Source organism: Sceloporus occidentalis, unplaced genomic scaffold, assembly GCF_023333645.1.
Source record: "Sceloporus occidentalis isolate IW3139 unplaced genomic scaffold, rSceOcc1.0.p SCAF_8, whole genome shotgun sequence".
Lineage (NCBI taxonomy): Eukaryota > Metazoa > Chordata > Lepidosauria > Squamata > Phrynosomatidae > Sceloporus > Sceloporus occidentalis.
This window is the reverse complement of record NW_028316988.1, coordinates 49,452,188-49,585,266: the sequence shown is the minus strand read 5'-3', so window position 1 is coordinate 49,585,266 and position 133,079 is coordinate 49,452,188. Positions and strand designations below refer to the sequence as shown.

The 133,079-nt window shown below is 44.7% G+C and overlaps 6 protein-coding genes across 16 annotated transcripts; 5 read left to right on the top strand and 1 right to left on the bottom strand.

Moving 5' to 3' along the window:
• The first annotated feature begins 27,901 nt into the window (after window positions 1-27,901).
• Window positions 27,902-61,610, top strand: BCORL1 (BCL6 corepressor like 1). 5 transcript variants are annotated; one of them, XM_089536679.1, is made up of 14 exons: window positions 27,902-27,920; window positions 38,864-38,996; window positions 41,202-41,292; window positions 41,758-44,166; window positions 45,815-45,956; window positions 47,122-47,202; window positions 47,852-48,286; window positions 51,645-51,865; window positions 52,959-53,168; window positions 53,263-53,429; window positions 54,950-55,095; window positions 57,097-57,174; window positions 59,120-59,273; window positions 60,118-61,610. In XM_089536679.1, exons 2-14 carry the CDS (start codon window positions 38,911-38,913, stop codon window positions 60,398-60,400), a joined length of 4,503 nt encoding a protein of 1,500 aa, XP_089392805.1. In that variant the 5' UTR covers window positions 27,902-27,920; window positions 38,864-38,910; the 3' UTR covers window positions 60,401-61,610. The 5 variants fall into 5 exon arrangements, with proteins under 5 accessions (XP_089392805.1, XP_089392801.1, XP_089392803.1 ...); XM_089536675.1 differs by lacking the exon at window positions 27,902-27,920 and adding an exon at window positions 28,890-29,030; XM_089536677.1 differs by lacking the exon at window positions 27,902-27,920 and adding an exon at window positions 29,423-29,487.
• Window positions 61,611-64,866: 3,256 nt separating this feature from the next.
• Window positions 64,867-86,218, bottom strand: AIFM1 (apoptosis inducing factor mitochondria associated 1). 3 transcript variants are annotated; one of them, XM_089536669.1, is made up of 17 exons: window positions 85,954-86,218; window positions 81,841-81,983; window positions 78,886-78,979; window positions 78,223-78,252; window positions 77,491-77,615; window positions 77,275-77,405; window positions 74,768-74,858; window positions 73,459-73,543; window positions 73,094-73,170; window positions 72,093-72,201; window positions 71,762-71,869; window positions 69,728-69,816; window positions 68,560-68,700; window positions 67,862-68,004; window positions 66,226-66,350; window positions 65,699-65,895; window positions 64,867-65,134 (listed from the first exon to the last, which is right to left on the bottom strand). In XM_089536669.1, exons 1-17 carry the CDS (start codon window positions 86,075-86,077, stop codon window positions 65,063-65,065), a joined length of 1,884 nt encoding a protein of 627 aa, XP_089392795.1. In that variant the 5' UTR covers window positions 86,078-86,218; the 3' UTR covers window positions 64,867-65,062. The 3 variants fall into 3 exon arrangements, with proteins under 3 accessions (XP_089392795.1, XP_089392796.1, XP_089392797.1); XM_089536670.1 differs by lacking the exon at window positions 81,841-81,983 and adding an exon at window positions 80,650-80,777 and having other exon boundaries at window positions 85,954-86,217; XM_089536671.1 differs by lacking the exons at window positions 78,223-78,252; window positions 78,886-78,979; window positions 81,841-81,983; window positions 85,954-86,218 and adding an exon at window positions 78,071-78,175.
• A 57-nt stretch (window positions 86,219-86,275) lies between these two features.
• On the top strand, window positions 86,276-94,396 carry MARS2 (methionyl-tRNA synthetase 2, mitochondrial). Of its 2 annotated transcripts, none has more exons than XM_089536674.1 (3): window positions 86,276-86,582; window positions 90,529-90,863; window positions 91,525-94,396. In XM_089536674.1, exons 1-3 carry the CDS (start codon window positions 86,345-86,347, stop codon window positions 92,695-92,697), a joined length of 1,746 nt encoding a protein of 581 aa, XP_089392800.1. In that variant the 5' UTR covers window positions 86,276-86,344; the 3' UTR covers window positions 92,698-94,396. The 2 variants fall into 2 exon arrangements, with proteins under 2 accessions (XP_089392800.1, XP_089392798.1); XM_089536672.1 differs by lacking the exon at window positions 86,276-86,582 and adding an exon at window positions 87,010-88,324.
• A 1,827-nt stretch (window positions 94,397-96,223) lies between these two features.
• Window positions 96,224-105,942, top strand: RAB33A (RAB33A, member RAS oncogene family). Its single transcript, XM_089536668.1, has 2 exons — window positions 96,224-96,464; window positions 101,921-105,942. The coding sequence occupies exons 1-2, from the start codon at window positions 96,270-96,272 to the stop codon at window positions 102,374-102,376; spliced, it is 651 nt and encodes a 216-aa protein (XP_089392794.1). The 5' UTR covers window positions 96,224-96,269; the 3' UTR covers window positions 102,377-105,942.
• Window positions 105,943-108,736: 2,794 nt separating this feature from the next.
• Window positions 108,737-113,805, top strand: RBMX2 (RNA binding motif protein X-linked 2). The gene is made up of 6 exons (XM_089536663.1): window positions 108,737-108,760; window positions 109,581-109,696; window positions 109,806-109,857; window positions 111,411-111,540; window positions 111,911-112,091; window positions 113,130-113,805. Exons 1-6 carry the CDS (start codon window positions 108,756-108,758, stop codon window positions 113,543-113,545), a joined length of 900 nt encoding a protein of 299 aa, XP_089392789.1. The 5' UTR covers window positions 108,737-108,755; the 3' UTR covers window positions 113,546-113,805.
• A 2,286-nt stretch (window positions 113,806-116,091) lies between these two features.
• On the top strand, window positions 116,092-131,612 carry SLC25A14 (solute carrier family 25 member 14). Of its 4 annotated transcripts, none has more exons than XM_089536667.1 (10): window positions 116,191-116,273; window positions 119,941-120,079; window positions 121,257-121,453; window positions 121,604-121,698; window positions 123,452-123,537; window positions 124,739-124,834; window positions 127,317-127,441; window positions 128,767-128,902; window positions 129,599-129,679; window positions 131,166-131,612. In XM_089536667.1, exons 3-10 carry the CDS (start codon window positions 121,314-121,316, stop codon window positions 131,205-131,207), a joined length of 801 nt encoding a protein of 266 aa, XP_089392793.1. In that variant the 5' UTR covers window positions 116,191-116,273; window positions 119,941-120,079; window positions 121,257-121,313; the 3' UTR covers window positions 131,208-131,612. The 4 variants fall into 4 exon arrangements, with proteins under 4 accessions (XP_089392791.1, XP_089392790.1, XP_089392793.1 ...); XM_089536666.1 differs by having other exon boundaries at window positions 119,941-120,083; XM_089536665.1 differs by lacking the exon at window positions 119,941-120,079 and having other exon boundaries at window positions 116,092-116,273.
• The last annotated feature ends 1,467 nt before the right edge of the window (window positions 131,613-133,079 follow it).

Sequence of the window (133,079 nt, the reverse complement as noted above, 5' to 3'; positions counted from 1 at the left end):
CTATTATGATTGTTCAAAGTCACTCATGTACCTGATGCGATACAGTGGCCTCCCCCAATCTGATGCCCTACAGATGTGTTGCACTATAACATCCATCATCCAGCCAGGAAACTGTAGTCCAACAAATCAGGAGAGCACCAAATTTGAAGTGGAAACAGTGATCAAATAAATTAAGCTTTTAAAAAGATATTTTCCCCATGTTTACATTTTTAAAAAAATAAAATAAAAACTAAATACCATCAGATATATAATATCCTATATTTTTTTATTTCAGAATTCAATCCAGGTTTCCGCAAATTAAAAAAATTAATTTCTTTTGCCTTCTTTCTTTTTACATGGCACACGTTCAATTATGAATATGCCACAAGAGTTTATGCCATTTTATTTCTGTCTGTACGCTTTACTCCCAAGGAGTTCGAAGCAATGTGCAGGCTTCTGTTTGTATTTTATCCTCACAATAACCCTGTAAGGTAGGATCCAATCCACACTGCAGAAGGCTGGTGCTGTGCTGCTGTTTCTGCTTTCTTTCATTGGACAGGCCAAGAGAAGAAGTAGAAAATGTTTGAACGCCTATGGAAGGATAGCAAGAAGGGGACCATTGTGCCACTCCTGGGAAGGGAGTTCCAAAGCCTAGGGGCAGCCACCAAGAAGGCCCTCTCTTGCATCCCCACCAGCCTTGAAGCTACGTGGGGAAGGCATGCCTCTGGAGAAGGAAGGGGAGGAGGATCTGGGGCCAATTCTTAAAAAGAGTCATTTGCCATGGAGCTGCTCCAGTAGTTAAAATCTCTCCTTCTACCCATCCATGCCAGTCTCCAGTCCAGAGCACAAATTCCCTACACACACACACCGGCTGTCTCCCTGTCCACCATTGGCACCTGGGCACCTTGGAAGCAGCAACTGAGCAGCTGATAACTCATGGTGTCATCCCTGCCATCAGCATTCCCCTACCAGACCATACAGAATCCATAGTAAAAAAAAATGTGTACCAATGTTACACCGTCATAATTCCATATATCACTGAATGTAATGGCAATAGATGTAAAATAAACAACTCCTAAACTTCTTCATCCTCTTAACTCCTGAACCAGATGTCTGTTGTTAGGATGGTGGATAGCAGCCTCCAGCTTTCGGAGTGGGCTGCAGGAGGAATCCAGGGATTCTTCCTCCTCTTGACTCCCAAAGCAGGAGGCTGTTGTGTCAGTGGGAGACAGCAGCCTCCAGTTCCTGAAGCAGGATGAAGCACAACTGACACAACAGCCTTCTGCTCCTGATGCTGAAGTCTGTGTCAATGGCAGACAGCAGCTTTCCTTGCACTTACTCATTCCCTCATTCTCTTGCCTGCTTCCCCTCTCTCACCGATGGGGCCAGGCCATACTAGGAAGACGGAGGAACCCAGAAAGTCCTGCCATGTCTCCTCCTCTTCCCCCAGACGGTGTTTGATGCTCAGTAGTCAGAGAAAGGAGAGGCCTCGTTTGCCCCACTTTTTGGCCAAACCTTATCTTCCGCTGAGTTCTGTGTGTGTTACAAGGTACATTAATGTGATACCTTGTTTCTTCTCAAAAGCAGGCATTTAGGCAACAACACTAGTGTCATTAGGGTGGTAGTTGTAGTGTTAACCCCACTTATGTTTCACCTGGTACATCCGTCAACCCCCATACGCCTAATTACACCTCTGCCGCAAGTCCAGTATGGCTGAGAAGCTTCGCCAGCCACTCTGTTGCTACTCTCAGAGTGAATAGGTGGCAAAGGGAGCAGCAACCAAGACTGGTTGTTTTGAATGTCCAGTAGACCTAATATCAAGAAATACATGTGGGGCATGCCTTTCTAAGTGCTTTTAGACTGGTTCATGATCTTGATTTTTCCTGGTACAGTCAGCCCTCCATATCCACGGATTATCCATAAATTCTAGCATCCAGAGTTTGAATATATATATATTCCACAAAGTAAACCTTGATCTTGCCATTTTGTATAAGGGACACCTTGGCAGCCAGGATGAGGCCAATTTGAGATCCAGACTGGCAACTGGTGTTCCCTGGGGAGTAACCGTCCCTCCAGATGTAGCTGGACTGCAATTCAATCAGCCAGAGCCAGCATAGTTAATATTATGGGAGTTATTCTTGTTGTGTGTCTGCCAAACCTAAACCAACCTTATGAAATTTTCTTGCCATGATTTGTTCAGATGGGACTTGGCATTCTTTTCCTCTGAGGCTGAGAGGGTGTGACTCAACCAAGGTCACCTAAATGGGTTTCCATGGCTGAGTGGGGATTGCCAGAATCCTAGTCCAATACTCGAACTGCACCATGCTGGTTCTTTATGGTTCTTTATAGGAGTTATATTCCAACAATGTCTGGAGAGCCACATGTTCCCCATCCTTCCTTTACGAGCAGAGTTTGGAAACATTACATTTTGGATTGCAAATCCCAGAATCCCACCACAAGCATAGTAACTGGCTGAGGAATTCTGAGTGTTATACTCCAAAAGAGTCACTTTCCCTGGTTTTGCCTATGAGTTGTGTTTTTCTGCAGAGCACTTCAGTTTCTCCTTCAACAGAGATGTGTGGAATTTGAATTCTGGCATCAACATAGGATGGAGGGAGGCGTTTCCCCCATCCCTGATCCAAATCCCTCTGTGCGAGTGCTATTAGGAAATGATCTTGTTGCAAATCTTTCACATGACCTGTAGTTTGGGCTTTAGGTTTTTGTCACAGAGTGGTTTTTCTGTATGCCACTGAGTGATTGCATACACTTAGAATGGAAAGCAAAGGACAGTGGGCTTTCTTTCTTCACTGGGAAAAGAGCTATAGCTCACCTGTGTACAACTGGGGCCAGGATCAGTCCTTAGCATGTCCAGGTAGGACTCACCTACACCCATCTGAAACTTTGGGAAAGGTGTAATCAGTGTACAGCAAGTACTGAGCAAAAGTGCTTGTAACGTTCATTTTTATGGTGCGCTTCTTCTATCACAGACATGGAATTTTGTGAGTGGGTAAGGAGATGTTATATTTTTCCATCACAAGCTACTTTTCCCATCTTTCTTCTTACCATATCCTCAGCTTGCTTCAGTTGTTGCACACTCAGTTAAAAGTGCAAAAATAATTTGCACTTAGTTAATTCAGAAGGGGGGCAGGGGGCAGGATCTTGCCCTTCCCAGTAGGTTCAGGCAAAATCAAACTGCTGCAGCATCTCCTAGCTGTTTGCTCTTCCTCATTAATTTTATCGTCTTGACCACATTCTGATGTTGTTTGGCCACATGTGTCCAGGTTTTCCTCTGTGAAATGGAAGATACACTGCACTATGATGGTTCACTTTTAACTGTCTTGATGAGCTCTCTGGCTGACTTCTAAGGACTCCTCCCTGAACAGCGAATCCTAGGATGTTGCCATGGCATTTAAAGTAGAATCACATTGCTATAATTATGCAGTGTGAAAGGGCCCTAGGAGTAGTAATGATGAAGTACTGGAGGGCAGAGCTCCACATGCACCACACTGCCAACCCTATATTCCCACACTACTTTGCTGCTTTCTTTTAGTTGTGGTACAGGCAGCCAGTTTTTAAGTACTGTACATTACATAATTTAATTAATTTGTAATTTGTTTTTATATACCGCTATTCCAAAGATCATAGCGGTGAACAGCAAGTAAGCTAATTAGCAAGTAAGCTAATTTGCCCCCCAACAGTCTGGGTACTCATTTTAGCTCTCTCCTCGGAAGGATGTAAGCCTGAGTCGAGCTTGGGCCCTTTTGCTGGTCTTGAACTCGCAACCTTGTGGTTTTGAGTGAATGGCTGCAGTACAGGCATTTAACCACTGCGCCACCAGGGCTCCTCTGATCTGCTCAGGTTTAGCATATGGAATGAGGTGTGCATGTTTTGTTCTATGCCTCCAGCAGCAAACATCTCAACCTGGTTTGGTTTATTCCCATTCTGCAGATGAAGAGCAAAAGTTGAGAAAAATTACTTCCTTAAGGCTAAGGAATAAATCTGTAGCACACAAAAAAGTGTTTCCTTCCTTGAAAGAGGCTTTTGTGCTTTTTAAACAGCTGAAATTCAACAGGCTCTGCTTTTGTCGTGGACTGGTAGCAGTTCCAAGCACAGCTTGGAGAAGTTACTTTTTAGCCCAAAACTATCCTGGGGGCCATGCAGCTTAGAGGATGCTAGGAGTAGTAGGCCAAACTAACTTGTCCACACCCTTCCATGACAAGCAAGGCACCATTAGTAAAATGTCTACTTGTGTGACTGTTAAATGTATAGCAGTTTGTCAGAAAGGGAGATGAAAATATACTATAAGGTAAGCTGAGAAAAGGGTTCTCTTTATTGTTCCCAGTCTCCAAAACTCTGCTCAACAATATGGTAATACACCTTTGCCCTAAGAATGTAGAATGTACCTTAGTACTGTACTGAAATATGCTTCAATGGGACAGCCAACTATTATTTCCCACCGATGATGCTTTCATACCTCTGACAGCTGCATGGCAGTAGGAAATTCAACATGAGACCATTTCTCCACCGCTGCACTTTTTTTTGAGAGGGACAGGCAGAATGTCACCTGGAATATAGCCACCTGTGAATCAGATGATAAAGGCACAGGAATCTAAAGAAATGTTAGCAATTCCCTGTCTTGCGTGCACATGCACATAAACAGTCATGAAAGGCAGATTTACTGTGTATAGTCAGAACATCCCATGTTTTTGTTCAAGTCCAACCCTCCCCCAACAGAACTTATTTTGTTAGACAGCTTGGTTCTCCAGTGCCTGCTGTTTGGGACCCACAGGCCAGGAAATGTCACCGAATCAGAAAAAGAAAAGGCTAGACACAAACCATCCAGTTCCCCGCTGGTCTTCCACCGTGGTGTGAAAACTTTCTGGGGGGTGGGGAAGCTTTTGGCTTACTGACCTTTGTGTGGCAGGTTTTAACGTTTTACTGTTCGTCTGGATTTCTCTTTGTCTGCCCTGTTTCTGCCCTGTTTCTTTTGATATCTGCCTTGCACTTTTTGCAAAGTCAAGATAAAAAACATTTTAAACACCAAGCCAGCATCCCCTTAACGCTGCACCTGAAGGATCCTGCAAAAACCCCATCAAATAAGAACTCATCTAAATGTTCTATAATGTGGAACCATGAGGGGGAGGTTTGGAGTTTTGGCTGGGGCAGCGTTTACTATTCAGTACCATAAATGAACCAGACCCTGTCTGATGTTGGAAGGGGAGCAGGGTCAGGCCTAGTTAGTACTTGGATGGTCCTGCAGGCTATATTGCAGAGGAAGGATCTGGAAATACCACCTCTGAGTATTCCTTGCCTAAGAAAACCCTATGGAATTCATGGGGTCATCATCAACCAGCGAATGGGAGACACACATACACGCACATGGATTATTATTTCTATTTCTATTTGCTTGTTGTTGTTTCTTATAGTGAAATTATGCCTATGTTGTTGTTGTGTTGTTGTTGTCAACTGGCCTTGAGTGGACCTCAGCTTCTGTGGATGAGGCATCTCCAAAAAAGCCCTGTCCTCCATTGCTCTGCTCAGGTCTTGCAAATTCAGCCCCGTGACTTTCTTAATAGAATCTATGACCTAAATATACTAGAAAGCTGGTCCAAAGCTAACAAAATGAATTTCAACACGGAGAAATGTAAGTTACTGCACTTAGGGTGGAAAAATGAAATGCACAGATATAGGATGGGGGACATCTGGCTGAATAAAACTACATGTGAAAGGGATCTAGGAGTCCAAGTAGACCACAAGTTGAACAAGAGTCAACAGTGTAACGCAGCAGCTAAAAAGGCCAATGCAATTTTAGGCTGCATCAATAAAAGTATAGTGTCTAGATCAAGAGAAGTAATAGTGCCACTGTATTCTGCTCTGTTCTGACCCCACCTGGAATATTGTGTCCAGTTCTGGGCACCACAGTTCAAAAAGACATTGAGAAACTGGAGCATGTCCAAAGGAGGGTGACTAAAATGGTGAAGGGTCTGGAAACCATGCCTTATGAGGAACGACTCAGGGAGCTGGGGATGTTTAACCTGGAGAAGAGAAGGCTAAGAGGTGATATGGTAGCCCTGTTTAAATATTTGAAGGGATGTCATATTGAGGAGGGAGCAAGCTTGTTTTCTGCTGCTCCAGAGACTAGGATACAGAGCAATGCATGCAACCTACTGCACGGGAAAAGAGATTCCACCTCAACATCAGGAGGAACCTCCTGACAGTAAGGGCTGTTTGACAGTGGAACAAACTCCCTCGGAGGGTGATAGAGTCTCCTTCCTTGGAGGTCTTTAAGCAGAGGCTGGATAGCCATCTGTCAGGTATGCTTTGATTTAGATCTCCTGCATGGCAGGGGATTGGTCTGGATGGCGCTTCTGGTCTCTTCCAAGTCTATGGTTCTATGATTCTATGAGTCCATCCATCTGGCGTGTGGCCTTCCTCTCTGTCTGCTTCCCTTTACCTTTCCTAGCGTTATTGCCTTTTCTAATGATTCACGCCTTCTCATGATGTGGCCAAGGTTTGGGCTTGATCTGTTATTTGTTTCTTTGTCTTTTGACATGGTATTCTCAGTATTCTTCTCCAACTGTTGTTGTCGTGTGTCTTCAAGTTGTTCCCAATTTATGGCAACCCTATCGTTGGGCTTTCTTTGCAAACTTCTCCAGAGTGGATATGTAGAGAGAGAGATCTTGTAGCAGCTTTGAGACTAACTAAAGTCTCATTCTGCAAGGAAAAGGTGGAATATAAATACATTATTATTATTATTATTGTTATTATTATTATTAAAGAGAGAGATTGTAGGCATGAGCTTTTGTAAACGTACATCTGCTTCCCAAAAGCATTTGGCATCTGAAGAAGTAGAGTTATGTCTGCGAAAGCTCCTGCTGCCAACTTCTTTCCATTGCGTCCCTCTGTGTTGAGAGAGCCGCAGTTGGATCATCTTGGCTTCCTCAGTATGACATCCCTTCAAGTATTTAAGCAGGGCTTTCATATCACCTCTTAACCTTCTCTTCTCCAGGCAAAACGTCTTCAGTGTAGTGGAGTTTCCTTCCCTGGATGGCCATCTGCCATTGGGGATGCTTTGTTTGAGAGTTCCTGCATGGCAGAAGAAGGGGGTTGGGCTGGATGGCCCTTGGGGTCCCTTCCAACTTTAGGATTCAGTGGTCCCCAAACGGTGCCCTTTCAGCTCCCAGAAGCCTCAGCCACGTGGGTCAGTAGCCTGGGATTCTGGGAGCTGGAGTCCCCCATTCCCTTCAAGAGCCGAGTTTGGCGAGCCCTGGCTCTGGGAGCGCAGGGTTGGAACCCTTTGGCCGGGTGGCCTCTCTCCTCCATCAGCCTTGATCCGGGGGAGAGCAGGGCTCCAGGCAGTGGGATCCTGGGTCTGTTGCGGCAGGGCAGGCTCCCCGAATCAAAGAGCCTGGAGCCCTGTCCCTGGCAAGCGCTCTCCACCCGGATTAAGGCTGCAGTGCGGACGCAGGCTTGGTCTTGTGGCGCGTTGCCTGGGACCTCCCGATCTCCCAGAATCCTCGCCCGGGAGGCCAATGGCGAGGCTCCCCGGCGCCCAGGAACTCCTCCTCCCGAGACCCCTCCGTCCAGGATGCCCAGGACTCCGGGACGCGTTCCGATGTCACCCGAAGAAGGCGACACGTGTCTGGCCTCCATGGCGCCAGGTAAGAAGGAGCAGCAGAGCGCCTCCCTCCTTTCCTCCCTCCCTTCCTCCCTTCAGGGGCTGTCCTTGCGATGGTCCTTCTTCCCGATGGCGGCTGGGGATGATGGGCTCGGCTCGGGCCACTTGGCGGTGGATGGTGGGCTTTGCAGTCGCCCTTCGCCCCAGGGCGACCCTCTCCCTTGCCTTCCTCCTCCTCCTCCTCCTCCTCCTCCTCCTCCTTCTTCTTCTTGGGTGCCTTCAAGTCTTTTCCTGACTTATCCCCCTCCCCCAAGGCAAGTTGCTTCAGACGTTTTGTGGGGGTTTTCTTTTGGACATCCTATGAGGCTGAGAGAGTGTGACCCGCCCAAGGTCGCCCGGTGGGTTTCCATGGCCCAGCAGGGATTCGAACCCGCCTCTCATTACTGTGGCACCGTTCGAGAGGGAACCCGGTTGACCCCGCTTTAACTGGCCTGGCTCAATGTTGGGATTGGGAGGCTGCATCCATACTGGAGAAATAACCCGTTTTGGCACCGCTTTAACTGCCCTGGCTCCAGGCTATGGAATTCTGGGAGTTGGAGTTTGTTGTGGGCCCAGAGCGGAGCAGAGCTGCGCTCTGGGCTCACAACAAACTCCAACTCCCAGAATTCCATACCCCGGAGCCAGAAAAACAGTTAAAGTGGTGCCAAACTGGGTTATTTCTCCAGTATGGATGCAGCCTTGGGGTCAAGGAGGCTTCTTTGGTGAGCCTCTGGATTGAATCCTTTGCACCTTTGTGTGTTTGTGTTTGTGTGTGAACTGCCTTCTAGACAACTCTGACCCATGGCACCCCTGTGGATGAAGAGGCATCTCTCTCCCCTCTCCTCTCCTCTCCTCTCCTCTCCTCTCCTCTCCTCCATTCCTCCGCTCAGGTCTTGCAAACTCAGGCCTGGACCTCCCTAATGGAGTCTATAGCAATAGCAAGTACATTTATATCTCAGTGCACTGAAGCACTCCCTAAGTGGTTTACCAAGTGTAAGCCAATTGCCCCCAACAAGCTGGGGACTCATTTTAGTGACCTTTGGAAGGATGCAAGGCTGAGTCAAGTCTGAGCCCTTGGCTGGGATTGAACTCGCAACCTTGTGGTTTGTAAGTGAGTGGCTGCATTACAGGCATTGAACCACTGCGCCACCAGGGCTCTTCCCACTGTCTATCCATCTGATGTGTGGCCTTCCTCTCTTTCTCCTCTCTCCACCTTTCCTAGCATGATTGTCTTTCCTAGTGAGTCCTGCCTTCTTCTGATGTGGCCAAAGCACAACAGTTTGATCCTCTTTGCTTCCAGGGAGAGAGCTCAGGCTTGACCTGTTCAGGGAACCATGTGGTTGTCTTTTGGGACGTCCACGGGATCCTCAGCCACTAGCATCACTAGAGCCATAGGAGTTTAGCACACTGGGGCTAATGTCAGCATTGAAAAGAGATTAAAGCACATTTCAAGCTTCCCACAAATCAAAGTGAATACGGCAAGTGGTTGCCCAAATGGTTATCACACGCAATGGCACAAATAAAGCAATAGCAGAAAGGCATTGGCGCTGAAATCCTGAAAGTAAAAAGATGCGTGTTAATGCTTCTTTGTGACCACTTTAATGCGACATCGTGTTAAATCATTACGTGTAATTATGCAATTTTTCTGGGATGTTCATGGGATAAGATGCCAATCTCCTTCATGTGATAAACCCCATAGAGTTGGAAGGGACCCCAAGGCTCATCAATTCCAATCCCTCGCCATGCAGGAATTCACAATCAAAGCACCCCCAACAGATGGCCATCCAGCCTCTGTTTAAAGACTTCCAAAGAAGGAGACTCCATCACTCTCCAAGACTCCAGACTAAACACTCCCAGCTCCAAAAGTCTCTCCTCATAAGGCATGGTTTCCAGACCCTTCACCATTTTGGGTTCCCTCCTCTGGACACACTCCGGAGTTCAGGTGTGACCTATTCAGGGACCCATTTGGTTGTGCTTTTGGCCATCCACAGTATCCTTAACCAGTGGCATTATTACCTTTGGTGACACCTAGTTTGCAGGATTACCAGGGGAGCACTGAGGGCGGGTTGACCAGATGTCCTCACCACCAAGGCACCGCAAAATATAGGACATTCATGGTAAATGTAGGACATGGCCAAACAAAAGCTCGAAACACTCCTAGAAATGTACCTCTATGCTTCTTTGTCATGCTCAAAATGGAGGACAGTTTGAAATTCCTCCCGGACAGAAGGTTGAAATGTAGGACCTATCCAGGAACTCTCAAATGAGTTTATTTCCTTTCTGTCCATTTTCTTTACTGTCCAGCTCTCACATCCGTACGTGGAGATGGGGAATACAATAACTTGGATGATTCCAACTTTAGTGTTGAGTTGTCTGTCTTTACAGTTTAAGATCTTGTCTACTTCCTTCATATCTGCCCTTCACATTTGTAGTCTTCTGATTTCTTGACTGCAATATTTGATCCAAGGTATGGGAACTCTTGAACTATTTTGTGCTCGCTTACCTGGACATAAGTCCCCATAAAACCAATGGTAGAATTCAAAGATACAGCTGTCTTAGTCTGTGGAATCAATATGTAGAGCAACCTTGTAGCACCTTTGAGACTCACTGAAAGAAAGGGATTGGCAGCATGGGCTTTTGTAGACTTCAGTCTACCTCTTCAGAGGAGTGCATGCACCAATGGTTTTTACTTCTGAGTAGGCATGCCTAGAAGGTTGCACTGTTTTATTTTTAGCATTTCTATTGCATGTAGCTTCCTCTGAGTTGCTCAAACAGAGAGGATTACAGGATAATGTGTATGACTGTGTTTATTCATTACATTAGAGACTGAAAAAAGTTACTTTTTGATCTACTACTCTCAGAATACCCAGCCAGCATGACTGCTAATCACAAGGATGAATGCAGTTGTTACCATAAAATAAACTTCCCCTAATAGCATCTCAGGAATTCAAAGATGTAGGACCCGAACAGATAGGCCAAAATAAAGCTGCTTCAGGTCACTTTGGAGGTATGCTGTTTAAATGACACACGCATCTACACCAAAGCTGCGTTCCAGTCCTTAGGACTGAAGCATGGCTTTGGCACGGCTTCCGGACTATTAGGATGCATGCATCATTTAAACAGCATACCTCCAAAGTGACCCGAACCAGCTTGATTTTGGCCTGTCTGTTCAGGCCCATAGTCCTCTTAGTCTGTAGAATCAGTATGTAGAGAGATCTTGTAGCACCTTTGAGACTAACTCAAAGAAAGAAGTTGGCAGCATGAGCTTTTGTAGACTTCACTCTACCTCCTCAGATGCATTTAGCATTTAGGTTTAAATGCATCTGAGGAAGTAGACTGCAGTCTACGAAAGCTCATGCTGCCAACTTCTTTCTCTGAGTTATCTCAAAGATGCTACAAGATCTCTCTACATACAGCATCTCAGGAAGTAACAATTAAATTGCATCACTATAAGCCAGTGATTCCCAAAGTGGGGAATTCCGGGGGGGGGGGGGGGGTATGTGAAGCGATCTAGAGAGGCAGTGAGGGGGAAAGGGGCCAGCAGGGGATACTTTGGTCAAAGTATTGGTGCAACCAGCACCCTTTAGGACCATCGTGGGGATGAATCATAGAATCGTAGAGTTGAAAGAGACCACAAAGGCCATCCAGTCCAACCTCTCCAGCTATGCAGGAACTCATAATCCAAGCATCTCCGACAGATTGCCATCTAGCCTCTGCTTAAAGACCTTCATGGAAGGAGACTCCACTACACTCCAAGGCAGTGTATTCCACTGTCCAAAAGCCCTTACGGTCAGGAAGTTCTTCCTAATGTCGAGGTGGAATCTCTTTTCCCATAGCTTGCATCCATTGTTCTGGGTCCTGTTCTCTGGAGCAGCAGAAAACAAGCTTGCTCCCTCCTCAATATGACATCCCTTTAAATATTTAAACAGGGCTATCATATCACCTGAGTTGCATGAAACTTCTTCTCATGGTTCCTTAAAACCAGAGTGCACCCTTGCTGATCATTTCGTGTGGTGGCATCTCCCACTCTTGCTCACATGAACCCACTCCCTTAACTCATCTTTCACTGGTGGTGTCAGTGGCAGTTGTGATACTTGGGTGCAAGATATTGCTTTTCTTGCTTGGAACAGACACACACTGGTTGCATCCCTCTCCACCCCAATGAAAAAGAATTGAAAGTACTTCCTTGCTGCGGAGAGGCTTCTCCTTTGCCCCGATCACCTTGAGAGCAGCAACCGAGCAGCAAGAGACTGGAGACTTGTCCAAGGGCACTCAGTAGATTTACATGGCTGAGCCAGGATTCGAACCTTGGTCTCCAGAGTCCTAGCCCAGTGCTCAAACCACTTTACCACGCTGGCCTCACTACTATAGCCTTATGATTTCACTTTAATTGCCATGGTTCCATCCTATGGAATCTTGGGCTTTGTAGTTTGAGGAGGCACTGGAGTGCTCAGGCTGAGGATTTCTAAATACTATCTCCCTAAACTGCCAATCCCAGGATTCCGTATGGCAGTGAAAGTCAAGTCATTGTGTCATAAATATGGGGTGTGAAAGGGCCCTCAATCTTAGGAGTTTATCACACTGGGGCTGATTTCGACATTAAAGACAGATTAAAGCACATTTAAAGATCCCACAAATGAAGTGGAAATGGTGAGTAATTGTGCAAATGATTATCACACACAATTGCTCAAATAAAGTGATATCAGAAATGTATTGTTGCTGAAATCCCAAAAGTAAAAAGATGTGCATTAATGCTACTTTATGACCACTTTAATGGTGGATTTTGTGTAACATTATGTGAAATTGCTATGCGTCATAGAGGCGGGTTATAAACCGCCGCTTTGAGGCGGTCTGCCGCCGCCGCCGTTTGCTCCGTGCGGGAGCCGCAGCAGCCACACCACGCGGCTCCCGCACGGACCAAAAAAGAAGCTCCAAAATGGAGCTTCTTTAAGCGGCGCCTCTATGACGTCGCGAGGCGCCAGGGGCAGACTTGCGACGTCATAGACGCCGCGACACGTGCGGACACACAGCGTCCGATACGTAAACATGGTGGCCCCCATGTGGAAGGGACGCTGCCATGTTGTACGTATGGAATACGTACTAGGGTTAGGGGGGTGCGGAAGCACTGCCCCTTCCTAACCCTAATACGTATTCCATACGTATTTTTTGGCGGTTTGTAACCCACCTATGTGATTTTTGTGGGATATTCACAAAATAAACTCTTCATCTCCTTCGTGTGATAAACTCCTTACTGTGGTCCATACATTTGTCCCATGAATGGGCATATTCCTGATCATTTTATTGTTAAACTGAATTTACATTTAAGGCAAAGTTTAGGGAAAGGGAACCAAAGTGACTGTTGTAGTTCCAGCTTCAGGGGGCCTGTGTCATTGCACAAGGGACAAAGGCAAGATGCAAAGGAGAAGATGGAGCCGTCTTCCATTCCATGCAAAAGAGCAGACATGAGCGTCAACTGAACCTCTTAAACGCTGGTGATGGGAGAAGTCATAAAACAAAATGCAACAGCGAGGGGGCCAGAAGCCTCTCTGGGGAGAGATAGCTAGAGCGTGGGAGTGGTTACAAAGAAAGCCTATATCTGTATTCCCATCAGACATTCCTCTGTAGGTGGTGGTCTCAGGGAATAGCCCTTTCTGAATGTCAGATTTCAGGTATGGGAGTATAAGATCCTCCAGAGAGGCTGGACCGACATCATATAGCCATAGCCAGCACTTTAAATTGTATTCAAGCACAAGACAGATGACAAGGTTATTGTTGTTATTGCGTGCCTTCGAGTCCATTCCGACTTTTGGCAACCCTAAGGCAAACTTATCATGGGGTTTTCTTGGCAGGTTTCTTCAGGACGGAGGGGTTGCCATTGCCATCCTCTGTGGCTGAGAGAGTGTGACTTGCCCAGAGTCAAGATTATACCCCTTCCTCAACCCATACACAGTTACTGACCAGGCTGGTAGTTGAATCCCTAGTGATGGCATAGCATCACCCATTCTACCTGAGCCAGCAGGCTAGTTTAATGGGAGCAGGTCAGATTGTGTATCATACATAGCTCTGCCTTTGAACAGAGAGGAACACTCAGAAACGTGAGGAATAGAGAGGAACCTTGCTACCCACAGCATCAACCATCTGAAGTGATGGACTCCCTCTGCCTAACAGAAGGACAGGGTCTGCTTTTGGCGTTTTATCAAGGCTCTACCACAAAGGGGCATAGGTAACTGGAATGATTTTAACAAACAAAAAGCAGAAGTAGCTGTGGTAGTTCATAGGGACCAGAAATGCACAGTTAAGCATGCAAGCTTTTGTGTTTTCCAGAACTGCTCTGCCAGCTAGGTGATATTTTTAAAAAGTAGGGCTGGAGGAAGACATTTTTACTTTGTATAGCAGAGCCTGATGGAAAGTTCTGCAGAACTCAAAAGCTAGCACACATGTATACCATTTTGGTTGTTGTCTAGTGCCCTCAAGTCATTTCAGACTTATGGCAACCCTAAAAGGGGAGGAGTGACTTGGCAGAAGTTGTTTAGCGATTCCACCTCAACATTAGGAGGAACTTCCTGACAGTAGGGGCTGTTCAACAGTGGAACACACTCCCTTGGAGGGTGGTGGGCTCTCCTTCCTTGGAGGTCTTTAAACAGAGGCTGAATGGCCATCTGTTGGGGATGCTTTGATTGAGAGTTCCTGCATGGTAAGAGGTTGGACTGGATGGCCTTGTGGTCTCTTCCAACTTTATGATTCTATAAGCAGTGGTTTGCCCTTGCCTTGCTCTGAGGCTGAGAGAGTGTGCCTTGCCCAAGGTCAGCCAGTAGGTGTCCATGGCTGAGTGGAGATTTGAATCCTATTCTCCCAGTGTCCTAGTCCATCATGCAAACCACTACACCATGCTGGTTCATTGTTTTGGTTAGTCCCAATACAGGCATTTCGTTTGTCGTTGTGTACCATCGAATTGTTTCTGAGGTACAGCATTTCCCAAGTGTAATTCACAGGCCTTGCTTACTTCGACTTCTCCACATCCCCCAACTGTGCTGGTCATTGTTTTCCACTGGGACAGATTCTGGATTTCAAAACCATCAGTGGCTCTGGAAAATAAATCCAGATGAAATGTTACCCAGAAGCTCCTAACTTAATGTCACCTTTAAACAACAGTTAAAATAGACAGTCATTTGATCAGGGTGTTCAGTCAAGCAATTTGAAATGGTTCTGGTTTTTGTATTTATGGGCACTGGGTTGTTGTTCTTTTTTTAAGAAGACATACTTAGAGTGCATTGGTTTTACCCGGCTTTATTTGACAGTTTGTGTCTTTGATGCTGGTTGTTAGTCGCCTGGAGAGCCCCATTAGGGGGAGAAAAGGCAGGCTATGAATGTTTCATTAACAAATCAGCCCCTATTAATGAAACAGTGTTTGAGATCTAAAATTTTATCTTGTTTTAACCCTTTTTGATGCTTTTATTGTGCTAGTACTAGTACAAAATGTTATAGTATGGCATACTACTGTTTATTATTTCAATCGGTGAGACATGCCCTGTTTCATTATACTGCTTTTCTTTCTTCTCCCTAACAGAATTCTGCAAAACTTCAGCTTTAGATTCCCTATTTTTTTTAGATTTCATTAATTTTATTCATTTCTTAATTTTATTTTTGCACTTCTGTACACTTTGAGGTTCCCCACACGTTTCTGAGACCTCCCTCTTTTGTGCATAGATGGTGTCGCTTTTGCCATATAAGCAAGACCACTCATTATTGACAACAGAAATTAGAAGGAAATGTGGTAGAATAATAGGTATTTATTTTCTGTTTACCTCATCCTTCCCTATGAAAAACTCAAAGCAGTACAGGATTATCCAGCCTTTCTTTGCATATCCATCAGAGGTAGGTTAGTCTGATAGACAGCAGCTGCTCCTGGGTGCATCCAATGAATTTCATGCCTGCTTCGGGATCTGAACCCAAGCTTTCCTGAATGTGAGTTTGACATTCTTGTCACTATACTACACTAGCTCTTGGTCTGCTCTCTCACATCATCTGTACCTGGGCTGCATCTACACTGGAGCAATAACCCAGTTTGGCACCGCATTAATTCTTTCTGGAGCACTCTGGGTCCACAACAAACTCCAACTCCCTTGAGCCAGAAAGAGTTAAAGTGGTCCCAAAGTGGGTTATTGCTCCAGTGTGGATTCAGCCCAGGTTTCCCTAACCTGGCACCTTATGGTAGCGTACCACTGCAACTCCCATCATCTCCAGCTGATAATCCTGCTGGCTGAGAACTTCAGGAGCTGTACTCAACACATCTGGAGGGTCCCAGGTTGGGGAAGGCGAATCTTAAAAACCGCTCTGCCAGATCCATTTCCTTTGAAACCTACTTGCCCTCAGGGGCTGTACCCCCCTCCTTTCACTTCGGAACCCCTAATGAATGTCTGTTGACTGACAAAGTTCCCTTTCATTTCTCAAGCAACACAACACAAAACAAAGCACTCCTGTCTTCTAAGTGATTAAAAAGTTATCGCCAATGGCTTGAAATGATCTTGGCCACGAGGTCTTCAAGTTTTTGACCCGCTTAAAATTCAAATGGGTGTTAAAAGAAAGGTTGGGCTTTGGCAAAGAGTGAACGTACAGAGTCTTGTTCCACCGTACCATTTTCATCTTACTTTTCGTGTCAACTGGGGGGAGACAGTGAAGACCTTTGGAGGCCCTCAGTGGGTCTGAAATTATGGGTGGCGGAAGGCAGCGCTGGGAGGGGAATCTGGGCACAAAAACAGGAAAAGTTCACTAGAAACGTCTGAGGTATGCATCAGTTTGCGAAGGGAGTTCTTCGCACACAAGAGGCCTCTCACCCTCCACACACATATATTCTCCTGGCAACCCCCCCCCCCCCATCTCTTCCCCAAAGTTTTTTTAAGCATTGCAGAAACCCTTGGGGGACCACACTCTTATTTTCATGCTGGGAAAATTTGAGACAGCATGTGAGAAATGAATGGTACATTCCCTGCAAATAGCCACAGTATCTCTGTCCATTGCGAGGGACTCTGATGGTTCCTCTTTTGCATGAGGCAAATGCCATACATTGCTGGATTTGGAGTTTGGAAACTCAAATCTTTGCCAGTGGTGCAGTTTGGAATTGCGAGACTCTGGACTTCAGTCTTCCCAGAAGAGTGGCCCTGGCGCCCTGCCTTTCCCATTAGGCAGAGGGGGTGGCTGGCTCTGGGGGCGGATATTGGGAAGCTTTAGTGGAGTGGAGGGGGACAAAGCTATGGATGCTCTGTAGCCTTTGTCTGCCCCTTAAGCCAATGCTTCTTGAGCTATATCTGATGTGATGGATTGGCAGCACACACACACACACCCGCCCAAAGATACTTAGAATCATAGGTTCATAGAGTTGAAAGACAAGGGCAAACCACCGCTTATAGAATCATAGAATCATAAAATTGGAAGAGACCACAAGGGCCATCCAGTCCAACCCCATTCTGCCATGCAGGAACTCACAATCAAAGCATCCTCAATAGATGGCCATGAAGCCTCTGTTTAAAGACATCCAAAGAAGGAGACTCCACCACCCTCCAAGAGAGTGTGTTCCACTGTCAAACAACTCTTATTGTCAGGAAGTTTTTTCCTAATGTTTAGATGGAATCTTTTTTTCCTGTAGCTTGAATCCATTGCTCATTATCCTAGTCTCTGGAGCAGCAGAAAACAAGCTTGTTCCATTTTCAATATGACACCACTTCAAATATTTAAATAGGGTTATCATATCAACTCTTAACCTTCTCTCCTCCAGGCTAAACATACCCAACTCCCTAAGTCTGTCCTCATAGGGCATGGTTTCCAGACCTTTCACCATTTTGGTGGCCCTCCTTTGGACACGCTCCAGTTTATCAATATCCTTTTTTAATTGTTTTGCCTAGAACTGGACACAGTATTCCCAGTGAGGCCTGACCAAAGCAGAATAGAGTGGCACTATTACGTACCTTGATCTGGACACTATGCTTTTATTGCTGCAGCCTAGAATTGCCTGCATCTTTTTAGTTGCTCCATCACACTGTTGACTCATGTTCAACTTGTGGTCTACTAGGACTCCTAGATCCCTTTCACATGTAGTCTTGTTAAGCCAGGTGTTCCCCATCCTATATCTATGCATTTCATTTTTCATACTGCTAAATGCAATATCATACATTTCTCCTTGTTGAAGTTTGTTAGTTTTGGCCTAGCTTTCTAATCTATTCAGGTTGATCCTCTCCTCTGGGGTATTAGCTGCTCCTCCTAATTAGGTGTCATCTGCAAATTTGATGAGCATGCCCTCTTAACCTATGCTCTCAAGGCTAAACATACCCAGCTCCCTATGTTTCTCCTCATAGGACTTTATGGTTGCCAGACCCTTCACTATTTTGGTCACCCTCCTTTAGATACTCTGTAGCTTGTCAACAGCCTTCTTGAATTGAAATGCCCAGAACTGGACACAGTATTCCAGGTGAGGCCTGACCAAAGCAGAATAGAGTGGCAGTATTACATCCCTTGATCACCACTGAATGGACCACCACTGAATGGCACTGTGTTAAGCGATCTTACTGTCCTGAGATATGGTAGAGAATACTGTTGCCTTGCCAATGCTAAACTAAAACCCACCTCTTAATGTCAGTATGCAGAATGAGTTCTGTGTGGCCTTTCATCTTGTGTCTCGGGAAGCCTTGGGACTGTCCTGCTTAGCTAGACCTCATCCTTTTCAGATAATGCTATTATTTATTTCCAGATGTGGTCAGCCAGCCCTTCTCTGGGAGCCCTGGTGGCACCTGATGTCCCAAAACCTACCTTGATGGCACAGCTGATCTTTGCTCTTAATAAGAATTGGCTCATTAGTTTCTGGCATCCAGATTTTAATCCAATGTTTGGTTTCCAGGAGTAGCTGGACAAATACCTTTTGGGGAGGTAAAACTGGGCCGTGAAGGCCATTGCCACTGCCTTCCTCTCTCAGGTTCTAGTACTCAAAGAGTTGCCAGGTGCTTATTATGGCATATTCAACATGGCCTGTACTGAGCCAGAAATGAGGAAACTGCCACAGAGATATGCTTATGAAACAAATTAAAATGTGCTAGTTTCAAAGACAATTTGAAAGAAATCTGCAACAATATTCTATAGCGTAGGGTACTTCTTTTTGGAATGTCAGTCATATCTTTTCACAGGATGCCTGTGTGCATGTGCCTTCAAGTTGCCTGTCGACTTATGGTGACCCCATCAATTTCATAAGGTTTTCTTAGGCAAGGAATACCCAGAGGTGGTTTTGCCAGTTCTTTCCTCTGAAATGTAGCTTACAGCACCTGGTATTTGTCCAAGTCCTAGCCAGAGCTTCCCCTGCGTAGTAGCCAAGATCAGATGGGATCTGGTGTCTTTAGGGTATTTAGGCAATACTCCATTCGAAACCCTTTTTGGTTCTCTGCCTCCCACCCCATCCCACAACAATCAGTTTCTGTTACCACTGAACATGCTCAGTTCTTGTTACCCTATCTGGGGGTATTTTCTTCCCACCTGGGGATTCCCCCCCCCCAAATACTTTTTGTGCTTTTGCAAACCTTCATGTACCCTTAAGTCTGTTAACACCCTCCCTTCTTATTTCTGGATGGTAACATTTTTGTTACATATGCATCCAAACTTGGATAGCTGAATTTGCTGCTGTTGTTCTGCTAGGATGATGATGATGATGATGATGATGATGATGATTGATGATGATGATGATGATTGATGATGATGATGACGACAACGACAACAAGGATGATGACAATGTCTGTTCCACTATTCTACCAAAAGTTGAGTTGAGGACAGTTTACAATAAACTTAAATTAAATAAATACAGTTAAAACATAAGTAAAGAAGAACATAAAAGATGATATGAAGACAAGGAAGATAATGATAGTAATAGTACATCTGTAACTGAGTGATTTCTGCCCACAGATGAGGTACTAAGTAGGCTGGCAGCATCTGTACCATCAAGGAGCTGCAGAGAGTAAACTCACTTCATTTTTAAATCAAGCATTTTCAGTTGGGTTGGAGTCTTCAATGCAGAAAAAAGGCAGTCATCCTAAACTTAAGTCTTTTTAAAATTAATTTCTTACATTACATGCCATCTTTCTTCCAAGTTGCTCAAGGCAGCATGCAAGGTTCTCCCCCCATATTCACTCCCCTTATTCATGCAACAACCCTATAAAGTAGACTGGAAGATTGTGGACCGGAACAGGCAGGCAGGGAAAGAGGCTCGTTCCTGCTTTTTACCAAAGCGGGTTGAAACCCCACTGCCTGAACAGCTTGCTCCCAAGGCAGGCTGAATACGCATGGGCTGGCTGCATGGCACGGTGTCAAGCCATGCCACTGGGTAATACTTTTTTGTTTCCTTCCCACCATATATGTGCACCGTCACACAAGCACACTGCCTGCGACCTCCAATAACCTTCCACGTCTGCCCAGATGCCACCCCATTGCATGGCTGCCCCTTTGATTGGCCAGTTGCACAGGCGACACTCTGCCATCGGTGCATTGGTGTGCAAGTGATACATTGGCAACACACAATCATGGAGGCCCCCCTACATGCCCCCTTCACCCCTCTTTACCCCATGCCCCCCTGTTGGACTGTCTAGTTTGTGTATGTTGAAATTACATTCATTGAAGTTGTTGCACTCTCATTTCTTTGCTTTGCCACAGCCCTGCACTCGTGTCGGGGAGTTTATATTAAGCAGCAAAGATGTCCATTTCCAGGCTAAGTCGGAATAACCCAGTTTCTTTTTGCTCTGGGTTTTAACCGCAGAGCATGCTTTTGGACTGGTTTCCAGCCACTTTCAAGGCAAGCGTTGTCTAAAACGCCCTGCCTTGAAAGCAGTTGGAATCTGCTTTATTTAGCCCATCTGTTTCACCCCTATGAATGCCTACCCACTGGCCATCTTGAATGTGACTAGTTAGCATGGAGGGGGGGGAGACTTTGCACATGATCCAAAATACTCTTAAATTTTAAATATTCTAGGTGAGCCCTGGTTCAAATTCAGCTAAACTGTTTCAGAATTGCTGTCTGGGTATGAAGCAACACCATGTTATCGTTCCCTCTAATGATAAAGATCACCGAATGTTAATCCCATCTGCTCCCTCCTTTCCAAAGGGAAAACCGAAACAAAGGCCAACATTTGTCACATCCTCACTTCCAGCATGCAAAGAGTCCCAGCAGCTCTCAAGAATGGTTCCGCCTTTCTCCCTCCACCCCTTTTTGCCTTTGCGTTTACCAGAAGGCTGCATCTGCGTTGCAGAAATAATTCAGTCCGACACTACTTTAACTGCCATGGCTCAGTGCTTTGGAGTTCTGGAATTTGTAGTTTGTTGTAGCACCGGAGATCTCTGACAGAGAAGCCTAAATGTCTCACAAAGCTACCATTCCCAGAATGCCATGGCACTGAGCCATGGCAGTTTAAGCAGTATCAAACTGGGTTATTTATCCAATGATGATGCAGCCTACGAAGGACCCCACTAAAGGCCTATATAGTCCTGTTCGTATTCCCTAGCAGTTGATTTTCAGAGGCACACAGGGCTACAGCTATCATGACTTGCAGCCACCACTATCTTTATCTTGTGTATTTCTCTGATCCCCTTTAAATGCTCTCCACCCTGGTAGCTGTGTCTTTTGCAAAAGGACAAGTCCATAGTTTAAACCAGAATCCCAAAATAGTGTACTTTTTCCTAAATGGGCAGTTGCTCTGGGGCGGTCCTTGGAAACTTTGTCTGCCCTCTTCCAGTTTGGCACTCTCCTTGGTCAGATGCAGTGACCAGAACTGTGGGCAGCATTGCACAGTTCTGGGTTGGATTGTTATTATGATACCAGCACTTTGCCTGTTTCAGACATACAAGACAGTTCTATTTGCTTTTTGTTGTCCAAAGAAGAAAAAAATCTCCTGAGTAAATGTGGTTTTGAAGAGTTGTTGGACCTTCTGTGCATCACTTGGTTACTGCAGCTTTGTTTGATACAGCTGCTGCCTTCCTTCAAAAGATATTGCATTACAGATGTGATATAAGATGATACCAATATCAGCCAAGTAACTTTTTCTCAGTCTAGCATGGTCTGTTCACACATACAAGATATCCCTTAACATAACAGCTACTAAGCAAGTAATATTCAAAGATATAGCCATGTGAGTCTGTAAAATCAGTATGTAGAGATATGTTGTAGCACCTTTGAGACTAACAAAAACAAAGAAGTTGGCAGCATGAACTTTTGTAGACTTGAGTGTACTTCCTCAGATGCATTTCCATCCAAATGCATCTGAGGAAGTAGACTTTAGTTTACAAAAGCTCATGCTGCCAACTGCTTTCTTTCAGTTAGTCTCAAAGGTGCTACAAGATCGCTCTACAAGCAATTCATATGTATGTGTGCATCAGGACCACTTGTATATTAAGAATCAGTACATTGAGATGTGTGTGATATCATCTTCAAAAGAGCCAGTGTGATATAGTGGTTTGAGTGTGAACTACAACTCTTAAGATCAGGGTTCGATTCGCATCTAGGCCATGAAACCCACTGCCTAACTGTGGGCAAGTCACACGCTCTCAGCCTCAGGGGAAGACAATGGCAAACCTCCTCTGAATGAATCTTGCCAAGAAACCCCCATGATAAGTTCACCTTAGGGTTGCCATAAATTGGAAATTACTTGAAGTCACCCAAAAACAAAGAATCATCTTCAAAAAAGATCAGATCCTGCATTTCTGACTTTCTGTTAATGCTCACATACAAGAATATTTGCTCGTAGTCATTTCATCTTGCTCTGCTGCTAACTTTTTCCATTATATGGAGATGCAATTGGGCCCCTGTGCTGGCTAAGGTACCATTATAGTTTTCACATTTTCCTCCCATTGGAAGCCAGTTTTGTTATTAGGTCAAAAGTGGGCAGTGTGTGGCTGTCCAGATCTTATTGGACTACAGTTCCCATCAGCTCTAGTCAGCATAGTCAGCAGTAATAATGGTAGACACAGTGTAATAGTATCTGTAAGCCTACAAATTGTTCACTCTGGACTAGGGAACAGGAACGATTTTCTAAACTACAAGGACCTTTCGAGAGGTCTAGGGATGAGAGCATAATTCATGTTTTTCAGATTGACAATAAGTATTGTGGAAGCGTTTTTCAGTCTTTACTGGAGGGTTTTAAAGTAGCATTTTATATTACAAATACACATTTTTGTAGCAGTTCAAAGCATTTCCCACCTACATACCCAGTAATACAACAGCCTTGTAAAGGAGGCCGGCATTATAATCATATCATTGCAGACTGAGAGGAGCAGGGCTAGAGAAAAATAGCTTGCCTATGTCTACATGATTCTGCGGTTAGATTTTAATTAGGTACTTATCAGCTCACCTTTTAAGGGTGGGTTTAGATACTAAACTAAATTCAGTATAAGGAAACTTAACAATGGGTGATTGACAAACTATTGATTATTAACTTCACTCCATCCAGACAAAAAACTATGATTTAAGGTAGGTTTCTAAATCTGAATTTGCAGGGCTGTATTCCTTGAGGCCTCCCCAAAAGGCACCAGATCCTCTTCAGATCTTGGAAGCTAAGCAGGATCAGACCGAGATAGTAACTGGATGGGACACGTTGCTAGAGCAGCATGTTCCCTAGGAAAGAGTGTTTCCCCTTTTCTCCAGTTTGTACATTTGGGCCCATTTTTTCTAGGATCTCTATCCCATGTGGTAGAGCACAAATATTTGGACATGTCTATTCTACAGTCCAAAAACCTTTAGCTGCATTTCACCAGTACCTTGAGAAGCAAGTTGCAGAACTGAAGTATGTTGCGTCTGAGGATTCCTTCCTATCCTTTCTTTAAAGTGAGCTGCTTCTGAATTCATAGTGATCTCCTTCATGCTACAGTGTGGCTGTTTGAGGTGCTGCACATCCATGATTTTGTCCAGTAGTAAAACCACTTCTTGTCCCATAATTTTTTGGGGGGTGATCAAGCTTTAGCCATATAAGGATGGGCTGGGGAGGTGGTCAGCTGGTGTGGACCCAGGAAACCAACTTCATAACCTTCTTTATTAAAACTCTCACATCCCCATTTAGTTTCTGCTATTGATGGAGACAGAAAATAATGGTCTGCTGGCATCTAAGCATATGTTGACACATTTGGGATGGAAGAATCAGCCAGCAGTAGCAAGGTGTGGTACCGATGGAAGAACAGGGAGAAATGTAAGGTACTGCAGTTAGGCAGAAAAAATAAAATGGATAGATATAGGATGGGGGACACCTGGCTTAACAAGACGACATGGGAAAGAGATCTAGGAGTCCTAGTAGACCACAGGTTGAACATGAGTCAACAGTGTGATGCGGCAACTAAAAAGGCCAATACAATTCTAAGCAGCATCAATGGAAGTATAGTGTCTAGATCAATGGAAGTAATAGTGCCATCTATTCTGCTTTGGTCAGGCCTCACCTGGAATACTAGTTCTGAGCACCATAATTCAAAAGGGATGTTGACAAGCTGGAGCGTGTCTAGAGGAGAGTGACCAAAATAGTGAAAGATCTGGATGCTGTGCCCTGTGAGAAGCAGCTTAGGGAGCTGGGTATGTTTAGCCTGGAGAAGAGAAAGTTAAGAGGTGATACGATAGCTATGTATACATATATGAAGGGATGTCATATTGAGGATGGAGCAAGCTTGTTTTCTGCTGTTCTAGAGAACAGGACCTGAAGCAATGGATCTGAACTAAAGGAAAAGAGATTCCACCTCAACATTAGTAGGAACTTCCTGACAGTAAGAGCTGTTTGAATGTGGAACACATTCCCTTGGAGTGTGGGGAGTCTCCTTCTTTGGAGGCCTTTAAACAGAGACTGGTCATCTGTTGGGGATGCTTGGATTGTGAGTTCCTGCATGGCAGGGGGGTTGGTCCTCTTCCTATAATTCTATTGGAGATACTATGATTATCTTGGAGTGGACAATGTGTCATCTGCCAGGTGTTATAGATTGCAACTCCCATCAGCCTCAGGTATCACAGACAGTAATGAAGGGTGATTGCAGCTGAGCCCATCCTTCTGGTAGCCAGTCCAGGGAAGATACAGGAAAAGAGATTCCACCTCAACATTAGGAAGAACTTCCTGACAGTAAGAGTTGTTTGGGGTTTTTAATCAGAGGCTGGATGGCCAATCTGTTGGGGATGCTTTGATTGTGAGTTCCTGCATCGCAAGGGGTTGGACTGGATGGCCCTTGACACCTGGACCTGACAGACAAGAGCTGTAATGCTCAGTAGTGGGGCACCTGCTTTGCACCCTCAAGGCCCCAGGTTTGAGTTGTGGCTTCTTGAGGTTGCACTGGGAAACAACTCCTACCCGAAATCCTAGAGAGCCTCTGCCCGTCCTCCTTGGCATCCTTGCGGGGGTGACGTGAGTGAGTGTGACTTCCTCCAAGGCTATTTCCTGTGATGAAAGCAAGAGCCGTAGGTGCCAGGTAGAGCGTGCAAAAAGTCCCAGGCTCATCAAAGGGGGCATCTGCAGAACAGAGATAATGCTGTGTGGCTCCACTTGAGCTGCCATGGCTCCCTCCTACAGAGCCCAGGGATCTGTCGTTTTGTCAGGTACCAGCACTTTTGAGCAGAGAAGGCAAAAGGCCTTGTAGAGCTGCAAATCCCAGGAGTCCATAGGATCGAGTGGCAGCACGTAAAGTGGTCTCAAAGTGCATTATTTCTACAGTATAGAGTAAAAAGCCCCTGAAACGATGGTGAGCCACAATCCAAAACACACTGCTGAAATAATCCAGTTTGAGACTACCTTAACTGCCCTGGCTCAGTGCTAGGGAATCCTGGGAACTGCAGTTTTGTGAGACATTCAGCTTTCTCTGACTGGAAGCCCTGCTGCCACACTAAACTACAATTCCCAGGATTCCCTAGCACTGAGCCGGGGCAGTTAAAGCAGTCTCAAACTGGATTATTTCTGCAGTGTGTTTTGGACCTACGTCTGTAGACCCTACACAGAGAGAGGCAGTATGGTGTAGTGGTTTGAATCATGACTCTGGAGACCAGGGTTCGAATCCCTGCTTGGCCATGGAAACCCACTGGGTGACCTTGGGCAAGTCACACTCTCTCAGCCTCAGAGGATGGCCATGTCAAACCTCTTCTGAAGAAACCTTGCCAAGAAAACCCCTGGATAGGTTCACCGCCTTAAGGTTGTCATAAGTCGGAAACAACTTGAAGGCACACAACAAAAACAGGCCCTACACAGTTTCCCAGGATGTGTAGGTGTATTGTGTTGCGTACCACGTTGTTGTGTGCCTTCGAGTCATTTTTTACTTATGGCAACCCTAAGGTGCTCACAATGTGGCTGTTTGAGGTGCTGCACATTCATGGTTTTGTCCAGTAGTAAAACCACTTCTTGTCCCATGTTTTTTTTAGGATGGTGATCAAGCTTTAGCTTTATAAGGATGGGCTGGCCAGGTGGTCAGCTGGTGTGGACCCAGGAAACCAACTTCACAACCTTCTGACCATGAGTCAGAAATGACTTGAAGGCACACAACAACCCTGGGGTTTTCTTGGCAAGGCTTATTCAGAGGAGGTTGGCCATTACTTTCCCCTGAGGCTGAGAACATGCGACTGGCCTCAAGGTGGGCTTCATGGCTGAGGCGGGATCTGAAGCCGGTTCTTCGGAGCTGTAGTCCAACACTGAAACCCCCTCACTGGAGACCTACCTCTTTCCATTAAGGCTGCATCCATACTAGGGAAATAACCTGGTTTGGCACTTGCCCTGGCTCAAGGGTATGGAATTCTGGGAGCGCTGCTCCGCTCTGGGCCCACAACAAACTCCAACTCCCAGAATTCCATACCCTTGAGCCAGGGCAAGTGCCAAACCAGGTTATTTCTCCAGTGTGGACACAGCCCTAGTCTCCAGTTGGCAAAACTCACTGTCTTGGGCCATGCAACCTGATGGTTTCAACTGCAGCTGAAGTCCTGTTTCCTATTGAAGACAGCAAAGACTTTGATGCTCTCAATGCTTCAAGGGGCCTTCCTTCCAATAAGACCTGAGAAAAAAAGAAAGGAAGAAGGTAAAAGAAGCCGAAAGAAAAGCAGCATCAGAGAGAAATGGGGACGTTGCTCCTCCATTGCCTTGCCTTGCAGACATGGAAGTCGCCTTGAGCTCTTCTTCTCCATCGAAAGTGACTTGCAAGAGGCAAAGCCCTGTTTGAAACCAGAGACAGCGTGGCCTAGTGGTTTGAGCTACATGGCTCTGGAGACCAGGGTTCGAGTCCTGCCTGGTCTATGTGTCAACCAGCCATGGGTGCTCCCTACAGAGAGAGATGCAGTCTGGTGCAGTGGTTTGAATGCTGGGCTGTTTCCGACTGTTTCAGTAGGAGTAAATAAGCCCCTGAAACGCTGGTTAGCTACGGCCCAAAACGCACTGCTGTAATCCCTGCCTCAGTGCTAGGGAATCCTGGGAACTGTTGTCGCCTGCCATTCTCTGTCAGAGAGAGCACCGGTGTCACACTGGACTACAGTTCCCAGGATTCCCTAGCACTGAGGCAGGGCAGTTCTAGTGGTCTCAAACTGTGTTTTGGATCGCTTCTGTAGACCCTACAAAAAGAGAGAGAGAGGCTGCATCCACACTGGAAAGATAACCCGGTTTGGCACCGCTTTAAGTCTTTGTCTGGCTCAAGGCTATGGAATTCTGGGAGTTGGAGTTTGTTGTGGGGTCCAGAGCAGAATGGAGCTCCGCTCTGGGCCCCACGACAAACTCCAACTCCCAGAATTCCATAGCCTTGAGCCAGGGAAACTAAAACGCTGCCAAAGCGGGTTATCTTTCCAGTGTGGATGCAGCCAGAGAGAGTGTGGAGTAGTGGTTCGAATGGAGGCCAGGGTCCGAATCCGCCAAGGACAAGGCCGGGCGGCCCTGAGTCGGACTGGGCTGGAAGGGACGCCGGCCACCGCCAGGTATTGGCCACCTCTTCCGCGGGGCTCCTTTCCCATCAGGGCCCTGGGTTCGAATCGCGCGGCGGCGGCGGCGGCCTCTCGAGTGACTGGAGGAGGAGGAGGAAGAGGAAGAGGAGGCTCCTCCATCCAGGGCAAGAGGGGGGACCGCGGGGGGCTCCTGAGTCGCCGCCGTTGCGCCCGGAAGGTGAAAGGAGGCGAGGAGGAGGCAGGAAGGCCGGCCGAGGAGGAGGAGGAGGAGGAGGAGAAGCCAGGCGAGGCGGCGGCGGCGGCTGCTTCTGGACTCTGCGCTTGAGGCACGCGGCCGGTCGGTCGGTCGGGAGGAAGGAGGAGGAGGAGGAGGAGAGGCGCCTCGACGGAGGGACGGTAGAGTACGGCGCAGGGTGGAAGTGCTGAGGGCGAGGAGAGTGGGCCCAAGGGCTCTATCGCCGCCTGGCAGCGAAGGGAAGGGAAGGGAAGGGCAGAGCGGGACGGCGGTGGCGGCGGCGGAGGAGGAGGAGGAGGAGGGCCTGGCCGGGGATGGCGGCCTTCGACGCCCCTCCGACTGCCAGCGCAGAGGCAGGGCGAGGGAGGGAGGGAGGAGGCCGGGGCTGATGGCCCACGGAGGGAGCCCCGGCCGAGGCAGGTGTGGGGAGAGACCCTCAAGGCTCGGCGCCCCGCTTTGGAGCCGCAGTGGCCCTTCCGCCGCCGCCGCCGCCGTCGGAGGGAGAGGGACGGGGGAAGGCGCCCTCTTGGCCGCCGCCTGAGAGGGACCCCCGGGGCCAAGTCCCCGCAGAGCTCCCTCCCTCCCTCCCTCAGAGGAAGAGGTCCTGAGGGGAGGGGAAGGCGACGTCGTTTGTGACCCCTGACCCTCGGAGCCCCGTGATCGCCTCAGGGTCTGCGAGGGTGTTCTGTGTCTGAACGTGTGAATGGGCGACACGGGTCGGTCCCCCTCCTGCCCCCTCCTCCCTCCTCTCTCTCTCTCTCTCCTTATCTCCCTCTGGCCCCTCCCCCTCCCCAGGCAGGGCAAGAAGCCCCGCCCACTCCCAGAGCATTCTGACCCCCTCCCTCCCCCTCCCTCCCTCTCTCTCCGGACTCTTTGGCTCAAAGCGATACCCCTCCCTTATTCGCTCCACTCGCTCCTTCCCTCCTCCCCTCTCGGGCAGGGCCCGCCGCGGTGCAGCCTGGGAGCGGTAGTCCTCAGGCCGAGGCCCCGCGCTGGGTGGGCGTGAGGGGCCGCCGGGCGGGAGGACTACACTTCCCGGCAGGCCCCGCGGACACCACAGGCAGCGGCGGCAGCAGTCGGCGGCGACTCGCTCGCTCGCTCGCTCTCCTCACACTCGGGCTCCGCCAGAGCCTCCGCCGTCGTCGTCGTCGCCGCTGCTGTTGGGCAAAAGCTCTTCGGCGGCCGGGGACCTTCCTTCGCGGAGGCCCTTTCTGCCTTCCTCGCTCGGGCTCTTAAGGCTCGTTCGCCGCCGCCGCCGCCCCGGGAAGCAGGTGCGTGCGGAGGCTGCCCGAGGCTCCCTCTGGTTCTCTGTGTCTCCTTCCTTCCTTCGTTCCTTCCTTCCTCCTCTTTCTCCCTCGGGACTCAGAGGGAGGGAGGGAGCGGGGTTTCCATGGAAACCCGGAGCGGGCCTGGGACCGAAGAGGACCTTCCTCTCGCCGAACACCAGCTCCTTCCTCCCCGCTCCCCGTCTGGGACCCTGACAGCCCGGCAGGCCGAGCGGAGAGGCCCGGGCCCTTCCCAGCCCCTCCGCAGGGTCCGCGGACGACGCCTCGGGGCTGCCTTCCTTCGACGGGGCGGACGGACCCAGGCCCCCTTCCTCCTCCCTCTTGCCTTCGCTGCTGCATCTACACGCGAGAAACAGCCCGCTTCCTGGCTCAAGACCATGGCATTCTGGGAATCGAGGTTGGTGGCGGCCCAGAAAACAAGGGCTGCATCCACATTGGAGAGGTAATCATAGCCCGGTTCTGGCACCGCTTTCGCTGCGTCGGCTCAAGGCTATGGCATTCTGGGAAATGGAGTTTGTTGTGGGCCCCAAAACACACTCCGACTCCCAGGATTCCGTAGCCTTGAGCCAGAAAGAGTTAAAACGATGCCAGAGCGGGCTGTTTCTCCGCTCTGGGCCCACAACAAACTCCAGTTCCCAGGATTCCATAGCCTTGGGCCAAGGCAGTTGCCAAACCGGGTTATTCCTGCAGTGTGGACGCAGCCACAAGCCTCGGTTCCCAGAATTCCATAGTGCTGAGCCAGGGCAGTTGCCAAAGCAGCTGCGGATGCAGCCCTTGTGTCTCTCTGGCTCCGAGGGCGGCCCTTGCGGCTCGGCCCTTGCTTCCTTCTCGAGGCGGCCTTCGGAGGCGGAGGGCAGAGGGGCTCTGTTTGGGGGCTTCCCCTCCGTGCGTCGGAGAGGACAGGGCCCCCAGGAAGAGGCGGATGGGGAAGGGAGGCTGGGGCTGCTCTGCTTCCCCGAGAGAGAGAGGCGGCGATGATGCCCCTGGCGCCCCAAGGGAAGCCCAGCCTCGGGGGGGGCATGGGGGGAGGGAGGGAGGAAGAGCCCGGTGTTGGAGTGGGAGGGCAGCTGGGGGGGGAAGCATTGGGGAAATGGGCCCCTTTGGCAAGATGGGGTCCTGAAAGGGCCTCTCCTCTTGGCCGCCCTTTGGCCAAGGGGCCTCCTTTCCAAAATGGGAGCCAAGGAGGCAGAGCGCAAAGCGTGAGGAGGAGGAGGAGCGGGGAGAGAAAAGGGGAGAAGGCAGCTGGGGATGATGGGCTTTAGGGCTTTGCAGATGCTGGCCTTTCCCCAGGAGGGGACGGCTATAAAGGACTAGAGAGACTCAGGCCTCATTCAGGCTGAGAAAATAAGCTCTTCAGACATGCCATGCACTTTTGGGAGGAGCTGGGGGAAAAACACTTCACCTGGAATATTCAACACCCAGGTTTTCCCCCTGAAAGATCTGCATCATCGGAGGTGTGAATAGCTTCTGAATCGATTCGGATCACTTTTGTGTTGTTCGAGGGAATGGAGGCAGCTCCATTTTGATCCGAAACAGTGGCATGTGTGAATCGCACAAGAGTTAAAGTGACTCGGAGAGATTCACAAACCCAAAACGTAATGGGAACAAACAAACGCGATATGCCTCGGTGCAGTGATCCACATCTCCTCAGGACAAAAAACTGAGTGTGAATGGCCCGAATCCACACTGGAGGAATAGTCTGGGTTGGCCGCACTTTCCCTGCCATTGTGCTCCACTCTGGTGCCACCACAAACGACCCTTCCCAGAATTCCATAGCACAGAGCCACAGCAGCGAAAGTGCAGCCAATGTAGATGCAGCCCCCATTGCCAACTGGAGCCACCTCTCTGCCTCCAGCTTGGCCCCACAAATGGCAGCCCTTGCGTTGTCCATGTTTGCTGCCGGTCGCTTTCCTCTTGCCAAGAAAAGCGGAGCCTGGCGGTGGCAGCAGGGGAGAGCGAAGGGATGGGACATTTTGTATGCCTGTGTTTTCAAGTTGAAACGGGAATTGAGAGAGGGAGGGGAGACCGATGTGCTTCAGGCATAGTGTCATTGCCTGGACACTGGCTCTGGATAAGGCAGCGGCGGCGGCGGTGTGCTCTTCCTCCCTTTCCCAGTCTCCCTTTCTTTCCCCTTCCTTCCTAGGGATCTGGATAGGGTTTTCTTTCCAGCTTCAGTGAGGCTCTCTCTTTCTCTCTCTCTTTTATTTTAAGTGATGTTAATCTGTAGCTGCGACAGGTTTCCACGGTGAGGCTTCCCTCTTAAGCTGCAGTGAGGGGGAAAAAGGAGTGAGAGGAGGTCTGTGTGGCCATTGCCCAGGAGAGGAGAAAGAGAGAGGCACGTAACCCGGCCATGGTTGGAAAGTTAGCCGGAGCCTGCCTTCGGTGAGGATGCGTTATTATTGTCGTTGTGTGCGTTGTTCCCCAAGACGGTGGATGAGCAGGTGTGCAGAGGAAGAGCGTTCCTTGTTGGTCGTGATGGGCATCCTTGCGTTGTTAGAGGTGGGAATGGGAGGAGAGAAAGGAGGGCTGGGTTTAACCAGGGACTTCCACAGTGAGGCCTTGCGCTCTACATACAAGCTTTCCATTGAAGCTGACGGGGTTATTTCTAGACTAGAGCTGGCACTGTTGTGATAAAGGTCTCTGCTGGGGGACTGCTTTGTTTCCAAAAAGAGAAGAGTTACCAAGGCTGAGCCTGTCTCAAAATTGCATTCTCTCAGCTAGCAATTCGGGGTGTAAACTGTGTTCTCTCTTTTATTCCATGTGAGAGCAGCCCTCTCCGTATATTCAAAGTCCTCAGTTTTGTTGTGGGTTGCCAGTGCCGACTCCTTTCCAGCTCTGAATATGCAGGTTTCATATGAATATAGCATAGCTAAAGCCAGAAGTGTGTGTTTTTTCCTGTTGGTAAAGTTTTGGAAACACCTCATAGTTGAATTTGTGACAGAGTCTGCACAATGAAGGGGGGATTCTTGTCAGGGAAGGGTGAGCCAGCAGGCATATTGAACAGCCCTTGTGTTCATACGTGGAATCTCATTCAGGAGGCTAATGTTTATATGCAGCGTGTCCGTGATTCTGAGACTGTAGTTTGGGAAGAAACATTTCTCTGTTCTTCTTGGGATCTATAAGAAACAGTGTTAATCTGATCGGCTTTAATAACTGTTGATGGAGGTTGTTTCCTTTTCAGCCTTTGCAAGCAGCAGAAGTAAATATGTGAATTTCAGTTGCTTTTGCTGGCTGCTGAAGTTCTTGAAGCTGTACCAACACAATGATATTATTCCCAGTGGATTTTGAGAACATTTTTGAAATATATTAAAACATTTACCACCAACTAATTCTTTTCCAATGTTTGGACCGTAGCTTCTACCCAACCAGTACAGCCATTGGTCAGGGGTGATGGGAATTGCAGTCTCATGCACCTAGAGGACTCCCAGCTTAGAATCATAGAACCATAGACTTGGAAGAGACCAGAAGCGCCATCCAGACCAATCCCCTGCCATGCAGGAAATCTAAATCAAATCATCCCCGACAGATGGCTATCCAGCCTCTGCTTAAAGACCTCCAAGGAAGGAGACTCCACTACTATCCGAGGAAGGAGTGTGTTCCACTGTGGAACAGCCCTTACTGTCAGGAAGTTCCTCCTAATGTTGAGTTGGAATCTCTTTTGCTGTAGCTTGCATCCATTGCTCTGGGTCCTAGTCTCTGGAGCAGCAGAAAACAAGCTTGCTCCCTCCTCAGTATGACATCCCTTCAAATATTTAAACAGGGCTACCATATCACCTCTTAGCCTTCTCTTCTCCAGGTTAAACATCCCCAGCTCCCTAAGTCGTTCCTCATAGGGCATGGTTTCCAGACCCTTCACCATTTTAGTCACCCTCCTTTGGACACGCTCCAGTTTCTCAATGTCCTTTTTGAATTGTGGTGCCCAGAACTGGACACAATATTCAGGTGGGGTCAGAACAGAGCAGAATACAGTGGCACTATTACTTCCCTTGATCTAGACACTATACTTTTATTGATGCAGCCTAAAATTGCATTGGCCTTTTTAGCTGCTGCATTGCACTGTTGACTCATGTTCAATTTGTGGTCTACTTGGACTCCTAGATCCCTTTCATATGTTGTCTCCTTAAGCCAGGTGTCCCCCATCCTATATCTGTGCATTTCATTTTTCTGCCCTAAGTGCAGTACCTTACATTTCTCTGTGTTGAAGTTCATTTTGTTAGCTTTGGCCCAGCTTTCAAGTCTATTCAGGTCATTTTGAATTTGTTTGGTGTCATCTGCAAATTTGATAAGAATGCTCCCAATTCTGTCCTCCAAGACATTGATAAAGATGTTGAATAGCACTGGGCCCAGGACAGAGCCCTGTGGGACCCCACTGATCACTTCTCTCCAGGATAAAAAGGAGCCATTGTTGAGCACCCTTTGGGTTCTGCCAGTCAACCAATTACAAATCCATGTAACGGTTACTTTGTCTAGCCCACATTTCACTAGCTTGCTTGCAAGAATGTCATGGGGAACCTTGTCAAAGGCCTTACTGAAATCAAGATATACTATATCCACAGGCTGTGCTAGAACATTGTTTGTGTTAGGTTTTGATGTCTTTGCACTATATATTTATCTACTTTTACAAAATCAGTGCAAAATTTGCAGCCTAAGGCTGTGCCCAGTTACTGTTTTTTTGTGTTACAGCAGGTGTGGGGATATTGTGGATCTCCCAGCATTCTTCACATTTGGCAGTCAAGGCAGACACTGTTGGGAGCTGTAGTTCAGTAACATCTAGAGGGTCTCACAATTCCAACCCCTGTTTTGAACTCTCTCTCTGAGGGACTAGTTTAGAATACTGCTTCTAAGAGTGCATCCTCACTGTAAAAATAATGCATTTTGACACCACTTTAAGTGCTATAGCTCCATCGTATGGCATCCTGGGGTTTGTAGTTGTACAAGGTCTTTGTTCTTCTCTGCCAAAGAATGCCAATGCCTCACAAAACTATAATCCCAGGGTTCTGTAGGATGGAGCCATGGCAGTTAAAGTTGTGTCAAACTGCAGTGTAGATGCACCCTATGAGACCATGAAGGAGGAAGTCTCTAGCTTCTCCCAAGAACCAGCTGTCCTAAACCATAGATGGGAATTGTACAGTCTCCCAGATGTACATCTGTGTTTCCCAGTGTTCTTCACCATTGACCAGGATGGCTAGGGCTGCTGAGAGTTGCAGTCCACATAAAAGCTGCATAATTTCTACCCATAATTTATGTAAATCACTGTTTTACAGACTAGACTCACTCTATATGAGAATAATAATATTGACCTGTCTCACAGGATTGTTGGAAGAGATACCAGAATTACTTATGTAAAGTGCCTTGAACACCCTTGAGCGTAGCAGCATATTCTTAGTACTTGTGTTTATCCATTGCTTCTCATGTGCCAACCTTGTCCCCAGTTTGGACTGCCAGGAATTATGGTTTCTTTCAGAAGTGAGGGAAATAAAGTTATAAGACAGTGTGGAGGGATTTGTTGTTGTATGCCTTCAAGTAATTTCTGACTGATGGGTTTCCTTGGCAAGAATTGTTCAGAGGGGTTTTTCCTTTGCCTCCCTGCCCCAGCAGCTGAGAGCATGTGACTTGCCCAAGGTCACCCAGTGGGTTTCATGGCCAAGCTGGGAATCAAACCCTGGTCTCTAGCATCATAGTCCAATGCTCAAACCACTATGCTACCCTGGCAGGCATACCCAACAGGAAAGCTGTGGTTTCATTTGTCATATTTGTCTATTTCACAAATTTCATTGCCATGGCAGACAATTTCTGTTAGCAGCATTATGGCCAGACAAGCTTTCATGTCTTCTTTTAGAGATGTTTAACAGTTGAAGTATACAGTAGTAGGAGATGATGAAGAGGCAATAGCTTTTACTGGTTGGCCAAATTGCAGTGAAGAGTGAACACTGGCACATGACTGACACGTTTCGTGCAACAATTTCTTATTCCCTTACCTATGGAGACTTGAAAAGAACTTGAATGGCAACCACAGTTGAAACCTTGCATTCTCTTGCTTATATCTTCCATAAAGGAGACCCACTCACCTACTTCTTAGAAGTTTACCTCCTCCACTATTGCCTGCCATCTTATACAAGATTCATCCTGGGTCTCTGTAGGGTAACCAGTCCTCCCTTTCCTGCTTTTGTTCTTTCTCATTTGTGACCTCCCCTCCCCAACTCCATCTATATATACTGTTAGTCTCCTCCATCTGTTTGCACCCTTCAGAATTTGCCTAGAACCAGGGCCAAGTGAAATGCAGCCTTCTAGATGTTGCTGGATTGCAGCTCCCAGCATGCCTCACCATTGCTTATTTTGGCTAGGGCTTCAGGGAGTTGTAATCATTAGCTGGACAGAAAACAGACTTGCACATTTAGGACTATCAGGCATCTTTTCCACAGAGGACAGAGATCCTGGTGTATAGGTTCAGTGAGGCTTGCTCTCAGATGAAAATTTAAATTCCCAAGCAACAGTACCAAAAAAAAAAAAAAGAAGAAGAAGAAGTCCTGTGCATTGTCTCTGAGATGATTATGTACTAAAATGTCAGTTTTATCATTTCCAACATGCATGTTAAATATAGACTAAACATGACTTTCATAGAGTAGTTGTGCAATGGAATAAATGCCTATGAAGGCTAAGGGATCTTCTTCCTGGGGTGACACCTAGTTAACTGTGTTCAAAGCAACTTGCAAACAGCATATTGTCAAAGTTCATTATACAATCGAGTTTGTCTGAGACTACAGGCTTATTTAATTTTTGTTATTGACCATGTTTCTGTCCTCTTACTGGAAGATCCTCAGGGCCTTGTAAATATGAATGATCTCAGGCTATCCTAGGAGCCTTGCGAAGCAGGTTAGACATGGAAAGTGGGCAAGGGGATACTAGTTTGGGGTCACCCAGTGAGTTTTATTGCTAACCTAGGACTGGGAACCCAGGTTTTCCAGGTTTTCTCTCAGTTCTAACCAACAGTCTTACTGAATATACTGCACTGTTGTTGGTGTCAGCTGAGTTTTGTCCCGTATTAGAATTTCAGGGACGTTTTCGTGATGTTTAGTGTATAATAGGAGAGAAATGTGCATTTATAGCATATTTGTTGTAAAGGATCTAAGCATTTTTTACCTTCAGGAAGTGAATTTCTTTTCTGAAACTTACATCTCCCCCTACCCTAAAACCCAGATGATGCATTGTTGTTGTTGAGAAATTTGAAATTCTTTGCTCAGCTGGGTGAGGGCGGGGGGGGGGGAGAGTATTGCTATTTAGTGTGCTGTTTGGAATGTGGTTGTTCGAGTGCCACAGACACCTACTACAGACTTTTCCAATTTGGTGTCCTTCAGATGTGTTGGGCAGTGACTCTTGTCATCTCAGCCAACATGTCTGTGACCATGCTGACACTGACTAATGGGAACTATAGTCCAAGACCTCTAGAGGATACCAGATTAGGGACATTTTTACCTGTTGGATAGCATATTGGATAGCAGCAGGATAGCATATGAGGAAACTGATGTAGTTTAACAGACAGACATACCCAGAGCTTCTAGCCCAGAATTCTAACTGTACCTTTGAGAATGAAACTGGGTCATTTAAAGGCAAAAGGTGGAGAGGCCCTTTGCCTGTTTTGGTATTTTCTCTCCTAGTTATTGAGACAAGACTGGACTGTTTGAAAAAGGGAAACAAACAAGATGCTTTTTCAGACCTTGCCTTGATAGTAGACTGTTTCAATGATAGGCTGAGCACTCCCATTATCATCTTCCACTTATTGCTTTGGAAGCAGGCAGGCCCAGTTTCGTCTCTTTGCAGCAGTCCATTATGTTTAGATTAGCTGATACACCCTGAAAGGGACAACATGGGGTTTTTTTAAAGGCTCACCCCTAATATATGCCCTGAAAACGTAAGTGTTGGCCCCAGTTCTGAAGTCCTCCTTTCCCCTCCTCTCACTCAGGGATCATTCCTGTATCTTGTCTTTGAAAGGTCAGATATGTAGAGAGCCTAAAAGAGAGTGGTCACTCATTATGAGAAACACTGTGAACCCACACAATATACATGGCGAGCTTCCTGCTGAGGAACAGCAGGGAGATATTGTGGGGAATGGCAGGAGGTACCTACCACTTCTCCAGACCATTCCCTGTGCTCCTGATTCTTCGGCCCATCTACCCCAGCCATAGGAGCAGGAGTTTCTGCCATTGAGTTTCTCCAGTGAGCTTTGGCTGAGGGCATTTTGGCAAATTTCTTTGTGGAATTCTCTCTGTTCTTGGTGCCTCCCTCCCTCTTCCCAGAAGGAAACTCCTCATGGTCTCCTCAGGAACTTGCACTTGGACTTCCTGGGGATTTATTCCCCCCTCCCTCCCTGCACCCAGATATATAGTTTCGAGTCACTGGATTTCATTTTTCTGGTTAGGAGGGATTTTTGTTCTCCCTTTTTCCCCCTCTATTCCCTGGGAATGCCTCTGTCTGGCCTGCTTCCCACATCCTCCCTGGGAAGAAAAAAGAATGCACTCAACAATGTTGGTTTCTTTCGCTGCATCCTTCAAGAGGCCTTCATTGTGCCTCTGCCGCTGACCCTGTCCTTCCTAGCACGATTGGCAAATACATGGCGTCTAGCTCAGTGCTGGTCTCTGCTCCTGGCAGCTTTCCTTTCAGTCCATAGGGGATCCTGCCCCTTGTCTATGCTCCTGTTCTTCCTCCAGCAATTCCCTTCCCTTTTGCACCGGGTTTTCAGTCTCCTTCCCCTTCAGTCGATTACAGAGGCTCTTTGGCTTTGTCATTTTACATCCCTAAAGGTTCTGGGATAACTTTCAAGTCTCCACAGATGGAGGGAGTGTTACTTCTGCAAGCCCTTTGGGATCAAAAAAATCCTTGAATGTCTTATATGCAGGATAGCATGTTTAAAGTTTGGAAGAAAGTTCATGCTTGTGTGGGAGTGGCAGGGACACTCGTGTGCCTAAGGTAAGCTAGATTGGAAGATATGACTGGCTTAGGGTCACCCACAACAACTGAGGGATTCAAATCTGTTTGTGGAGTCATAGGTCCAAAACACACTGCAGAAATAATCCAGTTTGGGACTGCTTTAACTGCACTGGTTCAATACTAAGGAATTCTGGGAACTGTAGTTTTGTAAGACATTTAGCCTTCTCTGTCAGAGAGCTCTGAAGCCACAATAAGCTACAATTTCTGGGATTTCCTAGCACTGAGCCAGGGTAGTTAAGCGGTCTCAAACTGGATTATTTCTGCAATGTGTTTTGGACCTTAGTGTGTCACACGTTTCTGCATTGCACTGGCTTTGAGTTCTTTCTCTGTGTTGTATTTGTGCTGTCTACTGCTTATGAGAAACCATAGTATCCCCTTCTTTGGTTTAATTGGAATGTCATTACTTACTTCCCAAAATGGTTCAAGATCAGGAAAATGTCAGCTGTTCTATGGCATGGCTGTTCTAGAAAGTGTTTTTCATTTTTTACTGCCAGGCCACCCTTAGTAGGAAGACAGAAAAAATAACTTATATCTTGAAAAGAGTTCAGCTCTTGGTTGTCCCCCCCCCCCCCCCCAGTCTTGGTGAAATTTTAGATTTTTTCAAACCTGTCCTTCCCTTAGGTGGGCAGGAGTTCTGCACCAGACTGTGTGGCTGTACTGTCGGAGTTTATTCCTTTACCATGTATCCAGACAATCCTTTGCACATAACAGCATCTAAGCATAGTTTTCCTCTAATTCCTCTTTCCTCTCTTTTCTCTTTGGAAGCCCTGCAAAAGAAAACAACAGCCAGACTTTGATCTGGGCCTAATGCCATGTGGTTTGGGTTTTTACAGGCAGAGACCCTGGCTGGACCGGGCCTTTTTTGCGCTGAGCAGCTGTCATGATCTCTGCTGCACCTCTCTACAACGGGGTGCACAACTGGACTGGCACTGAACGGATTCGCATGTGTGGCCTCAACGAAGAGAGGTGAGGTGTGTGAGTGGCTGTGTTTACAGGCAGCCTACAGGCTATAAGAGAGCATTCCTCTCTTACGTTGTATTTTTAGCATATTTACTGGATTGTTTTACAGTGTTGCTATAAACCACTACTGGATTTCTGCATATGAAAAGCAGAATGGAAATATTTCTAATCAAATAATTATTGGAGTCATTCTTGAGCTAAAATGGAGATTGGGAGGAAGCATACTTCAGTTTTTAAGAAGATTTTTTTTTCTTTCCTCCACTGTGAAGTGATTTGTTGGAACTTGGGAGAAGATGCTTTCTAGCTTAGAAAAGTTTTATTTTGTTCTGACAGTCTGATAATGTTTTAGAACATAGTTCATTTTGGGTAGATGTATATGGCCTTATTGTTAATAAGAACATTTTAATTCTAATGTAGAGTCGAAGGCTTTCATGGCCGGCATCCATAGGTTTTTGTGGGGTTTTCGGGCTATGGGGCCATGTTCTGAAGAGTTTCTTCCTGACATTTCGCCAGCATCTCTGGTTGGCATCACAAGCATTCTCTGAAGATACTAGCCACAAATGCTGGCAAAACGTCAGGACGAAACTCTTCTAGAACATGGCCACATAGACCAAAAACCCCACAAAAACCTATTTTAATTCTAGTTTTTGAAATTATTCAGGGTTGTTTTGGTCAATTACATTTTTATATGTGCCATTCCTACATATCTTGAGAACAACCCTGTGACAGGCTAGGCTTAGAATGACTGCAGTAGAGTCCCAATTATCCAACATAAACAGGCCGACTGATCATCGGATAACTGAAAATGTTGGATAATCCAATGACAGGGTGCGTGCATGTGCATGCGCGCCACCATTGGGGACAGAAGTCCCTCTCCTCCTAAGCCTTGGTGAGGCTTAGTTTCCTTCAGCCCCAAGGGAGTCCTTGGACTCCCTTCGGGCCGAAGGAGTCCAAGCCTGCCGAGGAGAGGTCTGGGCACTCAGCCTGCGCCTCTCCTCAGCGGGCTTGGACTCCTTTGGGCCGAAGGAGTCCAAGCCTGCTGAGGAGAGGCACAGGCCGAATGCCCAGGGCTCTCCTCAGCGAGGCTTAGTTTCCTTCGGCCCCAAGGGAATCCTCTGACTCCCTTTGGGCTGCAGGAATCCAAGCTGCACTCACGAAGAACCATGAGACGTCAGATAATCCAGAATGTCAGATAACCGAAGGTCGGTTAACCGAGACTCTACTGTATCTATAGTCAACCAATAAGCTTCGTAGTTGCTTGGAGTTTTGAATCTGGATCTCTCACTTCCTACAGCACATGGGAATGAACAGTTTAAAACACAGAATTTGATATAGTAGCACTTAATAAAAAAAGTAGTAGTTTAAAACATGTTACATTGTTGTATGGTCTAAATTCTGTAGTTTCCACCTAAAGTAGAGCCATTTAATCAATTATATTTACTTAGGTGTTGACTTAACATTTAAGTTTGGTTAAGGGGATCTGCTCTAACTAGGAATAACCAACTGGATTCCAGCTGTATTTGCTTTTTGACTGTCTCTTGTTTTTACCTGGCAATCTGAAAGTGACAAATTCCAGGTTTCAGGTGTGAATAACTCCAGATAACAGGTTTGGTTACAGAAATTGTGCTAGATCTTTGAACTGGTGAGATAAGTTGTTTTGCCTTTAATTCTAAACCCAGATGAGGATGGGAGATGAGTTTCATATACTTTCTTTGTCAGGGTCAAACATTTAAGGTTTTTCTTTTCAAAATGTTTCAATTTTGTTTTTTCCAGTATATAACCCAAATAAAGCATGAACAAAACATTAGCAATACAAGCTATGTGTAACCTGGATTATCCTGCTTTGAGCCCTGTTTTCAAATGGGTCTCTGGTCTTGGCTTGTTTGGGTGCACTTAACTATTACTCCAGGTTTTGAACATATACAAAGCTATCCATTCCTGATTTTTTTAGCCCCTCATGTAAAGCAGACCTTGCCTGATTTGCACATACTTTAGTATAAGGATTGGCAGGATATGGCCTGTAAATCATCTTTGGGTAGCACAGATTTCTGCCCACTCTGGTTATAGCCCTGTTGGCAAGGAAGGTCAGAAGGCCATCCAGAGATAGGATGGGAGTGTATGTTTTGGGCTGGCAGTTCCAGTTCTGGATCTTACAGGCTTAAGAAAACATTTGGGAGTCTCACTGTGTATCTTTTCTTTTTCCAAAAACAGAAGAGCCCCACTTTCTGATGAAGAATCTAGCACCAGCAGCTCCCAGCATCTGGGCTCCCCTGAATTCTGTGTTGGCAACAGCTTTTCCAAGGTGAGAGCTGGCAGCAGTTATAGCCCTACTTAAGATGTCTTGGCCTTGTAATAGTAATATAAGGAACTTGCTGCTCAAGAAGCAACAATGGTCATGGCTTAGATGCCTTTTTAAAGGGGCTTTAGACAAATTAAGGAGGACAAGCAGATCTGTCGGTGCTTGTGCTTTTAGAAAGGTTAAACTGTTGGGATTGCCACTTCATGTAGTCATGTTAGCAGAGAGTTCCAGCTCTAGTCCAAAAATATAACTTTTCCATGCTCTATTCAATGTCTGTTAACTATTTTCTGTACCTTAGTAGAAAAGTTCAAAATACTTTGCACACATAAGGTCTCTAGTTTAATCACCAGTTAAAAGATTCAGGTTTTCAAAATACCTGGAGATCCAAGGCCTATCCACCCCAGATTATCTGGTATGCTTGTGACCAAGCAGTGACTGGTAATCTTATGTTCTTTTCTGCTTTTGCAGGTGGAGCTCACAGCAGTTTCGAGTAGTGGCAGCAGCAGCCAGGGATTTGAGGCAGAAGGCATCGTGGAGGAGAAATTTGGGCCCAAGCTTGAGGAGCAGCCACGGGAGTCAGACTGTGCAGGGAAGGCCTTGAAAGGCAATGATGCCAACCCAGATGAGGTTCAAGAGGCAGAACCTGCAAAGTCAGAAAATATTACCCCAGACTGTATGGGGCCCTCTCCTAAAGAGGAGGTGGCGGACATTACCCCTGCTTGCCCAAAGGCTCTGGAGAGCAAACAGACTGAGAGAGAGAAGAGTAACCCAGCTGTTAGTGCAGTCCTGACTGCTACCAGTGCTGCTCCTACTGCCAGCAGCAGCTGCAACACCTTGGCCTCTGCTCCAGCCACCATCACCTTGAAAAGTGTCTGTTTCTCAACATCTCAGGCCTCTGCTATGCAAAAAATGGCCCTCTCCTTTCCCCCTGGAGCAGTCTTAGCCTCCAGCCAGCCTCTGGTTTACCTCCCACCACTTCCAAGTCCACTTGGGGTATCATCTACTCTCACCTTGCCCATCTTACCCCCTTTCCAGCAGGACCCTTGTCTGCCTAGTCTCCTTACCCCCTCTGACCTGCGCTCCTATCCATATGCCTTTTCTGTCTCAAGACCTGTGGCCACCGACTCCAAAACAGTATCCACAGAGGCAACTCAGTTGAATTGCCCTTCCTCATCAGGAGAGAACAGTGCCCCTGCACCGCCTGGCCCTTCCCCTCCCACCAATGGCTCAAACCTTTCACCTAGCACACCTGCTCTGGTGGTGTCATCATGCGCCACCACTGTCCCCTTGTCTGGTACCAGCACTGTGCTCGCAAGAGCTTCCGCAGCATCAGAACAGGTTACCTCAGGTGTGCTGACCTCCATCTCCCCCCTGAAATCTCCTCCACAGCTGGAGCGTGAGATGGTCTCCACCTCAGAATGTATTGAGATGCCCCTTGACCTCTCCTCCAAGTCTAATCGGCAGAAGCTTCCTCCACCCAGCCAGCGCAAGACACCCCCCATGCCTGTGCTGACCCCAGTGCACACCAGTGGCAAAGCATTGCTGACCACAGCCCTTTCCAAGTCCCAGCGAGTGGCCCAGGCTGTGGGTAGCCCAGGCACTGTCTCTCCCTATGTCATCTTCCCAGAGTTCCTGCGCAATGGGGAGCAGGGCCCCTGGATGAAGAACTCGACCACCCTCATCAGCACCATCCCGGGCACCTATGTTGGGGTGGCCAACCCAGTGCCAGCCTCTGTCTTGTTGGGCAAGGATTCGGGTGTCAGCTTCAGCAGGGACTCGCGCCATCTTCCAAAGCAGGAGCCCATTTCCATTGTTGATCAGGGAGAGCCCCGAAATACTGGACCATTGTCTGGGAAGAAGGGCAGTGGGGAAGGGCAGCCAGATCCCACAAGGCAGCTCCTCCATGGGCGAGGCACCCCAGGTCCCCCATTACGCCCATCCAAGGAGCTATCTCTTTGGAGCCCAAGCCAGGGGAACATTTATCCTCGATGTTCAGTCAATGGGAAGCCTGCCAGCCCTCAGCTTCTGCCTATCGGGTGGTCCCACTACCATCAGGGTCCTCTCCTTTCTATTGGCATCGCTGCAGCTGCACAACTTCCCCCAAATCCAGTTGGAGTTTCTAAGCCAGTTGGCACCAGTGAGCCAGCCATGTTCCCTTCAGTACAGCCAGCTGAGCCTGCCACAGTGGTCCAGAAGGCCCCTGAAGCTCCCACTCAGGGCAAGGGTTGCAAGACAGCTTTGCCAAGTGCAGCTAGCCCTTTGTGTGTCTCGCCAGCTCTTCAGACCACCTTCCAGGATGCCAGAGGCTCGAAGGGTCTGGGACCAAACTCTGGGTCTGACAGAGTGGAGGCTAACTCAGTAGCTGAGACCACCCCACAACCTGAAGCACCCCAGCAAGGCTGTAGGAACAAACGCAGTGTGGACTGCAAACCTAAAAGTCAGTTCCTGACTGCCTACTTAGCTCACGGCTTGCCCTTGGCTAGCCAGCCAAGCATGCAGGTGGCCTCTGAATTGGTGCCCACTGCTGAGACCCAGTGTAAGGACCGGAGGTGTGACCGTTCCTGGAGCCAGATGAAAACAGAAGTCCCTTCCTCTGTGCATCAGGTAGACCTTAGCCGGGTAAAGAAGGAGCAGGTGGACCCAGAGGCCTCATTCTCCTCTGGCACTTGTATGCACACTGGGACTGTCTCAAGAGACCCCCCAAAGGCTAAGGTCAAAGGGACATCTCATATCAAACTGGAAGGAGGCTTCCCCTGCAAGTCGAAGAGACAGCATGATGGGCCAGACCATCCAACCCACAAGAAGTCAAAGTGCCGAATTGGCGAGGAGTCTGTGGTTTCCTGCAAGTCAGACAGCCAGAAACAGCACAATCGTAAGGTAAATGACACAGCAGTTGGTAGAAGAGCCTCATGATGAAGCAGCAGCTGGGTCTGGGGACTCTCATTGGGGACAAACACCTTGTTGAGTGCTATAGCTGGGTGCAAGAAAAGGTTGGAAGGGAGCTGGCATCTGAAAACAAGTCGATTGACTCCAAGAAATTAACTATGAATGTTGATAACATTTTTTAAGTACTGTTTCAGTACTGCAGTAGCAGAGAGGTTTTTCTCATGGTCTTAATAGCAAAATTGGGAACATTTTGGGGCTATACTGGCATATCTTACTCGTCTGATTGTCTCAAGTATCTCATAGCAAGTGCATGGGGATACAATTGTAATAACTGCTAGTTGTTAACATTAATGTCATGTTTGTCTATTTTTGATCCAGCTTTTTGCTTCACTTTGATAATCTCTGCTTATTGTTTAATTGATAAAACTGATCCAAGGAAAATTTATGTGAAAAGGTTTACAGTTTAAACAATTTAACTCAAAACAATTTAAAACAATTTAATTTAAAACAAAAGCTGCAATCCAGCAGCTGAAAAACCAGACTGATTTCACTTGGCCCCAAATGTTTGCGTGAGTATCCAGGTTTTAATTTGGTGCTTAAATAAAAACAAGGGTGGCAGCAGTCAGGCATCCAAGGTGCAGGCATTCCACAACTGAGGTGTTAAATCAAAAATTGCTGTCACATTTCTCCACATTACTAGGATACTCTCAAATCTTTGACTGGTGGGGATGGGGATAATAGGGCATGCAATAGCAAAAGTGGCTGCCAGTGCTAAATACTGAACTGCTTTTCAGCCTGCCTCTTTGTCAGCTGCAGGTAGCCCAATCTTGTAAATGAGAACATAGTGTTATCTTTGAATGGGGGGAGGCGTCTTCTCATGTGTCCAGATGGTTGTGTCTTATTTGATGGTGACCTTAAGGTACCATGCACACCTAAAGGCACACAGTTGTGTGTTATATTCTACAATGGGGTTCTAATCCACTTAAATGCCTAACATGGTCCCAGGTCAGCAGCTGCCAGATAGAGTCTCTGCCATCAAGAAATCAGAACATGACTTTAATGGCAAGTCCAGTTGTGACTAGTCTATAAAGCCCTGTGTAGCATTGCAGACAGATAACTCTTGAACTTCTTTTCCTATTGTAGTCTGTCCAGCTCTCTGAGGTTGCCAACTAAGGGTAATCCCTACCTTTTCCTTTTAGAGGATGGTGACTTTCAGGGAAAGTCCCTTTTCAGTGTGTCCCTATATATTTTAGTCTTTGAAAGGCTCACCCAGTGCCTCTTCCTATATCACATTTACATGACCATGGTGGCTGATTATAAAGAGAGTTGTAGTCCAGCATATTCTGGAGAGCACCAGGTTGGTAAAGGGTACATTAAGACAGGTTTGGGGAGTTTTTGCCAGGATGGTGATATTAATTTTGTGACTGATGCACACCCTTCAGTTTTCATTTTATTTTAATTGCCCTGTTATGCTGGTGTATTTAGTGCATTTAATTTGCATTGTATTTTTATGTTGCTTTTAATTAGGAACATGCGGGAAACTCGACTGCATAATTTGTGGGATAAAAGCATAGCATATATAAGTTTACAAACGTGGCATAGCCCACTCACAGTTGTTATGTTTTGTCTCTCTTTGCAGTGGCGAAAGCATCATGGGGATCTCCATGAGATGAACAAGCGAGAAGGCCACCTGGGCTCCACAAAGGAGCGAGGCAATGTTCATGCCAAACGCAAGCGGCGGAAACCATCTCCAGGGCACCATGGACACAGTTGCGAAGAAGGTATTGAAAGCCAACTGGGGTTGCAACTGTGCCCCTTTCTCAGGAGTGTCTTTATGCTGTCCTAATCTTATGACTCTTCAGTAGATACCAGCAGGAATCTTTACCTTGCTGGATATTTCTTGCCTGTCCCTGTCTTTTGGGGATCAAGGAATGAGATCTTCATTACAGGCAGTAAACAGTTCCAGAAACTGTCCTTGGGACATGGGGTATTTTCATTTTCTCCAGGATACCTAGAGCCCCTTCCCCCAAATGTTTGCTTTACTGTTTTTAAAAAGCAAGAATTGTGCCCCTATTTTTACAGGTCAAAAATAAAATGGACAAGCAGAATTCTGGCCAGACTGCTCAAATAGAAGTAAAACCTGTTTCAGCCAATAGCTGCAAAGGAACTAGAATTATTGACTAGCACTTTACTTCAGCAGTTGATTCTGGCATAATTTAAAGGTTTACTATGTTAGGTGTACCAGCTCCCTATTTAGTAGGTGTTTTTGTTGTGGTTTTTGTCTTGCTTGCCCTCCCCATTTCTGAATTGATTTACATTGCCCCTCTCCCAGTAGTGTAGGTTTTTTTCCACCATCACTCCTGTGTGTAATTTCTGTGTAGTTGAGGCCACCTACAACTACTGCTCTGTTGAGTGGTGTGTAAGGATGAGGAGCAGAAGAGTGGTTTCCCTTCCATTAGGCTGCCCACAGATATTCGTTTTCAAACTGCTGCACACAAGAATACCTGTATTTGTGTTATTTTTTCTGATGACCCAGGCTAAGGTAATTTTGGTGTAAACCAGTTTGTCAGACTAAAATGGTCCTAGCTTATGATCAGTGGTTTTTATAATATGGTGGTAGTTTTAACTATGGTTCTGGTATTAAAGGGGGCAGGGGAATTAAACATGATTTGGTTTGCAGAAAAAGTAAGTTTGTTAGATGGTTTGCCAAGACTGATAGCAATTTTCAGGTGACCTGCACTTGTGGGAGAAAGAGTTTGAGAACCATTGCCCTTTTGCTTTGGTTGGCTCACGGCTGGGATGACCAAGATCTCTTCTGGGACCTGATGTGTGTGAGGAGGGATTTCCTGAGTCAATAGTTGTGTCTCTCTAGATACCAATTGGTTTTCAGATATGTCTTCTCTTTTGTTAATTTCTCTTTTGTTAATTCTTCCAACCCATTCACAGGTTATGTTGAGAAGAAAGCAAAGAACAATTTCCGGGACTTCATTCCTGTGGTGCTGAGCAGCCGGACACGAAGCCAGTCAGGTTGGTGGCTGAGCAAATGGGATTCCTAGACCCAGCTGGGGTGATAAAAGAGTCTGGCCTTTTCCTGAAGGAGCGTGTATATATGGTTATGTTCTCACATAAGATGCATCTTAGTAACTGCGTTGGCCCCTCACTTGAAAAATACCAACATCTAAAAAGCAAGGTAGACAGTAAATTTATTTTTTGCTAATTCATTCTGAAATAAAGTATTTGAACTGGAGTTGGCAACTTCTGCACACCAATCTTGATTTCCTGGGACCTACTGTGGCCACACATGAATGCCAAAAAGTGCTTTTTAATCTCCCTCCTCAACCAGTAGTTCATGTATAGTTTTGAGGGGGGGGGGGGCAGAAAAGGCATTTTTGTACTAAACATCTGGTGCACTGCTTAAGGGTTGAATCCCCTCTCCTAGAAGCTTTCACGAGCAGAGTCTCCTTGTTTTGAAGTATGCACACACACACATACACACACACACACACTTCCCAGCATCAAGACCACATTGATGGTTGAGTAGTTGTTGTTGGTGATCCCTTTTTCCAGGGGTTGTATGAAAATAAATCCACCAAAAAAAGGTGATGTTAAGGCTTAAGTGCCAAATGTTGCTTTTAATTCTGATTGGCTGGAATCTTTTCTGTCCTTCTTTCTGTAGGAAGCATGGGGGGATCCTCAGCTAGTATGTTAGGGGAATGTGATGGTGTTGGCCAGGAGATTGTACCGATGTTGGAGGAGGAGGAGGAGAAGGAAGAGGAGGACAGTGATGAGGAAGAAAATGAGCTTTCCTTGAAGCATCACAGACTGAGAAAATCCCATCGCCTTTTCCTGGACTCGAGCTGCAGAGACAGAGAGCAAGACCGGTCAGAAAAGGGCACTTTTCACCTGAGCAAGAGCAGGGGCTTGCCGTGGCAAGCAGAAGCTCCAAGGCAACTATGGAGCCACAAAGAGACTGAGGACGAGACTGGCCATGTTAAAAGGAAGAAGAGACGGCGACAGAAAAGCTGGAAATACCAGACTGGAGAGTACTTGATAGAGCGGGAGAAAGAAGAACACACGAGCTGTTGCCATAAGCGGCGGAAATCAAAAGCAGGTAACAAGGGGGAGCCACCAGGATGTAGAGATGGGTTGGAGCAAAGTCTCAAGGCTTAACATCTGTGCTGTTGATCATTCTAAGGCTGATGCTGGTATTACTTGGCTTTCTGGCAGCCTTCTGTATGTAACAACTCACTTGCTCACCAGAACCGACAAGGAATCGTACACAGGTGAGTGAACAGCCTGGCAGATGAAAAGGTTTGTTGTTGTTTTCTTACTGCTTAGAAGCTCTTAATGCAGCCTTTTCATGCTGCCATGGAGCAGAATGGCAGATTGAAACAAAGAAAAGTCCAAATTGCAGGCTGCTGAGTTACAAAGCTTTATCAACTGCATCAGTCCATACCAGTATGTGTGGCTTGGGAGGATTGGGGAGGAGGATGGACAAAGACACTGCATATTGCCTATGGTGATCGTTAGCACCCTTAGTTTTGCCCATCACTTTTTAATATTACATGCATACTCACACTGGCAAGTTGGTGGTGGCAAGTGTGGAAGGACAGGATCCAAACTGGGCTGGGAGAGGCTTTCCACACCATCTGTTGAGGAAGAGGCATTTAGGATGGGTGTTCTGGATGGGAACCAGAAGCCACTAAGAATGGGGCAGAATGATCCCAAGAAGCTGTGAGGTGCAAAAAGAAAAATTGGAATTGCTTTCCGACATTGAGAACCTGGCACTCTGTAGTCTCTGCCTGGTCTATTAATTGTGGAAACTTCAGAAAAGGAAGAAAGTTCTAGGAACTGCTGACAATAGGGCTGTTTTCCCTGGTTGACTGATTTTAGGAGAGAACCAGATGCTCCTCGTTGTCTCCTACTAATGCTGATATTTGATTAATTTTAGCTCTATGCATGCCACTGGGTACAAGGATTCTGTGCATTTATATACATTGTGAAACGTTCTTAGCCCCCTTTTCAGGCAGAGAAGCTCCCAGATCAGTTTCCAAATTAACATAGAACAAGACACTCTCGCCTGAGGCTTACAGTTTAAATAAGGCAGAATCTATGATTCTATCGTTCTAGGGTGCAAAACAGAAGGGGAACAGGGTCAAAAAGGAAATTCAGACTCTGTTTATTAAACTGACAAAATTCTTACAAGGATCAGCCTAAATGGCATCTGCTTGCTTGAAGGATGGAAGTAGTAGTGAGCAGTGATGAAGTTAGATAACTTTAGACTCTAGTCTCATGACTGGGACATGAAGGGTGTCCTTAGGTAATAATGTGTATTAATTTAAAATAAGGAAAGCTTGGACTGTTTGATGTCTGTTTGTGCCATCCTTCTCCTGAACTCTGACAATACAGTCCTCCCTCCGTTTCCGCGGGGGATCTGTTCCAGACCCCTTTGTGAAAACGGAACATCGTGCATATTCAGGCCCTATTGGCTTGAATGGAGGCATGCCCCAGTGGGGTGTGGGGGTGCCTGTCGTGGGTGCCCCCCATTTTAACCCCTTCCATTCGCCTCCTGCAAATAGTTAAGGGACGCAGATCCTAAGTCTGCAAGAATGGAGGGAAAACTGTACTTGAGGAGAGGTCGCAAATTGTGAAAATATGAGGAAATAAAGACTCGGGAAGACATCCACTTACAATCAGTACCAAGAAATAATACTGCATGTTTATATAGTCTGTCAAATCAAACAAAGGCTAAAAGAAGGCTGAATCTTGCCATCTGTAGAAATCTTGCAAGTTGCATTACTTCCTTGCTTAAGATAATATATCTTTGGATGGCCAAAAATGCCAATTGCCCCCAACAACAATAGGAAGTGCCTGGAGGTGCCCTTCTGGTTGTACGAAATTGGCAATTTTTTGCTGCTAGATAGTGTAGGGGGTGCCTGCAGTCTGTTTAACAGGTACATTTCTATTCCTGGAAGCTTTCAGAAAAGCATTTCACCCCATTTTGACCGGAAAACGGATAGTGTCAGGAATCTGGAAGGAGTCAGGCTTACACAAAACAGATTTGGGAGGTGGGGGAATGCAGCCATAGGGCTGCATTTTGCCCACCCTGATTGTATCTTCTGAATCCTTTAAAAGAGGCATGAGGGCTAGAAACTACATGAAACTAGTTTCTGCACCAGTGTAAGACATAGCATGGAACTGCAAAATACCCTTTTGTGCCTGAACCTATGAGAAAATCTGTAGGGAAGCAAATCTCAGCACCTTCCCGGACCACTTTTTGTGTTGCTGAACTGCTGTTGCAGTTCAAGGACATCCTTTGACCAGTGTGTGTGTGTGTGTGTGTCTTTCTTGGAATTTTAAAGCCTGTGTTTTAACATGAGAAAAATGGCTCTTACTGCACCCTTTCCTAGAATGTATTTTTATAATTCTTACAAGCATAAGACACTGGAAGCTATAGGAACAACTGATGTTTCAGGTTTGCCCAATGCATCGAGGAGTTGGCTGCAGGAAAGCCAGTATTTTAATGCCAGCCTGCTCAGCTGTGCGAAAATGACACTTCCCCAGGTGGATGAGGATGCAGCTGTGGTTTCCTAGCTCACAGATTGCAGCCGCCACTAGGGGGCAGGCTACCGCTGTACATGCTCTGCAACCATATGAGGAGCCTTGAAGGCCCTAAAACTTTGAGTGTGTAGAGGAGAGAGAAGGAGAATGTGCATTGTTGGAAAACTCAGAACTTGCCAAAAAGTATATTGTGTTGAAGTACGGCTTCTGTTCTGAACTCTTGTGGCATTGGTGGTATTCCTGGCAGTGTGCCCTGGTAATCCTGCCTCACTCTTTTCCTAGTCTGTGAGTGTGTCCCTTGCTCTTGGGCCTCTAGTCAGTTGCAACAGTCCATTTACCAGGGTCCTTTGCTTCTGGACATCAGTGGCTCCCCCATCTTTTCTCTCTGGATGTAAACCAGAACTCTGAAGGGCCCCAATCAACTACAGAGGACACAAGATGGCCAGTTAAATCCAAGCTTGAAGGGATTTATGCAGCTGATTTAAAATACTCAGGAGGAAGTGGGTCTTTTCTTATAATGCATGGGCTTAATCTTAGACTACAGTGTCTTTTGGGGGCTGATGAAACATCTCATATGACTGCATTTATAATGAGAGAAGTACCTGCATGGGGAAAATGTCATAGGGTTGTGACAGTGGCTGAAAATTTGAAAAATTACTTTTTTACTATAATTCTCAGAACCCCCTAGTCAGTATGCCCAGGGTGCATGCAGTGCTGAAGATGTGGGACAATCTGTTTAGGCAAGACAAGTCCTCTTAAGCTCCTGCTCCTCCTTTTTCTACTTTCTGTTTGCGAGGTCTTTAACACTCAGCTGCCAGATCAAAGGCATCAGTCTGTCATTTCCCAGAATCCTCTGCTTTTTATTCTCATTGGTCTTCACATCTTCTTCCCTCTGATTTGCCTGTTAGATTTCAGGTATCGGAAGCACAAGGGCTCAGCACCCAAGAAAGGCTCAGAGTTGTGCCTGCGGAACAAGCTCTCTCCAACTCTACAAAGTCATCTGGATTTCCGCAATGGATTCCTCTTGGATTATTCTGACTCAGCTCCCATTCAGGAGGTGCTAGAGAAACCATCCGGGAAACGCAAATGCAAAACCAAACACCTGTCAGGTGTCTGTGAAGAGGGAAAGGTATGTTAGCAGTTGGATGGAGCAACTGTAGCTTTTATAGTAGACTGAGAGAGGGACAGGTTACAAGGACCAAGATTCAAGCAGAGCCCAATGCTCACTTGTAGTGTGGCTCCTTTGTATGCAGAAGGTTCCGGACTTGCTGTGGTATCTTTAGTTAAAAAACATTCAGCAGCAGGAGATGGAGAAGACCACTTCCTGAGACCCTGCATGGCCACTACCAGTCAAAGTGGAAAATAATGGGTTATATAGTCACTTTGTCTGGCTTGGTGTAAATTATTAAATTAATTATTAAAAGTATTTGTTAACTGGTTCTCTTCAGACTTCTGTGGCTCCCAATGCAATGTACAATAGAATAAACACATTATTTGAAAACACTTGAAAAACAATTTTAAAAACAGAAGGGCTAGCTGGAATAAATTTTGATCATCTGCTGTAAATTCAAGGATAAAGGGAACCTGACATCCCTTGGGAAAAAGTTCCACAATCAAGGTAGTTCTGCGTTCCTACAAATGGCTGTCCTAGTGCTGTTGGGTTTTTTTTGTTGTTGTTATTTGTTTTTTAAGAAACTGTGGAGAGCTTCTTGAGTTGATTGGAGCAACAACACTGGGGAAAATGTGCTTAAGCAGGAGAGGAGGTGACAAAGACACATGCATACCCACCCACCAGTCTGCTGCTCTGATCAAACATGGAACCCCTCTCCTACAACTACTTTAATTTTTTTTAATCCCCAAAAACAGACCTGAAAAATCAATAACTTATATCCTGTGTAATGGTGGTGTTGGGCCCTTATTCAAGTTTTTAAAATTCCCAGCCCTTTAGATTCAAAAGCACTAGTTACATCTCGGTAGACTGAAATAGAAAGCCTGGTGGTGGTTAAGAGCATGATTTATTCTTCATGATCTCTCTTCAACTAGCACAGAAAAAGACTCGCACCTGCAGGCATATGTAAACTTAGTTTACATAATCAGTTTTCAGAATCCTTTTGTTGATGGTGAACAGTTCTGCTTCACAAACAGCATAACCTCTCAACCTACTCATCAGATTGAGTCCTCTCAACCTACTCATCAGATTTTCTCATGTCTTGGTTTTTTAGGGTAGGGCACGATGGAACCAGTCAAAGATCCACTCTCCAAAGAAGGCACAGGAGTCTTGTGTATTCAACAAATCCCGGCAGCACAACTCAGAGAAATCTGTAGAGTCTGCTACAGCCTCTCCAGTGGTGCCCCCTGAAGCTCGGCGTCTGATAGTGAACAAAAATGCTGGAGAAACACTACTGCAGAGAGCTGCCCGGCTTGGCTACAAGGTGGGTGACACTTGGAAAGGAAAGAAAAAGAAAGCAAGTGATATATGGTGACCATTGTCACTAATGTTGGGATGTGGCTCTGTCATTTCTTCAGGATGTAGTGATGTATTGCCTGCAGAAGGAAAACAATGATGTTAACCATCGGGATAACGCTGGCTATACGGCCCTGCATGAGGCCTGTGCTCGAGGCTGGGTAGATATCCTGCACATCTTGCTGGAGCATGGTGCAAACGTCAACTGCAGCGCACAGGATGGGACCAGGCAAGTTCACTGCTAACAGGGAGCCAGGATAATTGGGGGCTTGCCAGACTGGCCTCTGACTAATTGGCCAGAGGTGGTGTATATTCTGCTGAGTAAAGAATCTCAGCCATTCCATCTGAACATCTCACTCTTGCAGTCACTATGTATACTTTCTTAGCTTATCCTCTCTCCAGAGTGATGGTTTAGATAAAACTGCAAAAGGAAACCATCTGTACAGCCTTGAAATCCTTAAATGAAAGGCAAGATATAATTTAATACAGGGGTAGGCAACCTGTGGCCCGTGGGCCGGATGCGACCCGGCAAGGCCTTGGGACCGGCCCCTGCCCGGTCCTGCCACTGATTGCCACCGGAGCCTTTGGCCTCTTGTGTGAGGGCGTGGAGCCTTTGACCTATCAGGAGGAGGCGGGCGGGGGGGCAAGCGGCAGACAAGGGGGGCAAGCGGCGGGTAAGGGGGGCAATTGTCTATAGAAGCCTCCGAAACATGCATTTATATTAACATTTTTTAAAAATCAGCAAATTCTTTTGCATGTCCTCCATTTTTAAAAAAAACACATGTCCTCCATTTCAAAATTTTGTCCCACATTTGTCCTGGTTTATTTATTTAATTAATTTTTAAAAAAATTATTTAAATATTTATTTTTTGGCTTCGGCCCCCCAGTTGTCTGAGGGACAGCAACCCGGCCCCCGGCTCAAAAAGGTTGCCTACCCCTGATTTAATAAATCTGTCTTGCTTCACTTTGAGGGAACAGCTAAGCTGGACCACTTTAAACAGCTGCTTGGGGAGTTACCTGTTGAAATGCATTCCCTTTGAAAACAAGAAGCAAGCCATTTTCAACCCACATTCTGAACAGTGCAAAAACAACTCTGGATCTCCTGACCCTGTAGCCTGGTGCACATGGCAGAGGGCCAGGTTGATGAGCCTTTTGGTATAGAACAGTCTCGACTCTGACTGGCAGCCGTGTCTCTGGCAGATGTTTTTTCAAATGACTGTCTCTCTCATCTAGCAGTACAAGAGACTAAGTCACTATGTACAGAAAGGACTTGTGCTTTGCAACTAAGTGGTGGCTCCTCTCCTTTGCCTGATACCTATAAGCGTATGATAGTATTTATTTGTGACTGAGTGGTTCTAGAGCTTTACTGGCCATTTTCTCACATTTAAGAATATTTCAAGTACTGGGAGTCAGGACAGAGAAAGAAAAAAACAGGAATACAACAAGGCACTTAGTGTTGTGTGAATACAAGCTGGTGGGATGGTACAAATTGTGAGTTAATAAAAGGTCTTCAGGAGTAGATTTCCTGTAAGTACTTGTGTTTCATCCTGATCCTTGTGTCTGGAGGGAGTGTAGAAGCCTGAATGATCTTTGACCAGAGCTAGGGTCATTACTTTTGGACTACAACTCCAATATTACCTAAGCTTGAATAGCCACACCAGCTGGGGGATTCAGAGGGTTGTAGTTCAAAAAGAAACTTTCTTCTCCACATCTTAGGTTTTTATGAGATGTGCTCTCCTTGCTTGGCAGGCCTGTCCATGATGCAGTGGCGAATGACAACGTGGAGACCATGTGGCTCCTTCTTTCTTACGGTGCTGACCCCACCTTGGCTACATACTCAGGGCAGACAGCCTTGAAGCTGGCCAGCAGTGATGGGATGAAAACCTTCCTCAATGGTAAAAACTTCCTTTCCCCTTCCTTCCTTCCTTCCTTCCTTCCTTCCTTCCTTGGGGGGGGGGGGGCTTTCCCCCTTTCCATCAAGGATTCTTGGTTACTCCCAATGAGAATAGAGTCATTGTCCCTGAGAATAGACTCTATTGAATGATGATTCAACCTGTAGGTAGATCCCATAGAATCAGTGGGCCTACCTTGGTTGAGACTAATAGTAGGATTAATTCCCTATGCTACAGTAGGGAACATATGAGAAGACTGTTATGCAAGAATGGAAAATCCTTCTGGATTTTGTAGGAAAGGTTCCTGATTTGCAGAAGAGAATCTGTTTCTGCAAGAGAGATACCATTTCACCTGTCCTCACTTACCTCTTTTCACACCAAGGGAAAGTTTTGAATGGGTTCATGTGAGGTTATACTTTGGAAACATTACACCGAGGTGGGAAACATTTGGGCCTGAATGTGTTGTGGACTTCATCTTCCATCAGCCTTAGCCCAGCATAGCCAGTGGTTGAGAAAACCATAGGAGTTGCAGCCCAACCTCATCCAGAGAATCATACATTTCCCACCTCTAGATTAGATTTTGCAGGAAGGATCCCTGAGCTAAAGATAAGAACCTTATGCTATGAAACTTGCTTGCAAAATCAACTTAGATTAATCCTCCCAGTGTGCAGGGACATAGCCAGGATTTGGGAAATGGGAGGGGGGGTCCCAGGCTAAGTGCCACCATTTTGAGAGGCTAAGAGCCAGAATATTGAGTTAAAATCCCCAGAAAGTCCCCGTAATGTTAATATTAAAGGGTTATATAACAATAAACCAAAATATTCATAACCTTGGTGAGTGGTTAATAAATAGCCTACAATTTTGGGTGAATAAAGCCATTATGACAATGGGGTAAAATAAAACCAATCAAAAACTATAACAAATGTCTTTATTAAGAAGAATTAAAATATACTAACGTGACATACAGGCACTTTACTAGTCTTGTTCAATATTATGCTGTTAATATATTGTTGTTGTTGTTATTGTTATTAAATAATCCAAAGCTGCTTTGGGTCCCAATCTGAGGAGAAAAGTGGGATGCAGAAATCACCACAACAATTATTATGGTTGTTGTTGTATTTTTCCTGGGTTGGAGCCCTCTTACTAGGAAAACCTTCCCCCCTTCCAGGCTTTAAGTGACCCTTTTCCCCCAGTCCTGCCTTCCAAAAAGGGGGGTGCTCTTTTCGTCCCCCCACCAAAAAAAAACCCCTGCAACCTGTTTAGTCTCTTCTCTGGGCGTTTGCCCTGCAGCCATTCTTCCCGCATCCCTGGTGTTGGAGGCATGAGAAAGGGAGAGGGAAGGGAACAAACAATGTTACCTGCCCTCCCTCCTGACCAGCCCTCCCTCAAAAAAAAAGGCACCAATTCTGGGGAGGGAGGGCACCCTTGCCCAGAGGGAGAGAAAATGTGGACATTTATGTCCCCTTCAGAGTGACTGCACAGGGAGGGTGAGTTGGTACGGGGTGGAAGGAAAGAGCTTCCTTCCTTCCGTCTTTCTTTCTTTCTTTCTTTCTTTCTTTCTTTCTTTTCCTTCCTTCCTTCCTTTAGTTCTCCCTCCCTCCCTCCCTCCCTCCCTCCCTCCCTTCCTTCCTTCCTGTCTTACTTCCTTCCCCTTTCCTCCTCCTCCTCCTCCTTTTCTCCTTCTGCAGGAACAGACTATGGAGACTTTTTTCTGCCAAAAGTGTGGAGGAGGAGGAGCGGAAGGGGAGAGAAAGAGGGAGAAAGAAAGGGAAAGAACTAAGTCTCAGGGAGGGAGGCCCCGTCCACTCTTACGCCCTCCTCCAAACGGGAGGAGGAGGAGGAGGAGGAGGAGGAAGGGGCCCGAATGTGCCCACACCCGGCGGGGGTCCGGACACCCCAGACACCCCCCACCCTTGGCTACATCCCTGCAGTGTGATGTTGTTTTCATAGACCCTGTGGAAATCTGAAAAGCACAACTTTCTTGTTTCTCTTGTTGCCTTGTAGATTACCTGTTAGATCTGCAGGGGCGAGCTGATGAGGACCCACGAACGGCCTGGGACTTTTACAGCAGTGCTGTGCTAGGTGAGGCCGATCCTCCCCCCCCCCCCCCCCCGTTGTTTAACTCCACTTCCTAGCATGATGACTGGTGGAGTGTGGGGGAGCCTTGGAGCAAGGGAATGCAAAGGAGGGGGATTTTTCTCTTATTCCTGCCAACAGAATCCTCAGTCAGAAACCACTACTTTGAGGTCTCCCCCCCCCCCAACCTGCAGAATGAAGAAGAGAGAAAGTAGTGTGCTTGAACCAATTCTTTCAGAAAATATTGGCTTCATCCACAGAAAATATTAATCTAAGCTTCAGAGCAATTTTGTCTTATCATTTGCAAGTAAGCATGCTGATGCATAGTGTCGGGTTGCTTCTGCCAGGTGCTTCCCACCAGTGGGAGTAGCTAAACTAAACAGTTAATTCTCTAGAGGAAAAACTAAGGGATACATCTGAACTGGTATCCCTGATTCACCCATTCCCCTTGCAAGCCAAACTCTGAAGCCACGATTTGAAGCAGGCTTACAGTTCATTGCTTGGTGAGGAATAGCAAGCCAGGAACTGGGTTTGGACATAATGCCCAAGTGTTGCTGAGTTCTTGTCAATGAAAGATGCTCCTGCTTGCAGTAAGAACCAGATGAAGCAATGGGGCAGAATACACCACTATGCTTGCTCACAAGCAACAGGCCAGGATTCTCCTGAATCCTAGGTCATTTCTTGTAGACATGGTTAGGGAGGCAATTTTGCATCCCACTGATACTGTTGTTATTATTTATTTATTTATTTGTATAGCGATGTATATTTGCACAGCGCTGTACATAAAACAATAAATATATAAGTGTAAGCCTGCCTATGGCATACAATCTTAAGAGATAATAGGATAATACATATAAAATACATAGCAGTACAGGAAATGGTTCAATAAAACAGGCAACAAAAAGAACATCAAATACTGGTTTGGTTGGACCTCAGAAGAAGAACCTTTCAGTCGAGAACACATTGAGTTTATGAGTGCACCTTTTGTAGTTTTTCTTTTCTTTGTTCCTGGTGTGTTCTCCTTTTTTCTCAGCTTTCTCAGCCTAGAGGCAGCTGTCAGTCATTGAAGGCATAGATGGAGCTCAGCTAGTCTTGTTCCTTAGTTCAGACTAATTTCACTGGAGTTCAAGAACCTATTACTTCAGTATCAAAAGTGAGATAAACAACATGTAGAACAAAAAGCTCAGTCCCCTCCTTTTTTTTCTTGTTCACAGGCTAAGAATCCCCCCCCCCCCCATTTGATAGAGATAACTAGCCAAGACTATTTGTATTCTGTGTTGATTAAACAAATCAGAAAAACCCCTTTAAAATATCCAGAATTTTTGCATTTAGGGAATTCAAGGCAGTTGAATTTTATCGCTTGTACAAATGATGCAAATTGAGCACACATGCGTATTTTTTTCTTCTGTAGCATAATTTTGTCATTTTGTTTTTGCATCATCTCTCTTTTTTTAAAGATGTGCTAGTCCTTTGGAAGTCTAAGGACTTGCTTAATTCTCCCTGTTCTGAAAACCTTTCTAGATTCTGAAAAGTTGGGCAATATTGTCTGTCTGCACCCTTCCAGGAATCTGGAAGGCCTGGACATTTGGATTTTTAAAAACCACTTGATCAAATCTGAAATTCTTAAGGATCTCATCTCTGTATCCACTCTATTTACTCCTAGAGAAAATGCAACATGCCACAGCCTCATGGGTGGACTCTGAATGTGGATTCTGTGGTTTGGACAGTGCGATTCCGCTGCAGGCTCTTGCTCTAGACTTCTCCAGTATTGGGGTTGCTATGGCAATGGCTGGCTATCCAGTGAATGAACCAGGCACAGAGGCCTGGGGAGTTACGGGTGTGTGTGTTTGTGTGTGTGTGTGTGTGTGTGTATACAGCATGCTTGGCGCCCAGTGTTGTTTTTTCTTTTCTCTCATCTTCCCCTCCCCCTTTCATGTATTCTTCCTTTCAGAGGGGAAAGATGAGATTGGCTGCGACCTTCTGCTCAACCCTCCTGGGAGCTCAGATCACGAGGAAGATGAGCAGGATTCGGACCGCTTCATGTTTGAGTTCTCCGACAAGCAGCTGCTCCCCTGCTACAACCTGCAAGTGTCTGTCTCCCGGGGGTGAGTACTTGTGATGGGCCCTTTCTGGCAGGGCTGATGCATTTGGGACCATGCCAGTTGTCTATTCCTCTGTTCTTCTGGGAAAAGGGAAGCTGTGAACCAAGCTTCATATGGGGAAATGGCCTGTCTAATGGGCAGTTCACCAGTGGGGGTAGGAGGGACAGATCAGTGGGAGACAAAGGAACTAGGAGTAGTTTTTGGGAGCCTTGGAGAAGGAACAGGCACATTTGCATTTGTTTACCAAGTCAAATCCCTCCCCCTTGCCCTCCTAGACTCATGCAGGGGGCAGTAGAGTCTTGCCAGCTGCTCTGAGAAGGGAGAGGCATTCAGGGAGACTGTTGTGGCAAATGACCGAATGGTAAACTGAAACAAAAGTGATGCCAGAGAAGATGCTTGCTCCTCTCTTTCTCTCTCTCTCTCCTTTGACATGTCAATGAGGGCTAGAAACTTGATTTTAAAAGAGGGAATTGGATTCTAGCAATTGCACTGTACAGTTGTGGCCCCAAAAGATGGCAAACAATTTGAATTGGTTTTGCACTGTGAGGAGGGAGGTGTCTAACTTAGCTCAAATAATTTTCAATTGCTGTACTGGACAAGATGCTCATTAATTTATGTGCATGCCTTTCCTTCTCTCTTGTAGCCAGTTTCCACAGATTGAGCTGGTGGGGAAATGGGTTTCTGTTGAAATTGTTGGCTATTGCTTTCAGGTAGGCTTTAGCCTAGCATCACACCTTGCAGAAACAATTAAAGGCTAGGGTAAGGGGTTAGAGGGGAGTGAACTGGATGAAGAGAACGGGATCTGCTGCTGCTCATTGACTGCCGTGTCTCTTCCTCTTGCCACCAGACCCTGTAACTGGTTCCTCTTCTCAGATGTGCTGAAGCGGTTGAAGCTTTCATCCCGCATCTTCCAGGCCCGCTTCCCACACTTTGAAGTGACGACCCTCCCCAAGGTGGAGTTCCAACGCCAGCTGTCATTGAGTCAGGTGCTGGCTCCAGAAGAAATCCAGGAGCACATGGTTCCCCCCTTGGCTCCGGGTGCTGTAGAGACGGTGGAGCTGGTGCGCTACGAGCCAGAGCTAGTTCGACTGCTGGGCTCAGAGGTGGTGTTTGAGGCCTGGAGCAGCTGACGAGGGAGGGGGGGCCAGAATGATCCCTCCGTCTCTGTTGTCATCATGCACTGCGAGGCAATAATCTGGACCAATGAGAAGGTGGCCTTCTTGCAGGCAGCGGCAGGGCTTCTGGCCACAGGGCCCTCGGTGATGAACTGCAGCAGGTGCTTGCCACCCGCCCAGCCGGGATGGGGTGGGGCAGCCGGATAGAAAGCTGCCTCCTTGCTCACCCTGGACTCTGAACTTTTTTGGCCCGATTGGTGGCCTTGGTGGTTTTAAAGCCTCTCTGTGTGGAACTGCATCTCTCCCCTCCCTCCCCTGCTCCACCCCCAAGCTCTTCCAGAGTATTTATTTAATTAGTATTTAATTTGTGGTGTTCCTTTTTTGTTCCTGCAAAGTCTGTATCACTGTGATTTGTGGGGCAGGTGGAAGGGGGCATGAGGCCTTCTTGCGGCCGCCCATCCCTACCTGGGATGTGCTACAAGGAACAAGCTGCCACTTCTCTCTCCAGTTCTCAAGAAATGGTGGCAGGGCCCTGAAAGTTCTTTCCCCTTATTTGAGGGCCACCCAATGTCTGCTGGGGGCATTTTCATCTTTCTTAGCCCAAGCCTTTTTGCCACATTATTTTATCTCTGAAGTTCAGCCTGGCGTTTTGGAGTGGTGGACAGAGGCTGAATCAATATATAGCCAAAGGCATCTGATATTGGCTGTTCTTCCTCGTCCCTTTGCCATCTATCCCATCCCATTTTTTAAAAAGTTCCCTTTTGTTCTATCAGTTCAGATGGCAAGCCAGTAGTCTCTAGTGGAGTGAGTGTGGCAGAGAAAGACGTGCCCAGCAGGGGGGTGGGGGTAGTATAGATGGTACAGTTTTAATGTACAGGTGCTAACAAGGACTGGACAATCTGTTTCCTGGCTCTTCCCTGCATTGGGATGGGGTGTTTGGGTGTTAACCTTTTAAATTTTGTGTTGTGTTCCCACTAGGAGCTGCATTTCTTTGCACCTCCTCTCCCATGCCCCCTCCACAATTTTCCGAGAAGGTTGTCTCTGCCAGCCCTCCCACCTCAGAAAATCAACTGTTCCCTCTCCTTACTCCTTTACACCAAGGCTTTTGGGCCTTTGGGGTGTGTGCTCCAGCTGCTGTTTTTTCTTTTCTTTCATCTGATTTGTTTTATTCTTAAGCAACGCTTTGGTGTCAAAAACACTTATGTACAGAAAAACCTGCATCAGGGCCCCTGTCTCCCGCCTCATCTTTGGATCTTGTGTCTTTGCATAGAAAGTCTGATGGAAGTGAGCACCATCACACGAGTGCCTTTGAGAGGAAAATGTGTATTGTTTGCAAGCCAAAAAGGATGTAAGAGGCAGCCCTTTTGTCAGTGTGCCAAAAGGTAGAGCCAGAGGCTATGCAGGCCAAGCCTGGCTATGCAGAGCCAGCACTCAGCTGCACCTTTTAAAATGTGTCCATAACAAAAAAGAAGCTGCTTTCAGGTACTGAAGAAATGCTGTGGAAGCAATTTCTTACCATATACGTTTCCCTGAACAAAGCAGGCTGAAGTATATAGAACAGGGAAGGACCCTTGGTGTCAACAGTGAGTAAATAGAGGCTGCAGCTAAGGGGGGATTTTTCCTTTTGGTTTGAATCATGGCCTAAAGTACTGAAGGGTGAGGTCCAAAGAGGTGTGAGGTTGGCTGTCCAGCCCTTGTTTATAAATTTAAAGCAGTTGGAAACAGATTTGTCATTTTCCTGCTCAAACTACATTGTTACCCCTCCCCACAAGCAGTGTTAGGCTTACTGGGAGGAAACGAAAGACATCTGTATTGTATTAGTGAGCATCCCCTTCTTTCCAAATCTAGAAGAACCAGTGATGGTGTGCGAGATTTTCTTCTGCGAAAAGGTGGTTTGAAAAGAAGAGGAAAATCCCCTCTTGATATGTGTGCCTTTAAATCTTTAAAGGCAGATTTAAGCTTTCTATTGGGGCCTTTCAGATGGTTTCAAGTAGAATTCCTATCACCTGTAGCCACCATGGCCATTGCCTGGGGAATAAGGCAGGTGGAACTGGAGGTGGAAGCCATCTGGAAAACAGCGGGAGCAGATGCTGTCTGGGGTTTCGTGTAGCCTATTCTCCTGCATTCCTATATTTCCTGCAACCATTTCCCACATTCTCTTTTTAAAATGGTAAAATATCATCTTTGAGGGGGAAATTTGCACTCTTTTCTGTTAACCACGCCAACCATGCCACACAGCAGATTTCAGCATTTGGCTGTTTTTAATACATAAAAAATCGGTGCAGTGCAACATGAAACAAAGGAGCAAGTGTAGAGAGAGTGCTAGTGCTGTTCAAGGAAGAGAAGTTCCAGCCACTCACAACTTAGCTCAGTAGCAGAGGTGGAATGTTTTTGGACTACAACTCTCATCAGCCCCCAGCTAGTAAAGGAATTGGTCAAAAAGAGCAAGAGGGTTATAAGGTCCCATTGCCGCTCTAAGGGAACAAAGGCTAACCCTTGTGTCCTGTCCTGTCAGTTAATTCCAAATGGGCTTAACTCCCCAGAGGACAGAAGTGTTTGGTTTCTAAGTTGAGGTTCAATATGTATGGCTGTTGCTATTTGCTTCTGAATCTGGTGCCTGCAGGAGAGTTGTTCTAGGATTTAGTAAAGGCCATAAGGGGCAGTGTGTGTGTTGTCACTACCTCTTCCAAAACCCCAGTAGGAAAACAGAAATGACTCTGCTTTCCCTGAATGAAAGTGGGAAGATTCTGCTGGTGCACAGCAGGAAGAAGCTCTTGGTGCATTTTCATTTTCTTTCTGCAGAATCACCTCACTTTCCTCTACAGAAGGGCGGATTTTCATAAAACAGCCAGTGTAGGGAGGGAAGGGCATAAAATGCAGGCAGACTTGTAAACCTATTTATCAACACCCACTTTCTAATTTAAAACCATGTTCTCATTGTATGTAGCACAGAGTCAGTAAAGATGTGCATCTGGGTGCTGGCAACCTAGGGCCAATTTACTATTGTATCCCCAATACAGTTGTGTGCTCTCCTTATTTAGGATTTAACATGATGTCTGTTCCTAATTCAAAATAAATAGGAGTGAGAGGATGTTCCAAAGTGAGCCAAGAGACTTTTGCAAAATCACTTTAGAGTACTGATGAAAGGCAACATTTCCCTGCATCCAATCTAGCTAGTATTTATGTGTGTATCACAATCCTATTCTTAATTTTCACAATCCATAGGGCTAATGGGAATTGGGGCAAAACACCTGGACAGGAAAGGGTTGCCCATACCCTGCCTTTGCAGTGCTGAACTACAACTTTGTCATCTCCATGAAGTATGGCTAATGGGCAGAGTGAAAGTAGTAGCCCAATAGGTGGAGCCCATCCTGTCTTGGAGAAAAAGAAGTAGGCATGTTTTCTCCCTCTTAATTGCTGTGGGTCAGAGCTAAGAAACTAGAATGATGCTTCTGGAGCTCTTGGCAGCCAAGAGCAGCAAGCCTAACCTTGCAGCCTGCCAGAATGGATCCCAAAAAAGCAAAATGAGAAGTCAGTTATTGTGAGACAGTGAAGAGAGCCATTATAATTTACTTAAAAAGTAAACTGCTGCTCCAGAAAAATGGGGCTCCACAATACTTGGTGAGCACAAAGTTGCTTGCCCTGTTCCAAGCCCTCAAAACTTTTTGATTGTTCCAAATCAAGCAGTCAAGCCTGGGTTGGGTATTTGTAGGAACTATAAAGAAATGGAAGGACTTTAAAGGCCAGCAATGTTGTGGAAAGACACAAAACTAAATCATTCTAGCACACCAACAAAATCTCATAAAGCACTCAAACGTGACAGGCAGGGAACATGTCAGTCCATTTGCAATGCTTGCTGATGTCAGAGAAGCATTAGCACTCCAGAAGATATTGGAGGACTACCACACTCTCCCCATGCCATTTTAGGCCCAGGAAAGGTCTTTTCTAAAACAAGAAATGTGCAGAGGTCATCCCCTGATCACTTTTTGTTTTAAAAAAATGACTTAAGAGGACCAAACGTTTCATAGTTTAGTGGCAAAGATGCTTTGCACACAGAAGGTCCCCAGTTTGGTTCTTGGTGTCAACACAAGAAGAGTAGTTAAGGAACTCTATTTGAAGATGTTCTGAGATACAATTTACTGGGGAAGTGTAAGGTTAGCAGTTTTGTCTTTGGACAGGGTGCAGTCACTCCCACATCCAACTGTATCTGAAAAGCTTGTGGGGCACACTTTGAGGAGATTTCCTTTAAACTGAGGGTTCTACCATAGAATTTTCTTCAAAAGTGTTACCTGTTTGAGTAGATTGTTTTAAAGCCAACTCATGGCTGACTCGAGGTCCAGTTTCTGGTCCACACACCTCTTACTTGCCACTACACTAGATGTCAGGATAGTTTCTGGGATTTTGTTTTTACAGTGACTACTAAAGATTAACCTGCAGAAAGTCAAGAACAGAAAAGTGAAAGTACTAACCAGACTTAATCGTAATTCAGAATCTGGTTTAATTCATGGTGCAAATAGAGCTCAAGAGCCATTTCAAACATTCACAAATATTCACACACACAGGGTGGTATGGGATAGGCTGGTCACACAACTGAACACACACACATAGTCCGCACAAAGAGCCTTTCTCTGTCACACATTCCGTTTTCAAATGACACCCCAGCCCTGGGCAGGATGCTCATTCCTCGTGGATGTTAAAGAGCTTGGCAACTTCATTGAGGTCAGTGTGCTCTTCCCCATCCTTAATGATCTGTAAGAGAAAGCAGGTGACTTCAGCTGGACACATTCTCTTTCAGAGGCAACCATTACTCAACTGTTGTTGTCACGAGCCCACACAAGCCCAAGTAATTAGCCACTTGCTATGTGCCTTCAAAGCCAACTCCCACTTGCAGCAACCCTGTCCTAGAGTTTTCTTGCAAATATTTTTTCAGAGGCTTGCCACTGTGACTGAGTGGGTTACTTGCTGAAAGTCACCCAGTGGGCTTCCATGGCTCAACAGGGATTTGAACTTTGATGTCCTCATTGAACACCATGCTGACGCTGAGCCACTTAGTACTGAATTGTTTTTTATAGTCCCAAGACAGATCTTAACATTGAGGAAATGGGTTAGGTGCAACCAAAACAGAAATGACAGTATTTACATGATGGGGTCATTTTTAACAGTGTTGGGTTGATTACCCAGGAGGCAGGCTTCCCTTAAGCAGAAAAACCACCATTGCAAGATGATCTTAGGAAATGGCAGAGAATACACCATCCACCAGGAAGAACAATTACCAATCTGAATGTGGGAGCAAAACCTGGGATGCACACTGACCTTTCGAGCAATTGGCATCCGGTTGAAGATGTTCCACAACACAATGCCCACCACCACTTTATCCCTGAGGTAGAAAACGACTCCTTTCCCATAGTCTTCCCCTTGCTGGGGTGCCTGCAGGCTGGAAGGTGAGGCAGCTGAGACTCTGAGCTCAGATGCTTCTGTTTCAGTTTCACTTTCTGAGCGAATTCCAGTACCTAGAAACAAACAGAGTTGGTGAACATCCAGTGACTAATGTTGGCTTCCCACCCACCAAGGGGACCAGATGCTGCCCTAAGACCAGGCGTGAGGAACTCTTTCCTGACAGTTTGAACTAACAACTCTCACAATCTCAACATGGGTTGGAGCTTCTGTAAGCTGAAGCCCAAAGCACAAGAATTCCCTGTCTACCAATGCAGATGGGAACTTTAAGCCTGCTTCCAGATCAAACAATTATCAGGAGGCTGTCTACTCACTCTAAGCAAGTTAACAAACACTCTCAATCATAGACAGCCCAACCTCAGTATTGCTGAGGAATGGAGTCTTACCTGACTCTTCTGTTGCAGATTTTGGGGTGTCCTTTGCTGTTGCTTTAGCAAATACCCCCACAGTGGGCAAGCTGCTGTCCACAAGGCCAATCGCTTCATAGCCAACATCTGGGCCCAGATCACTCCTAAGGACAGGGTAAGTATAGTCATAGGGGTTAATTTCACAAACTCAAAGGAATTTGTTCTTGCTGTTAAAAGTGCAGAAAAACAATAATGGAACAAAGACATGTTCTAGTATTTAAATATTATATCCTAGGGAGATATTTTAAAACTTCCAGTTATAATCATAGGTTTCAGGCAATCGTATTTTGTTAACAGAGCTACGTTGGACAACAACTCAAGGTTGGCTGGCTGAATCTAGGTGGTTGTGGGCAAATAACTACCCTTTCCAAGCCCAGTAATTTTGAATTCATATCCCTTGGACTCTTACTAATGCCAAATCCTACCACAAATATGACATGTTAATAGAATTTGTTCTCAGGAAAGGCACAAGAATTTCTGTCCACTCACAGACCAATGTTTGTCTCTATCCAGGATCAGATTATTTGCTACACAAGCCCAGTATTGTCTATTTTCAATAGCTAAAGTTTTCCAGGTTGTTGTTATGTGCCTTCAAGTCACTTCCAACTTATGGCGACCCTATCATGGGTTTACTCGGCAAGATTTGTTCAGAGAAGTTTTGCAATTACCTTCCCCTCAGGCTGAGAGCATATAACTTGCTCAAGGTCACCCACTGGGTTTCATGGCCAAGCTGGGAATCAAACCCTGGTCTCTGGAGTCACAGTCCAACACACAAACCACAACACAATGCTGGCAGGACCTCAAGACAAAGGTCTTTGTCACTATCTGTGTCCAGGATCCTTTAGGACACAATGGGGGGAGGGGACTGAACATGGGCCTTCTCTGTGAACTGCTGGTGCTTTATCACTGAGCTATGCCTCCTCTTCACCACATCTCACTCTGGAGGAACTAGGAATCAGTCTGGGTCAAATTCAGCCTGGGATTTTCCTCCTCTGCATTAAGGATAATGGAAAGTCTTCTCTGAGAGTCTGGAAAACCACAGCTAGTCAGTATAGGCCACGGTAGGAAAGGGTGACGGGCCAGAACTCTGCTGATGCACTCCTTCCAGGCTCACACAGTGTTGGCAAAAGAAGGGAGATAAAATGGGAAGTTACAAAACTAGGTGGGCTTCTGGCTACTTCAGTTTTTTGGATGGGGGCTAGTGTAGTCTGCAGCAAATCCCAGGAGCAGTCAATCAATCAGACTCCTACTGGTACCCTATGGGCAGTGGCAGCAAGAAGAAAAAAGACTGGATGCAGTGGCCAGGGAGGAGTAAAACATATTTCTAGGGTTTGTGTGTAAAACAAAGCATGAAGAGGTTGCACTTTTTTAAAAAGAAGAGCTGCTCCTGGAAGCCAACAGAAGCAGCAGTTCTTTTTTCCAAAGCAACCGGCTATATAATAATAATTAAAAAATTAGGACTGGGAGTGGCAAAAACAGCTCAGAGAAGGCTACATGATGCCAAATCAGTCTGAATAAAGGGGTTTCCTGTCTTTCAAATGAAAACTTACAAAGAGAAGATAGAAAGGATGAAGACTCAAACAGAGCTGAACAAAATAAAGAGAAAGCACAGTACCAGAACATAGACTGGTGCCAGTAGGGCTTTGCTGCTCCAGTCATGTTTTCTCCAGCCAATCTTCCACTCACAACAGCATGATCGTGGTGCTCTACACGCCGCCTGCCTAGCTTGATGTCATAGAAGCAAGCTGCATCTCCTGCCTGAACAGGAACAACAACGGAAGAGTGAGAGCTGGGCAGGAAACAGTCAGCGTAGTATTAGGCAAATCTCAGCTTTCTCAAACTCCCACAGTAGCAGCAGTTTGGGCTGCTGTGGGAGTTAGCATTTTTGGTTTGGGAGATGCAGAACCAAAGAGAGGAGACAAGTCTTGGGTATAGTTTATTCAAGATCCCCCACCCCACATGTACACATTCCAGCTTGACCACCATGAACCATAGTCAGGCACCCTTGGGGTTTATCAGCAGTTAGCAAACGTCATCTGCAATGGGGGATGGGGGTGAGATGCATCTCTAGTGCAAACAAGAAGCTTAACTCCCCACCTCCACTTTCAAATGGGACTTCCAGGCAATGGTGCACACTGCCAGATTCCATGCCATGAGCCATATGTACTGAAGACTGCTTCTGTCTACCACTTCCTTTGAACAAGGAACTTCTTGGACATTGTTTCACTTTTTATCAGGGTAGACACCCAGTTGCTAGCAGCTCAAGCAAATGCAAAAGAATTTTAACACCCCACACCCTCCATTCCCACTTACCACCCAGATATTGGAGCGGGCCTGCAGCTCTGCATTCACCCTGAAGCCCCCGAAGTCTGAATCCACTTCCAGACCAGCTGATTTTGCCAACTCCACATTGGGCTCTAAGCCCACAGCTGCCACAATGTGATCTGTTTCCACCTGAGTAGCAGAAAAAGCAGTCGCTTCCATATGTTTATAAAGCACCCTCAATATGCATAGCACTGTACAAAGACTAAGATAGCAGGTCTCTGAAAGAAGGGCTATAGAGGACAGGCAATGAACTGGAGGCGAAGTTTAAGGAAAAAACTACACATTTATTTTCTAATTACTCATATTTAGGCTTGAATTCAGTAGGATAACCTTCCCCAACACAGCTGCTTCCATAGGTTTTGGACTAGAAATCCCATCAGCCCTAGCCAGCATGGGCAATACATCAGGAGTAGTGGAGTTTACTTGAATTGATATTCCTTCTTATTCCCAAAACAGACTCAAGGTAAAAAATAAATAAATAAAATACCAAAAATAGAAGGACTATAATAGTTAAACCAACTGTGATAACTGAAGCTGAACCACAGTCAGCCCTCCATATCCATGGATTCTGTATCCACAAATTGAGTCCATGGGTTAAAAATATATATTTTTAAAGTATAAATTCCAAAAAGCAAATATGGATTTTGACATTTTATATAAGGGGCACTATTTTACTATGCCATTGTACTTAATGGGACTTGAGCATGCATGGATTTTGGGTCCTGGAACCAAACTCAGTGGATAACAAGGGCCCATTGTAAAAGCATGTGAATAACCCCCTCCCCAGCATTCACTAAGAACCCCACCAAGAAAAACAAGTAATTTGCCAAGAGTCTGCCAGATTCTAAAGGCCTCTGCAGCCAAGCCTCTGAGTTCCACATTCTGGTAGCAGAAACCATGAAGGCCCTCTTGCATCCCCTCTGGTTTGGTGGAACTGAAAGTATATCTCCAAAAATCTCAAAACCCAGGCAAGTTTGTATGGGAGAACACATTGATTTATACAGAGTTGACAGAATTGGATCTAACTTGTAAGCAACTGAAGGGGATCAGATTGAGAAAGACTACACCAGGGAACTGAACCATATTATGTTAAGTCTTTATTCCTCCTGCAATCCCTCCAAGGCAAAGAAAGATCTTATTGCTTCACGGTACTCACTTTTCTTCCATCCTTCAATTTTATGAGCAACCGGTTCCCAGCAAGAGACACAGACTTCACAACTGCATTGGGCATCACATTCACTCCCTCTGAAAGTAAACAGAAGACACTCATAGTCTGGTGAAAGAGATGGAGGCAACCACAGCCTCCCCACAAACAGGGCCTGTAGGTGATGTATTGCCCCTCTACGAAAGTGCACTCCAGAGGTTTCAGGCCACAATTCACACCACCAATGAGCCCTAACCATAAGTTCAAAACATCTGGAGGGTACCAGGATGGCAAGGGCTGCAACAGCTCAAGCAGAGAAGACACACAGTAACAGCAATGACCTAACTCAGCAGTTCTTATCATTTTCTTTATGGACCCCCTTTAAATATCTTTTGTTGCCACCTGCACACTACCAAGACTTAATTCAAGATTTAAAGTGCACCTAATATTGCTCATCAAGGGTCTTCAAATCTGGAGAAAAGGGAAAAGTAAGTAAATGCACATATTTGTCATATTTTTATTGTAATGATGCCATACAAATTTAAAAACAGATTTTTTCTTCCCACCAAAACAGGTCAGGAGGGTGCCTTTGTGGGTGGGTTTCTGGGATGTGCAGTGATGGACTTTTTAAAAAAATAATAATAATCCCCTGAGCTGAGCTGACTAGATCTTGTCCCACTGCTTTCCTCCTCTATACGTTTTGGCTACCAAAGACCTCTTAGATGTATCTCCACCACTGTGTGTGTGTGTGTGTCAGCAGTAGTGTCAAGTCATGAAAGGAGTTGGGACTTTGTTTGCTGGGCCTGTGTATGTGGTGCATGTGAGTTGCAAAGGGACTGAATTTGCTTTTCAGTCCTCCATTCTGCATGCTGCTTTGATGCAGGCAGGCAGGGAGAGGTTCCTGAAGACAAAGAGATACACACCCATGAGCCCACACGCATATACACACGTGTGCATAATACATTCCCTTGCTCTCAGACGTCCAGAGCATGACTCCCTCTGCTCTAGAATTGCTGCTGCTCCAGCCAACCCTCCTGCCTCTCATCACCTCCCTTTGACTCCAGTTCTGTGCACAATGACAGCCCCTAAACCTGTTATTCTGCACAACAGTGCAGAGAGCAAGGACACAGCATGGTTGGGGGGACTTGTTTGGCCAATGCACCTTTGCCATCCTCTTCTTGCCCTTTTCTCTCAGAGTTCCTAGAGGAACCAGAGCCTTGGTGCCACTACTGGGGTGGGCAAGAGGAGTGGAACAAACTCCCTCCCTCCTCTTTCAGTGTAGAGTTGAGACCAACAGGCCTTGGGAGGGTGAAAGGAGAAGAGTTGGTCTTCATGTGAGGACATCATAACCCCCTGGGGATCTGCGGACCACAGGTTAAGAACTGCTGGCTTAGCTGTTGACTATATCCAGCTCTTCACTGAACAACTAGAGGTAACAAAAACTGGAGGAACAATACCCTCTCCATTTAAATCAGGGTTGGCAACTTGCGGGGCAAGTTGTACCACTTAAAATTTGTTTATTGTTTATTTCTAGCATTTCAACCAGAGGTGAGAAAGCGTGGTATTTTTAGCATGACAACCTTAAAAGACATAACAGAAAAGAAAAGAAAAAGGAGAAAGGAAAGGAAAAAGAAATCAAGAAAACCCAGGCACAAGGTCTTCCTGGCAGGTGGTTCTCATGATGACCAGTCTTAATGCAGCTGTAATGTTGTATGAAAGATTAGTCTTCTTATCATGGCCATCTAGAAAAGGAACAGCTCAAAGAGAGGGAGAGCCAAAAACTGCTTGTTTTATCACTGGGTTGACAGAGCGGTCTTGCTTCTCAGTGACAGCCCTCCCATGACCCTCTGTGAAGCAGTCACCTCAAGTAGCAAGGGCTCCTGCTGTTCTGAAGAGCTGCTGCTGAACCATGAAGCTCTCCAGAGCTGGTTGCTAGAAAAGGAAAAGACAGTTGTGACTGCCTCCTCCCATTCAGGTGACTGCTCAAGAAAAGGCCTCAAACAGCACCTTTTCAAGAAAGGGGAGATGGGAGGAGGAGCGTTTTACCTTGCCTGACTTTGTTGGTAGTCCAGTTACTCAAGTACTCGGGAAGAACTTTGCCCATGTTGCCGTTCTCTGGAAACATCTGGATCACCTCTAAACCTTTCGACTGTGCTGCAAAGGGAAGTGGAAAGCTTAGGTGATCTACCAGTTTGCTCATGAGCACAATTCAAAGTGCTAGTTTTCACGCTATATAGTCTGAGAATAAATCATCCATACAACTGTACGTATGTTTTAAATTCCATTTTAATAGCTGAGTGACTATTTAAACCCAGGCCTCACATGCTCCCAATCCTTGTTGTTTTCTGATTCTTGCTGTTAAGTCTTTCACACTCACCTTTCCGTCCCAAAGCACAGGCCAATTCACTACCCAGGAAACCACCACCAATAATAGTGATTGATTTGACTTCTCTAGAAATTTTCTCTAGTGAACGGAAATCTTCAATCTGCAAGGGGGAAAAAGGTGGGGGGTATTTATTTTATTAGAGAACTTCCTCAGCCAAAAAGCTTCTTGGAGCAGCATACAGATACTGTAGTCAGCCAGCCAGTCTTTCAACAGCCCCTGCCCGCAGATTTATACAACACAAAAAGACATGGCAGAAAAGGAAAAGTGGATGGAAATGGAAAAGGGGGGGGGGATTCAAAAGGGATGGTGGAATGACCCTGCTTCTACTTCATTTCCCTCTGCAGCACCTTGCTGGAATATCTGCTAGTGCTGGCAGCTGAAGGAGGATCTTGGCCTTTCTTAGTAGGTTTTTTGGATAGGTTCTTAGCTCACATATTTCACACTGGAAGGAGAAAGCTATCGAGGGGCAGACAGGACATAATACTCCTTTTGTACTGCTTGGTGCCTGGAGACCTAGAAAGAATCTGACATTTGCCTCAACATTTTGACTAACAGCTAACACAGAGCAACAGATCTCCTAATTTCTCCCCATGCCCCATTTCATTTCAATATTTATACCTCCAGATCCTACTAAATTAAGTCCAACATAGTTAAAATTATCATATCAAAGGTTAGGGCAGGGAGGGCACACCATAGAGAGTAACTGCAACTTTTGGGAGAGGGGGGGAAAGCATATCAAAGAGAAATGAAGCTGCTTTATTGGTGAGCAACATATTATCAAGTTTAAAAAACAAATATGAAATCATCAACTAATGCAACAAACTACTTTTCCACATTGCAACAAATTATCTTTGAAATGCTACAACAGAGAGCAGATGAAATAATTTTCTAAACACTTTCTAAATGTTTTCTAAAAGAGCAACAAATTGAATTATGTAATCAACTTTCAATTACATGCCATGGCTGTCCATTACTCTCCCCTTCAACCTTACCTTCCGAAATAGAGTGAGCCTCTCTTGCACCTCTTTGCCTCCCCTCTCGATCACTGGGAGATTTCTTGGGGAACCACCTGAGAACAGAAAATGAACTTAGATTATGTTCACATTATAGAGCAGATGGGAGCTCTCTGGCACCCTGGCCAAGTGGACAACATCCACAATTAATTCCTTAGTACAAAAGTTCTCGCTTTAAGTTGTCTAGATGTTTCTGACTTCAGCAAACAGGGCCAATGGTCAACAATTCTGATAACATAGGTACATTAGGAGGACCAAAGGCTAAGAGAACCACTGCCCCAGTGACTGAGAGTCCACTGCCATAGTGGACTAAGGAGAGAAAGAAGCAAGCTGGCCATCCTCACCTGTAGCAATTAAGCACTTGTCATAGGAGATCTGGGTCCCATTGTCGAGTTTCACTACGTTGCCCCTGACGTCCATGTGGACCACCTGCAAGTTAAGCACATTCTTGGGTCTCCTTCAGGGGGAGGGGGATTTTGTTCGAAGAAGATACCCATAGTCTTGGAACATAGGCAAAATTCACCCCTCCCTCTGCAGATCAGTTTTTCTTCCGACATCAGTATTTCCAAATGGCAGCAAACTGTCCTTTTTAGTATTCTGAGCTTTTTGAACATTACAGCTCTTTAGGCACACAAGCTGATGCCTGAGACTACATTAGATTGAATTAATTAAATTGATGAGCCCGGTATTACCTTAATCATGGATGAGCAGACATTGCATCACAGATTTTTAGAACAATTTGCAATAAATTGCCACGTGTCTCCAATGCCTAATTGTCTAACAATAGCAACTACGCAGCAAATTGTGGGCTTGGTCATCTTAACAAATGGAAATTCCTAAAATGAAGATGTGGTCAGAGGCACTCTGTTCCTGGATTGTTAATTCTGCCAGTGTGTCAGTCTCTGGGTGGTGGACTTCAGGGTTTTATTGAAAACTCAAGCTGCTCTCACAAGTCTGAAGCCTGTTCATCCTGATCTACATTGACTGGCAGCAGCTCTCCAAGGATTCTGATTGGCTCCTCCTAGCCTTCCCTGGGGATATCAGAGACTGAACCCGAGGCCTTCTGCATGTAAGGCAGAGGTCCATTCTTCCCTCAGACCTCCCACTCACAAGCCACACATACAACCCAGCATGCCAAAAGACTTACTTCAGGATTCCTGGCAAGCAGAGGTGAAATCACATCAATTCTGCTCACCATTTTGGGAGGCGATGTAATGAAAATAGACGTATGAGGGGATGCATGTTTCAGCAAAAATTGTTTGAAAATCATTCAGAATTTTTCTCAAAAAAATGAGGGAGGTTTGGGGGTCTTTCAGGTGCCCCAAAAGTGAGCTTGACGGCAACATGTGGCTCACAGGCTATACATTCCACACTCTTGATGTATAGTATGCACTCTTCTCACAAACTAAGATAATTAGCCTCAACTAAAATGAGTTTTATGCTGCTTTTATATATAGTTGTGTCAGTTTTCATTTTTATTCTGATTTTTAAAACCTATTACATTTTGGTTTCAGTGTGTTGTACAGTCACCATGGAATATGTCTTTGAAGGACGGGATATAAATCCAAATAATCAAAATAAAGCAATCTATTTTCTGATATATCCTCCTCTGCCCAAATACTTTACAACATTTGCAATCTACATTACACTAACCTTTCTGCCAGTCAGGACAGACACTCCGCCATTCTCTATATAAGACAGGTCACGCGGTGAAACGTAGAAAGATGGCGGCTGGAAGTATATACTGCAAGGGATGAATGGACACAGGAAAGAGAAAGATGAAAAGAGGAAGTATTAAGTAATTTAAGTCAAATGAAAAAAATGCTGTTTCCATCAAAGGCAACATTCCCTATTGAATTATCTGTCAGGGCCATGTGCTATAAGTTTGTTGTTGTGTGCCTTCAAGTCGTTTCCAACTTATGGTGACCCTAAGGCGACCTTATCATGGTGTTTTCTTGGCAAGATTTGTTCAGATGTGGTTTGCCATTGCCGTCCTCTGAGGCTGGTGCTGTAAGTAGGAGTGACCAAAATTAGTGGGGCAAGATCACTGCCTTGATCCTCTGTCAGCCCCTTCTCTACCCTTTACCCCCTGACACTCCCCTTCCTTCTTGCCCAGTGGGTTGCCAGGGCAAGGAAAGACTGCTCTTGCCAGAGATCTTAATTAAACACTGAAGAGGAAATTAGGCTGAAGGCTGCAGGTCATCCACGCTTGCAAGTGTTTCCATACATTTCCATAGATTGCCTTTTTCTTTTGAAGTACATGACTACATGCAAAAGTGTGCTCTCGGTTGTAGCATCCTTCCTCAGTAAAATTTACTGCCTTATGAGGCCCTCAAAGCCCACTCATAGCAAGCAGGTAAGAATTTCAAAGGCCAGTCAAGTCATTTGCGCTCAAGACTAGGAATGACTGCTATTATGAATTGGCCTCAGTTAATAATAATAATAATAATAATAATAATAATAATAATAATTTATATTTCCTGCCTTTCCCTGCGGTTTGCAAAACCAGGAGGGTGGACTCTGAGAGAGCAGGATTCAAACCCCTGTTTGGTCCCAGAAAACCACTGTGTAAGCAGCCTCTCTCAGCCTAAGAGGAATGGCAATAGCAGCTTCATTTATATACCACTCCATACTGCCTAAGCAGTCTCTAATTGCGAGTCAGGAAGGCAATGACATACCCTCTTCTGAAGTAATCTTGTAAAAAAACAACTCTTTGATGGTGTTGCCATAAGTCAGAGTTGACTAGAAGGCACAACAACAAAAAAACAGTGCAAGATGCTTGGTTTGTGTGTGTGTGTGTGCGTGCAGGTGCATACCTTCAAGTCACCTTTCAAGTTATGGTGCCCCCAAGAACTTCATAGAGTTTTCATAGGCAAGGAATACTCAAGAGATGCTTTTGCCAGTTCCTTCCTCTGAAATATTACTTATAGCACCTGGTATTCAATGATGGTCTCCCATCCAGATACTAAGCAGGGCTGACCCTGCTTAGCTTCCTAAGATCAGACAGGATCTGGTGCTTTTAGCTGGTTTCTTATATAAATTTCACGGCTTAGTAGCCGCTACGAAAGCCCCTAGGTTTCATCACCATGAAGGAAAACATTTCTAAAAATAAACATAACTTTAAAATCAACTTTCACATCCGTGTTTGAGAAGCAAGCCTGATGGAAATGGGATGCATTCATACCCCAAATCCTGATAGTTTTTCTTCTAAGTACTGAGTAAGTATGCCTATTCATAATCTCTTAAATAAGGCAAAAGTGGCCAGAAAGTAGATCAATATCAACTAGAGTGACTAATAGAAGATTAACATATTTTTCTGACTCCCAGTACTTTTACAATAGTAACAAAACCTTAAACTGCTGTAATTTTAAAAAGTGACATGTGTTGGCCTCCAGATGCTGTTGCACTGCAACTCCCTATTGCTCTGCTCAGCACAGCTAACAGTGAGAGATTATGGGAAATGCAGTCTGTAGTGAACTCAGCCTCTGCCACCAGACAGATTGGTTTCAAATTGTTCTTAGCATCAAGGCACCTGTCAAGTGCATGAAAGAGTACATTCATGTTAGTGATCCTGTAAGATACATTTTGCCTCAGTCTGGCAGTTTGGGATTCATGCGATTTAAACAGGAATAGGCAGAGATCAAAAATGTTATGCTTCAAAGATCAGATAAAGGGTAGCAGTGCTTTAGAGGGGCTCAAAACAGCAAGAAAATCATGATTTGGGGGTTTTTTTGGACACTGAAGGCCCAAACAGACAGGCCAAAATAAAGCTGCTTCGGGTCACTTTGGAGGTACAGTATACTATTTAAATGATGCATGCATCCTAAGAGGCTGGAAGCTGTGCCAAAGCCATGCTCCAGTCCTAAGGACTAGAGTGCAGCTTTGGCGCAGCTTCTGGTCTCTTAAGATGCGTGTGTCATTTAAACAGCATACCTCCAAAGTGAGCCGAAGCAGCTTTATATTGGCCTGTCTGTCCAGGCCTTGAGTTTTTAAAGGTTTTTAGAGACCTCCTCTACATTGCTCACTTGTCAAAGCACAGACAGTGTATGAAATGCTCACTGGGTCTGTCAACTGTTCCTTCTCCAGCCACATTTGGAGTTCCTAACACAAATTCCCAACAACTCTAATTTTGGCAGGATCAGGAAGACTTGGAAACTCACCTCCTCTCTTTGCCATTCCATTGTTTGAACCGCAGAGATTCTGTGACATCAGGGTCTTCCGAAAACCACAGTTCTTTGGAAAGTGGAGGCCGCATGTATGGAAGTTCAGGGTCTCCTGACACAATCAGCACCTTAAATGTGGTACAATGAAGATTTCTTTCATGTCTCAAAAGTAACAACAAAATTGGTGGCCAACAGTCTGCCTCTGACACTTACCCTGGCCCCAGGATCCCGAGCACGGATGGATCTGGCAGCAGCAAAAGCAGCAGTGCCTCCACCAATTAATAGGAAAGGAACGTGGGATGGGAATTCCGGACGAGTGGCTGCCTCTGCTTCTGTGCCTGCAAGCAACAGTGGACAGTGAAGGCACTTACAAAGACACAAACCCAATATTTTTTTTGTAAAGTAAGGGCTTATTTGAGAAGTAATCATGCTTCCTGAGGTTTACAGAGTGTACTTCCCCTTGCATTTAACCCAAAACGAGAGGGGTAGGATTCCAGGGGCCACAAAATGGGTACAGCCTACATTCAGTGCATGTGTTGACAAATAAGTTGTGGCAGCTCCACTCAAAAACACATGTCCAGGCAGGGCTGGGAAATACTCCTACAAGAAACCTTGGTCAGCTACTGCCAGCCCATGCAGACAATATTAAGCAAAGCCCAATGGTCTAATTTGGTATAAGGAAACTTCATCTATTCACAGCAGGATCCACGCTATTCTGAAGTAACAAGTTAACTATTCCACAGAACTATCCACTGCACCCTAAAATTCACTCATCTCATTCTCTCCTTATTACCCAAAATGGAAGCCAACAGATTGATTTTCATCAGAGTGGCTTTTCCCTCTCTGGCATATGGACCAGTTCATTACCAGCATGGCTTGCAGAAAGAATACTAAGTTCAACCACTCAGAGGACCACGTTCTGTTCATCTTTAAGCACTCCCTCACCTGCTGTGCTCTGTGAGGCAGAATCTGCTTCTGGAAAGAGAGAAGATGTAATTTGGCAAGATGCCTACTGAAGGTAAATAGGAAACATCTCCTATCATGGCAGCCATCTACTGATATGGGGCTGTCTGAAGTGGCTAATAAAGGCCATCATATAATCAGAGAATTGGAAGAGACCCCAAAGTTTTTCTAATTTAAGATTTTTCCAATGAAGTAATCCATAGATAAGCATCCCTGTCACGTAGCCATCCAACCTCCATTTAAAATCCTGCAACAGAAAAGACTCCATCACCTTCCAAGGTACACTACTCCACTGTCAAACACTGATTTTTTTTAGCTCTGAGCTTCATTACTGGAGAATTGACAGCCCTTTGCTGACAGCCCCATTTCCTGATGTTTGGGGAAATCAACCTTTAATGGTAAATTTGTCTGTAACATCAGAACTGGTTTCCTTCTAACTGAGAGCCTGCAAGCCCCAGCTTGACAGTTAAAGTGCTAATGCAAGGGTAGGGAAACTGTGGCCTCTTCAGATGCTGCTGGACTATATTTCCCACCATCCTTGATCACTGAACAGATTAGCTGATAGGAGTTGGAGTCCAACAACAGGTAGAGGTTGCTAGCTCCTCCCATCTTGTTCCAAAGAATGCAAGGTGGCCAAGCACCTACCTGCTGAAGAACTCTCATCTGGGGAGGGACGTTGACCAATTGTTGCAATGCGCTCATTGTATCGTTCTTTATCTTCCTTCAGGGTCTTGTACACCTAGATGGCCAAACAGGTGACACATGGCATAAAGCTGGTTAGGTCCCTGAGGTCCTGCTAAGCAATGAATGGGCTTCCATCTACACTGCCTGCTCAGAAAAATGGGTTTATTTCAAGAGAACAAAGCAGAACCTGCCACTAAGCAAGAGAGCTGTGCATGGCAGGTGTGAGGAAGGCAATAGGGGCATGAACTACAAGGAGGAACACAGGGTCCACATTGGCAGATGCCTTGCCAAGACACTCGAGTAAGAAAAGGGAGCCTGTGGCACTCCAAATGATATTACACGACTCCTGAACACTGGTCATGCTAGCTATCATTGATAGGAGTTGGCATCTTGAAGGGAACAAGTTCCTACACACACACACAGGCATGGCTGACATCAAATAAATGTTGTTAGATGTCTAAACAAGAGACTTGGTCTCTGTAGGCATTTTAGGGTACAAATTCTGAAACATCTGAACTGGTGCTGACTTTCCTTCGGCCACCATGTGCCTAGGGCACACTGGACTGAACAGGCATACTGGTTGAGGCTCACCCCAAGAACCAGGGCAGTGATGGGGCAGGTGGAGGAAGAAACAGTGGTGGCTCGGGATGGGCCCCTCCAGCCATGATCCATTGAGCTTTCCAACTCTCTTCCACCTCCTTTTCCTTCAGGCAGCAGCAGCTGTTCCAAGCACCCTCCTCACCTTTGAAAGATTTTTTGAGGGGAATCAGGGCCTCCAGATGTCATATACAACCTGAGGCAATTCTTGTGCCTTCCTGCCCTAGTTTGAGAACCACTGGGTTAGTTCAATTTCATGCAAAAAATGAATAATCTGTTAGCAAGAAGGGTGGGAAAATCAAATGAACAAAACAAAGGGGAAGAGATGAGAGAAGAAAAAAACCTGAAACCTAGCTATGGGAATTTTCTAAAGTAGGAAATTATTGATTATTAAAGGAAATTATTGATGTCCTTTATTGATTATTAAAGGAAATTATTTATTATAAAAAGAAGAATGTAAATGTATACATATGCAAGAATGTATACATACAAACTGGCTTTCCTCTATTTAGAGAACTTAGGAAGACTTCTATAAACAAAACTGAATTAATGCAGAGAAAACTACTAACCCATTAGCACCTTCTGCAATTAGTTTCCTCTGACTTCACTGGCCTAACCCTTCCTTTATCGCTCCCTATACAACCCCAAAACTCAGCTCTCCAGAGTCCATTTGAGACACCGCAGTGGGGAGGCAAACTGCCCCTCTAACTGAATTCTAGTGCCCCAAAGCAGAATTCACTACTGCCCTCTGTCTATAATTCTCCCACCCTTCCCAACAGATTTGTGTATGTCTACACACACACATGCACACACACACACACATCCCTGGAATTCTGGATAAACTCCACACATCTGGTGAAATGGATTGCTATGCAGAAAAAAATTATATCAGTCTTTGGGGCCACAGGTCTTTTTGTTGTTTTTAATGCAACAGTCTTAAAAATGGTTATCTGTTTGGAAATAGTCTCTACCTGACAATATCCTTTTAAAAATGTGCTTCCAATTTTTATAGCAGGATTGACTCAGGAGATTTTCACTGACTCAGAACTCCCAATAAGATGAAACTTCAGTCAGAGCATGCATTTCCCACCCCAGCTTCATAACCAAATTCAACGGTAAGCATCTTACATAAGCGCCTGCCCCAGTGACTGCTCCTCCTACTATTAAGAAGTATACTAGGTTGCTGCTGTCCTTGCTGGGAGCACCTGGAGACGTTAGCGACCGAGAAGGGGGTCGAAGATGCAGACACTGCAAAACTGCAGGAGGGAACAGGCAAAGGAAGAAGAAAGAGCAAAGAGAAAAAGAGAAACGAAGCAAGTGCACTGAGTATTAAATGAGGACACTAGATTACTCACATCTTGGAGCAAGCAAGGGCTTCAAGCTGTTTCAATTATTTTTTGTCAAAACCAGTGTAGATAGAAAGTGTCACCGTGGCTAAACTTTGTTCATTTATAACATGAAAAAGTCTTTTCATTGCAGATATAGCTTTTTCCATTGGGAGAGAACAATTACTTAGAATCAGCCACTTGCCTCTCTACTGTGAAATGGAGGCATGGGAGAAGGTCAGATCAGAGCTTGGCCATGCTGGCTTGGGGATCTTGGAGCTACAGTCCAAAAACATAATGTTCCTAACCCCAGATTAGATCAAGACAGAGCACCCACTATTTCAACGACATTGTCTATTAAAGAGAAATCAAGGTTATCTTGCCCCCAGATCCCACGATCCCACCACTCCCCACCCATCAAGTGGCAACAAAGGTTCTGTGATCTCTTTGGGCTTGGATCCCCCTTTTGACTCCTGGAAATAACATGAGAGGCTGTCAGTGTTGCCCAAGTGGTTCAAAGGTCATTTCTTATTATTCAAGACAACAGAGATCTACAGTATGCCTGTCAAGTCTACCCAGTTGCTCTTTGTAATCAACTACTACTATCTCTTAGGACAGGCTTCTCACCTTGCAGTTCAAACCTCCCATACTAAATTTCTCCCTCAAACTAGAACAAAAAAATGTATCTTTCCGAGCTAGTTTATACATCAGTTGTAGATATAAAGAATGGCAGCTAATGTTTTATATTAACTACATGCCCTTCTAGTGAGTGTCCTTCCACTGAAATTATGAACAGGGACAAAATCAATGTACAGCAGAGGCCCAGCTTTGCTCCTTCACAGTATTAAGAGTCCTGTGACATTTTTGCAGGGAAGTGAGAAAAAAAAAGAGATATGAAGAGTGTTAAATAGAAGTAAAAAAGAGAGAAAAGAACAGCCATTGGAAAGCAGGAGTCCTGCTGTTCTTTTATTGACAGTGAAGCCTTTCTACTTACATAGGCCCCTGCTCCTAAAGTGGACAAGCCCACAAGGAGAGCAAAGACAGCCTTTTCGCCTTTGCCCCCCGGAACACCAGAGCTAGCCATTTGTCTGCTCAGCTGAACTTCTAATGGAACTTTCCATCGCTGAAACAAGAGGCCTGGAAACACAATTGGTTAAGAGGGAGAATCATCAACAAAATACTTTTAACATGCCACTGTGTTTATTAAAGTAGCCTTCCCTAGCCTCATGCCCTCCAGATGTGTTGAACTGCACTACCATCATCCCTTGACAATAGATTACCTGGTGCAATGAGAGCCGTAGCCCAATATGTTTGAGGGTGCTACACAGAAGCAGGCAAAGTTGAATTATTAAAAGAAAGTTGAATAAGGGACTTGTTTTAGACTCTAGTGAAACTGCCAGCATTTTGGTTGTTGTTGATTTGACTAAGACGTCCCAAGAGCATAAAAATGAAATCTGAATTCTCCATTTTAAAACATATATTTGTATTAGAAATGCCCTAATATCCTTTGGGGGTATAAAACATCCTTTTTTACAACAGCTCCATTGGCTAACAGTGGCACAGTTCAAAGTGATACTTCTGACATACAAAGCCCTCTGCAGCTGGGTCCATCTGAAGAGCTGTATCTCATCTGGAGGGACACCCTTCTCTCAGACCCATTACCTTCATAGGCAGGTCTGATGGGAACAAGGGAAAGGGCCTTCCTGAAGATTTGGAACTGCAGGGATGGAAGACACCATTTGATTCCCTTGTAAAATTCAACAAATGAGCCAATACGATAGTGGGGGGAAACTAGTTTGGAACTGCTCTACATTCCCACTGACCAGAAGCAAGGAATCTTTGGCCGTATAGATATTATTAATACAATCATTACTCCTGACCACTCACTATAGTGAGGGGGATTATTGGAACTGGTGGATCCTACCACAGGGTTGTGGAGACTTTTTTATAGCCTCATGCCCTTAAAGGTAACCCTTTAAAGCCCAAACAAAGAGAACATACATCCAGTTAAATGGCTCCAGTTCTCCAGTTACTGTGCCTCTTTGTCTTTTGTCTTTAATGAGTTCTGGAAGCTGCCTTGGGTCCCTTTTTGCTGTTCTATTGGCAAATGAAAATTTTAATGTTCTGACAGGTTTCTAGGAATTGACCACAAGGATTTTTGTTGTTGTTAACCGCCCTTGCGTCAATCCCAACTCACGGTGACCCTGTGGATGAGACATCTCCAAGACTCCTTATCCTCCACTGCTCTGCTTAGGTCCTGTAAATTCATAGCCGTGGCCTCTTTAATGGAGTCTATCCATCTAGCATGCAGTCTTCCTCTCTTTGTACATCCCTCCACCTCTCCTAGTATTATTGTCTTTTCCAATGAGTCATTACTTCTCATGACCTGGCTAAAGTATGACAACCTCGACTTTATCATCTTCGTTTGCAGGGAGATTTCAGGCTTGATCTGAACCCATTTGTCTGTCAACGGTATCCTCAGCACTCTTCTCCAGCACCACATCTCAAGTGAATTGGTTTTCCTCCTATTCGCTTTGCTCACTGTCCAGCTTTTGCAACCGTACATGGTAATAGGGAAAACAATGGCTTGTATGATTCTAACTTGCGTGCCCAGTTGTATATCCTTACATGTTAGGATCTTTTCCAATTCTTTCATAGCTTCCCTTCCCATTCCTAGTCTTCTTCTTATTTCTTGACTGCAGTCCCAGTTCTTTTTTTGGCCCAAAGGATGGGAACTTTTTCACTATTTCAAATTCCTCATTGTCTAGGCTGAATCTATTCAGATCTTCCGTGGTCATTATTTTTGTTTACTTTATGTTGAGTAGTAAGGACGAGTGATAATTATTTGGGGAGCATTTAAATGGGTTTGTTTTAAAAGGTATTAAATCTATGGGTAATATACAGTAGTTGCATCTTTACAAGAACATTTCTACCTTTTTACTTATAGCTTTGAAAGTCACTTTAATTGTATTTGTTTGAATTTTTTTGAGCTGCCCTGAACCCCAGTTTGAAGGAAAAGCTAGGCTATTAGTAATAAATTATGATAACAATGACGACAATATCATCATCACTATCATCACCCATAAGGGCTGATGTTTGTTTATTACATTTATATCTCCCTTCTCCAAGGGGTTCACAGTAGCAACATAATGGTTCTATTCCAGTTTATATTCTCAACCACTCTGTGAGGGATGTTAAACTGAGAGATAAAAAGAGAACCGTTTTCACCCAGTGATCTTTGGACCTAAAAAGCAGATCTCTCTAGTCTAGTACAAGGTCAACACTTTACCCATTATCATGGACTCCATGCAAGTAAATGGGGAAAAGGACATGCCAAGGGCAAATGACACTAGCGGCATGATACCAGTTAACCTAAATATCATGAATTTCTTTGAAAATACCTCATGGAAGAACCAGAACATGTTCAGAAAATTAATCATTTATGGCCAAATTTCAGCACCACTTTAGAGTTTCTGGATCTTCTCTCAGACAAGGTTCACACAGTCCATTTTTCACATATTTCTGCTTCACTTGAACAGAATATCCGTTAAAAAACCCATAAAAACATTATGAAAATGGACACACATTACATCCATGGTTTAAGCAGGGGCTAGTTTTCACTCTATTCTCCCCTCTAAAAAATTAGCTGTCTAGCAGCCAAAACTTTTCATTTGGTGGCCAATATTCTTTGCATTGGTGGGAACTGGGAGTGTTTTCAAGTATGCGTCATGACCAAATGTCTCCAGGATTAGCTTTTGACTCCTATGGAGTGATGTTGGGCCATTCGTGGTTAAATGTGACATGCAAAAGCAGGGACAAGCCACAGAAGAGCCAGGCTCTTGACCTCTATGGCTCCCATTGCACTGTCAGGCTTTCCTTTCCCCTTAACCATGGTTTGTTGTGTCACCTAGTGCAACCAACTACTGTATGGTGAATATTAAGAAAGGTTAATTACAAAGAAGTTGTTTTACTTCAAATTAACTATAATTAGGTTCACCATTGTTTTGTGCCAGGTGGCATGGGCTACAAGCCAGGTTTACTGAAACTCACCACATTTAACGGTAGCAGCGATTTCCACTTTGAATAACATGGGAAGCCATAGTTAATCAAAGTTATCATAGGCCCCATACAGACAGGCCAAAATAAAGCTGCTTCGGGTCACTTTGGAGGTATGTTGTTTAAGATCCCTGCTGTTGTAAGCTGCCCGGATTCCCAGTGATTGGGCGGCATATAAATAAATCATATTATTATTATTATTAAGCACACTGCAGAAATAATCCACTTTGAGGCCACTTTAACTGCCGTGGCTCAGTGCTAGGGAATCTTGGGAAGTGTAGTTTATTGTGGCACCAGAGCTCTCTGACAGAGAAGGCTCAATGTCTCACAAAGCTACAGTTCCTAGGATTCCCAAGCATTGAACCAGGGCAGTTAAAGCAGTGTCAGCAGAGGCTGGAGGGCCATCTGTCAGGGGTGCATGGCAGAATGGGGTTGGCCCTTCTTGGGGTCCCCTCCAATTCTGTGATTCTGTGAAAGTGGATTACTTCTGCCGTGTGTTTTGGAGCAAAGACAGAGGTACTGCCGGTCAGTCAAAGGGAGGATCAGAGAACAGGGATCCAACCAAGGCTGGGCAGGACTAGCTCTGAAGACGCAGGGTCACGGTTGGAGTGTACTCCTGGACTCACTCTTGAACCTGGAAGTACTGGACTGCAACTCCCCTCATCCCCAGCCAGCATGGTCAGTTTGGGAAAGCAAGACTTGCGCCACAATCTGGTACATTGCTACTCAGAAGTACACTTGTCCTTCTAGGAATAACCTCTAGGTCCTCCAGGGCAACTCTGCGGTCAACATCTGCCAGACACTGACCATAGAGTTGAGCTGGAGGAGCTACAAAGGCCTAGCAGAGTGTCCTCTCTAGGAATAACCTCTAGGTCTTTCAGGGCGACTTTTAGTCAAAGTTGACCATAGAGTTGCGCTGGAGGACCTAGAGATTCCTAGAGAGGACGTATTCATCAAATCCGCAAATGTGCAGCTGCCAAACCCGGTTATCCCTCCAATGAGGACACAGCCCAGAAACAACCCAGCCTGATCCGACCGGGCTCCTACTTACCTCCTCGGCTCCGTGACTTGGGCCCCAAGGCGCGTATTAACGTGGCGGCCGAGCGGCAGCGGAACATTATGGCGACGGCGACGGCTCCTTCTGAGGGCTCTCCGCCGGTGTCCCGCTTGCGCATGCGCGTGTGCTCCTCCGGCCCCGGCCGCCGTGCGCAGTGCGCATGCGTGCCCCCAACAGGCGCCGCTCTAGCCCCCCGTGATCCTCAAACTCTATCGTCGTCTTCCACCTTCTTTGGACTTCAGCTCCCAGAAGCCTTAGCCGTTGTAGCCAAAGGGCTGGGTTTCTGGGAGATGAAGTCCACTAAAGAAAAAATATACCCGGAAGGCCTGAGTTTGGGGGTGGCTTGCTCTACTGCTATGCGCTCCGTGAGGCGTGAGTCGGGAGGATGTGGCGGCGATGGTGCTGCTCTCGGCGGGCGGCCTCTGCGTGGCCTCAGTGGGGAAGCAGGCGGGCCTCGTCCGGGAAGAAGAAGAAGGAGGAGAAGGAGGCCCTCCTCTCGACGCCCATCTTCTACGTCAACGGCCCGCCTCACATCGGGCACCTCTACTCCGCGCTCCTGGCCGACGCCCTCCACCGGCAGCGGAGGCTCCTCCGCGGAGGAAGCGGAGGGCTCCTGGCCACCGGTCAGTGGGAGAGATCTAGGCCGAGGGACCGTCGAGGAGGATAGGAGGAGGCTTGCCAGAGGGAGCATGGCTGGCCCAGGGTCCTCCTATGGCCGGGAAAGAGTCTCCTCTGTGTTTCCCTGTAATGTTCCCATCAAGCGTTCAAACTGCAGGGAAACTAGGAGGGACTCCCTGGCTGTAGGGGCCTCCGAGGTCTGTCAGTCGGGCTGCTCTGATTGAGAGTTCCTGCACGGCAGAAGGATGAAGGGGCTTGGACTGGTCTCTCCCGATCCTGTGGCGCCGTGAGTGTGACTTGCCCAAGGCCCAGGGCGTTTGTTTGAAGACACTCCCTTGGCCATGACACAAACGCCCTGGGCCTTGGGCAAGTCACACTCACGGCGCCACAGGATCGGGAGAGACCAGTCCAAGCCCCTTCATCCTTCTGCCGTGCAGGAACTCTCAATCAGGGCTTTGCCTTTGCCTTCTTCCTCTGAGGCTGAGAGAGTGTGGCTTCTTGCCCAAGGGCTCCTCCCAGTGGGCTTCCGTGGCTGAGCCAGCATTCAAACCCCTGGCCCCCAGAGTTGCTCAAACCACTCCACCATGCTGCCTCTCGCTTTACCTGATAAAAGCCATTGACAAAGTAACCTTTGAGGAAAAATCCTAGCAAAACTCTGGCGCCTCATCAGACTACCCTTCCCAGAATTCCATAGCATTGAGCCAGGGCAGGTAAAGTGGCCTCAAACTGGATTATTTCTGCAGTGTGTTTTGGACCAATGGAAGCCCAAGATCCCCCTGTGAGCCTCATAGATAGCCAGGCAGTGTTTTCAGGCCAAATCGTCCTGCTTTAAATCCAGCATCTGCTCAGCCCACTGCGCAGTTTTCAGGCCAAGTGAGAAATAACTTTCAAGGAAGGGACTGCTGGGGTTTTTAGGCTCAGTGTGAGATTCTTGTCTTCTACGATTCTGTGGTCTTTAAGCAGAAGCTGGATGGCCATCTGTCAGGGATGCTTTGACTGAGAGTTCCTGCATGGCAGAAGGGGTTGGGCTGGATCAGGGCCCTTGGGGTCTCTTCCAACTCTATGATTCTATGAAGCGCATGTGTGCAGAAGAAGGACATGCTTTTGGGTGAGGCTGAGAAGAGGGAAGCATTTACAGGAAAGTGCCTGTTTCCTATTAATCCTGCTGTGCAGAAACAAAAGCGAAACTCTCAGGGCTTGGCGATGGATGTTGCCAAATGTGGAGACACATTCTTCGGATAGGAAAGTGGTGGCGACAAAACAGAGCGATCTTCCCCAACCTGGCAATTTCTAGATGGGTCGAACTACAACACCCCTAATTCACCGCCAGAAATTATTATCTTCCCTCATGCAGACAGAAGGACAGGAGTGTGGCTGTAATATCTATACCTGAATTGTTTCCTTTATATACGATTGATCATAAAGAGAAAGAGAGAATAGTACCTTTGATTTGTTACATGATTATAGTGGCAAGACTATTAAACACAAGATATTGGAAGCAGAAGGAAATTCTGAATGTTAAAGATTGGGTGGAAAAGCAAACGGATCTTGGTACATCAGATAAATTGAACAATTTGTTAAAAGAAATCTCGATTCTATAATTCTCTGTAATCATAGAGAACTGGAGAAGAAAAAGAAAAGCCAGGAAAGAAACATTAATAACAGAGGGAAGCACAAATAGAAAAATGCATGAATTTGAAACGTGAGAATAAGAAAGTCAGAGAAAAGAATTTGAAAGTATTCAGAGGTAGGCGAAAGGGAGTCATTTGATTTGTGCAAATGTTTTATATGTAGCAATTTAGAATGTAATATTAGATTAGTCTATATGATAAGTATGATAAGAATTGTTTTGTTTAGTGCTTTCTGTTTATGTGATGATGAAAAATTTTAATAAAACAGTTTTAAAAAAGGAAACTGGATTCAAGTGTATTTGAGAACCTGGCAGCCCTATATGGATTGTGTTATAAAAAGAAGATCAGGCAACAATATAATGATTACATTTGATGTTTAAATAGGAATTGTTTTCTATGGAATAGGAAAGCTTTTAAATATAAATGAAGTTAATTAGAAAGGAATGATTATAAGATTAATGTATTGACTGCATTCAGGCAAGTGCTGGAATTCGTTGGGGTAAAATGGGGAGGAGAAGGGGGTGATGTTACGGTAGACATTCTTATTTGTTCATTTTGTTGCTGTTGTTGTGTGCCTTCCTTTCCAACTTACGGAGACCCTAAGGAACACTTATCACAGGGTTTTCTTGGCAAGATTTATTCCAAGGGGGTTTGCCATTTGTTCATATTTGTTAATTGCAGTAGTTTGTTTCATTTTGGGTTTTTTATCTTCTGTTTCAATTTCATTGTTTCTGGTTTTTCGTGAGTATGGACTATATAACTAATTGTATATTGGTGTTTTCGGTTATTCTTCTTTTTGTAATTGAATAATCTATAAACACTATTTCTAAAATAAGGAGTTTTCATGTTAGCTGTCATATTCTGTTGGTAGGGCAAGCTATGAAAGTTGGCGTTACGGTGTATGTGTATATTTATGTCTATATATACATAGGGGAAAAACTATTGTTAATGCTTTACACACTGAAAGAGTTGGTGTGATTTATTGATTAGACTACTTTTAGACTAGGACTGGGGAAACCCAGATGTGATAGATCCCCTGCCCAGGCTGGTTCTGCAGTTCCAAACCCTTGGGCTCCATTCACTCAGCTTGCCCTGTTCCCCCTCAAGATCCCTCCCTGGATCACATACTTGGTCTCAAAGCGACAACTATATGGTCCAGTGGATGTGTTCTTCTATGGGTTCATTGTGGTAAGTGTAACCAGACTCTGTCAAAACATAACAGGAACAGCCAGATACAGTTGTACAAAAGAAGAAACAAGTAGAAGCTTACTAATACACAATTAGATCAAACATTAACCCATTGATGAACCCTATTCAGTTCTTCCCCTGACTAACTAATTTTCCCTATCTCTATGGAGCTTAACTGGCCCCAGGTCAGTCCCAGGCCATCCCAGGGACAGGTGGGTGTTTACATGCCCACTCACCACCTCACAACAGATTCACTGCCACCATATAGCCCTTGCCTTAATTTGCTCTTGCTGCTACAGAGAAGAACCCTGTTGCCACATCTGACATTAAAATGGGATGCCTGGCTGCATCCATGTGGCCTAGCACTACGTTTCTATCTCAGATACGGCAATGGGGGTCTTCTCAGTAGCAAAAGTGGCAGAGGGAGATAAGAGGTGCGCAGGCCCATCTGGTCTGCCAGGGCTTACCATGGAGTTTCAGAGAAACAGCATGGCAAACAGCAGGTCGTGTTGATGCTTTGCACCAGAATTGGACTGGGACTGCCAGACTGGTGTCTGATCTCAGCCCAGGGGTATTGGCCTACGTCATCCTATTCAGATGTGGGGAACAGCTGGTGCAGACAGAGCCTATGTCATCTTTCCTCTATCTGCCTTCTGTCAGATTAATAACAACAATAAAATTAAATTGACATTTAAAAAAGACCAGTCTTAAAGGTACTGCTACATTCCCCTTCCCCCTCTGTTCCTCCTTTTATCCTCTTTTTAAGGCTCAGTTTTTTATCCTCTCTCTTGCTTAGGTCCCCCTTCACAGCGCTGGCTGGCACCAAGGAGGCTTGCCCTTCACATCAGGTTCAGATCCCCATTTTGTCATGAACCCTCCCCCACCCCCCATGATATATCACTTTTATTTCAGACTGGTCTACCTCACAGACTGGTTGTAAGGATGAAAATGGAGAGAAGGATCATGTATGCCAACTTGTGCTCCTGGAAGCAAGTGTAACAAATGAATACAAATATAAATATTCTCCTGCTATTTAAATATTTCCTATTAATGGAATCCAAGTACTTGATGTCTTCTTCACACTGAAGAATGTCCCTGAATGTCTACTGCACTCTCATGTTTCTTTACATAGGAACTGATGAACATGGTTTGAAGATCCAGTTGGCGGCTGCAGCAGCAGGCACTTCCCCTGAACGTTTCTGTGACTCCATATCAGCAAAGTTTCGGGAGCTCTTCAAACAGGCAGGCATTTCCTACACTGATTTCATCCGCACCACTGAACCAAGGCACACGCGAGCTGTGGAGCATTTCTGGACTACTCTACAGAAACGGGGCTGGCTGTACCAGGCTCAATATGAAGGCTGGTACTGTACACCCGAGGAAAGCTTTTTGGCTGCATCTCAGGTCACTGAATGTCCTGACTCCCAAGGCAATCTGCGCACAGTTTCATTGGAGAGTGGCCACCAGGTACCAAGCTTTCCTAACTATATAATTTCCCTTCTAAAACCATATAATTTTCTATGTCACTTTTCCTGGGTAAATCCCAGAGCTTGGTAAAGTTACACTTTTGGACATCTCCTACTGGATAAGCTGATTGAAAATTTCTTGGAATTATGGGTCGAAAACACACTTCAGATTGATGGAAGTTGCAGTTCAGCAACATTTAGAGGACCATGTCACCCACACCTAATTTAGTTAGTCATCCTTATGCATCCTTATATGTTCAGCCTCCAAGCAGACCTGGATTCTACCAAACAATTATTTGGGTTGGTAGGAGTCCTGATTTTTACAGTAAATTGACTGTTATGACAAACTAGGCACACCAAGAGAATCACAACAGTAGAAGCAGCCTGTTAGTCTGTTAAACAGGTATTTGGTGGATTAGGAAGAGCTCGATCTTACTGGTGAATAGGGCACATGTAGATGACTTGCATCATGCATCCTTTTTTCCAATTGTCACAGCAGTGCAGGGAGGAATGGGGGTTAGGAGTGCATGAAACCGCCTATGGAACATGTAGGTATAGTTACCAAGTTACCAAGATCCAATAAATATTGTCTACTGTACACTGAAAGAAGAGAAAAGCAAGGCAAGGAGTAAAGTTGTAACCATGTCTCTCTTGTGTCTTAGGTACATTGGACCAAGGAGGAGAACTACATGTTCAAACTGTCCAAGTTCCAAGAGCCGTTGCTGAAATGGCTTCAGGAGAACAAGGCAGCCATAACCCCCAAGCCCTTCTACCAGCAGGTTCTTCAGTGGCTGGAGCAGGACTTGCCCGACCTCTCCGTATCCCGTGACAGAAACCGACTTCAGTGGGGCATCCCTGTCCCTGGTGACTCAACACAAACCATCTACGTCTGGGTGGATGCACTTGTAAACTATCTAACTGTTGTTGGTTATCCTGATGCCCACCACACCATATGGCCTGCTGCCTACCACATTGTGGGCAAAGATATCCTCAAGTTCCATGCCATCTATTGGCCTGCTCTGCTGATGGCAGCAGGGCTGGAGCCTCCAGAAAAGATCTTAGTGCACTCCCATTGGACTGTGCAAGGGCAGAAAATGTCCAAGAGCCTGGGCAATGTAGTGGACCCAGTGGCCTGCTTTCAGCAGTATTCAGTGGATGGTTTTAGGTACTTCCTGCTGAGACAGGGTGTCCCTGAACATGACTGTGACTATTATGATGAGAAAGCCATCAACCTAGTCAATTCAGAGCTGGCAGATGCCTTGGGTGGGCTCCTTAACCGCTGCACAGCTCCCAGTCTGAACCCCAGTGGGACTTACCCAGGTTTTTCAGAAGTAAGTTTCCCTAGGAAAACATATGCTCAAAATGGGAGAGCAACTGGCAGGGCCTTGGCAGAGGACTACATGCTGGTGTCATCAGTTAAAGACCTCCCTCTACAAGTCAACAACTCTTTTGAACACTTCCAGATCTACAAAGCTTTGGAATTCATCATGGATTGTGTGAGACAGACAAATGGCTTCATGCAGAGACATGCACCCTGGAAATTGCAATGTAAGGATCCTGAGCAGGAACTTTGGCGCGACACCATCCTCCACATTGTTCTGGAATGTCTTCGGGTTTATGGAATCCTCCTACAACCAGTGATCCCAACTCTTGCTGATAAACTCCTGTCAAGGTTGGGAGTTAGATCCACAGAGAGGTCTTTCAAGAACCTGAATTTTCTTTCTCGCTACCATGGTGAAAAATCTCCTTTTGAAGGGAGAAGACTTGGGCCTGATACTGGGCTCCTGTTTCCTAGGTTAGAGAAACCCAAAAACAGAAGCTGTGGGGATACTTAAATATTTTTTTACGGCAATCAGACTGAGTAGAATATTTGAGGTGACGATGTGGGGACTTTTGTTCCCAAGAGCATCTGTTTTATGCTTTTTGAAGTATAACATTCAGCAGCTTATCTTATGCTGACTTTTTGATAAATAGGCACTGACACTTTGTGTGTCTGTGTCTCTGTGCACTTCTGCCAATTTAATTCACATGAGTGCCCTGTATAAACTAACTGTTCTAAATGCTTGAACAAAAAGCCATCCTAGATGGTTGGAACACATTCTTTAGTAGCCCCACTGAATTTAAGAACTCCTGTTAATGTATGTCTCTAAAGACACTATGAAAAATCCTGTTCTGGGCTTGCTCTACACTTTGATGCCTTAGCTCCACAGAACATAAGAAGAGCTGTGTTGTATCAGACCTAAGGTCCCGCTAGTCTGTTCTGTTCCCAGAATTGCCAGCCAGATACCCACAATCAAGACACAAGCACAGTAGCATCATGTTCCCTAGCAACTGGGATGACTTGACCATGTTGAAACACATGAATTCATTTATGATTTTTCTTCTGTCTTTTTGCAGTTGTGGAGTTGAGCTGATCCAAAATAGAGAGGGAAAGCTAAAGCTACTTCCCTTTTGTTACGAGCTTGACAAATATATTCTCCCATGGTCTACATAGCTGCTATTGGACTTGAAAGGGAAGCTACCAAAAACGGCATCCTTCACTAACCAAACACATAGCGGGGTGGAGGTGTGGGATTTTGTTGATAATGCTGCACAGAGTAAGGAACTGGGAAAACCTCTGCTCACTGATTGCTATGTAACAAAAACCAGGAAGTACAACAGAATCCATGTGCATTCATACGTTTATCATCTCATCCAGTTTAGCTGTCAGATTTGCCAAAAGGGAGGTTAATTTGCCTAAGTGTGTTGGACTACTGTGATCGATTCACCAACCGAACTTGGGAAAGGTGTTTTTTTTAATGTATGTTTGTTTCCTATAACTCCGAGAAAACTCTAGCCAGCAAAGATAGTTATAGCTGGGAGTGGAAGTAAAAAAAAGTGTTTTTGTAAGTTCTACTTCTGATGACCTGGTCAAGATGGTGGTATCTTCTTGCTTTTCTTTGTCTGGGTGTATGTGGGGGGATATGATATCATGATTGAAATCAAAAGGAGAGCAGAAGTGAAATAGGAACATGTGGTGATTCTTTCTTTGCTGCAACAAGTATAGATGACCAGGTAAAATGGCGGCCCTTTGCCTTATTTTCTGTATACAGGTAACTACATCACAGGATGCCATATATACTTAGGCAAATGTCTTCATTCTTGTGTTAATAACTAGATTGAACCTGTCTACTAATAAGGATCCCTTCACATGGATAAGGCTTATAAAAGTTACTTTTTTTGGACTATGACTCAGAAACCCACAGCTGGCATCAGTCTGGTAGTCTAAAAAGAGTACATTTTCAGTGGTCTGTCCATAGGACTAAGTGCCAAAGACTTCCTCAGGTTGCAGCATAACCCATATAGAATCTTAGAATCGGTAGCTTTTTAGTTGGACAATCATCTGTAGAAAGCAAGACTCTTGTAGCACATTAGGATCATGCAGTTCTAACATTTTCTCACATACATTTTCATTAACTGTAATCTCTCAGGTGAATATGTGATAACTCATGTTTGGATTGCTTTTATATTAAAGGTCTTCCTCTGGTATTTAAACCACAATGGCTCATTCTTCTAACGCAAGCTACCGCTTGAAGATCCTGACACTCACGCATCAAGTGATCAAATGTGCGTGTCTGGCTCTGCCCCAGTTTTTGGGTTACACCACTCCTTAATTCCCTGTGGCTAAGTCTCCTTTAAAAAGTGGCATTCCCGGTATTAATAGCTTAATTTCTTGAATGCTTCTGAAGAGGAAGGAAAGTATTAGGAAACTACATGTAGAATGGTTTACTTTGGATGCCCTCAAATTGCCAAGATGCGAGTGGCTGCAGCAACAAGTCTATTGCTTTCTTACTGGACTATGAAATGTCACTTCTGCGTGTGCACATTCAATTTATGGGTGCTATAAAAGTCTCTTTTCAGCAGCCAATTGAGGAAACTAGAGGAATGAAACAGTTTTAAATTTAGTAGCAATGGAGCACTGGAACTGATCATGAGACCAATGAATTGTAGCCAATTCAATTGGTAATGGTGGCTAATGTAATTGGAGCCATCAGTGTGCAAGACAATGGCAGTCCAGTCCTAACCATATTTATCCATTCCTTTAAATAGGACCTGCTTAAAGCTTGTCTAGGACTGCAGCCCCAAAAGCTGGAACTGCATCATCCTTGCAGCAAAAAGGAACTAGAACTGGAAAGAATAGTCATGGCAGAGAGAAAGAGGAGGAGAAAGAACCAGCACAAAGAACAGAAAGTGACAAAAAGTTGCACTTTTCTCAGGTATCATCTGCAAAATAAATGATACATTGTAGCATGTAAAATATTAAAAACTAGGAATGCTACATTTCCAGGTAGGGACTGTAGTTAAAAATCCAGTTAAAGGATGTAGGGCAGTGTTTCTTTGCCAATGAGACAAGAGGAGAAGTACCATATTTACTCAACTATAAGTCGACCTCATGTATAAGTCAGGGGTAGGTTTGGGGGTGAAAATTATGGATTTTGATATGACCTACTATGGATAAGTCGAGGGTAAAACTTAGGTTCATGTAACAAAGTATCTAAAGGATGAAGCAAAGGAAAACAGTGCCAAAGAATGTACAAAATGCCAGCAGGCATTGCTGTTTCTGCTCACACTAAGCCCTGAATGGATGAGAGTAGAGGAGGGTCAGTGCTTCCAGGACGGATTATATTCTTGCCTTTCACCAGGGGATGGTTCCTTTTTTAACAAGAGTTAAAGTACAGAACTTAGATTGACCCATGGATAAGTTGACTCAGGTTTTTTGGGCCAATTTTTTGACCAAAATTTCTAGACTTATACATGAGTATATAGAGTCTCTTCTGAGGCCCTGCCTATCTCTTTGCTGCCGCCAAGTGTTTGGGTTTTCCCATAGCCCCACCTTTGCCGCCCATGCCAGGACATCCTCCTGTCCTATAGCTGTGGCCACCATGCGTGGGGACCTTCTAGATTCCCTTGTCGAGACCTGGGGAGGATGCTAGGCTGAGTGGAGCTGAGTCTCTAGCTGGTATTGAACTCAGGGTCTTGTGGTTTGTGAGCCAGTGGCTGCAATACAGGCATTGAACCTCTGTGCCACTAGGGCTCCTGGTGCATTTTGCTTGGCCCGATAAAGGTATCATTGATTGGATGCTCTTCCAATAGGTATGTTCTTGCCGCTGCCTGGGCTCGAACTGGCGACCTTGTGGCTGTAGTACCGGCGCTGACCCGCTGCGCCACTCGGGCATCTCTCGTCCTCCTGCTGCTGCTGATGCTGCAGCTCCTCCTCGCGGGCGCCGCTCAGCCAATGGGGGCGAGGCTGGAGGGCGGTGGCTCCGGCGAAAGGGGCAGCAGCAGCAGCAGCAGAGCAGAGCATCCTCCTCCTCCTCCTCCTCCTCCTGGCGGCTGCTCGCAATGGACTGAGTCCCGGCCGGGGGCCATGGAGCTGGAGGCCTCGCTGGAGCAGTCGGTGCAGACGCGGATCTTCAAGATCATCGTCATCGGCGACTCCAACGTGGGCAAGACCTGCCTGACGCTCCGCTTCTGCGGGGGAGCCTTCCCGGCCAGCACCGAGGCCACCATCGGAGTGGACTTCAGGGAGAAGGCGGTCGAGATCGAAGGCGAGCACATCAAGGCAAGGCGGCAGCAGGGAGGAGGGCCCTCCCTTGCATCCCAGGCATACATAGCCCGGTTTGACACCGCTTTCACTGCCACGGCTCCATGCTCCGGGATTCTGGGGATGGCCATTGGATGCTCCCAGAATTCCAGAGCAGTCATGTATGCCTGAGGAATCACCCTCCCTCTCCAGGCCCCATCGACTACAGTTAATTAAAAATGGTGTCCATTTGATAAAAGTGACCAAATCAAGCTTTGCTTGTTGGGATTTATAGACTAGACCCTTGATATCCCCTAGGGCTTGGTTCCAGGATCCCCCCCTTTGGATGCTCAAGTCCCATTAAGTACAAGGAAATGGCTTCCCTCTCTATAAAAGGGCAAAAGCAAGCCTTGCTTGTTGGGATTTATAGACTAGGCCCTTGGTGCCCACTAGGGTTTTCAGGATTCCCCCTTTGGATAGCAAAATGCATGGATGTTCAAGTCCCATTAACTACAGTGGCAGAGGGAAATGGTGTCCCCTTTGGAAAAATGGGCAAATCAAGGTTTGCTTGTTGGGACCACTAGGGCTGGGTTCCAGGATCCCCCCTTTGGATACCAAAATGTATGTATCCTCAAGTCCCATTAACTACAGGAAAATGGCTTCCTCTCTATAAAAGGACAAAAGCAAGCTTTGTTTGTTGGGATTTATAGACTAGGCCCTTGGTGCCCCCTGGTTCTAGGATTCCCCCCTTTGGATACCAAAATCCTGCATCCAGGATGCAAATTCCCCTCTTCAGAGGCCCAGCTGGTGTTGGCCCTCGGTTCCCATCATCCCCAGTGCTGGCTCCAGCATCATCCAGGCAGATGGCAGCCCAGCATCCTCTTCAGAGAGGAGCCACCCGATCCTCTCTCCTTCCTTCCTTCCTTAAGCCTCCATTGCAATGCATGGCCTCCACCTGCAGCCTGGCCTTTTTGGTGTATCTTGAAGAAGGGCTTTGTCTGGAGTGCAGCAGACTGAGGATGGGAGGCTGCAGAGACCAAGAAGGGAGGCTGGAAGAGAAGGTCTTCCATTGTGAAGAAGGGATGGGGAAAGTCTGTTTTGGCCTTAAAGAAAACCCCTGTAAGAACCCCATCTTACAAGTACTCAGGGCTGGGAGCAGCAGGCGCAGCAACAATTCGTTTCCTAAATAGCTGGACAGTCTCTGACCATAAAGGTACCCTTGTGAAGATAAAATGTGTATTTTTGCAAGGATAATTTGTATTATTATTGTTTTTACCAAAGAGGATACCAAATGGGTGCTTGGTATCCTCTGAGGCTTGCTTCAGGGACCCCCCATAGATACCAAAATCCGCAGATGTTCAAGTCCCATTAACTACAGTGGCAATGTAAAATGGCATCCCTTATAAAATGGAAAAACCAAGGTTTGTAGCCCCTTGGTATCCACTAGGGTTTGGTTCCAGGACCCTCCATAGATACCAAAATCCATGGCATAGTAAATTGGTGTCCCAATACAAAATCAAGCTGTGCTTGTTGGGATTTATACACTAGGCCCTTGGTGTCTGCTGAGGTTTGGTTCCAGGACCCACTCACCCCGACCCCAAGATATACCAATATCTCAATGCTCAAGTCCCATTAAATACCAGAAAATGGCTTCCCCTATATAAAATGGCAAAATCAAGGTTTGCTTTTTGGAATTAATATTTTCAAGTCGAGGACCCTTGAATCTGCGGATAAAAAGAACCCATGCATATGGAGGGCTGACTGTTGTTTTTGCTCCAAAACACACTGCAGAAATAATCCAGTCTGGGACTACTTTATCTGCCCTGGTTCAGTGCTGGGAAATCCTGGGAACTGTAGTTTATTGTGGCACCAGAGCTCTCTTACAAAGGCTAAATGTCTCACAAAACTATAGTTCCCAGGCTTCCTTAGCACTGAGCCAGGGCAGCTAAAATGGTCTCAAACTGGATTATTTCTGCAGTGTGTTTTAGACCACACTTTCAGTCATCCCCAGATTTGCCCCGGCTGGCTGTGTTGGACTATAGCTCCTATGATCCGGAGCCAGATTAGATGGCTGGGGATGATAGCTATTTCAACATTGCAAGAAGGCACAGGGCTGGGGAATGCTGCTCTTATTCTTGTATTTTAGCAGTCCTATGGATGGTAAACTCATTCTGTGAAGATGTTTTGTATGTACATGGAAATACAGAGGACCCATGTCTAAAATGAGAACTGCTCTGGACTCCAGTGTGGCTGAAACTCCAATATAGTCAGCCCTCCGTATGCATGGTCTTTTTAGCCACAGATTCAAGCGTCCACAGTTTGGAAATATTTTTAATATATGTAAATTCCAAAAAAAGCAAATCTTGATTTTGTCATTTTATATAAGCAGTGCCATTTACCTATGCAATTGTATTTAATGGGACTTGAACATCCACAGATTTTGGTATCCACAGGGGATCTTGGAACGAAACCGCAGAGGGCCCACTGTATTTTGGAACTATTCTTTGTGCTGCTAGCCCCTTCCCTGCCTATAATTCCTGATCCGTGGAAACCAACTGCTGTTCCCCAATAACAAAGACAAATGGTGCTGGTGCATGGATGTGTTGCGCTGACATTGCTTGGTTACTCAGCGTTTGATGACTTGCAACTGGTCCACACCTCACCACCACGTCTGGGAGATGTAGCACTTAAGAGAAAGCTCTGTGTGTATGGTTACATCTGTGATGCTGCATTCACCCAAAGAGAAGTTGTTGTGGGGCTGTGATCAAATGAACCCACACAGGTGAAACAGCCCCAGAGTCTGTATTATGCTTAGATGGGTTCTTTCCTTGAAGAGTAATTCATACATTCTGCTGAGCAAATTTCTGGTGAAAATAGGAAAGAAAGGAACAGGAAAAAGAAATCACAGAAGGACAATCAAAGATGATAGGAAGACCAAGATTTCAGATGCTTAGGATGGTCTCATGCTCACCTGAATGTTGTACAGTCCCAAAGACTGCTGTGCATCCTCCTCTTGCTATGGCTATGCAAAGAACTAGGTACACTGTGTGTTTTAGTCTGGATTTTTTTATTATTCATTATTATGTTTGGTTTACTTTGAGTACTGTGGGCCCTTGGTATCTGCTGGAGTTTGGTTTCATCCCCCCCCTCCCCGTGGATAACAAAAAATGTGCGTGCTCAAGTCCCATTAAGTACAATGGAAGTAAAATTATGTCCCTTATATGAAATGGCAAAATCAAACCTTACTTTTTGGAATTTATATAATTTTTGAATGTTTTCAAGCCATGGATGCTTGAGTTCATGGATAAAATAATCCATGGATACAGAGGGCTTGACTGTATTGGGGAGGGAGGCCTGGGCCCTGGCCATAGAAATGTGATGCTTTTTCCCTTTGATGTGTATTTTGCTAAGTGATGTCCGTCAACAATTCTGAGACATTGCTAAGAGTTGGCATAGTGAAGAAGACACATAGGAATGAAGAATAACCGGGTAGATCCCATATTGTCAGACCAACTTTTGCAAAGGCCTTCATGTTCTTGTGTTTGTGGAAACTACTCTTCAGCCTTTCCAGAGCAAGGACCAATATTAGACTCTAATTTCCAGAGCTTGGAAACATAGCTTTTGGACTACAACTGTCAGAATCCTCCAGCCAACATCATCATGTTGGTTGGGGATACTGAGAGTTGTAATTAAAAAAAAACCTTTCTAAACTCTTCTTGAGACATAAGTTCACTTTTTTTTACTGTAGATATCCATCTCTCCCACCACAACCCTGTGAGGTAGGGCAGGCTGGGAGAAAATACCTGGCTCAAGTTTCACAGCCCAGAGGCGACTGGAGTCTGGTGTTCACAATTCAGCAGTCTCACCACTCTTAACACACTGTCAAATATTCCTAAAAAGATTAAAACAGGCATGTTATTTTACTTGCTTTCTGTGGATGAAAGAGTGAAACACTTTATTTTTCCTCTCATGAGCAAAAACTAAGATTCCCCAGTACCATATTGTCAGCAGTTCTCACAAGTCAGATGGATGTGTTTTCCTCTGCAGCAAAAAGGAACATAGCTGTTATAAGAAACAGACAGGCCACTGGAGGTATGCTATTTAAATGATGCGTGCATCCTAAGAGGCCGGAAGCCGCACCAAAACCACGCTCCAGTCCTAAGGACTGGAGCACAGCTTTGGCACAGTTTCTGGCCTCTTAAGATGTGTGTGTCATTTAAACAGCATACCTCCAAAGTGGCCTGAAGCAGCTTTATATTGGCCTGTCTGTTCAGGCCCTATATTGTGCCAGAGATTCTCTGGGCTGAGTTATATGTGCTGGAAAAAAGAGGGAGTTGAATGGACTGTACTGCTATGGGCAAAAGAGTGAGGAATCACTTTTTAAAATCCAGAGAGCCAAGCAGCTGGCAAAAACTGAACTGCTTTCCCTCATTCATTTTAAAAACATTTTCTCCTTTTTACAGATGTATGTGTTTGATGTGGAGGAGAATTTTCAAAAGTACTCCGAATGGAAACAGCATTCTGCTACTTCCCTCTACACTTCCTTTCACACGCTTGTTTGCGAGTGTACATGCACACCTCTGCCTTCAAAAGACAAAAGATGGCCTGTAGCCTTGGAGGCTTCTAAGCCAAGAGTACAAAGTCCAGGATGAGCAAATGATCACAAACTGAAGAGTATAGATTAGATTAAGGGAGTGCCAACCAAAGTTTGCTTACTAAGAATGTTGCTTAAGAGATAGTCTCTCATTTTTTGGTTCTCTTTCCCTGATTTGGAACAGGGTTCATGCTACCCTATATTGCGTCATTGGAGGATGACTATAAAGACCTGTGTTCAAATCCTTATCTTTGCTAACACGCTATCTCAGTCTGTTTGTCTCTTTCTCTCTGTCACAACAGGGCTGTGCTGAGGATAAAATATGGGGAGAAGTGTATAACGTAAAGGTTTTTGAGGAAAGATGGGCCATAATGGACCATCAAAGACCGCCGATACCTGCCCTTGGTGGTTCCTCATTTGATGACTGAATCTAAGAGCTGCTATTTAACATTTCTTACAATGGTTTTGTGAGACACTGTAACAGGGACATTATGGAAAATCTAAAATGCTGACTCATAGCTATCTGTTACCCTTAGTGGTAGAATTCAAAAATATAGCCATGTTAGTCTGTAGAATCAGTATATAGAGAGACCTGGTAGCACCTTTGAGATTAACTAAAAGAAAGAAGTTGGCAGCATGAGCTTTCATAGACTTCAGTCTAGTCCAAATGCATCTGAGGAAGTAGACTTAAGTATATGAAAGTTCATGCTGCCAACTTCTTTCAGTTAGTCTCAAAGGAGCTATGAGGTCTGTCTACACACTGTCCCCCTTAGCTAAGCCAACATCTAGGAACCCATTTTGTAGGGATAGGCCAAGATCTAGAACCAGCCCTGCATCAATATAATACTAAACGGTCTATTTGATTTGTAAGCTCATTGGGAATTCTGCCTTTGCATTACAGGTGCAGGTCTGGGACACAGCAGGCCAGGAGCGGTTCCGGAAGAGCATGGTGGAGCACTACTACCGCAATGTACATGCGGTAGTCTTTGTCTATGATGTCACCAAGATGGCATCTTTCCTCAACCTCAAAACCTGGATTGAGGAGTGCAATGGCCACGCAGTCCCTGCCCTCGTCCCAAAGGTGCTTGTGGGAAACAAGTGTGACTTGCGGGACCAGATTCAAGTGCCATCTGGCATGGCCCTGAAGTTTGCTGATGCTCACAACATGCTTTTATTTGAAACCTCTGCCAAGGACCCCAAAGAGAGTCAGAACGTGGAATCTATTTTCATGTGTCTAGCTTGTCGGCTGAAGGCCCAGAAGTCTCTGCTCTATCGGGACATGGAAAGGCAGCAGGGGAGGGGGCAGAAAGCATTGCTCACGCCTGAGGCTAGTAGCAAAAACACCTGCCCCTGCTGAACTACTACATTTGCAATTCCTGCCTGTTTGAGAGGGGTGTGCAGGGGAAGGTGGTGCTGTGCCTCAAAAAACTGAAACGGAGACCTGCTTGTCTCAATCTAAGTTAATGTTAAATTAATAATAAAATTTGTAAGGCTCATGATGGGTTTGGGTATGGAATTATCTCCACATGTCTGCAATCTGGGGGAAAAGGCCTGCCCATGAAGAGTAACTTGGTTTAATGTTCTAAACTGTTTAGTTCCCCCCAACAATGCTTAACCACAATGCTGAATACTTCACAAAGTAAAGCCCACAAAGGATCCCTATTGTAACACTGGGCCTTTAGAAAGGGAGTGGGGGCATTCAGTGCATTAGTGAAACTGGTGGATGTTATTATCATAAGAATATGAATTTTCCCCATAGGATAATGTGGAATAAAAGGAGAAGACCTAAAATATTGTTTATGTTCGAAAAGATTTGAGAGTGGGGAGACAGATGGGTTTGATGAGTCTAGACAAAAAAATGTGTGTGTGTGTTCACCTCCTTGAATGCTGGTAGATAAGTATCACGTGGGTTTGTCGGTGAGTAGTCCTGATTTGCCATAGCACATAACAGATAAATGTAGGCCAGGCTCTACTGTTAGGTCTGGGTTATTTCATGGAATCGTGGAACTGGAAGAAATTTCAAGGACCTTATAGTCCTCTGCCAGTACAGTGGACTGAAACATCCTTGAAACCCAACCTTTGCTTTAAAACCTCCAGTGAATGAGTGTCCACCTCCATCCCAGGCACTAGATTCCATCTGATACTACCATCCCAAACTTGCACTGCCCATTTTGTGGTGCCTGTGTAGGGGTTATATATTGTACCACCTTGCACACTCACAGACATTTTAATGAGTCGAGTATCCTCACTTGGCATGTATTTATGTATGGTAATGCACACACAGGTATGTAAGTACTGCAAACCAAGGGGCTGACTGGTTATAAATTGCAAAAAGAATGGTTTATAACAGAGTTGTGGAAAGCTTAAGATAGACAAAGTAATAATTCACAATAGTAGTTAATGATCCAAAACACACTGAAGAAATAATCCAGTTTGAGACCGCTTTAACTGCCCTGTCTCAGTGCTAAAGAATGCTAGGAATTGTAGTTTTGTGAGACATTTAACCTTCTCCATCAGAGAGCTCTAGTGCCACAATAAATTGCAATTCCCAGGATTCCCTAGCACTTGAACCGGGGCAGTTAAAGCAGTCTCAAACTGGATTATTTCTGCAGTGTGCTTTGGACCAGAAATGTGAATATGATGAAATGGGCCCTATTACACAAAAGCTTCTTCTAATGTGACTTGTTAAGGTTGCACAAGATGTTTTGCTATGTTTGCTTTAAGAGGGCAATATGGGAATCCCTCTATATATTGCTTCCTACAAACCAGTGGAGCGTAGTGGGAACTGCTGTATGAAATTGGTTCTCATGTTGCTCCAACAATGTGATTCTGTCCATAAAAGATGCACAGCTAGAATGCGAAAGAAACACTGGGAATGGGCTGTTTCTACTAGAGAGCCTCTCGGGACTAGAATCAAGTACCCTAATGTTGTTTTTTCCAAAGAGGGAGGTAAAAGCTGAAATGTAGAGATAGGAAAACAAAACCATCACAGTAGTGTATACTGGCAGAGCGAAACATCATAGAGCAGGTTGGGAGGAAAACACCTCAAATCACAAAGATGCACTTCAGAAGGGGGGGGGGATTGCTGCCATTGAAGAGACCTCAGTGACTCAGCTCAACAGACACCAATGATGTCATTGCCTTCCCAAAAAAGTAATCCTCTGTCTCTTTGTGAAGAGCTCCCTGCTTTTCTCGCCTCTGCTGGCTACAGATGTCAATGCAGCAACATGGTGCGTGCTTCCAGACAAGGATTTAGTTGTGCAATTGCCCTGTCTTCTTGACAGAATTTTACACCAGGGTTGAGATGCCACTGTTGTCCATTTGTAGTGCTTCTTCTGTGTTTTTCCACTGCTGCTGCTCTCTCTCTTTTTAAAAAATATTAAAATCGGTCAAAGAGGTAACAACAGAATAGTTGTACAATGTCCTTTGATTTCTAGTACTAGGAGCTGCCCCTTTTGGAAACATTTGGTGTCACCAGATAGTATTTTTTTCTCTGTAAGACAACTGCAGTGCATTGCAGATGTTGTAACAAAGTGCTGTCATAATTCTTCCCCCTTTGCTTTTCTGACAAGGGGTGCAGAGAGTTGCAGTCCAAGAATATCTAGAGAGCCATGTGTTCCCTAACCCTGATATGAAAAGATGGTTTGATGATGACCTATCTTTAACTGGAGGGACTAGATAATGTATTTTATCTGGGCTGTGCCAGCCTAGCCAAAGGGCATTTATATATCCTTTTTAAATCGATCCAGTGTTTAAAGTCATTAAGCATTTAAAATCATTAAGCAAATTGCTTAAATTTTCAAAATTAACTTGTTTAATATACTCCAGGTATTTCCTGGATTATCAGATGTTTGGGTATCTCCATCTATCTGACCTAGTATGGCTGCTCCCCTCAAACTTTGCCCACATTTTGAATGAGGCGGGGAATTTTCACACCAAATCAAGACAGAAAGTGGAATTTTGAACTTCAGTAGATGCTCAATGTGTCTGGAAGGAGAAAGTAGTTTGTGATTATTCAAGGACTGCTGTCAGGGCAGTTTATAGAGAGTATTTCTCCCTTTGTGTGCTTGTCCAGACTGTGAAAAATGAGTGATACTCCCGTGCAAAAATAGCTGGCCCTAGGTCCCATTCACAATATAAAATTATAGTGCTATTATTCCATTGCCATGATTCCCATCCTATGGATGTCTGGGTTTTGTAGTCTGATGAGTCACTAGAGATTCTGGCTGAGAATTCTGAATGTTGTGTGCCTTTAAGTCATTGCCAATGTATGACAATCCTAAAGCAAACCTATCATGAGGTTTTCTTGGCAACATTTAATCAGGTTCGCTTTGCCTCTCAGCCTCTGAGGTTGAAAGAGTGTGATCTGGCTTTAGCTAAGTATGGATTTGGACCCTGTTCTCCCAGGGACTACTTCTAGTCCAGCACCCAAACATCATGGTGACTCTTTAAGACATTTACATCCCCCTCCCTAAACTGCAGATCCCAGAAATCCATAGAAAGGAACCATGGCACTTAAAAGTTGAATAACAGTGCTATGCACACTGCAAATCAGAAGTGAGCATTTTCCCCAGCCAGAAATAGGGACCCTTCTCTGCTTTTAACATTTATGCTTAAGTAATAGGTATGTTATTTGGCATAAACATTTGTAGACTGCAGCCCACTTCATCAAGAGTATGGAATGCTGCCTCGGGTGCCAAATTATTATACAACGGCTTAGATGGAAGGAGGTTATAAATAATACAGCGGGGGATACATACTGTGACCCCAAAAAACTGTATCAACTTATCCACAGGTCAATGTAAGTACTGTACTTTAACTCTTATTTAAAAAGAAACTATCCCCTGGTGAAAGGCAAGAGTGTAAACTGCCCTGGAAGTACTGATCCTCTCTATTCTTTCTTTGTTTCTTCCATCCATCCAAGCTTTTAGTGTTAGCACAAACAGTTATTCCTGCTGGAATTTTGTAAGTTCCTTGGCATTGTTCTCCTTTGCTGTAAATCCTGTTACATGCCCCTAGGTTTTACTCATGGCTTATCCACGGGTCATATAAAATCTATAATTTTGTTCCCCAAACTTGCCCTTGACTTATACATGAAGTCAATTTAACAATCCAGGATATACGGAGAAACTGCAAAAAAGTTAAAAATGTTGATCCTTACATTAAAGCTGGTCATTAAGACCACTATTAAGGTAAAGTTCAGGTTTGCATACTTTGCATTTTAGTTCCCTCTCATGATGCAATCAGTAGTCCAGGAAAATGAAATGCAAAAAAGCACAACTATCTGTCATTAGCTGGAACGAGAACAGTTTGTTAACATAGGGCCCAAACAGACAGGCCAAAATAAAGCAGCTTCTGGTCACTTTGGAGGTAAGCTGTTTAAATGCTGCATGCATCCTAAGAGGCCAGAAGCTGCAGCAAAGCCATGCTCCAGTCCTAAGGACTAGAGCACAGCTTTGGCACAGCTTCTGGCCTCTTAAAATGTGTGTGTCATTTAAACAGCATACCTCCAAAGTGACCCAAAGCAGCTTTATTTTGGCCTGTCTGTTCAGTCCCATAATTTTCAGTGTTTGCCCTTTTTGCCTTTGCTCCCTCTCTTCCGACAGATCCCATCCTTCACACACAAATATAATTCACCCTCCAGTCGAGGCAACACTCCATGGAGTGGGCTACAGGCCATAACAGTTTATGCCAAAGGAAATTTAGTCTTTAAACCACCACCACTTTCTCTCAGGGAAGAGTGTATAGAATTATTGTCTAACACAGTTATTAAATTCAGTGGAATGCATGTTAAAATATGAGCATTAAATGTATGTATTACATTTACACATGTGTTGTTGTTGTCAACTGCCCTTCCTTGAGTCGACCCTGGCTGCTGGTGATCTTGGGGATGAGGCACCTCCAGGCCCCTCAGGCCATGAGCTCCCTGAGTCTGTCCATCTAGCATAGGGTCTGCCTCTCTTTCTGCTGCCTTCCACCTTACTGAGCATTACTGTCTTTTCTAATGGCTCATGCCTTCTCATGTTGTGGCAAAAGTACGACAGCTTCAATTTGATCCTTTTGGCTTCCAGGGAGCTCTCAGATTTGCTCTATTCAAGGCCCCATTTCTTGGTCCTTTTGGGCCACTCTCAGCACTCCTCTCCAGCTTCACATCTCCAATGATTTTCTTCTTATCTGCTTTCTTCATGGTTCAGTTTCCCCATTGCTTAACATGGTCATAAGGGAAGGCAGTGGACCCTCGGTATCCGCTAGGGCTTAGTTCCAGGATTCAGCGTGGATCTCAAAATCCATGGATGTTCAAATCCCATTATATAGAACGGCATCATAAAGTTGCGTCCCTTATATAAAATGGCAAAATAAATGGCTTTTTGGAATTCATATGTGTGTGTGTGTGTTTCTATATATAGGTGTATGTGTGTATATATATGTGTGTGTGTATGTGTATATATATATATGCGTGCATGTGTGTGTGTGTGTGTGTGTGTTGGTTATCACCTATAAAGCCCTAAATGGCTTGGGCCCAGGGTACTTGGAGGACCGCCTCTCCCCGTACAATCCGCCCCGCACTCTCAGGTCGGGTGGGAAGCATCTCTTGTCTATTCGAAGTGCTCATTATAGTGCAACACAGAGGGCATTTTCAATCTCAGCCCCCAGATTATGGAATACCCTGCCCCACGAGCTCCGCACAGCCTCATCCCTTGATGGATTTAAGAGGATGCTAAAAACTTTCCTTTTCCGTCAAGCTTTCCCCCCTATGAGTTGATGTTTTATTATCTGTTTTTAGATTGCTATTTGATGTTTTAACGCTGTTTTTTGCTGTTTTTATACTGTTTTTTAATGTGTACACCGCTATGATCTTGAAAAAGGAATAGCGGTATATAAGAATAAAGTATTGTTATTATTATTATACATATGTGTGTACAGTATGTATATATATATATAGGTGTGTGTGTGTGTGTGTGTGTGTATACACACACAAATTTCTCTCTCTCTCTCTCTCTCTCTCTCTCTCTCTATATATATATATATATATATTGAAGCTATGGATGTTTGAATCCATGGATAAGGCATTTGTGGATGCAGAGGTCTGTATCTCACTTTCGTCCTCAGTTATATATCTTTACTCTTTAGGATCTTGCCTAGTGCCTTCATGGCTCCCCTTCCCACTCCTAGTCTTCTAATTTCCTAAGTCAAGAAACACATAGATGTGCAATATATATATATATATATATATATATATATATATATATATCTGAGTGTGTTTTAAATATAATTTATCAGACTTATTCATCCAGTGTATCCTTAACAAGAGAGAGAAAGTCTGACTTACAAGCCCTATCAACCTTGCTAGCATTTCAAAGTAACCACGGGAAGGAGAGGGTCTCCGTTAAAAAGGTCCAAAAGGGACTGCTGAAATAATTCGGTTTGAAACCGCTCCGCTCTGGGCCCCACAACAAACTCCAATTCCCAGAATTCCATAGCATTTAGCCATGCCACTTAAAGCGATACGAAGACTGCTGTGTGGACACAGCCCTAAGCAACGCATCACTCTTCTTCCCATCAATCCTGATCCCTCCTGCGCGAGAAGAATAATAGAAGCGAAGGAGCGATTCTGATTGGTCGCTCGCGGAGAACGCTCGACCAATCCGGGCGAAGGAAGGCGACACGGCCCTGGCACTGGCTGCCGGGAAGCGCGACGCATGCGCAGACTCACAGGGAAGGGAACCTCTACCAAGATGAAGTAAGTTCAAGAGGGCGATGCAGGGTTGTTGTTGTTGTTGTTGTTGTTGTGTGCCTTCAAGTCGCTTCTCACTTGTGGGAACCCTAATGTGGACCTTCCCTGGGTCCCTCAGAAAAAGGGGTTGCCATGGCCATCCTCCGAGGCTGAGAGAGTGTGACTCCTTGCCTGTTGTGTTCCCCATCGCCAAACGCAAGGGCTGGAGGGCCAGGGAAGCAGGCCAGATAGTGTTTCCCTGCGTCCTACTCCCCATTCAGGCACAAACCCCACGGAGTGGCCTTTGTTGAGGCAGAAGCCCTTGTCCCTCAGCCCTCACAGCGTTATGGGGAACCTGAGTCTGGGAGAAAGGGGGATGTCAAAGTGTAACCATATGCCATAGACATACTCGACCTCAGGTATAAGTCAAGGACAAGCTTTGGGACCCATGGATAAGTTGAGAGTAAAACCTAGGGACATATAGCAAAAGATCCAAAGGATGAAGCAAACCAAAGCAGTGTCAAAGAACTTACGCGATTCCAGCAGACGTCGCTCTTTGTGTTTAGTTTTAAGGCTGGATGGATGAGAGAGTAGAGAGTGCTGTTGCTTCCAGGACAGATTATACGATTGCCTTGCACCTTATTCCTTTTAAATAAGAGTGAAGATTCATGGCTTCAGTCCTTGCCTTGACCGCTGGATACGTCGGCTCAGGCTTTGGGGGTCAGTTTTCTGTCCTAAATTTCTAGACGTACGCATGAGTTTTATAAGCAAATGCTGAGGACCCCGGTCTTTCTAAGCGCAGTGTGGAAAGCATGCTCTTTCTTTTCCTTTCTTTCTTTTTCTCTAGCCCACTGACCAAGGTGAAGCTGATAAATGAACTGAACGAACGCGAAGCACAGCTTGGCGTGCAAGACAAGGTCTCCTGGCATGCAGAATATAGCGACAGCGCCTGGGTGTTTGTGGGTGCGTATGCGGCGCAGAGGCAGCTTTGGGCGCCCAGTCTTTGAAGGAGGATTAATGGCCTTCGCTTTCAAGTAGATAAAGCGTATTAACCTGCTCTCTTTCCCTTTAGGAGGACTGCCCTATGAGCTGACAGAAGGCGACATCATCTGTGTGTTTTCACAGTAAGTGGGGAAATATGGCTAATAGGAATAACAGAATCACAGAGTTGGAGGAGACCCCAATAAGGGCCCTGATCCATTCCAACCCCATTCTGCCGTGCAGGAAATCACAATCGAAGCATTCATGAAGGATATCCATCCAGCCTCTGTTTAAAGACCTCCAAAGAAGGGGGCTCCATCACTTTTTGAAGGAGTGTGTTCCACTGTCAAACAGCTCTTACCCTCAGGAACTTCTTCCTAATGTTGAGGTGGAATATCTTTTCCTCTAGTTTGCATCCATTACTCAGTCTCCTATTCTCTGGAGCAGCAGAAAACAAGCTTGCTCTATCCTCAATATGACACCCCTTCAAATACTTAAACAGGGCTGTCATATCACCTCTTAAACATCTTTTCTCGAGGCTACACATACACATCCCCTTAAGTCTCTCGTCATTAGGCATGGTTTCCAGAACCTTCACCATTTTGGTCGCCCTCCTCTGGACATGCTCCAGCTTCTCAACATCCTTTTAAAATTGTGGTGCCCAGAACTGAACACAGTATTCCAAGTGAGGCCTGACCAAAGCAGAAAAGAGTGGCACTGCTACTTCCCTTAATCTAGACACTATACCTCTATTGATGCAGCCTAGAATCACATTGGGTTTTTTAGCTGCCACATCACACTGTTGACTCATGTTCAACTTGTGGCCTACTAGGACTCCTAGATCCCTTTCACATGTCCTGTTGTCAAGCCAGGTACCCCCATCTTCTATCTATGCATTTCATTATTTATTTCTGCCTAAGTGAAGTACCTTAAATTTCTTCCTGTTAAAATTTATTTTGTTAGTTTGGGGCCAGCTTTCTAATTTAATCAGGTCATTTTGAATTTTGATCTTGTCCTCTGGGGTTTTAGTTTCTCCTCCTAGAGCAAGGCAAGAACATTCATAGTGCAATCCTACTATTCTGACCTAAGATCCATTGAGTTGAATGAGCTTGATTTTCAGGTAAATGCACACTGCAGGGATTTTTAACCATGGTTCCCTGGAACACTAGGGTTCTGCGAGAGGTTACTAGGGTCTCCATGAGAGATTGTGATTGTGTAAATATTTGTTTGAGTTGATACAATAATTTTTATGCGAAATCTGAGCACTAGATCTAGATAGAATAGCCTTTCAAGAGAGAGCTTTGTAATGATCTTAGCAAGGAGAATTTAATTTTAGCAGTCATCATTAATTGGAATTCCTATATCCAAAAGCAGTATGACTCTGAATTCTAGGCGTTAGAGACAAATAACAAAGAGGGCCATCACTTCCACTTCTATACCTTCTTGTAGTATTTAGAGGCTTCTGATAATCAGTTGCCTGGCCATGCTGCCTGAGGGATTCCAATAGCTTTAGTTCCAACAAGTCACATTTCCAAGTTAAGAGTAGAATTGTGCTCTTCTTTATTACATGCCTTAAAGAACTGCATGTTTGAAACCCTGTATCTCAGTGCCTGCGTTTTGTTAAAGTGACCCTGCTTGAGCTCTTTCCTTCATGAGCTGTTTTTAAGAAAGCTAAAATCCCTTTCTTTCCCTTCAGATATGGGGAAATTGTGAACATCAACCTGGTCCGTGACAAAAAGACAGGGAAATCCAAAGGGTTCTGCTTCATTTGCTATGAAGATCAGCGAAGTACCATCCTTGCAGTTGATAATTTCAATGGGATAAAGGTTAGTGAAAAATAACAGCCCAGGAATCTTCTGGTCCGTTTGGTAGCTAGGGCTGGGCTGTGATAATCTCTCGCCCTGAAGATGTAAGGGAGAGATGAATGCTTTATAGGCACGGCTGTTGTTGGTGTTGTATTTTCAAGTCATTTCCAACTTATGGCAATCCTATCATGGGGTTTTCTTGGCAAGATTTGTTCAGAAGAGGTCTTTCATTACGTTCCCCTGAGACTAAGAGAATGCGACTTGCCTAATGTTACCCAATGGGTTTCATGCCCCAGCGAGGAATCAAACCCTGGTCTCCAGAGCCATAGGCCAACTGTCTACACCACACTGGCATGGCTGTTATATGACTGCAGTGATTCTGTATTCACAGATAAAAGGAAGGACTATTCGTGTGGACCATGTGGCTAACTATCGTCCACCAAAAGACACTGAGGATATTGATGATATTACAAAAACACTGCGAGAGAAAGGATGTGGCGTTAAAACACCTCCTCCAAGTTCCTCTGACTCTTGTGAAGAAAATGAGGTGGAAGTGAAGAAACACAAAAAAGGTAACAGCTTTCATGGAATTTTAAGCCCACTAGAAGCCCCAAGTTTCTGATTCAGACAGATAAATATATGGCAAGAGAGTGGCAAGGCATGCTGGGAAAGTCCTAAGGCCTGTCACTTTTCTGCCCTTCTTGGTTTCTAAGACATTGGCCAGTGTGGACTGTAGAAAGCATGCTTATTGGTTTTGGCTCTTCACTAACTGGAGTGCTTTGGGATGGTGGGGTAAGGGACTGGAAGAAAGCCAAAACTGGCTTTTTGACAAAGATTTGCTTCAATTTAATGTGAAATAAATGGATAGTATACATTTAAACTGGAGGACAAAAAATTAATATTTTTTGTAAATGAAATACAGTGGGCCCTCCACATTCACTTGAGTCAGGGGTGCAGGACCCCTTTGCAAGTGGGAACAATGCAGATAAAAAAGCACTATTTTTCATGTGGAAACACACCTCTCTAGGTCTTTGAGTGCAGCTCTATGGTCAATGTCCGGTAAGAGTTGACCATAGAATGGCACTGGAGGACCTAAAAATGCCTAGAGAAGTATTTACTCTAGGAATCTCTAGGTCCTCCAGTACAACTTGGTGATCAACTTTGGCCAGAGGTTGACCATAGAGGTTTACTGGAAGACCTAGAGATTCTTAGAGAGGATATATTGATCAAATCTACAAATAATCAAATCCACAAAAGTCAAAGCTGCAAATGTGGAGGTACAACTGTACTTTTCTTTGGTGTAGCCAGGAAGAGTGAGGTGAGCACTAATTTAAAAGGCTCATTGCACTGGGACAAGATGGGTTCTAGAAAAGTTTCTTCCAAAATACTTTGGAAAGGAAATGTCATGGGATATTTGGTGGTTTCTAGTAGCTACATTAGCTGGAGGGTTCTGGGAGTTCCAGTTAAGAAGAGTACATTTTCCAAGCTCTGGACAGAAGATAAACTATGCTAGGTAGCTATTAAAGAGATGAGGCAGGGTTGGGGAAAGGATATTTGCAGAAAACCCTTTTGGTTCCAGTTATTTATTTATTTATTTACTATTTCCAAAGAGAAAAACAAGAAGAAAAAGAAAGAAAAGAGGGAGCATCGAAAAAGTGTGAAAGAAGAACCACTTGCAGATGTGCCATCTCCGAAAACCAGAATCAAAGTGGAAAAGGAAGACCCAGGCTATGAACGCCATGTTAGTGCAAATCAGCAGAACTGGAGCAGCATATCTGGGCACAAACACTCAAGTCATGTGCACCATGAACAGGAACCCAAGTACAAGCGTCTGAGAGAGAGGTCTCGAGAAAGAGGCACAGACAGGGGCAGGCAAGACCCACAAACATCTTACAGTGAAGAGAAGCACAAGAGAGTAGATGCCCCAAAAGAGAAGCTTCAAGCTGCTGACAGTAGAAGGTCTCGAGACCAAAGGGAGGGCAGAGAGAAGTCTTCTAAGGAGAAGAAGGGCTCCAGCTCCTACTAAGCCACCTGGCCTGCTCTGCCTTTGCAAACAGGAAGAGACACAGAGGTCATGGTGGCCTTAACTACACAGTTTGGTGGGAGGGAGAAATAGAGGACTGCTGACTGGTCTAAATCCTTAATGGTGAAAGTATGTAGTTGGCTCTTGGGCTGGACTTTGTCTCCTCAGAAGAGAGGCATGGAGAGCAAAGCCAGGTGGTAGGACATGTGCATCTGACTGAACATCTCCTTAATTTTATACATAAAACAATGCCATAGTTTTCAGATGAGTTGATCTTTTTCCTCCTGATCTTGGATGAATACATTTTTTTTGTGTTAGTAATTTTTATTAGTTTTCCTTCACCATACAACACAAACAATTCTATTTCCTGTCTTCAACAAACAGAATAACATCCCAACAAAACAACAACATATAACATTACACTATTTTGTCCCCACTGCACCTGCTATCAATTACAGCTTCTTTTTTCATTCTTCCATCCCTTCTACTTATAACCCTTCCACATACTTTCTGGTCCATTCTCTATCTCCTCTCCTCTCCTTCCCTCCTTCTAATCTTTCCCTCTTATTTTTTCCACCTGTCCTATTCTACCTACTACATTTGTTTTGAACTATTGTGAATGCTGTTTTAATAGGAGGTGTGCATAGCCACATATGAAACGTAAGAGACATCTACGAGGCACTAATGTTTCTTTGATACTTGTAAATACAAGTTGATTATTTGGTGAATGAGGTGAATGGAGATAGCCTTCATCAGGAGGTACTTTTGTTACACTTATCATCAGATACGCTTTGCACCATTATTACCGGTCTGACATGTCAGTAAAATTCCACACATCGAAGGAAAAGCTGCGCCTGCTGATTTCTACCTGATGCACTGTGTTAAAAGGAGAGGAATGCAGAATACGTTTAACTGCATTTCAGGAGTGAGCAGTTTATGGAGCTCCAGATTCTGGATTGCAGCTCTTGCCAGCCCTAGACAGCAGCCAACAGTGAGGGATGATAGAAGCACAAGATGACACAATTACACTTGTCCCTCCATATTCCCCAGAGTCAGGGGCACAAGACCCCAATGAATATGGAAAAACCGCCAATAACAAAACGCCATGTTTTTACCTGAGAGGACGCCTCTCTAGGGATCTCTAGGTCCTCCGGTGCAACCCTGTGGTCAACGTCCGACAGACACTGAGCATAGAATTGCACTGGAGGAGCTACAAAGGCCTAGTAGAGTATTCTCTCTAGGAATCTAGGTCTTTCAATGCAAATTTTAGTTAAAGTTGACCATAGAGTTGCACTGGAGGACCTAGATATTCCTAGAGAGAAGATATTAACCAAATCTGCAAATATTAAAACCACAAATATGTAGGGATGAGTATAATTGTAAAGGACAATAATGCTCAATAATCCTCAATATGACATCCCTTGAAATATTTAAAGAGGGCTATCATAATACCTCTTCTCTTCTCCAGGCTAAACATCCCCAGCTCCCTGAGTCTTTCCTCATAGGGCAAGGTTTCCAGACCCTTCACCATTTTAGTCACTCTCCTTTGGACACATGGCTCCAGTTTCTCAATGTCCTTTTTGAATTGTGGTGCCCAGAATTGGAGACAATATTCCAGGTGGGGCCTGACCAGAGCAGAACAGAGCGGCACTATTACTTCCCTTGATCATTCTAGACACTGTACTTCTACTGATGCAACCTAGAATCACATTGGCCTTGTCAGCTGCCGCATCACACTGTTGGCTCATGACATGCTACTGTCAGGATGTTCTTTGGTCCTTTGATGGGGTATTCCTGCATGGCAGGGAGCTGGCCTAGATGCCCCTGTTGGGGGGGTCTCTTCCAACTCTGGAGCATGTGTCATAACCGCAAAGGAGGCCCAGGCGCCACAAAATGTAGGGTCCTCTGAGGCAAAATGGAGGAGACGACAAATAAAAGCACCCGCATAAACTCAATTCGCTCTTTCTTAGCGATGCTCAAAATGGAGGACAGAAGGTCGCAATGTAGGGCGGGTCCTGGAAAAGGAGGGCCGAGCCTCTTCTGGAGGGCGACAAGCTGCGCTCCATCTGAAACAAAAGAAGGGGGAGAAGCGTCGGATTCCCGTCAGCGTTCAGTTCACTTGCCCTGGTTCTCAACCTTCGGCCCTCCAGACGTTTTGGACTTCATTTCCCATCATTCGTGACTATGGGCCAAGTTGGCTGAGGCTCCTGGGATCTGAAGTTCAAAGCCAATGGAGGAGGACCAAAGGTTGAGTTAGAGCCTGAGAGGAGTCCCGCCGGAAGTACTGAGAGCCATAGTCCCCGCCCCCCGGGCGCATGAAAAGCGGAACCAATAGTAGAGCGGCAAGGAGGGAAAGGCCCGCCCCCTGCGTGACGTCGCTCGTCCGGGCCAGCCTCTCTTGTGCGGGTCCAGGCGGGGGGCGGGCTTTCTATTCTTGCCGCTCTATTATTGGTTCCGCCCCGCTGTCAAAAATATCCCCTCTACCAATCACGAGCCTTAAGGCGCGCCTGCGCGTTGCCCACCGAGCCGGCGGCGACCTCCTCTCTTTTACTTTCCTCACTGCGAAGGGTTTCCCGGAGGCAGCGGTGCTGCGTCCTCTTCTTCTGAAGAGTCAAGCCGCGGTCGGTGAGGCCGGAGGGGGCCTGGCGGCTCCTTTCCCGGGCCGCCATGTCCGTGTTAAGCTGGAAGCCGTTCGTCTACGGCGGGCTGGCTTCGCTCGTGGCCGAATTCGGTGAGCAGAGGAAGGAGGGAGGGAGGGAAGGAGGGAGGAGAGGGCTGGGCTGTGCGCATGCGCGGTAAGCTCCCGAGCCACAGTTAGCGCTGGGTGCAGGCCACGCCCCTTTCCGGTTGCTTAGTAACCAGGGTCAGGGCAGAGGTCAGCATGGTCATTTGCTTATATAAATAAAATAAATAGATATATATAACAATAGAAACAAAGAGTAAGTTTTGTGATAAGGAATTTATTTATTTATTTATAATATTTATTTATAATTTATTATTTAATAATTAATTAATAATTAAATTATATAAATAATTATTTATATACTTTATTTTATAATCTTTTTATTTGCCAGCCTTTCTCCCAAGACTGGGGCTCAGGGCAGCTTACAATGTTAAAAAAAGCCATACATAGGAAAAGAATACGTTAAAATAGGATTAAACAGCTATAATAATTAAAAATATTATTATTATCATTATATTTATTTGTATATATCCCAGCCCTTCTCCCAAGACTGCTTACAACATTGAAAATAAAACACCATGCAGTTAAAAACATACAAAAACAATACTTTAAAATAGGATTAAATGATTACAATAATTAAGACAAATTCAAATGCTAAAATATCAGTTACTTTAAAAAAAGATTAAAATGCTTATACCCCATTAAAAACAGTATAATACCCCAAGGCATTCTTTAAAAGCATCCTGTATATAACAGTTATAAAATAAATTGATCCCAGGTCTTTTAAGACAGATGAGAAATATATACATATATATATGTTAGTTGACAAGTAGTAAATTTCTTTGATAAAAGATAGAGTAGGAAGGAAGACCTGAGGCTGAGAGAAATCCGGAAATGGATACTGAAATTAAGGTGAAAGAAGGTGTAAAGAAGGGGAAGAATGTGAAAAGTGTTGAGTAAAATGAGGACCCAGCTTGTTGGGAGCAATTACTTACACGTTGTAAACCGCTTAGAGCAATGGTCTCTTTAAGAGATTTTGGACTTCAGTTCCCAGAAGCCTCAGCTATGTTGGCCAATAGTATGGGATTCTGGGAGCTGAAGTCCAGCATCCCTTGAAGAGCACAGTTTGGGGACCAGTGGCTTAGAGAGTGCTAAATTCACTGATAAGCAGTATAGAAATGTACTTGCTATTGCTATGAGTTGTGATGAACTCAAGGGCAGTGACAACAATAAGCATTTGGGTGTCAGCCATACATAATAGGCTACAGTCTTGGTCATTGTAGAGCCACATCGGCTAGGCCTGATACAAGTTATGGGCCAAAACCTGGAGTGCTCTCGACTTGGCAAAACTCAAGCACATCAGACTCTGAGTGCCAGTCCTCGGTTCTGAAGTTCATTAGGTGACTTTGGGAATGCTTAACCTGACCTAATTGCCAGGATTGTTCTGAATATAATCATGGGGTGGAGGATACTAGGATGCCTGAGTTAAGGCGCTTGGAAGAAAGGTGAGCTATGGAGAGAAGACCAAGTGGTGGGCTGTAGTGGTTAAAATGCCAGGCTAGGGAAAGGGAGATCCCACGTCTTTGACTAATCTGCAGAGTGGTCACTGCGAGGATGAACATGGGGCAAAGGTAGGATGAAAAGGAGGCAAAGGCCCCTTACAGCCTCTACAGACCAGCATTATATGCCAGTGTGTATGCACGCCGGCTGCCTCCATGCTGGTTCATGCACCACGGGGCTCTGTTAGCACAGCATTTAAACATGCTGCGCCAAAGGAGCGCCAAAACCATGTCCTATGAGGATGGACTTAGGGAGCTGGGGATGTTTAGCCTGGAGAAGAGAAGGTTAAGAGGTGATATGATAGCCCTGTTTAAATATTTGAAGGGATGTCATACTGAGGAGGGAGCAAGCTTGTTTTCTGCTGCTCCAGAGACTAGGACCCAGAGCAATAATAAATAATAATAATAATTTGTTTTATTTATATACCGCTATTCCAAAGATCATAGCGGTGAACAGCAAGTAAGCTAATTAGCAAGTAAGCTAATTTGCCCCCAACAGTCTGGGTACTCATTTTAGCGACCTCAGAAGGATGCAAGCCTGAGTTGAGCTTGGGCCCTTTTGCTGGTCTTGAACTCGCAACCTTGTGGTTTCGAGTGAATGGCTGCAGTACAGGCATTTAACCACTGTGCCACAAGCTCCAGGAAAAGAGATTCCACCTCAACATTAGGAAGAACTTCCTGACAGTAAGGGCTGTTCGACAGGGGAGCACACTCCCTCGGAGTGTAGTGGAGTCTCCCTCCTTGGAGGTCTTTAAACAGAGGCTGGATGGCCATTTGTTGGGGATGCTTTGATCTGGATTTCCTGCATGGCGGGGGTTGGGCTGGATGGCCTTTGCGGTCTCTTCCAACTCTATGATTCTATGAAAAATCCGCTACAGCAGTGGCTAGGGCACCCTTTCCATGGCATGAAAAGGAGCTGCTTTTTGCAGATTCTTTTTGTGCTGCAGAAAGGCCAGATCCGGGTGGTGGCATGTGGTTGCTGCGAGTCCGGCAAGGAGTGGCGCAGCATGGAGCAACCCTTTAGGGGCAGTCTGTTGAGCCCCTAATAGACTCTAGGCCTAGAGGAAGGGTGTCATAAAAGCATAACGTGAATAGAATGTCAAAGCCCAGTGGCTTTGTTTGAGGAATCCTCTTCCACAGTCTCCCCCTCTGCAATTTAGGGGACAGTTAACTGGGTTCAGGAGCAGAGCGTCACATGCCTATCTGTTCCTTTCTTCTAGAAGTAAAAAAACTCAAATCTTCTATTGTGGTACCTTAATATTTAGCTGACTAATTTTGGCACAGTTTTTTGTGAATTTCCTTTGTTGCCTGGCTTTGTTTTTCTTGTGTATATGATGCTTATATATACATGCTCTAATTTCTCTGTCTTTGTGTATTAATAATACAACTTATAAAATGTCTAAATCTTTTCTAGATGTAAGACAGCTCCTATGCAGGCTTACAGTAAAACATAGGTAATAAAGCAGCAGGCGGGTGGGGGGGGGGAGATGGATAAAAGGGAAATAAGGTTTTAGACATAGTCAGACCTGGCTGTGGCAATTCATGGCCTAGTTATATCAAGACTGGATTAATGTAAGGATCTTCATGAAGGCTCTTTAAAAGTTGAGGCAAGGATGTTAGCGGGCACACAGTATTGTATTGAATGGATTGTATTACATCCATTCTGCAACATGTACAGTGGCTATCAATTAGTTTCAAAACATGCTTCAGGGATTACTTTTAAAGCCCTAAATGCCTTTCATCCAGGAGCCTTAGAGGATCAAATTCTCCAACACCAGTCTGGTTGTTACCTAAATTCAGAAAGAGATGTCTTTCTGAACGCTGGCATATTTGATGTGGCAAGGGATTTTCTCAGTTCCAATATTTTGTAACATCTTGCCCTGTGAAGTATCAGTATCCCTTCTATAAAGGCTTCCCTTCTGTAGCTTTCCCTAACAAGCTGTCTTTGGTAGGCCTAAGTGTTTATTTCGTTTAAAAATTATTTTGTCCATGGTCTCAGCCTTTTTATTTTTATTATGTGTTCATTGTTATATTTGTGTTTTGGTTTTTATTTTTGTAATACTCTTTAATGAATGGAAAGGTACTAGAAGGGTCAAAAAGAAAATGTATATATATATAATAAAGTCTTAGTAATTACATAACTGTTTCATGTTAAGATAAAATGGCTACTGAAGGAGACAGTTCTGGGACAGAAGAAACCACATGGCAATTACTTCTAGCTGAGCCAGCACAATGGACCTTGTTTTACTGAGTGGAAAGGAGCTTTGATCTGATATATCGCACCCATCACTATCTGTATGTATGTACATATCAACATAAACAAATTATCTGTGATTTGCTGGATGGAGTGGGCTTTAGTCCACTAAAGCCTATACCACAATCTGTCCACAAGGTGTCACAAAACTCGCTCTTTAAGGGGGGGTTCTCCCCTGCTGTATCAAATCTGTCCTTTGGAATTCGACTCTGGTTGTGTAACTGACCTTGGTTTTTCCCTCCTTTAATAGTGGGAAAGTATGAGGTTTTACCAAGTTTTACCTTGGTATGTCGTTGGTTCACCTGTAGAAAACAATATACTCTGTAAATAAGATACTGTCTGGGTGTTTTTCTCTCTCCAAGTAATAATTAGGATTTAAGTATTTGTTTTTGTATCCTGGTTCTTTCTGGTTTCTTTATAATTTTGTTGTAAGAGTGTTGGTACCTGTTGTATTTTCTTTCCTCACCCATTTTCTTTTCTTGGATTGTACACTGCTTTGACCGTGTTGGTAGAATAGAATCAATTAATATGTAGCTATTTAGAGTGCTCAAAGTGCTTTTTATATATTTCCAGCAGTCCTTACAACTACTACGTAAGGTAGGTCAGTATTACAGAATGGAGGGCTGAAATTGAAATGGAACAGGACTTCCTACCCCATTTTTGATAGGAGTGAAGGAGCCCGATTTATAGATATGTTATCAGTTGTTTTTTACAGTACAGTAGCTGACAACAGCATTTATTTATAGATGTTTTGAAAGTGGTAATACTGAGGTTCTTCCTATGCAAAGACAAGTATGACGGTTTGCAATAATAGGCTGTAACCCTACTTGCATTGAAGGTTTCTCCTTAGAGTTTTGTTGGTTCAGCTCTTTAAAGTAAGACTGTAAATAAGATGCTCTGGTCACCGCAAAGTTCAGTCTCTGAAGAGAAATAGTTTGTCAACACTTGGATACATCCCATTGATGCTGCTTAAATGAATGTGGAATGCAGCTGGAAGAAATATATTTTAGCAGCTCCATTTGGTTGGCTTAGATTTGTTCAGGCTGTGTTTGGGTTGTGTAGTATGGAAAGCAAATTTGTGAGCTTCTCTGTATCCTAATCAAATCTATGCATCATTGCAGTACTTTGTTATCCGTCTGTGTCCCATCTGAGTTTTGGGCAAGGTCACCCAATCACTACATTGTCTGAACTACATTGTCTATTTTCTTTCTCTTGCAGGGACATTTCCTGTAGATCTCACCAAAACACGACTTCAAGTCCAAGGCCAAAGCATTGATGCCCGTTTTCGAGAGATCAAGTACCGGGGCATGTTTCATGCCTTGTTCCGCATCTCTAGGGAGGAAGGCATTCTGGCACTCTATTCTGGGTAAAGCTTTGTCCCTCCTCTCCCTGCCAGTCATCCCTCAGTGCCTCAGGTATTTACCTCACAAAGTTGAGGTTCCAAAGCCTGTAGATATCATGAGTCAAAAGTGGTCATTGAAGTGCTGGGGTGTGGAGCTACCTCCCCCCAGAATGGTGCTGCTCTTCTCTTGGATCTAAGCTGTCTTTCTTTCTCCCTCTTGCAGGATTGCTCCAGCCTTGTTAAGACAAGCATCTTATGGCACCATAAAGATTGGTATATACCAAAGTTTAAAGCGACTTTTTGTGGATCGTTTAGAAGGTGAGTGTGCCAGGAAGAGATTGTGGACCTGATATTTATGGTAATGTGGTAATGGTGCTATGTATAGTGATGATGAATTTCTCATGTACCTGTTTGTATCTCATGTGACCTAATTGAGGTTTCAAATGCCCAAGGTGGTCAAAAAATTACAGCAGTTTGATGCCAAAACACAAAACTACCCTCAAAGATGGTATAGAAATTCATTTTTATTTTGAAAGATCAACATGTGTCAACATAGAAAGCGTTCCCCCCCCCCCCCCCACACACACACACACTTTCTTCAGCTCTTTCAAGGGAAAAAACAGCCATCTTACTTTCCACGTAATTGTTCTCCATGGGCCAAAAATGAAATTCCCACTTAATGGTCCTATTATATTTGTTTGGTGGTTTTAATTTTTGTAATTCTCTTTAAGCAATGGAAAGGCACTAAAGTCTTTCAGTGCTGGTCACCATTAAAGTCCTTTGGTGCTGGTCACAACATGCAGAATGTTTGTGTCATAGACAATATGTCTGTTACTTCTGACAAAACTGGAGAGAATGGGCGTGGGGACAACAAATGTTTTTCAGGGAAATCACTGGTATCAGAAAAATGCTAGTCTTAATTCAAGCTAGTGAGACTTATTTAGGGTCGTCTTAGTCTGTTTCCTAGCATCTTTTCTATCACTTTTTTGAATCACAAGTCTCTTTGGAGTACTTTCCTTTTCTTTTGGAGGAAGCTTAGTTCTCTTGCTCAAGCACAATATTAAATTGGTAGTTCCATCATCTCAAGGCAGGAGATGTTGAAACTATCATGTAGTTTAAGGGAAGACCTATAGTAGAATTCGGAACAATGGAACATTATGCTGTGATTGGAATCTAGCAGTCATGCCTTTCTGCTTGTCTTTTCGCTGTCCCATAAAATTGCCTTTCTCTATGCCCTGTCACATATGCTGTGTTGTGGTCTTTCTGCTTATGGGTACTATGTCCTAAATGTTTGTTTCCCTGCAGGCCCAGGGCAGCCAGTGACCCGGTCTCCTTTGGAGAATGCTGCGGTCAGTACATCTGCCCTTCCCAGCATAACTCCGCTCTAACTCTTAGCTTTTCTTTTCTGAACTAACTGCCTTATTACCTTTGTTGAGTTTTTCTATTCTAGCAGCTGTCGAAGTTTTTTGAACTGGGGCCTCCCATGGGATTGGGTGACATTTCTTTATATGTGGGTGGACAACTGTCAGGAGTAAGAGAGCCCCATTGGCTTCCTAAGAGACTTCCTAAGAGACATCCATACCCTTTAAAATGTTTTCTGATTAATTTTCCTTCTAAATCCCCTAAAGAGAATGGAGAATTTTGGCCTTCTTTTGGCCTTTTTTTCTGTAGTCAGTGATCAAGAAGTTGCAAGGAAGCTTTGGGTGCTTAGAAGTGTCCTTGGGATGCTACATACCATCCTTGGGACTCATTTTCCCCCTCACTGCCTTGCAGTCTGATAACTGCAGAGAAGAGCAAGTTAATGGGGAGCTTGTCCCCTTCCTTTGCTTTATCAAACATGTGCAATTGCTTTGATTAGAATCCAGCAGTTGTACTTTGCTATCCTTGATGCTATGTGCCTAGTAGAGAGCAGTCTAGAAACCTGGACTGCTTGGTCTTCAAGTAGCATTTTTTCTTTTATCACTTTCACTTTTCTTTCTTGAATCTGTGCTGTTGATCTGTCTCCTTGGGCACAGACATGAGTTATAATATTTGTATTATAATATGATGTAATCCTTCTTCCCAACTGTAGATGAAACATTACTGATCAATGTCATCTGTGGGGTAGTGTCGGGGGTTATCTCCTCTGCACTGGCAAATCCAACAGATGTTCTGAAGGTAAGAGGGGCTTTCTTTGCTTAAAGCCTTCTTTCTTCCATGTGCTATCTTCTGCCAGACTCTTTTGCTTTGCTTCTCAAACCTGATAGATTTCTATAACTGTTGTTTCATGTTTGTCTCACTCTTCATTCCAAGAACAAGAGCAACAGCAAAGGAACATAGTTTAACAGTATTACTCAGTTGTTACATTGGTGTAATTTTGAATCGTTTTATAATGTTTGAGAGGGTATAGAGCAATAGCCTCTGTTCTTTTCAAATCCATAATGCACCATAGCTACGTTCATGTTTCTCTCTGTTGCACAAAATTTCAGCAAGCGTAGTTTATAATTCAGGGAACAGAGTGAGGAGTAATGCTTGACAAAATCCCATCTTTTGCACCTCTGTTTAAATGTATAGGAAACCTCACCTTCAGTATATGTGGTCACCCTCTCTGTTTTTTGTTTGCTTTTTCAACTCCCAGAAAAATCACACTCTTAGAAACAACAAAAATATTGGTTCTGATACTGTTTTAGATTAGAGTAGGAACAACCTACAACCCTCAAACTAATTTTAAAAAGCGTGATCAATTTGGACCTCTAGCAAGAGTAATCTGTCCTTCCCCTTTCAGTCTGCAGGATCGGGGGAAGGAAAGAGACCTTGCCCGCCACTAACTCCAGACATACCACCAGTATACTGCTCCTAGTAAATTGACTGGAAGGAAGGGCTATACAGACAGGCAGCTAAATGCCACCCCTGTTTGCTCCCAATTGGTGCGGCAGCAGCTGCATGCTGCAGCTCCAATCTGCACTCCAAAAGAAGCTGCTCTGAGCAGCTTCTTCAAAGGGGTGTCACAGGCACGCCATGATGATGCTCTTTCTGGCCAGTGCCGTTTGGTCCTGGGCCGCACGTGCATCATCATGGCACACACCATACGGACAAGTGCATGCCATAATGGCACACGTGTGGCAAAACTAGGGCTCGGAGCATGTGAATGCTCCACTCTATTTCAGCCCTAGTTCGCCTGCAGGCTCGCACAAAGTGCTGGTTTGTACATGCCCCATGTAAGTTGCTCTCGCCCCAAAAGAACTTGAGGTATCTGTGGTTAGTGTCTTGGTTCTCCAAGTATGTATGAGTTATGGTTATCCTCTTCAGGTTTTCAGAAACTTTACTGATTTGCTTCTCTGACACAGAAGTCACTTGCTGCTCTCTCTCTTCCTTCTAGATCAGAATGCAGGCTCAGGGCAGTCTGTTCCAAGGAGGAATGATAGGAAGCTTCATAGACATCTATCAACAGGAAGGCACGCGAGGACTCTGGAGAGTAAGTGGTGTTTGAGGATGCTCTCACTCCCTTCCCCCAGTTACTTCTTTTTGTGGTTCCTGTATCCTGTCTATCTGTACTTTGAAGTTTGTTTTTGCATTGAAGAAACCTTTATAGAGAAGCATAATTGAAGACAAGAGCAATTTCTGCGCCTTCATTTCAGAAGCTACATAGATATCCAAATTGTTAGGCTAGTGTGATTTCACGTCAGAAGAAACAATTTAATAATTCCTGGCTTGTTCTAATACCGGTGTGTCTTAGCCAAAGAGCATGCACAAATTACAGAAGGGTCTAGCCCTCTTACCTTTACTGATGGTCCCCTTAACTAGTGATTATAGAAGTTAACTGGAAGAGGCTTGACTCTGCTAAAATTAGGGAGAACTGGAAAATGGGCCTTATGGATTTTAGTAAGGCTTTCTCTATTATTTCTCCCATGACCTTACTCTTTGAGATTATGTCTATGATACATTGCCTCAAGGCTGTCTCCTCTCTGTCTGCATCCACATTGCATAAATAATCTGGTTTGACCCCACTTTAACTGCCATGGCTCATTGCTACGGGATTCTGGAAAGTGTAGTTTGTTGAGGCACGAGAACACAGAGACATATCATCTTCACTGCAGATCCTCTCCCCCTTTTCTCTTTGAACCAACTTTTCAAGACATTTTCTGTTACAGTGGACCCTTGCCTTATGCGGGGGATCTGTTCCGGACACTCACCCACCCGCGTAAGGCGAATTCCGTCTATGCTTGAGCCCCATTCACTTGAATGCGGCACACACCCCATTCATTTCAATGGGACGCACCATCCCTTGCAACCTGCACGCTCCCACGCGACTTGAGTACGTACACTATACGTGGACGCGCTGTATTTTTTTCGCAAGATATTTTAATTAAACAACCACAAACATGTACACACTGATTTTCTATATCTAAAAGGAATACAAAGAAAAATACAACTAACTAAAAAAAAGTCTAAAACCAAAAACACAGAAACTAAGAAAACAAGGAAGCAATGGTTTCTAGCATACCTAACTGGTTCTTCTACATTGCTTATCTAATCAGAATTTACTTCCATGGAATTTTGTAAAATAATCACAGTAACATCAGCAAAGGTTCTAATCTTAAACTGAGACTCTTTAATTTTGATTCATTCTATTTTTCTTTCTGGTAGGTCTCATCAAAACCTCTAAGATCAATATCAATAACAGTGATAATGGGCAGTCTTGTCACATACCTCTTTGTATACCACAAAGTGTCTTATCACCTTTTACCAAAATTTGAACCACTTGATTTTCTAATTTGCTTTTGTCCAGGTAATAAAATATTTACCTAATTCCATTATTTCCATCATGCTATCATAATGACCAGTTTACATTGTCAAAAGCTTTTTCAGCATCTCAAAATACTTATACCATAAGTCTTGAAAGATCAATTATTTTTGATCAGTTGTTTACAAGATTGAATACATGAAGTTCAGTGTGGTTTTCTACCTAAAAGACGATTATGAGATAACACAAGATGTGTGTTGGATATTTTAGAATCTCTAGACAAATTTTTCTTTGTTCCGACATTTAAAACTTCTCTTTATACTGCTGAAATAAAATTCTGAACATTACAGCCTGTTTCAACTCATGCACATCTGGTTGCCACTTCCATGTGTTCCAAGGTGCTCTCTCTTGCTCATAACCAAATCCCTGTTTTCAGAGCTTGCTAATTGTGATAGTATCTCAGTGTACTTAAAGGGGAAGTGTTCTGGCTCATTTCCTGTGACTCAAGTCAGTTTGTTCATGTGTCTCTGCTTCTATGTTGATCAAAGCAAACTCATTCCTGTTGCCCATTAGAGGCTTAAATACCCTGCTTGCATGTCTAGCAAAGCATTGGAATGGGAGAAAGATGTGCTTGAACTTGAAGTCTATAGCACTCTTGCCTTTTTGTCTAAACATATTCCTTGCATCCCTTTGGCCTAGAAAATACATCTCTGACAGAATTTAATTTGCTCAGTTCACCCTAAAAATTCATTAACTTCCTGCACCCAAAGGAATGACTAGATGGCTGCAGACCAGTTGAGTTTGTAATACTAACAAGGATATTTAGGACTTCATGTGGTGTCTCAAGCTTTGACTGAAAGAAACAACTAAGTGTAAAGTTGGAGTGGGGCGGGGGACTGTAGGGAAAGAAGGTAAAGTAATACAAGCAAATTGACATAACTAGTTAAAAGTTTGGATTTTGTTTGTAGAATTGAGGATTTGGCTGAGGAGATGGGGGGAGGGGGGGAAGATACAGAAAGCTATATTGTCTAAGCAGTTCTTTCCCCCAGAATCCTGGGAATGAACCTAACTGTCAGTGAACCTTTCTGTCCCCAAAGTTGCCGATACCAAGGCAGCTAAGAACAAGGATGATGGGGAATTCATAGCCAAAGCATTTTGGACACTGGAATTATGGCCAAGGACACTCATTTCTTTCCTTTTTTTCACTTGACAGGGGGTAGTTCCGACTGCTCAGCGAGCCGCCATTGTGGTGGGAGTCGAACTGCCTGTCTACGATATCACCAAGAAGCACTTAATCCTTTCAGGACTTGTGGGAGACACAATTCTCACTCATTTTATGTGAGTATCTGCCAGTATTGTATGCTTGCCAGCTTACTGTAATATGAATATTGTGTAGAGATGCAGCTTAATATGTGTACTTTATGTAATGATTGTGTTTCAACTATGTTGTAACCCACCTCAACCCGTGAGGAGAGGCAAGTAAGAATTATTATTATTATTATTATTATTATTATTATTACCATCATCATCATCATCCTTTGCTTGCTTTGAGTTTGGTGTATATGTCCCAAAGACATAAAAGAAGTGGTTGTGGTGACTGTAAATAATGGCTGATTGCAGCTGAAATTGATGATTTCCTGCACACAACTTCTGCTCCTGTAAGGGAATTACCTTGGACTGTTTGCCAGAAACAATATTTTAAGGAGGAATTCACAACCCTAAATGTTTTTTTTAATTAAAATGGATTTTATTAACAAACCAGTTTACAAAAATGTCAGACAAAACACTTATAAAATAAACAAAATGAAATTGATTACAAATATAATGAAAGCATATACATACATGAAACTATTATCCCTCCCCCCACTTATCATCATCATCATTATTATTATTATCATTATTATTAGTGCTTATTTATATAGCTCTGTAAGTTTTGCACGGCACCTTACAGAGTTATCAAAACAACATAAAACCTTCCAACGGCATACAGTCTAAAATCACAAAATACAAAAAGTAAATACACAATTTAACCCATTAAAATAACTAGAGACAATACAACAATAAATAAACAAAAACAAAACTTCTCCCCCATATTCCCATTGATTTCCTGCACTACTCTATGATCTCCAGCTGTAACACCTACTTATGCCTGTATAGGTAATCCATCTTTTACAAACCAACTTTTCTATATCTTGTAAATGAAATAACAATAACATTAATTATGTAACTGACAATCTTCTGTTTAGAAAAGCTTTTCTATCTAGTCATCAAAGCCTACAATCACACTACCTCTAGTTCTTTTTTTTTACATATAATTCACAAAAGGTTGCCATGTTTTCAAATAAGTCAATACTGGGCTTCAACAGGTTGGTCAACTTGTCTGATGTAGCCAAGTCCTATAATTTTTCTGTTCACTCTTAAATACTTAGGATATCCTTCTGTCTCCAATATTTAGCATGCAATATTCTTGCTGCTGTAATCATATAATAAATTAATATATTGTGTTCATTCTCTAATTTCTTACTAAAATACACCATATTTAAAAGAAATAGTTCTAGTCTAATTTCTATTTCTGACTCTAAAATCTTATTCACCTGCTTCCCTAAATGATTTGTCTTGAGTATAGCATTCAGAGTAGCCTCTTGTATGCTTTTTTAATGTAGATCCAGTTTTACATGTGGGTTAGCTGGTGCCATTGCTTCAAATCCAGTGGATGTGGTACGGACCCGTATGATGAATCAGCGGGCCATAGTAGGGAGTGTGGACCTTTACAGGGGTACACTGGATGGTCTGATAAAGGTAAGATTTGAAAAGCAGTCCCTTCAAATGGCAAAGTGGGAGGTGGGACGAATCCTAAAATGCTTCTGAAATTGATTGTATCGCTGTAGAAAAATTAAGTTGTGTTGGTTAAAATGTGTGCATGGAATTTTTTTACTTCCCTAAAAGAACTTCTTAAAGCTCCAATATGGTTTGCACTGGCAGTGAATATGAAGGGCCTTCTTTCTGTTCCTTTTTTCTACCTAAGCATAGCATAATGGTTTGAGTGGCCATGAATTCCACTCTGCCATGAAACCCATGATCTTGGGCAAGTTGCATGCCCTTAGCCTTAGAGGAAGGCAATGGCAAACCTCCTCTGAATAAATCTTGCCAAGAAAACTCCATGATAGATTCACCTTAGAGTCGCCATAAGTCAGAAATGACTTGAAGGCACACAGTAACAACCAACAAATCTTAATGGGCACTTGTTCTTCTACAGGTCCCATTTTTATGAAATAGATTTGCACCAGAGCATGTGGTGTCTGTGTTCCTTGTGGTTCCCTGACTTCAGCCTGCCTGTTGAGAGTTTGCATGACATTGAGAAAACTTGCAGGGCAGAGTTAAGGGGTGGAACAAGAGCCAGTTTCATCCATGAGAAAGGTGGTTGCTTTCTATTCTGCAATGTGGCCTTGTGTGACTAAAGATCAAAATGAATTCTGAATGTCTTCTCCTTCCCAGACATGGAAGACTGAGGGTTTCTTCGCACTGTACAAAGGATTCTTGCCAAATTGGTTGAGGCTTGGCCCCTGGAACATCATTGTATCCTTCTATGTGCGTGGGACCTTGTTGGACAAGGGAGGCTGGGGAAAGTTTTCTTGAGAAGGGTGTACACCTGCATTCAACACAGTGGCAGGAAGGTCTATAGGTACTCCTTAGCACAGCTGAAAGACTGTGCTTGTGCTTTGTATGTGGAAGCCCCCAGATCAGTCCTTGGCAATTCCAGCTATAATTAATATCAGGCCTATGAAAGAACTTGAATTTTGTAAATGTCCATAGACCTTAGTAAGGCAGCTTTGTATGTTCACTGTGTATTTTTCCCCCAGAGTTTCTCATCTGGCTGTTTTTGAAGTAAAACATTTCAAAGAAGTAGTCAGAATAAAAGGAATCTTAAGAACCTTTAAGGAACCTTTAAGAACTAACAGTTTTAAATGTGTTAAACAGGAACGAGGAAAGCTTGCCCTAGCCCCATATGGTTCTCAGGGCATTTTTGTGTCCTTACAGGGTCCCCAAACCTTTTTGCCCCCAAATATATAATGTTGCCATGTTCACACACACACAGAGAGAGGGAGAGAGGGAGGCAAAGATTAGCATCCAGGTCATTTCCTGCTGGCAAAAGGCCTCATCTTGGCTTAAAATGGCCCAGAGATGATCCAAAACATGAGAAGCTAGGGGATGTTGAGGGCATTTGGGAGCAAAAAGGGGAAAAAAATTGGGGTGAGCAACAGGGGTAGCCAGCCAAGGTTCCCTGGGGAGCCAGTGCAACCTCCAACCCCTGACAGTTCCTCACCACCACTAAAGGTGCAACAAGACTGTTTTCTTCTGTGAAGGAACAGCTGTCCCCTCTACTTTGATTGTAGGGAATGGTCTTCCATAGCCTTAGGTTGGGAATGCTATTCTACAGCATGAGCAGAGTTTACAAAAATAGGATTTTGGGAGATAGTTTTAAAAATTTTGCTTTTTGAAGCTCTGAATATGGGCAGTTGCTTGGTAAGCAGCCTTTGTCATTCCCATAAATTGTGTAAGTAATCATGTAATGTGATACAGATGCTGTAGAATTAAAGCCCTCAAAGGTTTTCTAATCCAACCACTTGCCAATCTCTGAAATTCACAGCTGAAGCATCCTTGGCCTTCTAACCTCTTTTTAAAACCTCAAATTAAGAAGTATTCATTGCCTTCTTGACTTCCTTCCCTCCCTCCCTCCTTCCCTTCTTTTCTTTTTTCTTTTCTTTTTTTCTTTTTTTTTAAACCAATTAGCACCATTCTTTCAACTCCTACAAGTCCTATTATTTTGAGTGGAGAATTACTTTAGAAGTGAATGTGTAGCTCTATTCAAACCAGTATGTAGCTCATTATTCAAACCAACAGATTGCTGAATTTCTCCATACCTTTTTCATTGTCAATTCACTAGTGAGTATGACTGGTTTTCCAACCTGTTGTGTGCTTCAATATGGGGTGAAAGATGGGATTGGGTAGAGGTGGAATGGTAAACGCAGCTCACAAAGGCTTTTCCTTAACCCAGTGACAGTTTTTTATCACCTATGAGCAACTGAAGAGACTCCCTTTCTAGGGACCAATTCAGATTGGTGATCCACCTGCTCTTTCTGCTGAGCTGCCCTTACCTTGCATCTTCATGCTCTTTGCCTATTTGGACTGCAGCTGTCACCCCTACTCTGAATGCTCAGTCTTGGGTGTGTGGCTTAGATGTCAAGGAGAAAAATACACGAGAGAGTATTTTGCATGTGCTTTCCCACAAGGAGAAAAAGAGACTGGGCAGGGAGAGCATATGGGTCCAAGGCGGTATCTTCTGTGAAGATCTTTGTGTTCAAGAAGTCCTTCCCAAGGCAGCTGCTTGCAATATGGATTTTGCAGTAGACTGTGCCTTCCCCTGACCTGTGCCTCGGACAAGAGGGGATTCAAGGAGACTGCTACATTCCCTCCATTGTCATGTGACCTTATTAAACTATTTATTGGAGTTTCGTGTCTTCTTTAATGCTGTATAGGTGCTATAACAGGCAGGTTGTGTGCCAAAGGAACTGGTATTTTATGAGACAAGTAAATGTAAGCATGGTAAAAGCTTAAGTCAGAAAGTGTAAAACCTTTCATTGGTACTGTTTTAATATGGCGCCTTCTTCAAAAAGCTGCCCTTGAAAAGTGGTGGCCTTTCATTGTGAACAAATTGAACAAGGTTCATATGAGTGTTCTTCCACCCACCACCTACTCTTTTTGGAAGGGGAGTAATGAGCTCTTGTGTATAATGTTACTGAAACTGAGGGAATGGTGAATGAGTTGCTTTTTAAGGATGTGGATATCTGAAACATGACAGCAGATTAGTATACCCATTGACAGAAAATGTATCCTGCTGATGAAATTCAAGTACAGCAAGGCAGGGGAAGGAGGTAATAAAAATAGCTATGCATCAGGTTTCTGTAATGCTTTGTATGTTTCATTTACATCTGAGTAAAGAAAAGTGGATAGATACCAGTGATGCATTGACTCTACAGAAAGTGCTATAGTGATGTGGCTGATTCTGGCTTTGTATAGAAACACCTAAATGAAATGAGGATACAGCCTTGCTTTTCTTGATCCTTCCAAGATGCTTTGCCCTGTTGTCGCTGCAAGATGACCAGCCCCAGTATCCTTTCTAGCCCCTTGCTGTTTAGGTGGGTTGATGTCCTTCACGTCCTGTCTCTTGTTGGGACAAAGTGACGAGATCTTGGTTTTGAGGGCAGGGAGCATTCAGGATGGCTGCTAGCAGGGATTGACAGCTTTTGCAGATGCACTTATGCTTCACTACTATATATTAGATGATATGTTATTGTTCATTCTCATTTATACCAGAATAATGGGACTCAAAACAACTTGCACATTAAAATAAATACAGTTGAAACTATATTTCAAAGAGGAGTAAAAACACATAAATTTAAGCACAATTAAACAATACATAGAATTATAATCCTTTAAAACAAATCAATGCAAAAGATAAAAAATAGGCAAAACAGCTCACTATTAAAAGTCCCCGTAGTCAGTTCCTAAAAAGCCTGTTTGAATAGAAATGTTTTTATCAGGAAAGAATAACAAGAAGGAAGCCATTTTGCCAGACTAATCTAATCTCTCTCTCTCATATATATATATATATATATATATAAAATTTACCAGCTGGGTAGATGAAGGGAATGCTGTGGATATAGTTTATCTTGATTTCAGTGAGGCCTTTGACAAGGTCCCCCATGATATTCTTGTCAAAAAAGGTAGTAAAATGTGGGCTAGACAATGCAACTGTTAGGTGGCTTTTCTCCGTTTCTTCGGTGCAGTGCATGTAAACCTGCCGAAGACATGGCATGACCCCGCCTGCCGTGGGGTTGCTTGGGTGGCATCACGCTGGTGACGGCATCCAGAGGGCAATTGCCATGCTCCCACTCTGCCCCCACAATGGCTCTTT

Excerpts from the sequence above, each read along its gene's own strand:
- BCORL1 (XM_089536679.1), top strand. The coding sequence starts at position 38,911 with ATGATCTCTGCTGCACCTCTCTACAACGGGGTGCACAACTGGACTGGC. Across the intron at positions 47,203-47,851 it reads CCGGACACGAAGCCAGTCAG|GAAGCATGGGGGGATCCTCA; the intron begins GTTGGTGGCTGA and ends TTCTTTCTGTAG. Across the intron at positions 48,287-51,644 it reads GCGGCGGAAATCAAAAGCAG|ATTTCAGGTATCGGAAGCAC; the intron begins GTAACAAGGGGG and ends TTTGCCTGTTAG.
- AIFM1 (XM_089536669.1), bottom strand. The coding sequence starts at position 86,077 with ATGCGCAAGCGGGACACCGGCGGAGAGCCCTCAGAAGGAGCCGTCGCC. Across the intron at positions 72,202-73,093 it reads GGCTCACTCTATTTCGGAAG|ATTGAAGATTTCCGTTCACT; the intron begins GTAAGGTTGAAG and ends TCCCCCTTGCAG. Across the intron at positions 65,896-66,225 it reads ATCTGCAACAGAAGAGTCAG|GTACTGGAATTCGCTCAGAA; the intron begins GTAAGACTCCAT and ends GTTTGTTTCTAG.
- MARS2 (XM_089536674.1), top strand. The coding sequence starts at position 86,345 with ATGTGGCGGCGATGGTGCTGCTCTCGGCGGGCGGCCTCTGCGTGGCCT. Across the intron at positions 86,583-90,528 it reads CGGAGGGCTCCTGGCCACCG|GAACTGATGAACATGGTTTG; the intron begins GTCAGTGGGAGA and ends TTCTTTACATAG. Across the intron at positions 90,864-91,524 it reads CATTGGAGAGTGGCCACCAG|GTACATTGGACCAAGGAGGA; the intron begins GTACCAAGCTTT and ends CTTGTGTCTTAG.
- RAB33A (XM_089536668.1), top strand. The coding sequence starts at position 96,270 with ATGGAGCTGGAGGCCTCGCTGGAGCAGTCGGTGCAGACGCGGATCTTC. Across the intron at positions 96,465-101,920 it reads TCGAAGGCGAGCACATCAAG|GTGCAGGTCTGGGACACAGC; the intron begins GCAAGGCGGCAG and ends TTTGCATTACAG.
- RBMX2 (XM_089536663.1), top strand. Across the intron at positions 109,858-111,410 it reads ATCATCTGTGTGTTTTCACA|ATATGGGGAAATTGTGAACA; the intron begins GTAAGTGGGGAA and ends CTTTCCCTTCAG. Across the intron at positions 112,092-113,129 it reads AGTGAAGAAACACAAAAAAG|AGAAAAACAAGAAGAAAAAG; the intron begins GTAACAGCTTTC and ends CTATTTCCAAAG.
- SLC25A14 (XM_089536664.1), top strand. The coding sequence starts at position 116,210 with ATGTCCGTGTTAAGCTGGAAGCCGTTCGTCTACGGCGGGCTGGCTTCG. Across the intron at positions 116,274-121,256 it reads TTCGCTCGTGGCCGAATTCG|GGACATTTCCTGTAGATCTC; the intron begins GTGAGCAGAGGA and ends TTTCTCTTGCAG. Across the intron at positions 127,442-128,766 it reads ACAATTCTCACTCATTTTAT|ATCCAGTTTTACATGTGGGT; the intron begins GTGAGTATCTGC and ends TTTTTAATGTAG.